The following is a 144,179-nucleotide window of genomic DNA, read 5'->3' on the forward strand; positions in this document are numbered from 1 at the left end:
GGGACCCCTCTGGTTTTCATTCTTCCTGCTGCTGCCCCCTCAACCCCAATTTGGTATTCCCGCCTCTTTTACCCCCCCTTCGCCCCTGACTGCTTCCCCCTTTCACCCTTTTAATGTTGCTTCCTCCCACTCTGCTAATTGCTACCCCTGCCATCACCTCCTGCTGCTGCCTACCCGTGGCCGTTGCCTCCTCCCCTTCTGCTGCCACGTCCTTGTTTGAAGGAGCCAATGGGCGGGCTCAGTCAGGTGTCTCTTACCTGCACCACGTGGGGAGGGAGGGTGAGCAGGTAGAGCCACATCCCAAAACAGAGACGCTCGCAGCCATTGCGTGCCTCCTAGGGGCGCTGCCCTGGTTTGCCTCTGAACAGGTTCCCAAGCAGTCAGCTACAAAACGGGGACGCTGCACACGCCTCCCCTCCTGAGCAGGTCTCCGGGGAGTGGTGGTGGGTGGGGGAGAGCTAAGTGGCTGCAGGTGTGCGCGGGTGGGGAGGGGCGAGTTTCTTCCTTTACACTCCCGGGGTGGTGTGTGTGTGTGGCAGGGTCTTCTCGGTAAAATTGGGGCAGGAATCTAGTTTCTTGCTTTCTCCCGGCGATCATCATGACTGCGTCTCTTGACTACCTGGTGATCTTGTTCGGGACGACTGCTGGTGCTCAGGGGGCTAAGCTGGGATCCGATGAGAAAGAGCTGGTCCAGCTGCTGTGGAAAGTGGTGGATCTGGCCCGCAAGAAGGTATTTCTCTGAGTAGTCCCCAAAGAGGGAAGGGAAGGGGAGGCTGCTGGCAGGGATTGCCCGTGCGCGTTCCGCTGGGGGCTCCTTGCGGGGGGATTTAACCAGCTGCCAAGTTAGGGCTGGTGTCTGTCCGCGTTGAGAAGGCGCCGCCTGGGCCAGGAGCGTAGACGGAGTTAGGCGGCAGCCCAGCCCACCCCGCTGTGATAGGGGTTGTGTTCAAGCAAACAACCTCCACCGAGCCCCGTGGCGCGCCCGCCCACATAGACTTTTCCCCCGGGTCTCCAGCCCCCGGGGCAGCCGCCCTACACGCCACAGGGCGCGGGGAGGAGTGCAAAGCCCTGCTCCCCATAAGTCCTGCGGGGGGGTTCTCCCTGGGCGCTTGCTCGCCAAGGCGGGAGCAGAGGGCGCTGACCTCTTTCTCCCCCCGGAGGCGGGGAGCCTGCATGAAGTGCTGGTCAGACCGGAGCACTTGGACCTGACCGAGGAATGCAAAGAAACAACCAAGCTGGAGGTGGAGAGCCTGGCGCGAGCCCCGCAGCTGGAACAAGCCCTGCAACAGGTGAACCCCCTTCTGCTTTCAATGGGGCTTCTCAAACCCCTCTTCAGGGAGTCGAGCCTCCCAGAGACACGCTTCCACTGCAAAGGGTGTGCGAATAGCCTGCGGGGTCCCCGCTCCCCCAGGACAGACAAACTCACTGGGGGAGGGGGTGGGATAGGGTGACCAGATGGCAAGAGTAAATATCAAGACGGACGGGGGTAGCCATGGGGGAGGGAGGTACATGGCCCCCAGTTCTAGTCCCTGCTTTAAGCTATGGGTCAGGAGGGCACTGCTCTGGCTCTAGCCTTGGCCCCCCATGGACTCCACCCCTGCTTCATGGGCTCCAGCGGCCCCCACCTCCATGGGCTTTGTCCCCCCCCCCTGTGCTGTCCACCCTGTGGACCCCCCATTTTCACTGCTCCGGACCCCTTCATTCATGGGCTCCAGTGGCCTCCCCACAGGACTCCCCCATTGTGAGGCCAGAAGAGCTGGCTGGGGTTCTTTCTAGGAGCTGTCCATCCTTCCGAGCAGTCAGGGAGTGTGTGTGAGGCAATCATGGCATCCAGTGAGTGATGGTTTTGTTTGGCTTCTCTCTCTGCCTCCTGCCGTGGCCGGACCCCAGTGTAGCTCCTGCTCTTGACAATCTCTGATGCCTGCTATCTGCGGGGCCTCGCCTGCCTCCCCAGAGCCGAACTGCATGGGACCTGTGCAGAAGCGTGGCTGGTCTTACTCAGTGTGGGGGGCTTGGCTGGGCCCCTCTAGACAAGCGGGTCCTGAGGGAGCCTGGCCGGGGCGGGTCCTGAGGGAGCCTGGCCGGGGCAGGCCCTGCGCATTGCTCCCAAGGGTAGGGTTGCCAATTTTCTAATCCCACAAAATTAAACACCCTAGCCTATAGGCACAGACTCCGAGGGTGCTCCGGGGCTGGAGCACCCACGGGGAAAAATTGGTGGGTGCTCTGTACCCACCGACAGCCAAGCTCACTGCCCCGCCCCAGCTCACCTCTCGGCTGCAGCACCCCCCTTCTCCTCCCAGTGCTTGCGCGTGAAACAAGCTGTGGGAGTGAAGGAGGAGGAGTGGGAATGTGGCGCACTCAGGGGAGGAGGTAGGGAAGAGGTGGGGCCGTGGCGGAGATTTGGGGAAGGAGTCTAATAGGGGCAGGGAGGGGGTGGAGTTGGGGCAGAGACTTTGGGGAAGGGGTTGGAATGGGGGCAGGGCAGGGGGGTTGAGCACCCACTGGTGCCAAGAGAAGTTGGCGACTATGCCCTAGCCCCGCCCCTGCCCTGAGGTTCCCCCCTCCACTCACTACATCTCCTCCCCCCCCCGATTGCTCACTTTCACTGGGTTGGGGCAAGGGGTTGGGGTGTGGGAGGGGTTGAGGGCTATGGCTGGGGGGTGCAGGTTCTGGGGTGGGGCTGGGGATGAGGGTTTGGTGTCCAGGAGGAGGCTTCAGGCTGAGGGGTGGGGCTGAGAGATTTGGAGTGCTGGATGAGGCTGCGGATTGAGGCAGGGGGTTGGGGTGCAGGAGGAGGTATGGGATCTGGGGTGGAGCCAGGGATGAGGTGTTCAGGATGCGGGAGGGGGCTCTGGGCTAGGGTCAGGGAGTTGGGGTGCATGCTCCTGCTGGGGATGCAGGCTCTGGGATGGGTCTGGAGATGAGGGGTTTTGGGTGCAGGAGGGTGCTCCAGGCTGGGATCGAAGGGTTCAGAGGGTGGGAGGGGGATCAGGGGGTGGAGGGTGAGGGCTTTGGCTGCGGGTGCAGGCTCTGGGGTGGGGCCATGGATGAGAGGTTCAGGATGTTGGAGGGGGCTGCCGGTTGAGGCAGGGGGTATTGGCTCTGGGCTGGGGGTGCAGGCTCTGGGGTTGGGCTGGGGATGAGAGGTTTGGGGTGCAGGAGGGGTCTCTGGGATTGGGGGGGGGAGCAGGGATGGGGTAGGGTGCGGGCTTACCTCGGGCAGCTCCCAGTCAGTAGCACAGCGGGGTTAAGGCAGGCTCCCTGTCTATCTCAGCTCCGTGCTGTGCCCTGGAAACAGCCAGCAGGTCCGTCTCCTAGGCAGGAGGGCCAGGAGGCTCCTCGCCCACAGGCACAGCCTGCCCCCCACTCCCATTGGCTGTGGTTCCCAGCCAATGGGAGTGCGGAGCCAGTGCTCAGGGTGGGAATAGCGCACAGAGCCCCGTTGCCCCCCACACACACCCCGCCTAGGAGCCAGACCTGCTGGCTGCTTCCGGGGCGCAGCACAGTGCCAGGACAAGTAGGGACTAGCCTGCATTAGCCCTGCAGCACCAGCGACCAGACTTTTAACAGCCCAGTTGGTGGTGCTGACCGGAGCTGCCAGGGTCCCTTTTCAACTGGGCGTTCTGGTTGAAAACTGGACACCTTGAAACCCTACCCAAGGGACCGGAGTGATTTCCTGCCCTGGGATCGGCCCTGATGCTGCTGGCTCAGACCATCACCTCACCTCCCAGGGGCAGGGCATGGGGGTGAGAGTGTCTGGTAGATCTGTGTGTATGTCGGGGGCTGGGCAGTGGAGGAGGTTTGTGTGTTTTGGGATGCTAGGCAGTGAGGGGGCCTCTTGGGGCGGGGGGTGCTGAGTAGTGGGGGGCTGTGTGGAGCACTGTGTAGCTGTGGTGGGGTGGGGCTGTTTGGAAGGGCACTAGTTAGTGTGGGAGGGGGAGATCTGTGTGTGTTAGGGCAGTTCTGTGTGGGGTGCTGGACAGTTGTGGTGGGGCTGGGGGGTGCTGGGCAAGGGTGGTGGTGTGCAGAGAACTGTGCAGTTGTGGGGCAAGGATGCTGGGCATAGCCAGTCTGGGGGGTGTTGGGTGGGAGGGCTGTGTGGCATGGCATGGGCCCGCGCCCAATGGGAAGGGTCACGCTGGCAGTACAGGGCCAGGCAGACCAATGTGCGTCTGGCCATGCCATGTATGCCCCATTACCTCTGGCCACCCCCCTTCCCCCATGCCCGCCACTCGCCTCCTCACCTGAGGGCTGGGGGAGGAGGTGCGGGGGCAGGGCCTAGGAGGCGCTTACCTCGGGTGGCTCCCAGGAAGTAGCCCTCAGGTCCCTCCAGCTCCTAGGGTCAGGGACGGCCAGGGGGGCTCTGCCCGCCCCCACAGGCCCCACCCCTGCAGCTCCCATTGCCTGCAGTTCCTGGCCAATAGGAGTTGCAGAGCTGGCACTCATGGTGGATGCAGCATGCGGAGACCTCCCTGGCCATCCCTCCACCTAGTGGCCGCAGGGTCCTGCCGGCTGCTTCCTGGAGCCAGATAGGGAGCCTGCCAGCTAGGTTGACCAGTCCAGCCCTGCGCCAAATATCGGGACAAATGCATCCTGATTTTATTGGGACATCTGGTCTCCCTAGGGTGGGATACTTGAACCTCTCTTTCTGTAGGGGCAGGGAAGGCTTCTCTCTCTAAGTTTATTGCAGATGGTCTAGCTGGGAAGACAAATATGGGAGGAGGAAATGGGCTGGGGCATGGGGTTGGAGTCGCAGCCTCTGGAAAGCTGAAGAAGGCTCTTCTTGCTAGGGCCATGTGGGTGCCCGGTGGCTGATGAGCACGTTGGGAGAGGCCGGCACCTCTAGGAGCCTCCTGGGATCCCCTGAACCTGCCCTATTCTCTTCCCATTTTGGATTGGGGTAGCAAAGGTTAAGTTCAGAGTGACCCAACTGATGCTCTCCCAGTGCCCTTTCATTGAAGATCATTGGGTTTTAGTTCTCTCTTTGAATTTCTTTATTAAATTTACTGAAACTTTTTTCTTCTCTGCATGTGAGCCGGGGTAGAGACAGGCTCCAGCGTTACCAATCATATCTCCACAAAGCTCTGTTCCTCTTTCCTAATAACCAGGAGGTTCCATTACTCATTGCTGCAGTGCGGCTCACCATACAGTGAAGAGCTGCACCTCATTAACTTCCCCCAACTTTCAGCCCCTGCCAGGAGCTTTAGTCTGAAGAGTTTAGCAGAAATTTTCAAACTAGGGTGCTTAAAGCTAGGCTTGTGATGCCCTATTGAGGTACCTACATACTTTGGGATGACTTTCGAGCGTGTTGGGCAGGTGTAGTCCCCGTTAACTCTAATCGGATTTGTGATGGCTCAGCAGCTTTGAATATTAGCCCATAGTATTTAGGTTCCTAAATAATGTGCCCTGATTCCTATTAAGAGCATTATATAGAACTGAACGTTTACCTTTCCATGTTCAACAAGTTGTAATGATCTGAAACTTACACTGACTTTTTCATAACAAAGTGTAGCAGTTCATAATTGTGTACTATGTCTATTTTTTTCAACTTTCAGTTTAACCAGTCTGTGAGCAATGAACTGAATATTGGTGTAGGTACTTCCTTCTGTCTCTGTACTGATGGACAGCTTCACATCAGACAGCTTCTGCATCCTGAGGCTTCCAAAAAGGTAAAGTGGTTGCACTCATTAGACGTTCCTTAAGACTGATCTACTGTGGTGGTGGTTGGGTTTTAATGCAGAATTGATCAGCTTTTTTGCTGTATGATGCCCAATATGAGTCTACTTCAGCATAGTCATAACAGAGAAATCTCTCATCCATCAATAAGCTTATTAGACTCTTTGGGCTTGTCTACAGTGGGGAATTTTCCAGTTTATAATGATATAGTTAAACTGCTGTGGTTATACCAGTATAATTCTTCATGTGGATGCTCTATTTCAGTTTAATAAGGCCTTTTTCTGGTTTAGTTTATCAGCTTTGGAAGTGGCTTACGCTAAAACAGAAAAAGGTCCCCTGTACTGGAAGAAGTATGTCCACATTGGGAGTCCTATTGGTTTAACTACAGCAGTTTAAATTCATACTCTACTCTATACTGGTATTTCCCATGTACAAAACCCTTAGGTTGCTATAATGGGTTAATACAGGAACTAATTTGTAGGACCTGTCAATTATTTTGTGAAAAATTTACGTTTTTAACATTGCTGTTGTACATACTGTTTTGAAACTTTGAAAGCTGACAGATCTAAAGATAAGTGTTCAGCCTTTATGTAATATTCAGCTTGCACGCTGATAATGGTACTTACCTGTATTTGTAAAGAGCCAAACGCTGGTCTGAGAGCATGTGTCTCTTCATCATCTGCATCAAATTTTCTATAATTTGATGATGTATTTCCAAAATTACCAATCACTAATAGACTTGCAAGTCCCTATCTGACTTCTCTATTGCCAATAGAATTGCAGTTGTGTAGACGGACCTCAGTTAAAACATGGTTGTCCCTGCCGTGCAATCAAGCACAGTTCTGTGTTTCAGTACCATTAGGAACTAACAATATTCTAAGAATCATGCTACAGATTTATTCCAGTCTTCTGTTTTCACTGATGGTTTTTGAACCATGCATTTCATTCTCTTCTGTGTCTTGTTTCTTTAAATGGTTGAAAGCATGATGCTAGTAAAACAGTAAATCTTACTGCTAATATCAAACTGTGATATCAGATTATTTATTAATGTAATACTTGCTGCTACTATTTGGTATTTATCACTCAAAAAAAGTCAGTTTAACAAACGGAGAATGCTCCTGTATTATGAATCACTTCATACTATCTGATGTGTTCTAAACATGAAAAAATAAACCATATTTTAATAACTATACCTTTCTCTCCATATGATAGAATTATTTCTCTAACTGCTATACAATTTACCTATTTTATGCAGTTTATCCTCCATGCAATTAGATTAAGTACATAATAAAAAAAAATACAGAATCTTTGAAAATTGATTTTTGTCATCTTAGTTTGTAAGATTTTTAGGGGGGACTAACACTTTTCTATGTACTTGTACAGTGTCTAGAACAATAGGACTTCAGTGCTGGCTAGGGTCTTCGGTTGCTATTTCAACACAAATAGCTGGTAATTTGAAATCTGCTCTGCGCTGATTATAGATTAAACCAAACAGACAACTACAGAATGTCACTGGCATTTCTTGCGGATAACAAAATGTTGAGATTAAAACCTAAGTGTAAACTAAAACCAAGACTTGGAAAATCATTAGCTGTTTTTGTGTGCCTCAGTTTTGGATGTCCAATATGAACTACTTCAACAGGCCCTGACTTTGAGTGGTGGTTATGACATAGGCAGGTTCAGTTTATACTTAATCATTAAGAATAGAGTTTGTGGGGGACGGGGGACTGAAGTGTCATGAAACCACAACTGGGAAATACCGAAGGTTGACTATTTGCATAAGAGTTTGCAGGGGCGGGGTGACACTTATGAAATAAAAGTTCAGTTTTTCCATTTTAAAATAAGAGAGCCAGAGTAGCAGTTTTAAACATATGTTGCAATTAAAGGAGAAAAGAACCTGTAGTTCATAACTTCTATAATAGAGAAAAATGCAGCTACTCTGGCTGTAGAGCTGATACTAGGTATAAGCACACTAAACAATTGCTTACAGCCCCAAGCAGGTCAAAGGGGGGCCCCACTATTCACTTTTTATTATGCATTTGGGGGTTGGGGGGAACGACCCAGAATATTCCTGTTTAGGGCCCACAGTGAGCTAGTACTGACTTTGTCTGGCTGTAGCAGTCAAGTACACGTAGATAATAAGTCATTGTGTGGGGCTCTTCCTGCCCTCCCCTGCTGGTGGGGTTGGTACATGAAAATGACGTTCTAACATCTGTGCTGATCTTGCACTTAAATGCAAAATTTCTGAAAATAGTGATGGAAATTCCATCTAACATAATACCTATCAATACTCTAAAGTCAAAACCCAACTTCTTAGAGTATAAAATCCTTCCAACAGCACCACACCCCCCTCCCCGTGCACACACACACATACATACACCCTCTCATCCCAATACACAGTACCCCATTAAATTGTGGATGCAAGGATCTTGTTTTGCTGACTTTTGGAAAAGAAGCATTACTTCATGAACAGCTGAACTAAACATGGAAGTTTATGGCTGTAGGAGATACTGACTTTTCAGCCAGATACAAATAAGGACTTTTACGTGTGGACACCATTCCATGCTAATTAACTCAAGACATTTCCTCTTCCAAAACTTAATAGCTTTCAATGAACTTTAAAAAAAAAAAAAAAAAAAAAAAACTTACAAGGAAATTCCTAAATATCCATCATCTCCCCCAACTCAGTACCTGGGACAATCCACTTGTGTTCTGCCTGTTACTAATCAATCCCCTCTAGGATGACTTCAGACTTTCCCAACCTCTAAGAAATCTGCCTTTTTTTTTTTAATCAGTCCAATGTATTTAAAAAAAAAAAGGTGTTTCCTCTTTCCTCCAAATATGAAATTCCTCCATACCCCAAAATAAAATAAAAATTTTGCCTGCTGTAAAAGGAGTAGCAATAATCAGTTATGCACCAGTGACTGGTTTCAGGAATCTGACTTCCTCTTCCGGGCCACCCCCATTGTTAACCTTGATAGAATCACACAATTAGGAAAAAGAGTTAGACTTTAAAACATGACACTTTTATATGTATTAAAAATATGTTGTAGGTTACTTTTAGAGGTTATCCTGCATTAATTTTCTTTCTCTTTGTGCAGTTGGGTTCATGGTATTAAGGGAGCCTGCCTTTATACCATAGAATGAAGAATTATTCAAACTCTTAAATAGTTTTGTTTATGTGGCATACATAGTGATAGGGTATAATGGCTTTTATTGGCACTTATGTGAGATTAGCTGTATACACTCACGCTTGGCTTTGTTGCTCATTAGTAATGCATCCATAACAAGCACACGCTGACAAAACCTTTACACCACATCATGCTATAATTTGTCTGTTTTACAAAATAGCCAAAACAACTATTTGAAGTGTGATTATACTCTGCAAATAGAATCTGAGACTTCCCTTAATTGAATATGCTGTCTATAAAATTAAAACGTCTTCTGAAAGTTTGATTGGGCTCTGTAAAGCGAGCTGTGACCCCTCTAGTTTGATAGGGCCAACTAATGAAAATTGGAACCAAGAACTGTTAAATGTGGTGTTGTAATAGTATCTATTTGCTCTCCCACAGTTATATTGAATCCACAGCATTAGTAATATTAATAAAAAGCAGCAATAACCTTTCTTTTGTCAGTAAAGGAAGCAAATATCCCTGACTATACCATGGGAACAGACTTATTGAGTAAGAAAGATTCATAACAATATTTAAGTCACTGAGAGAAGAGCCTTGTAAAAATATGTGCTATAATGTACTCAGGTGAATGTGGCTATTTTTACTTGAAAACTGGTTGTAAAATGTGACAACTCAAGAGAACATAGACTGGATTCACCTTAGTTTACAGTCACTATCATGTCCTCTTACAGAATATCTTATTGCCTGAATGCTTCTACTCCTTTTTTGACTTGCGGAAAGAGTTCAAGAAATGTTGCCCTGACTCATCTGATGTTGACAAACTGGATGTTGCTGCCATGACAGAATGTATCCTTTTTAAAAATCATAACTTGAATTATAATGGCAGCCTAGTACTTCTAGAAACACAGCCCAGGAACATAGGAGTGTTCATAATGCTTGTTTAGGAATGATATAATTTAGTAAACAATATTGAGTCCTTAAGGGGTTTTCTACTAAATATGCTTCTGTTTCTGGTAGCTATGCGAAAATTTGTGGTACCTTGCAAAAGCTTTGAACAGTCTATAGGAGACTTTGAAACTCTTCTTTACCTCTGAATTTTGCCATATTAACAATCACTGCCTTAGTGTCTTGTTTAATGTCAAGTTTTGATAAACCTTGACTCCTAATTACTAAAACACTTGAAAGGAAACACGGAGATAAAATTTGCATGTTAACGGAGTGCATTTAAAATACTTCCAATTTTCATAGCATTTTTTCAGCCTTGTTTGGCAGATATTAGATCATGGATGTTGGGGAGCACATTTTAATTTCTGGAACATTTATTTCTGAAGCAATTATGGTATTCAACCTTTGAATAGTACATGGGGTTGCTTTTAATACCTGAGATATCCAGACACCTGATGCTTCATGTAAACTCTGCACAGTATACCCTCTAACATGCAACTAGACTAGGAATCCTGTCTCTTCACTGTCTTCTCTCCTTCTCTAGTATGGAGAGGGCATACAATGGCTAAAAAAGCTTTCAGAAACTGTTCAAGTAGCCAGTAACCCAGTTAAATATGGATCTTAAAATCTTTGCTGCATTATTCTCAGTCTGCACTGGAGACAATCCATAGCAATTGAAACTGACCTCCAGAAATGTCCTCTGGCTAGACTCTTCCTCACACCTCCCTGGTGGCTAGTGTTGTCTCTTACTTCTGCACACATCCCTGTTTTGTAACTCAGAAGTAGAAAACACTTGGCTCCTCGAATGACACTACCAAAGGGAGCCTGCAAAGGCTGACTGGCCAGGAGGGATATGAATTTAAAATACTTTTCTCAGTTTTCAAAGCTAAAACAAATATTGGTGAAAAACAGTTGATTAGGTTACACTCCATATGTAAACACACCTGTTGTACATGTACAGTGATTACCATTAAAGCTGGCATCTGCCACACAGTGACTTCTGAGATAGTACAGCCTAAATAAAAATAGGAAATAACTGCAGTTTTTTACACATGACTATGTAGCAACCATGCATAAAGTGGTGGTAGTTGTGTCAATGTTTTAACTGTGGAATCCAAAGCTTGAAAGTAGCTTCAGATGTCAGAACAGTGTAACTAACTTTTCCACTAAGGGAGATGTGCCTTATTTATCTCACTACCCTAAAACACGTGTAGATTTGTTAATATACAGTATCTCCTCCATTTATTAGGTTCTCCTACACAACCCAGGAGTAGGGGGTAATGGTATCTTTTTACTACTGTTGTCTGCAAACATGCAAGGAACTTCTTAGAAAACATAAGAAAACTCCCAGCTTCAAAGAGCTTACTTCATATAGCTTCAAAGTGTATCTGTTGCAGCATCCCTGAACAATAAACTATTTGTGTTTTGTACAAAGCACTTGAAAGAGACTGCACTGGTGAGAGATGTTTTATCCATCCAATGGGAAGTGAGGTCTGATGTACCTCTTTCCTCTTATCTCTGGGTAGCAGAGATTCTGACCAACCACAGGAGGGTCAAATGTTCAGTTTCCCAAATAGTATAGTACTAGCCAAGACACAAGGGCATTCTTGGTATTGGGAGGGCAATGATGGATCTTACATTAAGAATTTGACCAGAAGATTTTCATGGCCATTGGCCTCTAAACGTCACTTAGACCCACTCTGAGCGGGGTTGGATGGCATGGTGCTTACAACTCTAGTGACTTCCTGAAGCTTAGTTTAGGACTATATGTATACCGCATGCTGCTGATATGTGCAGATATGCTGCACACCCCCTAGCATGGGTATAAATAGCAGTGTAGATGGTGAGGCGCTTAAGCAAATAGAGTAAAGACCCATCAGAACCTTAGGGTATATACTCTACATGCCCAAGCAGTGCATCCTCATCTACACTACTGTTTTTAGCAGTATAGTGTCCCACTGCTGGAGCCTTCCCCACCACAGTGAATGGCTCTGGCAGGGGTGAGGCAGTGAGGAAAGGTTCCAGCAATGGGAAGCTGCTGGAGCCTTTCCCTGCTGTCCCTGCACCGGAGCCTTTCTCCAGTGCTGCATGTAGCTACACCACAGTGCAGGTGCAGCCCGCTTTTCACTGCCGCATGTAGTTACACATACCCTACATGCCACTGCCAGTGTAGACAAGGCCTATATTGTAGCTCCCATTGCTTCTACAACCAATGGAGCTTCAACAAAACACCATATTGTAGAGCTCAGTTCTGAACTGGATAGACTAGTTAATTGAACACCTCTCTGAAAACATATAATTTCAGTGATTTGTTTTGTTTGTGGCTTTTTGTTGTCTTTCTGGTTCCTGATTATTTGACTGATTTGTAGGTATGTTTACCTTGGTGACTTCTCATTGTAAACCTGTTCTGTTTATGTGAAATGGCTAAAATATTCACTGTCTCTTCTACGTGTGCTTAATTTGATTGGATAATGGATTTTGTTCTCATGGTAGGCTTTCTGTTTTTTGTTGGTTGGTTCATGTGGCTTCTTAATTACTGTTACAGAGTGGCTTGTTTCATAGACTTTTTGTCATAGAATTTTTGTCAGGCTGGGATAGTATTTCTATGTTCTTAAAATAGTGGTAGAAACTGGTAAAAATGTCTAGCAGATGATCGTTTCCTGATGTTGGGGAAAGCACTGTATAAGTGGCTTGCTTACTTATGACACCAATATCATTAATTGGTGGGCTGTAATGATGTGCAAAATATTTGCAGTAAACTGTTCACATTACTGACTTAAACAGTCCCATTTCACTGGAAAAAAAATTAGTACATTTGGCGCTTTACTACAAAATTCTCTCATATTTGAAATAAAGGTAGGCAGACTCTGAATGAAAGGTAACTCAAACTAAAAATAGGCATTTAAGGGAAAAGCTAGACCTGCGGAGTATGAAGTCACTTGAAAGGAAACTTAAAAAATATTGCAGACTCGTGCAGAATTTCTGCAGTCCCTCTGCTCTTAAAGCAACCAAGTATCTTCCATTTGGTAAGTGGAGAGGGCATGAGGTCTGAATCTAACGTGAAACAGTGGAACTTCGTGTAAGTCAAATTCTCTGTTGCCCTGTACCTTGTATGCTGACTGCAGAATAGGGAGGCTGTATGGGCTAATGGATAAATAACTTGCTTGGGCCTCAGGAGACCTGGCTTGTATTCCTGATTCTGCCACTGGCCTGATGAGTGACACTGAGTAAGTTATTTTGCCTTTCTGTGCCTCAATTTCCCCATCTGTAAAATGGGGATAATTCTTCTTTGAGAAGAGATTTGACATCTGTGGAAGAAAAAAAATGTATAAAGGTGAAGTATTATTACTATATAAAATGCTACCAAATCAGAATGATACCTTTATGTATTCATTCTCACTAGTGTAAGTGACTGTACAAGGTGCAGGATCATGGACAATGTAGCCTTGTGTGAGAGAGGCCTGTATTGCACATGTGTGTTTTCATTGTCTCTTTTCGACTAACCATAAGTAGTCCTCTTGCACAGAATGTTAAATAACAGTATGTTATGTTTGATCATGTATCTTGTGCAGGGGAGGCAACCTCTTGTAAAAAGAGTACAGAGTTATTAAACTGAATTAATAATTGGGTACCTTATTTTGCTTTTAGAGAAGGTTTATAATCAATTTCATCAGCTAAAACTACCTCAGTCTATGGTAAGAAAGGGATTCCAGTTTCAAGAATTCCAGTCCATTCTGTGAAAGCACTCTGCTTTCTCCCCCTGCTCCTCCAGTGGAAATCATAAGTAGTTTTTTTATTTGTTTGTTTTAAAGACTGCTGGGATGCTAAGGAAGGGAAATAGTGCTCTAAAAGGTGCCACCTCTAATTTAGGGAATTGAGGAAGAAAGAACTGATGCTACCTAACTAAGAATCTTCTCTCTCAGAGGTCTCCTCTGCTATCTTTATTATGGAATCAAGCAGTATTTTTACTGTTTGAGTTTGTGGCAAACCTTGTTTTCTTGGCATGACCTAACAGTGAAAGTAATGTGACAGTAACAAGAAAATCAACTCTCCAGAAAAGTCATTGGAGAAACAAGTACATTCCTGCTAAGAAAGGAGTGTGGTTATTCAGGAAATTATGTTCAACTCTTATGCAAATATACAGAAGGCCAGGGAGTGTTCATTTTGCACCTCTGTATCTCCCTAATTCACAGCAGTTCTTGATTTACAGAACTTGCTAAGCCAGTTTTCACTGTTGTGAATGCCTTTGGGGTGGAATGAATAAAGCTTGCATGACTATTCCTAGATCCTCTCCAGAAGACTCATCCTCCTTTCCCTCAAGATCAGGCGTGCAGAAGCCATTAAATGGCAAGTAAAAAGAGGATATAATTGGAGCGAGACTAGCTGTCTTTCTTCTTTCTGGGCTTAGTGGGAGGCAGGCTGTCTTAATGAGGAATATATATTGAAGGATAAACTGTCTAGTCCCCTGAAGAAAGTACTCCTGTTCTGTTGTTGTTGCTCTGTTGTGAATCTGTGTGTGTGTGTGTGTGTGTGTGTGTGTGTGTGTGTGTGTATAAAAAATACTCTTTTTATTTAATGAAACATAAATTGGAACATGCTGAACAGAATCTGGATAGTAAAGTGGCAAAAGTAGTCTCTCTCTATCAGGAAGCCTGTAAAAAGCTTTACATGGGACACAACTATAACTCAGCGCTCAGAAAGGTTTTCATCTTAACTTAATCCCCTCACCCATGTAAGTTATCTATTATTCATATTTATTGTTGTGGTGCCTAGGGACCACCAGGATTAGGGCCCCATAGTGCTAGTCAGTCTTACTTTCATTTGGCTTAAAATGTTAGATGTCCAAGTCTAGATTGGTGATCCAATTAATTGGTGACAGGTGACATGGAATGGACAGCAGAGACTGTGCCAACTGAAATAATTTGGGGGTCCTGTGCACTATGGGAATGGAGTGGGGGGGGCACCTGAGTGGAGTTGTGACCTGGTATGTGGAGTCAGTGCCACTCAGGTTTGGCCTGGCTGCCCCCTCTGAGGGAGGGAGCAGCTGGGCCAAATTTGAGGGAGTGGTGGTGTGACCTAGTGTGCAGAGTTGCAGCTCCTCTCATTTCTCCCCCTCCCCCTCTCAGTGATTGGTGGGGCCCCTGTGCTAGTGCCCAGACAGAACATTGGGTAATCTGGGCCTGGGCAGATGTACCTCTAGAAAATGATTGTGTGAGAGACATTGGTGAGGCATTTCATAGTTGGATGTCTGTTTCTGCAGTCATAGATAGGGTCTGTCACTGTTCATGGAGAAGGTCGGTACATCTGCCATATGATATGCGGGAGAAGTTCAAAGTGGACCATGTTTCTGTGGAAGTGAAAAGGGAGGTGTTTTGGGGGAGGGTTGGTATTTTTTGGTTTTGTTTTTTTGGGTCACTGGCATCCTTCCACCTTGCTTGCCATTAGTTTTTGGGGAAACCCTACGTCTTCAGGCTCTTGCACTGCAAGCCAAAAAGGTTTTCTGGAAGTCAAGTTGGAATCTCGGTATATTATTTAGGTCTTTGTGTATTGAAAGATTCTTGTTCCCTCAAATGTAATGGCTTTTCTGAAGAACTATCATGCTGAGACAATTTTGGGTGGGTTGATACGTGCCAGGATTGAAAGCCATGAGGGATAAGCTAAATGAAAAGGGAAGGGAGGAAGAAAGGGAATGGGAGGAGGGAGGCCATATGGGGCAAGTGTGGAGTGAAACTGAGGGAGGGCGGTGGTAGGGAAAGAAACTATCTGTACAAATGGGCCTAAGGTAGAGTGATTGAAGTGACTCTCCCTCAGAGCTACAGAAGGAGTTGATGATAGAGCTGAGCAGTAAAATTCAGGAGTTCTTGGCTCCCAGTCTTGTACTTACACAATACAACACCTATCTTTTGCCTCTCACTCTAGTTGGAATATAAATGTACTTATGCTTGGGTTGTAAACACATCCTGTATCTACACAGGTATTTGTAGGATTTAATTATTTTGGACTTCTTTCCTTGGCTACACTTGCAAGTTACAGTGCTGTAAAACCTCCCCCAGCGCTATGACTCACTCCTCGTCCACACTGGCAGGGCACTTACAGCGCTGTATCTCCCAGGGTACACCGCTGCAGGTACTCTACATCTCCGAGAGGAATAACAGCTGCAGCGGAGTGGCTACGACTCACAGGTGTGAGTGTAAACCAGGGGTAGGCAACCTATGGCACGCGTGCCAAAGGCGGCACGCAAGCTGATTTTCAGTGGCACTCACACTGCCCGGGTTCTGGCTACTGGTCCGGGGGACTCTGCATTTTAATTTAATTTTAAATGGCGCTTCTTAAACATTTTAAAAACCTTATTTACTTTACATATAACAATAGTTTAGTTATATATTATAGACGTCTAGAAAGAGACCTTCTAAAAACGTTAAAATGTATGACTGGCACGTGACCTTAAATCAGAGTGAATAAATGAAGACTCGGCACACCACTTCTGAAAGGTTGCCGACCCCTGGTGTAAACGCTTGCAATGCTGTACTAATCACCTTGTCAAGTGGCCAATCCTCTCCATTGTTGTGACCAGCTGCAGGAATGCGGAAGTGCCGGTTTCAAAGCTAGTACCACAGAGAAAAGCAAACAGATTGCAGCTTGCTTTGAGTGAGTGAATGAATGAGCAGGGGGCCGGGAGTTCGGAACTTGCAAAATAGAGTGCTGACATGCTCCAAAAAGCACTTTCTCTCCCCACACTCCCTGTCACAATCCACCCCTCTCACTCCCCGCCTCCGTTTTGAAAAGCACGTTGCAGCCACATGAATGCTAGGACAGCTGCCCATAATGCACTGCTCCCAACACAGCTGGAAATGTTACAAGTGTGGCCACACCACTGTTCTGGCAGCTGTCAGTGTGGACAGACTGCAGCGCTTTTCCCTACTCAGCTTCACGAAGACGGGTTTACCTCAAAGCGCTGTACAGCTGCAAGTGTAGCCAAGGCCCACAGTGAGAAGTCTTAAAACTTTCTTTAAACATCCTCTTTCTCTTCTCTACTATGGAAATAGACTATTTCTGTATAACAGTCTGAGAGAAACTAGCCGAATTCACAACATGAAATTATACTTTTTGACTTATTCTTTATTTTAAAAAAAAAATTACTGTTTACAAAGTCTTCCCCTCAAAACATTAAAAAAACTTTTTCTAAAGTAAAACAAAACAATGCTTGGAAATCACTGCTACATGCAAACAGTCATACACACTTTGCTGACTACATCAGAATCTGTTTTTATCCAGAGCAAGTTTTTGTTTTTGTTTCTTATGTGCACAGTGATCCATTTCTCTCTTACCCAGGGTTGTAAAAAAACTGCTCTCAGGTAAAAAGCAGCAAAAATGAGTGATCCCAATTACTCCCACTAATGTTGACCATCTTTTTCTCTCAACTCCTCTTAATACAGTACTTGGTCCTGCTAGTGAAGGCAGGGGGCTGGACTCGATGACCTTTCAAGGTCCCTTCCAGTTCTAGGAGATAGGATATCTTCTCCCCCCCCCCCCCCCCCCTTGCTTACATTTTTACTCTCCCCCAGTCTGTGGGGGTCAGGGATGGGGGGGCTTGCTTTGTTCACACTTTAAGTGGAAAGAATTGGTGATTATTTTTTTTTTTCCCCCTTTCTCTGTTTGAGGAGGGATGGTAGTATAGATAGGAAACAATCCTGAAGTTAGGCCCATTACTACTAGGTAATGGTATGTGGCATGAAGTGAGGTGAGGAATTCTAGAATAAAGAAATAAATATTGGCGATAACTCTCTTAAACTGATTTTTAAAAAAAAGCCTTCCCCAAATAATGTAATAAATTGGACAGTTGGATAGAAAAAAGTCTAGAAAAATATGTTGAATAGCACTAGCTTGAAAAAAGTGAGTCTATTCAATGAGAATATTAGTTAAAAATTGAATGAAAAATACTCATGAGTGTGGGTTTTTTATATTTTTATTTTAACAAATTTCAGTTTCTTTCAAGTTGTAGTGGTCAAGGCCTTGCTTAATCAGAGCCATAACTGATGTGGAGATATTGAAATGTCATGTATATTGTTTTGTATCGCTGATTGTAAATCTGACTATGGACAAGCAACAAAAAACACTCTTAATAGAGTTAAACACTGTATTTCTGTGCCAGCTGCACAGCACTTCCTAAGGGATTGTCTTCACTGCAGAGTTTACTCGAGTTGTAACCTGAGTGTTGTCCCTTACTCAAGTCCCATCTGCACACACAAACCCTTAATGCAAGTGTGGTGATACAGGCCTTGGCTACACTTGGGGATCAAGTGTAGTTGCGCCAGCAGCGCTGTGAGAGCTCTCTCGCAGCGCTGCAAGTACTCCACCTCTCCGAGGGGAGTAGCTTGCAGCGCTGCGAGCGAGCGTGCAGCGCTGCAGGCGCTGATTACACTGGCGCTTTACAGCACTGCGCTCGCTGCGCTCGGAGGGGTGCGTTTTCACACTGTACAGCGCCAGTGTAGCCAAGGCCACGGTTACACCTCCTGGTGGGTCAGCCACCCCGAGTTAAGCTAAAATCTGAGTGAGCACAACTCAATCGCTAACACAATCACGCTGCAGCTGAAGTGTTATTTGCAGGAGACTTTGTCTGTGTAGGATCACCACATTCCCAAACAAAGGTATTGATGCTAACAGAAGCTTTTTTTCCATTAATATAGCTGCACCTACACCTGCGATTATTTCAGCATCGCTATGTCATTTAGGGGTGTGTTTTACTTTTTGTTTTTGTTTCACATTCCTGACGTATGTAAGTGTAGACCTAGCTGCCTCTTACCTGAGATAAGCTAATTTGAAAGGCATTCTCTTGAGTTAATTCTGCAGTGAAGACATAGCCTAATCAGTTTCTGGTACCTCTCTTGAATGTCTGTGCCTTCCTTTAGATCAGTGGCGCTCAACTCTTCAGACTGCTGTACCTCTTTCAGGAGTCTGATTTCTCTTGCATACCCCTAAGTTACACCTCACTTAAAAACTACTTGCTCACAAAATCAGACCTAAAAATATAAAAGTGTGTCAGCATGCTATTACTGAAAAATTGCTTACTTTCTCATTTTAACATATAATTATAAAATAAATAATTGTAATATAATATTGTACTTACATTTCAGTGCATAGCATATAGAGCAGTATAAACAAGTAATTGTATGAAATTTTAGTTTGTACTGACTTTGCTAGTGCTTTTTATGTAGCCTGTTGTAAAACCACGCAAATAACTAGATGAGTTTGATGTACCGCCTGGAAGACTTCTGTGTAACCCCAGGGGTACCCCTGGTTGAGAACCACTGCTTTAGATAAGGGATACATTTTCCCTGTATCCTATAAAGCTAAAAATATTGGAAGAATTTCCTAAAGAGCTTTACATAAAGCATCATAACTAGCTTTCAAAAGTGGGACTGAAGCAAGACCACCTTTCCCCAACTCTTTCTAAAAATCCTTACCCAACAGGATGAAATTTGATCCATTTTAAAGAACTTTGGAGTCTGATGTAATGAAGAAAAATAACATGACCATGTGAACATGGTGGTATTTGCCACTCAAACTTAAACCAGTTTCCGAAGACGGAAAGGTAGCTAGTAAATCCACTAGATATCAATCCAAAACAAACCATTTCTGCTAGTTTCTTCCATCCAGAGGGTTTATCTTCACCTTTCCCTTTCCATTCTTTCCAAATGGAAGGAGGAGTTAGGGTAGTCAGTGTTTTATCAGGATGATGTGCCATTAACAATTAGCCTTGCTATACTTCAGTATTGGGTTAGCAATCTTTTTATTTATTTATTTTATTTATTTAATTTTGTGCAAGTAGGTAAAATTGGAGAAGGTGCCATTTCTAAAGTTTCTGAATTGTATCCAAGTAGGAAGTGATATGCTAGTTCCAAGGAGTGGAGCAAATTGTGAGAGGTGCCATGTAATCTATATTAGGAAGTACTAAGCAACCTCTTTTCGTTTTTATGAGCTTCTAGTCATTGTTTTAATTTGCCTTTTCCCTTCCCACAGAAAAAGAGGTTTTAATCCATGTGGAGCATTTATGGTGGGGGTACAATTACTATGGTGAGATTTAAGAGATGACTCCAATCTATTCTGAATGCAAGAAGGTCTTTGACTTTCATTAAATTCTGTCAAATAACTTACACTTTTTATGGAAGCTCTTTTAGCATCTCTGCTGTGCTGTCACCAAATGCTTCCTAAAATGACCTTGTATTCTGGTAGGTGACAGTGGTTGGGGGAGGGTGTTTGAACTGTGAAGATAACTAAATCATGAACAAGAACACAGATTTATTATTTTAAGTGTAACTTGACTGTCAGGGATACCATGGAAAGCTTGTTGGTCCATGTACGGGGTGGGGAATTCTCTGTTCAATTATAAATTCATTTATTCAATGACTGTTGACTTAACTTCAATTTACAGATTTAAATCTTGAAAAGAGCAGTCCAGAATGGTGTTTTGGAGCATCTCAAGTGGAAGATATGGGCAATATTATTTTAACACTAATTTCTGAAGTATACAGTAAGCAACAGTAGTAAACTTGGGTTTAGCTTTTTACTTTATTTCTCCAGAATGTTGGGGAGAGAAATAATTTCTGCCGTGTTTTGTAGATCACAGATTTGCAGATCCAGAAAGAGTGAACTATAAATTTGAAAGTGGTACCTGGTAAGTGGAGTGAGTGTGTGTGTGGGTGTTTTTACAGCTAAGGCATAAGTACAAAACCTGACCTACACTTAAAATTTCTGTACTTGGCTACACTTGCAAGTGGTCTTTGTATTTTTTAATGTGTCTTCTATTTTGCTGGGAAGCTGCTTTAAAAAAAATAATAGGTTGCTTAACTGAGATGAGGGGTTATAAAACAGAACTATATGCTGAGTATCCTATGCTGGACTTGCATGGTATTGGTTAAGAGCTGCTACTATCTCCAGAATTGTGGTGTTAATTATTATTGATGATTGTGAACACACTATCCTATTAAACAAAGATAAATAAGTTCTTGTTGTTAACCCTATTGACTTTGGCTTTGTTTCAAGTGATAGGGGAAAAAATATTTGCTCAATGTAACAATGGCATGCAAATGTATCTTCATGTGTCCAAGACAGTATGAAAAGCAACGTAGAATTTTTCTAATAAATTATAAATATTAGTGTCTTTTTAAATATGTTTAGAAATGACAGCATGGTTTATGCAATTGCAATGGTACCAATTATGATGCAAACTTCTTAATCTCACTCATCTCTTTTTAGCATATAAGATTCTTCTCAATGGTATTGCTAAATGCTTTCTAAGCAGTGCCTGCAACAGACATTAGTGTCAGAATTGGTCTTACTTAGAATCTTCATGAATGATCTCGAAGGAGGAGTAAACAGTGTGGTCATAATAATCACAGATGCTACTGGTATTTGCAGCTCTTTCTAGCTCAGTAAAGCAAGGGAAATACTATGATCTAAAAAGATCATAAATATTGGCAGAAAATAATGAGATTCATCCGGTAAAATCTATTTAAGAGGAGGGAGAAATCTGGACTGTAACAATGAAATCTGGGAATGAGAGTAGGCAGCAAGTTAGATAGGAGTTTGCAATGGAATACAAGCGTGAAAGAACAACAAAGAGTCCAGTAGCATCTTAAAGACTAACCGATTTATTTGGGCATAAGCTTTAATGGGTAAAAAACCCACTTCTTGCATTTAAAGAAGTGGGTTTTTACCCACGAAAGCTTATACCCAAATAAATCTGTTAGTCTTTAAGGTGCCACCGGACTCCTTGTTGTTTTTTGTGGATACAGACTAACATGGCTACCCCCTAATGCTTGAAGAGTGAAAGAGTTAATGCAATGTTGAGCAATCTGTATAGAGGCATATTCTTAGAAGGGTTAAGCATTTGATATTCTGAAATATCAGAAACTTTATGCTCTTCCTGTAGACTCCTGCTCATCTTTTAGTCTGTAAAATAGAATTTCCTCTGTATTCTGGTAGGTGACAGTGGTTGGGGGAGGGTGTTTGATGGAATTTCCACTGTACACGTCAACTTTAAATGAGTCCAGTAAATGGTTGAAATGGACTCCAGAGATCAAAACAGTCTATTCACAAAATCAAAATTCTATCTGAGAGTCTATAAAATGCATCTGCCTTGATTGCTGCTGTGTAACACTTGACTCAAATAGTTGCTTGGATGTGATGCACAGGAGTGTTAGTGAGTAACAGAGCTTTATTGCTGGGTCCCAGTCACCTGACATGGGCCAGGGTTTCAAAAAGTTAAATTAACACCCTGTTGCATGATTCAGATGAGTATCCTCTTAACTCAATAGATACCAGAGTTATTGACTTGCAGCTGTAACTTTTATAGGATCACCTTCCTATAAATATGATGCCCTTTACAGCAGGGGGAGATGGGGTGAGAGAGAGAAGAGTGACCATGTTCAGGAGGCTAATTTCCCATAATGAAACATCTCATCCAAAGCTAAGCTACATGATGCAATTCCCAAGCTAGCAGCACAACTGTCCATGACTCCTCCAGGAAGCTAAATAAGAGCCATGGCAACTGGATTTTTTTGTCATATCCAGTCAAATATGTAGAGCACAATTGATGGACTTTATATTCTGTAAATTCACTGCTGTAGAATTTGCTGCAAAATCAGCCCTTTGCTGCAGAACTGTGCTCTAGTAAAATAAACTTTCTTTTAACTGTACTTTCTAGTCGGTTTGATTATGAGCCAAACTTCCCAACATGAACAGCATGTAAACAATGCAGTGCTGCCTGCCTTAAAGGTGGGAGGACAATAGGGCTACCATATGTCCGGATTTCCCCGGACATTTCTGGCTTTTCGGTCTATAAATAGCCGTCCAGGGGGGATTTTTAAAAATGTAAAAATGTCCGGGATTTTCCCCCCGGTCCACTATTTATAGACAGAAAAGCGGCGGCCAAGCGCCGCTGGGCACCCAAAGCCCCTTCCCGGCTCCCCCCATCCCCTGCAGCCTTACCACGCTGTCCGGCCCCGCAGCTGTCTTTCCCCCTCCTCCCCTCCCCTGAACGCTCCGCCCACCTGCTCCTCCCCGTCCCCTGCTTCCCACGAATCAAATCTTCGCGGGAAGTCTGAAAAGAAGCAGGGGCAAGCAGGAGGCAGCAGCAGGTAAGCTGGGGCGGGGGGCGCGAGGAGGAGTGCTCTGGGGAGGCGCGGCCCTGGCTGAGCAGCTCCCTCTGGCCCGGGCTGAGCAGCGGCCCGATTCCTGGGCTCTTTAAAGCCGGTCCTGGTCAGGGGACGGTGGGGGGGAGGTTGGATGGGTCAGGAGTTTGGGGGGGGAGCTGTCAGGGGGGCAGGGGTGTGAAGAGGGGTTGGGACAGTCAGGGACAGGGAGCAGGGGGGGTTAGATGGGTCTGGGGTTCTGTGGGGGCTGTCAGGGGGGCAGGGGTGTGGAGAGGGGTTGAGGCAGGCCGGTAGCAGGGGGGGGTTGGATGGGTCAGGAGTTCTGAGGGTCCTGTCAAGGGGCGGGGAGCAGTTGGATAGGGCATGGGAGTCCCCGAGGGTCTGTCTGGGGGCAGGGATGTGAATATGGGGTGGGAGTATGGATAAGGGTCAGGGCAGTCATGGGACAGGTAGGGTCGTAGGGGGTTCTCAGGATGGGGCAGTCAGGGGACAAGAAGCAGGGTGGCTTAGATAGGGGTGAGGTCCTAGGGGGCAGTTAGTGGCAGGGGTCCCAGGAGGGGGCAGTCAGGGGACAAGGAGCGGGGGGGGGTTGGGAGTTTTGAGGGGGGCAATCGGGGTGGGAAGTGGGAGGGAGTGGATGGGGGAGGGGCGGGGCTAGAGCAGGGCTTCTCCCCCTTGCTCTCCCCTCCCCTCCCAGTGTCCTCTTTTTTGCTTGTGGAAATATGGTAACCCTAGAGGACAAGTAAATCTCTAGCCTTAATGCAAAGGTATCCTTAAAAAGGTAAAGAAATGGAAGCCATTGGTAGGGCTGAAAGTCTATCACTGACTTGTTTCCTGAAAGTCACATTGATCACATAAGCTTAGATTGGCTTTTGCATCTTGTTTTTTTTGGGGGGGGGGGGCCTTTGAGGAGGAAAAAGAGATGATGCTCTTGACCAATTTATAGCTGCCCTGGGTGTTGCAGACTCTCTGCTGATTACTATCCATTTGTCTGGGGCTGGGTCAGTCCTGTGCTGAGCCACCATTGTGACCTCTAGCCACAACATGGGGTGTGGTTGAACAACACGTGAGCTAGCATGATAGTGGCCTGAGCATGGGACTTGAATTCTAAGCTCTTTGGGCAGGAACTGTCTTTGTTCGGTTTGTACAGTGCTGAGCTCAATGGGGTCCTAGCTCATGACAAGGGCCCCCAAGCACTACCACAATATAAATAATAATCCCCATGCAGACACTAACTTCCTCTGTGGTCCTGAACAAGTGGGATATCGTCTGTTTTAATTTTCTCATCTTTTCCTATTTTTCAGTACTTCTGCAGTGGACAGTGTGATTTAATTTGTTAGCTCAGGTAGAGAACAGCATAAAAGCAAAGCATTGGGCTGGGGTGGGGAGCACCTGGAAAAAACACATACAACTGTAATGGAGATGAGCGACTGGGGAGCAAAAGAGACAGACCAAGAGGGGAAAGTGGGAAAGAGACTGCTTAATTAGTCCATGTGTTCTGTGTTTCTGCTAACAAAGAATAGGTGTAAATGTGAAAGAATGAGAGGAAAGGGCCGGGGGAGGGGAGAGTAGAGAATAGTAAACTGAAATGAGGGAAAATGGCACTCGGATGGATGGAATGAGACAGATAAGGGAAAACACGCTTATGACTCTTAAATTTGCAATCTTCCCAACTGTGAACAACCTCAGTTCTTGTTTGATAAAAGTTGAACATGAGTTTAAGCTTCTGAATAAATTACAGTTCTGCTTGCCGTCTGTGTGTTAGATATTGAGGATGGGCAAACTTCAGTGTGTGTTTGTGCTTTATCTGAAGCAGCAAGATGGAACTCGTAGATGATAATACCATAATCCGAGCAAGAGGCTTACCGTGGCAGTCATCTGACCAGGACATCGCAAGATTCTTCAAAGGCCTAAATATTGCCAAGTTAGTTACCAGCAATATATAAGTTTATGGCTTTGCAAGACGGAAATGGTGCTTGCTCTGCTTCAGTGATTCACTCTTGTGTCTCCTTTTTCCTTGCCTTGACTCTTTAAGGGGAGGTGCTGCACTTTGTCTCAATGTACAAGGAAGGAGGAATGGGGAAGCTCTCGTCAGGTTTGTAAGCGAAGAGCATAGAGAGTTAGCACTACAAAGACACAAGCACCACATGGGGAATCGGTACATTGAGGTATGCTGCAGCAATGGTGATTTTTCTTTTTCTTTTTTTTTAATCTCTTTGATAGGACTACAAATACCATGCCACATATAACTGATTTTTTCCCCTTCTTTCCCTAGGTGTACAAGGCAACAGGTGAAGATTTCCTTAAAATTGCAGGAGGTAATCCACTTTTTCTTTTGTGGGCGGAGATGGGATTCAGTTCCAATAAACACCTGTAACTTAGTTTCAAATTATAAAGTGCTTCTATTGAATGTGATCTCTGAATTGGCTCATAGAATGCATAGGTAGTTGTGCTGAGATTGCTGCCTACTCTGCTGATCATTACGGTTTTACAATTTATGCTGTTCTTTCCCTCACCCCCACCTTTATTGTGACTCATCAATGTGCATAAAAACTGTAAGGTCTCCGGGGCAGGGACTGTCTTCATTCTATGTATACAGTGCTTGGCAATGGGGCTCTGATCCCTGAGGAGCTACTGTGACATAAATAAATTCAATATGTTCTCTTCCTTTCAAGGAGTCAGTCAATTAAGCATCTTACCAGACTTGTTCCTGAATTTCATTTGCTACATAATTTTCCCGGGGCCATGGCTTCCATGTAATCAATTATAGAAAAACATAACCTGGATTCTTTCAAAACAGTGATGTAACTCTGTTCTACTTGTTCTCTGTTGTTGTATACAAATCTCTGTGTGAAAGCAAATGAGTTTCAAAATATAAATGCTAACTATTAGGGATGGGTGAAACTGGTTTTTTATTAAACAACTCAAACTTTTCCTGTATCCTAAAATGATCTTCCTTCCAAGGGAAAGTTGATCACCAAACACTGGAAGGATGCAAAAGTGTTTTGTAAACCCTCACACCATCTTCTCTCTCAACTCCTCTCTCACCCAACTGCTCTTAGCCAAGGGGGTTGGATAAGGCTCAACAAGCTGCCACCCAAATCTGTTGTTGGATCTCATTCTCAGGTGCCAGACAGGCTTGGTATAGGAATGACCTGCTTCCCTGTTCTCTGCAGGCTGCAGTAACCTAGTACTTAGAAGCAGCAGATACCAATACTCTGAAACTTTTTAAAGGCTCCCTAGAAGGGGAATGTGTGGGTGAGAGGGTTGGTAATGGAGTGTAGTGGTGCCTTTGACTTCTAGGGGTATGGCTAAACTAGAAGAGGTATGTGTGATTGGCATGTGTCTCTCTTCTAAAGTTTGGCTTTAAACATCTTTCTCCTCCCTCCTCCCTTTTTAAATCCTGGTCTAGACATAAAGTAGGTCACTAGATGGACCCAATTTACAATCTGTTTCCTGATAGACTCTAGTGTCCATTTTCTGGAAAACAGCCACTGTTGGCAACTCCAGTAGAGACAAAGGACTGAGTAGGCATGAAAACTGACTCACCTGAACCTTGGTGATGGTCCCTGGGAGGCAGTGCAGATACACTTGTGGTGCTGCTGGATCTGCACTTCTATGGCTATAGAACTAGGTTGAACTTGGGTCTACGTGGTGGTCAGTCTGGCATAGCTTAAACACACAGGTGCACACATCCCTAAAATTGGAAATGTCAGTGGTTTGCCCAGTGGCCCTCTTTCCCCAATCCTAGAGGTAGAGGATGGGATTTTCAAAGGCACCAAAATGCTATGGACTCTCAGTGGGGCTTGTGATCCTTAGTTACTTAGGTACTTACGAAAACTCCACCCACAAAGTTTGTTTTTAATATGATTGACGAGCAATGGCAAACAGATGGATCTTGCATTTCACCCTGTGAAGATAAGGTTTGTGGCTCTCTGTCCGTGCAGCAAAGTATCGTACCAGCTATTCTGAGGTTGACTGGGGGGTGTTGTACAATCTATGACTTGCTTATTTCATAGCTCACTCTGGAGAGCTGACATGTCTTGGGAAGAGAGAACCAAGTTTGGGATAAGAATACAAACTGACATCCTCCCAACTGGCTGTAGATAGGATGCCTTGGATCACTTTACTGATTTTACTGTGGTATTACATTGGAAATGTAAGCAATGCTGATAGACTCCCATCTAGTTACTGAAGGCAAAACTGGCAAGCTTCTAAAGGTGACAATTGTATCAAGGTGGAGCCAAACTCCTGAACCTTCCTAAATGCACTTTTTTGCTGGTAGTTCCCAGGCCATTGTCTGGGGTAGTTTGGTGTCTGAAACAACATTTCAGAAATATGTTTTTAAAAGTAAGGCTTGGAATTCACCAGAAAAGCCATTCCAGCAGCATCTGTGCTACTATGTGAGAGACTAGTGTTTGCTGACTGGGCATAGTCAATGTTGTAAATGCAGCCTACTTTTCCCTTTGGGTGAGGGTGAATCTCTCATTTAAGCAATCAAAGGAGCAGCATTCTAGGCTTCAAAGGGAGGCGTGTCCCATATGATGACACTTCTGGCTTTCCAGGTGGCTTTTGAGTGGGGAGAAAAATGTGAATTTCAGTTCTATACCCTAGGTGTAAACAATCCATACAGAGAGGGAGTTGCTGTCTTTTATATGTCTGTGGTGTCTCAACTTGGATTTTGTTGTTTTGTTAAAGGTACTTCCAATGAAGCAGCTCAGTTTTTATCGAAAGAAAACCAGGTGATTGTCCGGATGCGAGGTCTTCCTTTCAATGCAACAACAGAAGAAGTGCTGACGTTTTTTGGCCAGCACTGCCCAGTAACAGGAGGAAAGGAAGGAATCCTGTTTGTCACGTACCCTGACAACAGGCCAACGGGAGATGCCTTTGTGTTGTTTGCTTGTGAGGAATATGCACAAAATGCACTAAAAAAACATAAGGACTTGCTGGGTAAAAGGTACATTGAACTCTTCAGGAGCACGGCAGCAGAGGTTCAGCAGGTAGGGTGAAAGCTTCCAAATATCTTGGGCTCTTCTAATCAAAAAAACAGTCAGGAGGACACAGTGGTTGGCATGTGGTTGAGGTCTTGAGGAATTGCTTTGTATCTTGTTGTGGGAGGAGAGTTGTTTGAACTCAAAGTGTGGACAAGGTCAGAAAATGTACCTTGTGAAGCCTTTCATAATCAAGAGTTCTGATCCCTGTTTGTATGCATAGTCAATCTGCTCACTCTAGTGACTGTGTTTTTATTTAAACTGCCCCTTCCCCCCCCCGCTCCCCCTCCCCCCGCTAGCTATGCAGGCGGCATAATTAAGAGACTATCAACAGGACCACTTACTAAGTTCTGACCAGTCATACCTGGGCAAGCCTATTGCACATGCAGGGTTTGCACAGGCCCAGTGGAAGGCCTCATTTGGCTTGCAGAACCTTTACTGGGGGGGATGCAGATGGCGGCACTCAGGCTGATTTCAGGGGGCTGGCAATTACAAGAACAACTTCTAAATTAAGTACACTTGATCTGGAATCATTGGGACACACAAGTAGAGCTTCACAATCCCACTTTTCATCTCTTGAGTTGACCTGCGTTTGAAGACCACTAGTGTCTAACAAATCCTGTAAAGTATCATCAGAAGGCTGAGATCCTCTGCTTTCCAGTGGTATATAACATTAATTAGTAGTCCTGGGAAATTTAACCTGGAGTTGACTAAATTCTAGAAAACAAACCACCAACAACCAAAAAAAACCCCTTGTTTTCTGAGTTCAAATTTTCCATCTTAGTTGCTTAACGTTAACTTCTGTCTAATGATGACTATCTGGTTAGAGGCCTGGTCACTGTAACTTATTGCAAGTTGCGTGATTCAGTTTGGCTGCATAGCAGCACGTATTTGTTTCGGCTGCTACCATGATGCTTAACCGTGTTGGTATTAGTGCATTCTAGGAAAATCTGGACAACTGTCCTGGGCAGAGCAATCCCTAAAGTAAAAGAAGGAATATTGTGCTTTCTATTACCAAAAGTGGTGGAGATTCAGCTCCCCATCCTGTCCCTGGTTGGGGTAAAAGTAGTCCCACGCAGCTCTCTCTCTTTATCTTATACTGTGAGAGCTCTCTCTCTGTTTCCGTCTGCTTTAATCTCTTCAGCAAGACACAGATTGTGAGGACAACAGTAGAAGGGGGAGGGGGGGCAATGCATTTTGGGATATCTTGCCACATAAAGACCTGCAAGGAAATAGGATCAGTTAAACCAGTTACAGAAACTGAGAGTCCTCTCCATGCTGCAAACAGTATGTTGAACTGGCTACCAGCAGTCAATCATGTGCCAGTCTTGGTCAAGGAGACTTGTTGCAGTGGTAGGAAGTGTACTAGCACACATGCTGCTCAGCTGATTGGTATTAACAGTGGAAATGCTAGTGTAGACTGACCCTTGTCATTTCTGGCATCTTGTCACACACACAAGTTTTGAGTTAACCTGGATTTTTCATAGATCTGGAGTTTGACTCTTTCTATAGAGCCTTATCTGTTTGCACTGACAAAAACATGCATAATATTGCTATATGCATAGAAGTTTTACATAGGTGTGATCAAAGATTGAATATTCACATAACTGTTAGGCAGGGCTCTTACTGTTTAAACTAGAAACAATAAATCTAAAATGTAACATGATCTTTTTGGCCAAATACAGTTACTTTTAGCTGACAAATGGTGTTGCTACGTGGGCTACTTCAGTCATTAAAATAACTAAATGGTGGCTTACACTGTACCGTAGCACATGAAACAAAAATCTTCTTCTAGTTTCAGGACTCTTCTCTTCCTCCACCTTGACAGTGTAGTCTTGTGTCCTGGTTAACAGCTGCTGCTTTTGTCATCTAGGTTGGATGCCTTTTATTGGAAACAACTCTTCTATGACCATATAAAGTGCTTTGGGATCCTACAGGATGAAAAGTATTATGTAAATGTAATATACATAATTAGTAAGTTGCTGCTCTGATACATCTTCTGGTATGGAGCACTGCAACTTGCAGTCTGATCAAAAAGAAACCAAGATGACATTTTCAAATAAAGCCACCCAAAGACTTCAGACTTATTCAGAACTTATTAATTCAAGCTGTATTTTTATCCTTGATTAAAAGCCTAGTGCTTAGATGACTTACCTTCTAAGTATTGCACAAGTTGACTATAATTTACAAAAATTCTATCTACATTCAGTTCAGTAGAACAAGCTTGAGGTCTCACCATTTCTTTGTTTCTGTTTTTGTGCAGGTGCTGAACAGGTACTCTTCTACACCTCTCGTTCCCCTTGCAGCACCGCCTATCCTTCCCGTGTTACCTCAGCAATTCATGCCTCCGACCAATGTCAGAGACTGCATACGTCTGCGTGGTCTTCCCTATGCTGCCACTATAGAGGACATCTTAGAATTCTTGGGGGAGTTTTCTGCAGATATTCGGACCCATGGGGTTCACATGGTATTAAATCACCAGGTAGGTAGACAACAGGAGAATGCAAGTCATGGTTGCCCGTGTGCTACCCACCACATGATCCCCTGGGTTGATTACTAGTAGAATAGTAGGAAAGCTGCCTTGATAAAGCCCCTAAATGCTCAAAGGGGAGACAGCTACTGATTCGGTCCTCCAGGAGTGTAATGGAAATAATCAATAGTCTTTCACAGAACCTAACTGATTCAAGGCATTATATTTTTTTAATACTGGACCCAGTGTAGCAAACAAATTGCTAACAGGATCAACTGAAAACTTGGTATGGTTATCCGTAAATGTATGTAGAATTATTTCCATTGTCTGTAAATAGGTAACTCATGTTGCACGTGGGGGTTTTGAAAGCATGATGTTTTGGGCTCTATATGGTGAAACATACAACATCACACCTAAAAAGATTAAAAACATTTCCTCTCTTTTTCTTGATGATAGTAGATGAGGTAGTGGGGGTGAGGAATCTGTTTTTGTGGGGTTGTGATTAAAAAACAAACCAGCAACAAAAACCTTTTTAGACTCTCCAGCCAAAAAGTCTTGTCTATAGTTTGTTTGACTAATGGTAGGGGCTTCTTTTGTGGGGGTTTTAATTTTGTTTTGTTTTGGGGGTTTTTTTTGGGTGCCCAACTTAAAAAGCCTTTAAAAGGGACTCTTTAAGAGGATGGGTATTCAGCATTTTCTGAAACCAGTCCTTTTTAAGGCTTCTTAAATTGGGCACCAAAAATCATTAGAGCCAGGGGCCAAGGGTTGTAAGAGAGTCTCTGCCTCATTTTAATATGGCCCAATACATTAATTTCAAAGACTTAGTTACTTGAATGTGATGCAGAAAATGTCAAGTAAATTCAAAGATTTTAATAATGTGTTTTATGTCCAGAAGATAGACACTACATTAATTAATCTCTCACAACCTACCAAAATCTCTCTTAAGAGGATTATAAAGGCAAGTTGATGTTTGTAACTTAGTGAAAAAGCATAACTGTCACACACTTATTTAACATCTGTTATGGGGCACGCACAAAGGGGCAAGCATGTGTGTTGCTATTTATTTGGTGATTTTGTTATATAGGGTAAACAATGTGATACTCTATAGGCTTGGAAGAATTAATTTGTTTTTTTAGTTTAGATGGATGTCAATGTTCATTTTTAAGCATTATTTTTATCTATTTAAATTTTCACAATTGTGGGAAATTATGGGTGGGGTCAGAAGTTCAGAGGGTATCATGTAATTAACGATAGTCCATATTGAGATTCAAAAACTTAAAGCTTTATAACCGCTAAAACACAATTATCAATATCACAGGTCAAAACATATTAAGTAAATATTCCTAAATCAAATGTTAAATTCTCAAGCAGCATTTTTCTTAATTTGCTGGTCTATAAATTTCTATCGTAATGATAGAAATATTTTTGGTCGGTTTGTATGTGTATGGTGAAATAAACATTTACCAGTAAAAATCTAATGCTTCCAAGCCTACTATATAACTGGATTTCTGAAAAAAAAATTGCCTCTCTTCCCTGGGATTACAGATTAAACTGTTCCATTTACTCAACCAAAATATACAAATTGATACTTAATTTCATTCTTGTACTTCACAAATCTTTAATCTCGTATCAAAATCCTTAGAAACCTGATAGCTGACCACTCTGAACTAGCAATCTCTTAAACTAGCAATTGTCCCTCAGGGAGGGCTAGTTCCCATTCTCCCATAGCTTGTGATATGGGTATGGTTAAAATTTTGTCACGGTTGCTTTTAGTAAAAGTCACGAACGGATCGTGGACAATAAACAGAAATTCATGGAAGCCCAGAGGGCCGCCTAGAGGATTCAGGGGGCCTGGGGCAAAGCAATTTCGGGGGCCCCTTCCATAAAAAAAAAATTGCAATATTATATTCTCGTGGGAGCCCCTGTGGGGCCCTAGGCCTGGGGCAGATTGCCCCACTTGTCCCCCACCCCCACCTGGGCAGCCCTGGAAGCCCATGACCTGTCTGTGACTTTTACTAAAAATAATGAGGGGGGACTGATTTGGGCGGGAGGGGTGTGTGTGTGTGAGAACCTGAGCCCTGCTGTGGGAAGTGGGGAGGGTTTAGTACTCACTGCCCCGGCGGCTGAGAGCTCCATGGCTCGAGCTTGAGAGTTCTAGGTCCCCTCTGTCACCTGCAGCGGCTTGGCACTTCGGGAGCCAGCGGCTCTGCACTCTGGGGGCCCCAGCCCCAGGGCTGAAGCGGAAAATGTCACGGAGGTCTCTGAAAGTCACAGAATCCATGACATAATTTATCCTTAGAGATGGGGTTAATGACCTGTTTGACTTAATCCATGAAGGCCTGGTTTACTCTAGACAATTAAGTCAATTTAAATCCATGTTCTCTGAGCAGCATAATTAAGCCAACCTGACCCCCCATTGTTGACCATTCTAGGTTAACAGAACAATTCTTCTGTTGGCTTACCTACCACTTTTCAGGAAGGTGGATTATCTACACTGATGGGACAACCCCTCCCATTGGTGTAGGTAGTGTCTGTGTACGCTGAAGTGCTGCAGTGGCGCAGTTGTGCTGCTGTAGCATTTCAAGTGCAGACAAACCCTAAGTAAAGAACAGATATTAGACAACATGAGTTTTATCTGAAGCTTGTTCCTTCAATCTGTCTCACATGTTCAAACGGTCTTGTAAATTACTCTGGACATGAACCATAATCTGTTATGATGACACCACATACACTATCCATGCTCAAATTGTCTTGGACTGACGTTTTGCCTTACTTGTCCCATTCTCTTTGGCTTTCTTCCTGGCCTGTGAAACTCGTAAAGCGCACTAAACTTGGTGCTCTACTAACAGAAGAAGATAGTCCTTGCACCAAGGCTCTTATAGTCCACTTCAGACACTGACAGTACAGTCTAGATATGCGAGACACATGTTCCAAACTTGAACCACTAGCTCTGTGAGTGGCATCACAAAAGTGTAAGGTTTTTAAGGAAGGATGTAATTGTACACATGGCAGCCATCTTTTCAGTGACTGAAACCTGGGTCTTTTATCTCTCCAGTATAGACCTCTACCACTTGGGCTCAAGGATTAACTAAATTGGCTGGACTGCCAATTCTAAGACTAATTTTTAAATGTCCAGAGATGGTCCAGGAATAAATTAAAAGCATAATTTGTCAACACAGCTTGAGTGCCTGTGTGGGGAAAATGTTGGTGAAGAGATCTGCTGTCTTGCCATCTGTTGCTCTCCTTGTGTCCAACACAGCATGTAGTGGTAGACAGGAATCCTGCCACAACTGCCGCGTGGGAGCAGATCTCCTGCTCCAGTGTAAGGATTTGTCTGTACATCGTCTATTCAGGAATACTCCAGCTTTAGACAAGAGCTTGAGTGAGCATAGCTGCCTTAGTGACCCCCTCTGCGGGGGAGAGAGAAAGTTCTTTATTGCAGTATAGCCTGTGGTTATGACCATGGTCCATCTCCACTCTTCCTTCTTCATATGGCAGATAAGCTCTGCATAGGGCCTGAATTCCCTCCTGTTCAACCTTCCCAAATCCTAACCCCTGCATAACTGAGCTGCACCAGTTCATTACATGTTGGGCTGGCTACACCTGGTTGGCATTTTCCTCTTGCAAAACCTTCTGTCTGAGGAGTTGAGAGTTTCACCAGTGCTGGTGAATTCAACTGCACAATACCCATGTTAAGGGTAGCTGATCACCCCGATTATACTGATGGAGTATTGAAGGGGACAGAGGAGATTAAACTTCTTGTCCAGTCACAGGTGGTGTCTATCTCTTGGTATGCTCATATGTTGTAAAGGTCCATGTCTTGTAAGCTTGGCCATTTGCAGTTTAAAAGCAGCAGTAGCTTCCCAAGGCACATATATACTTGCCTCTGCCTCAGTAAGTAACAGACACTGGCTATGTTTAGGAAAATCTTTTCATGTGTAGATTAAAAGGTTTTTTTGCAGTGTCGGAACTTTGTTGGTCCCAGGATATTAGAGAGACAGAAGTTGGTCCAATAAAAGATATTACCTCACCCACCTCATTTCTCGAATAGGTTAAAGGCTTCATTCAAAACTGCTGCCACAGTGCACATGTGAGAGGGTAAAGATTTTGTCGTGCTTGACTTGTATGGGAGCCTTGTGGAATAATGTTAGCGTTTAAATGGTCAAGCTAAGCACTGAGATTAATCAGTGGCTCACAAACTTGAATACAGTCACCCCTTTGCTATCGTTGTTGCTTTTTGTCTCCAAGACCCTGTTCCTCTTTATATAAGGAAATGTGCTCTCTGAACAGAGGACTAAAGTTCCTAGGCCTTGTCTACTCTAGAAAGTGTTTTGGTGGTGGTGGTTTTTTTTGTTTCCTTCCAGTGTAACCTAGGGCATGCATTTAATCCAATAATTCTACAACTATAAACCATCCCATGTTGCACCCTCCTTCCCATGTAGGCACTCTTATTCTGGTATAAGAATGGCTTTTGGGGGGTTCAGCTTAAGTCCCTTCCCAAGCAACCTAAGCTTAAATGGAAAAAAGGCTTATACTGGGATAAGAGGTCTTCTAAACTCTTATTTTTACTAAAGCTATACTTGGAGCTAACGTGTGGCATTTTTATTCTCTCTATTCTGAGCCATAAAAATAGTCAGGCTATACTATAGATAAGTTTTACTTAAATATTCAAAACAAATAATAGTAGAAGGCTGACAAACATTGATGTAATGTACAGTGGGCAGACCATGGGCCCAGGCAGTAGTGAGAATTTAAGTGTATCAGAACTGTTGATTGGTACAAGAGTTGGGGTGGAATGGTCAAATAGTCTCTGTAAAAGATGCTGCTAACATTGCAAGTGACTCCTGTTTTGGTACCACATGAGTATTTACATTGGAACTATAGATTTGCTCTTGTTCCTTTTCTTGGTTTTTCAGGGCCGTCCATCAGGAGATGCCTTTATCCAGATGAAATCTGCAGACCGAGCTTTTTTGGCTGCACAGAAGTGTCATAAGAAAACCATGAAGGACAGATACATTGAAGTCTTTCAGTGTTCTGCAGAGGAGATGAACTTTGTATTAATGGGGGGCACTTTAAATCGAAATGGCTTGTCCCCACCACCATGTAAGTTACCATGTAAGTTTTGCATGGTTCTTGGCGCTACTCTACGCTGTGTGCTGGTAGGTGTTGGAGCTTCTTTCTCTTCCCAGTTCTTTGTACGGTATATTAAATGGGGGTGGAATTGCAAGGCTTTTCAATCTGAAATCAGCAGAAGCCTGTGATCATTTTTCTTTTGGTTGTGGATTACTATTACTGAAGAAGAATTACTTTCAAATTATACTCTTCTTTTCCACTGACAAACTTGTTTTCTGCAACTTAATTTGCTCTGGACAAGCAATGACTCTGAAAGGGAACTTTGCCCAATAAAAATTTAAATGTGAATTAGTTTATCACTGTGTGTGTGGACTCCATGCCCCTCCCTCTCTTTTAAAGGCTAATTCTTGCAACCACTGGTAATGCTTTTTTCCAAGTCTAAACACAAATATTCTACCTGTTGAACAGCTACTAACCCCTGGACTCTTCCCTAGACATCCAGAATGCATGGAGTTAAGGTTGCTGGTGTGTGAGTGAAATATGTATTTAGACATGCAGCTAAGCTAGCCAAATGTCTTGGTGGATCAGAAAACAGTACTTTGCTTCAAGCTGTGCTCCTTACTGGGTATGAGTCATTTGGGAAAATGGGATCTTATCTAATATTTGGGAGAAAACACTTTAAAGGCTCAGGGGCTGACATCTGTTTAAAATAATATGGCTTTGAACCCATGGGAAAATAATACTTTGCTTCAAAGATTGCAAATGACAGGATAATTGAGGTAGGATCCTCCTATTTATGCAGAAGAAATGGAATATTCTAAATCCAGACAGGTTGGTTATGACCAATGCTGTTTGTTTACCTGGTGGCTCCTTGGTAGTCCATAGAGAGTTGGTCCCAGTCCACTTTCTAGTGGACAAATCATAGAATATCAGGGTTGGAAGGACCTCAGGAGGTCATCTAGTCCAACCCACTGCTCAAAGCAGGACTAATCCTCAGACAGATTTTTACCCCAGTTCCTTAAATGGCCCCCTCAAGGATTGAACTCACAACTCTGGGTTTAGCAGGCCAATGCGCAAACCATTGAGCTATCCCTCCCTCCATCAGAGAAATTACCGCCATCATAATTGGTCCCCTTGTCAGCAGAAAGGCAAAGGCCTGAATGGGAGTGAGGGATAGACAGGTCACTCTCCCCTAGAGATGGGGCAAGTGTACTCTGATTTTTGTTCAGGGACTTTTGTGAAGGTTCCTAGAGCAGGCTAATGAACTCTGCTGAAATCATGGAAAAGTTTTTGGATTTCTGAGTTTCACCTTCTTACAGCTGTGAGCACAGGTGACTAAAAGTTCAAACAGGCCATGTCCCCTTGTCTGCTTATGATGGGGGAAGTGAGGAGTGGAGTCATCAGATGGTCTCTTCACAACTGCTGGTCCCTTAAAAAAAAGTGTGATCAATTTTGCCATTCCTAGTCTGTCTACATTGATCAGAATATGGTGGTGGAAGAAGGAGAGACACACTACTCTCAAGTGCTTTGGGGAATAGTCTGACCCCCAAGTTCTTGTATGTGTGCAACTTGTAGAAACACCCTTTGTTTTTTGAATTTGCATTATCCTGTTAAATGAAGAAGTGACCTGGTTGGAAGTACCAAGGAATAATATAATGCCCCTGTTGGGGATGGAGATCTCTAAACTGAAGGAATGCCCTGTATAATGGGAAGATTGGACAGCTATCCTCTTGGATAGTGACCAACTTTGCTCTTGTCTTTTGAAGAGAGGAGACTTAACTGAAACTAGACCAGCAAACCAACTCATCTCTCTGGAAAGAGAATTTGTTCCCACAAATCATAGAATCCTAAAAATGTAGGGCAGGAAGGGACTTTGGTAGGTCATCTAGTCGAATTCCCTTCACTGAGGCAGGACTAAATATTACCTAGACCATCCCTGATAGATGTTTGTCTAACCTGTTCTTAATATCACTGACTAAGATTCCACACCCTCCCTAGGCATTTTGTCCAAGTGTTTAACTGTGCTGACAGGAAGTTTTTCCTAGTGTCTAATCTAAATCTCCCTTGCTGCAATGTTATGCCCATTACTATGTGTCCTGTACTCTGTGGTTAAGGAGACCAATTTATCATGTGCCTCCCTATAATAACCTTGAGAGCAAGAGATGGCTTCTGTGTATTGTCACATACTTTTTTTGTTTTGTGATTTCTACACAGATAACTTTATGAAAATGTGAGCAAGTTTTTTCCAGGTTGGAAAGACCCTAGATTTACTTTGAGGCTGTCTTGCTGAATATACTGGAATTTGGTGAACCATGTTAATCTATCCTCCTTTGGTTCTTTTAGGTCTTTCTCCTCCGTCCTACTCACTTCCAGCTCCTGCAGCAGTTATTCCAACAGAAGCTGCCCTTTATCAGCCCTCCATGCTTTTGAATCCACGAACGCTCCAGCCCTCCACAGCATACTATCCAGCTGGCGCTCAGCTCTTCATGAACTACACGTACTATCCCAGGTAAAGCAATGAGACCGGAACAAAGAAGTCCTTTAGAGAGCTTCATGCATTTGCTGTAAAAGAGTATTGGCTGCCATGGTGAAGGCTTGTGCTGTAGGGAATAGCCTGCTCAGTATTTGATCAGGGTAATTATTTCGGAATCCACTGGTGGGGTTCCAGTTTTAGGTGGCAAATTTTAATGTGTGTAAAATATTGGTCACTTGAATAGCGTGTGACTTTTTGAAAAGTGACCAACTGACTTAGAAGCACACTTGTTATTGCCTCTCCGTGGGAATTGTCCTTTTTTTGTTAAGGGGCTTTGTCAGGTAAAAATCCCATGGTTTGCGTCTTAAAATCAGAGGTTTGCACTAATGTCTTATACCAGAATTTTGCCTATTCCTTCCCTCAACTTGTTTTGCAGTGTTCTGACTGATGCCCTCCACCCTCAAGGTAACTGCTTTTCAGTGTCGCTGTACAGTTAAAGGATTTTGTAAACTTTGATGGGGAAAGGCGCTATGTAAATATTCCCACGTGCTTCAGTGCAAGTTGACTGACTAATGTTCTTTTCCCTCCTCCATCCCCCATTTCTCTCCTCTGAGGGCTTTTAGCTTTTCCTGGTTAAAGGAAACAAACACCGGTCTCTTGTGGGTGGAATATAGTGGGTTTAATGTATACTTCACAATCACAAAGTAACTGTTAGTTCTGACTGGAATGCAAAGTACTTCATACTGTCGAGATTGTATGTGAGGTCTGGTATACACTACAAAGGTCAATGTAAGCCGTCTTGCGTTAACCTAGTTGTGCATGTGTCTACATTTAAACTTGTCTCTCACTGATATAAGCACCACATTAGAGATGCAGTAACACCGTCCCCCATTGAGCCGGGGTCAATGTACTGAGGTCAATGTAGCAAGAGGGTAAAAGCTGTTGCCTATGACAACACTAACAGTCCTCCAGCAGCTGTCCCACAATGCCTGACACTGATAGCTCTGCTCACAATGGTAAATGCCCAGTGGTCACAGAAACCGAACGGCCTCCCTTCCCTTTAAAGCCTCATACATTTTTTTAAATGACTTTTCCTGATTGTCCAGCTTGGCAAGCACATCTAGCAGCAATCCATTGTTGTGTACAACTGCCCAGCTGACCATGCAGGCTACATGCTCCAGAGGTACTCCGAAATGGAGTAGACTGGAGATATTGGATCTCCTAGGCCAGTGAGAAGAAGAGGCTGTGTAGGCATAGCTACAGACCCGCCAAAGAAAGGTGGATATCTATGAGCAGATTGCATGGGAGGCAGGCGAAGGGGTATGACCAGGACTGGCACCAGTGCCATATGAAAGCAAAGGAACTGTGTCAAGCTATCAGAAGGCCAGCAATGCCAACAGTCTATCTGGTGCCGAGCTGCAGACGTACTGCTTTTACAAAGAGCTGAATGCTGTACTTGGCGGAGACCCCACCACCACTCCACAGACTATTGTGGATATCACCAAGAAGCCCAAGTCTCAAGCCTCTGGCAAGGAAGAGGTGGAGGAGGATGGGGAATGTGAGAGTGGGAGGTCCAGCTACAAGGTGAACCAGAACCTGTTTGAGACTCCACCACAATCCAGTCAGTCCCAGCAGTCAAGCACAAGCGAGCCTGATGCGGGGAAGCAACCTTGGGTAAGTGTGTAAATGTATTTCCCATTACAATGATGGCACCTTCAACTTACCAGGAAACAGCTGTTGACTCTTCATTAATTTACTTGTTGTAGAAGAGGTAGTGTTATCTGCTTTTCATTCCCCTCTAGAGGTAGGATAGTGGGGCCATGTGGAACAATTTGTTTATGTACACAGGAATGTTCCTTGAATCCTCCTGAGTGTCTTGATGAAACTTTCATGGAAGTACTCTGCAACCCTCTCCAGAATGTTTCTAGGGATGGCAGCCTTATTTCTTCCTTTGCAATAAGGACACTTTCCCATGCCAGTCAATAATAATTTGAGAGACAAGATACGTAAGGTAATATCTTTTATTGGTCCAACTTCTGTTGGTGAGAGAGACAAACTTTCAAGCCACACAGAGCTCTTCAAGTCTGGGAAAGTGATGCTCTGAGTACATTTCTGTGTAGCTCAAAAGCTTCTCACCAAGAGAAGGTGGTCCAATAAAAGATATTACCTCACCTACCTTGTCTCGTTAATATCTTGGGACTAACATAGCTACAACCACACTGCATACAGTAATAACTTTGGCATGTGCCACTGCAGTACACAGGCTAGCAGCATACAAGCCTGGAGGCTTCAGGACACCAGCAGTGCTCTGTGCCTTTGTTACCCTCAGGAAAGAGAGATCAGATAAAACCTTCAGCATTTGTGGTCAATGGTGCCAGCATTCAGTGCCATTGCCCTTTATGCATAGCTTCATGCAACTGAGCAATTCCCTCTTCATTTCCCTCATTCCTGGTGGGCGATACTCATCAGTGCTGGTGCTGTGAGTGGTACTGCACACAAGCACTCTGTAGCAGAAGTGTCAATAAGCATGTCTGGTGTAAAATTTTAGGGGAGGAAGGGAAGGGAGTTCTGAATTTTCACTTTCACTTTCCACTGTGACTATACTGACAATAGTACCTCTGTGTGTTTTATCTGCAGCTGCTGCCGTTGCAGCCTTGAGGGGTTCCACAGCCACAACTGTGGAACGCCTAAGCCAGATAAGGAGAAAAAAGAGGACTCAGGATGACACATTCAGCAAGATCCTGCAAGCCAGTGTTGCATCAGACCATGAGCAAGGGGCCTGGAGGATGAACACTGCAGGTAGCCTGTAGAAAGTTCCAGGAATCTTCGAAGAAAAAAAAGAATCAGATGCACCAGGACATGACTGGGCTTCTTCGGCAGCAAACAGATGCCGAAGACTCTTGTGGACCTACAGGTTCAACAGTCATGGGCTCGCCTCCCTTTGCAGTTCATGGAGAACTCCATTACAGCATCATCTCCCTACACACCCGCTCAACATACCACATGGTATCAGGGGGCCGCATCCCGACTCCTACCACTTCACCCCAAAGAGCATTAAGGACAGCCACACTTCTCATACATTGACCTGAGACAGCAACCATGGCTGTCTCAGGTCAATGTATGTGTAGGTAAAATGGACATGAATGTTCTTTCCGCTTAAGTTCTGTTCCATTAATTTAAGTTTTTAATGTATTTGCTTTTAAATTGCACGGACTTCTTGGACTGACTTAGTTACTGAATAAAATTCTATTTGGAAAAATAATTCCTCTTTATTAGTTCACAACATATGCTGCAGAGAACTTAGCAGTTCTGAAAGGACCCACTTCTTGCTGTACAGTGTGACAGCACATAGGATCAGTGACACAATGTAATAATCCTACATGTACAGCAAACGCTTCAAAATTAATAGGAGCATTGACAGTGTTATATTCACAGATGTACACCATGTATCACACAATTCCTAACAGAATTGAAAACAGCAGGACCAGGTAGAGCACAATCCACCACAATGTATTACTGTGGCTCGCAGTTAAAGTGCTCTTTCAAAGCCTCTCTTAGCCATATAGCTCAGGGCTGACCTCTTCTAATAGCCCTTGTGTCTAGCTGTTGAAACTCGGCAGACAGCCACTCCACTTCCCACTCTCAGCAAATTTTTCCCCTTTTGCTTCACAGATATTATGTGGGACACAGCAGGCAGCTATAACCATTGTGATTTTTTTTAAATTCAGGTTCAATCTTGTGAATGAAGTGACACTGGCGTTGTTTAATCTACCAAAAGCTCATTCAGTTGTCATTCTGCATCTGCTGAGCCAGTGGTTGAACCTTTCCTTGGTGCTGTCAAGGTGGCCGGTGTACAGCTTCATGAGCCAGGGGAACAACAGCTAGAATGGGTGTCCCCCAGGATTACTATTAGTATTAGAAATACTATTAGTATTTCGACATTGGCAATGGTTATCCACCAGGTGGGAAAGTCCATAAGGCTTTTTTTTTTTTTTTTTTTTGCGTAATTGTCTGGTATACATTCCCGACTTACGCAAAATTTGACTTATGCAAGGCGTTCCGGAAGAGAACGCTTGCATAAGTCAGGGAGCATCTGTATCATGCACCTTCTCTGACCAGCCAACCCTGATGTTGTTGAAGCATCCCTGGCGATCCACCAACACTTCATAATTATAGAAATAGTCCTTTCTGACCTCTGCGGCAAGGTGGCCTGGTGCCAAAATAGGGATACATATGCCATCTATTGCTCCACAGCAGTTTGGGAACCCCATTGCTACAAATCCATCCACTACATTCTGCACATTGCTCAGAGTCAGTCCTGCATAGCAGGAGGCGATTAATGGCCCTGAACACTTGTATGACAATGGGCCCCACAGTGGATTTTGCATCGCCAGAATGATTTCCCACTGTTTGGTAGCAATCCAGCTCTGCAGGTTTCCACAGTGCAATTGCCACTCACTATTCCCATTGTCAATGCAGCTCTCATTTTGGTGCCCTTGCACTGGAGGACTGAGGCAAGCTCAGCAAATCCAGAAATATGGCTTTGCACATCCGGAAGTTCTGCAGCCACAGCTTGTCATCCCAAGCCTCCGTTATGATGTCATCCTGCCAGTCAGTGCTCATTTCCCAGGCCCAGAGCAGCGCTCCACCCATCTGCAGCTGCTCTGTGAACACCACCAACAATCTTAGAATTGATTCACGTATATTTCACAGCAATCTGTCCTCCAATAAATTGTCATATTCCCACTGATTCAGTTCTTCTTACAACTCTGCAAATATTGGAGGAACGTGCGTTCTGTGCTTGCAACACTTATGACAATAGTGCAGAACTGTGCAGGCTCTGTGCTTCTGTCAGAGATGGTGGACAGTAAGGAGGGCCATGTGAATTGGTGTGTGGTTTTTTTTTTTTAAGGTGCAAAACTTATAGGATATAGATAATTGCACGCTGAGAAGTGGACTCCTTGCTCCCAATCCCCCATGTGCAACTCATTTCTGCCTCACCAGGCATTGCCAAAACTTCACCAAAAGACAGTGTGCTGGATGGTGGTGGGTTGTACACTGGGATACCTACCCATGGTGCACTGCACTGTGCATTGACACAAGCACTCCTGGTGAGTACCTGCAGTGCCAATAGAAGGAGCTAAGTATGCATGTGCACGAGGAATATATGAACTGTGGTAGCTTTATGCTACATAACTTGCATCATCCACAGTTTGTAGAGTAGATGTGGCCTTAGTAAGTGGAATATCGGATGGCTAATCTAAACCTCTTTTGGTGATCTTCTGTTGGTGCCCTGAAGCCATCCATACAATCTTTTACAGCATGAAGTATCCTTTCTGGGACATACTGTGCATATCCGCCATTGTTTGCTGGAAGCCCAGGGCATACTTTAACAACATATCCTGCTGAAACATTCAACCTCCCTAAAAATATCTAATGGAAAGTTCTCATTAAACCACTCTTCATTTCTGTCTGTACTAAACAAACAGTGTTGCATTCCCTTCATCCCTAGCCACCAACAATTGAAATGCATTCTAGTACCATACATTCTAGTGGAAACTTACAGGAGGGGGTTAAACAATGTTGATACCAATGGTGGACCACTTTTTTCACAATCCTTGCTTCTTGTGAGTCAAATTATCCAAGTTCTATTCAGCAATTTAAAAAGGAAGTTGCCATAATAGCTGTCTCTCTTTGAAATAGATCATAGGCAACCCCATTCTTGATGCGAGCATTATCCCTGAAATGTTCTAGAAGGCCGTTCATGGGGGCCATTTGGAACTTTCCCCTGTCTGTGTTCAGTGTGTGTTATATGGGGGAGTAGTGACCATCCCAAAAATGTGAATCTAGAGGGAAACTCTCACTGGGGAGGGAAACATTGCTTTGCTTAACTGTGCTTCAAGATTTCCATGTGGAGTCTCTGGGTAAGGATTCCTGAACTAGGCCCCAAGAGATGTTGTTTCCTAGAAGATGTTGAGGGTACCATCCACCCTAGAGTGGTAGCCAATATGGGTGATGTTCACCAAAGACCTGAAGTATAGGTTGGGCTGTGCAGGAGCTGAGAGCCCAGCAGGGCCGGCTCCAGACACCAGCATAGCCAGCAGGTGCCTGGGGCAGCCAATGAAGAGGCGGGCGGCACCTCCGTCCGTTCGGCAGCAATTCGGCGGCGGGGTCATCACTCCCTCTTGGAGCGAAGGACCTGCCACCGAATTGCCGCCGTAGAATGAAGCGGTGGTAGAGCTGCTGCCGCTTGCAATCACAGCTTTTTTTTGTTTGGTTAGTTAGGTTGTTTGTTTTGTTTTTGCTGCTTGGGGGTGGCAAAAACGCTAGAGCCGGCCCTGGCAGCACGGCTCATTATTTTAAATGAATAACTTTGAAGAGATGGTGCCATGGGTGCACTCGCTGCTGGTACTGCCTCCTCCTGGCTGTCCTGGGATTAGCTCTCCCCAGTGCAGGGTCTATCCTGGCGTACTCTCATCCTGCGGATCCCTCTCACTCCAAGAACCACAGCCTCCTCTTTATGACTCAGCCCTCCGGCTGGGGTCACTATGTGGTTTCCACTTCCAGGGGGTAACAAAGTCTTTCCAGAACAAATTGGATTAGGTAGTCCACTGCCATGTCCCCAGTGGCTGGTAGAGGAACCTGGCCACACCCTCTACTCTGGGTTCTAGCTCAGGGGTCCTCGAGTCAGCAGCCAAGGCCTGCACTGTCTTATCTTGCTGTTTTCCCCTTCTGTTGCCAGCTTCCTGGCTTATATAGAACCCTCCAGATGAGCCTGCTTCCAATCAATTCCCTGTTCCTCTTCCAGGTGCAGCCTGTGGAGTTAATTGGCCCACCTGGCCATCTTAACCCCTTCCAGTCCTATGTGGGGTAGACACCCTAGCACAGATAGGTTACATTTTACTGAACCAGGATGGACAGCTCACATTTATCTGCACAGAAAAAAAAAAATGTAAAAGGGAAATTCCAAAACTAAACCATCTTAAAATTAGTTAAGTTTGCTACACTTGCCTATCATGTCACTTACCAAACTCAACCACTTAATGTAAAAGCAAGGAAATGAATAGCTAAGCACATCATAAAACTTGCACAGGGCACATAAAACAAATAATCCTTCTCAATAAGATATGCAACCTTAATTCTGACCTAAATTACTATTCTTTCTTTGAGTCCATAATACATACACCACAAACAACCCTTCTGGAAAAAACAGGAACTATGACCCTGTAAAACAATTCATGCGGGCATAGGGTCTACCTGTGTAGAGCCCCTACACTGCAGTCAGGGGGTTCTATGTAGGTGCAGAGGTCCCACTGCAAGCTGCTCAGGACCAGGGCAGATACACAACAATTTCATGTATTGATCAGCCTCAGAAGCAAGTCCAAATACGCCCATAAAGTTATTTTTAATTGACAGTTGTACACTATTCCTAGGAAATTAAATATGGGATACTATTCCAAAGAACATCAACTGTAACTACTTTACCTCAAAATTCTACTTTCTTAATAAATCAGCTGACTTTTTCCATTTGATAGTTTCTGTTAGGGCACTAACTAAATATCTTCTAATATTTAGGAAAAGCCTTAATTAATTTAATAAAAATTTGTGACTTGTTTAGTTGCAATAAAAAACTATCATATAGAAAGATATGCATTTATGTGAGCAGTATAAGACTTACTCCCTTGGGTTTTGTAAATGATGTGATAAGGAAGTACTCTTTTTCTTTTTTTTGTTATTGAATAACCTTAACCTTTTTTTCTTTTTAATGAAGTTTTCTGGAACTGAAAATAATCCAGCAAATGTGAAGTAAGGGGAAGGAGTGGGTCTTCTCAGTGCTAAAATGTATATTTAAATGCATGTACATGGAAAAGCAATAAGGAGTCAGTAGCAAATGACCAAACATTGGCCCATAAATCTAATAAGTGTGCATTTATGGAAATAAGGAAAGCCTCTTTGACCTACTACCAAAAGGTTCAACAGCTTGTGTTGACAAGGTCAAGGATTTCTATAATGGCTGATTCCATCATTGACATAGTACTCTACTCCTTTTTCTTTTTCTTCTTTTTCAATTTTCTCTATACCGCCCCAATCCTCCAAGTTTTCTTGTGCTTATCACAAGCCCCCAAGGGAGACAGTTTCAACTGTCTTTCTTTCAGTGTACTAGTGCCAGGGCCAGCAAACTTCGGCACGCAGCCCATCAGGGTAATCTGCTGGCAGGCTGCAGACGGTCAATGTAAACAAAATGTCTCCCGGCCCACCAGCGGAATACCCTGATGGGCTACGTGCCGAAGGTTGCTGACCCTGTACTAGTGCTATAGTTTTTAATAATAAAAAGGCTTGTCAGTGTATGGGAATACATGTGTGATATATAAGAAAATAATGTAAGAGTTGAGTTGACTTGTTATATTGATCATAAACTGCTGTAATTACGTTGCTTGTGCATGTTCACACAACACACCTTGTGTCAGCAGAATGCATCCACAGGTGGTGCTTGAGCACCATGGATAGCTATCCCACTATGCAAATCATCACCTTCTTCCACTAGGAGTTCTGGGGATGGATTGCAGTGCATCATGGGGAAGGATCACCGCCCCCATGACGCAGTTTTCTCCATTCCATAATTCCAAGGGCTTCCAACTGCATTTTGTGCCGTTTTTCATCTGTGCCTGTACACTTTGCACCTGTCCTCTCTGCCTGAAAGCATGGATCCTGCACTGCTCACCAGTCTTGTGATAAGTATTATGAACACAACATGGCTGATCATACAGTATTTCATGAGCTGCGAATCTGAACAGAAATCTGTACTGCTTGCCCTGTTGCGTGCCATTGAAAGAAACAATTCAAAATTGATGATGTCATTCGCAGAGAGCTGCACACAGTGGACTGTCACTAGTGAGGTTGGGAAACGAGCACCGAGTGGTGGAATCGAATTGTGATGCAGGTATGGGATGATGAGCAGTGGCTGCAGAACTTTTGTAAGCGCAAAACCACCTTCCTTGAACTGTGTGCGGCGCTTGCCCCTGGCCTGTGGCGCAAGAACACCAAAATGAGAGCTGCCTTAAGGGTGAAAAAGCGAGTGGTGATCACAGTGTGGAAGCTGGCAATTCTAGACTGCTATTGGTCAGTTGCAAATCACTTTGGAGTTGTGAAGTCCACCATGAGGATTGCGGTGATGCATGTATGCAGGGCCATTAATCATCTCCTGCTACGAAGGACTGTGACTCTGGGCAATGTGCATGAAATAGTGCATGACTTTGCGGCAATGGGATTCCTTAACTGCGGTGGGGCGGTAGATGGTGCACCCATCCCAATTTTGGCCCCAGACCATCTTGCGACGGAGTACATCAACAGAAAAGGCAACCTCTCTATGGTATTGCAGGCACTGGTGGATCACTGGGGACATTTCACTGACATCAATGTGGGGTGGTCAGGGAAGGTGCATGACGCACACATCTTCAGAAATACTGGCCTGTATAGAAAGCTGCATTCAGGGACTTTCTTTCCAGACCAGAAGATTCCAATAGGGTATGTGGAAATGCCCAAATGATCCTGGGAGACCCAGCCTACCCTTTACTTCTGTGGCTCATGAAGTCTTTCACTGGAAACCTTGACAGCAGCAAGGAGCACTTCAACAACAGACTCAGCAGGTGCAGAATGACCATAGAATGTGCATTTGGCAGATTAAAGCGTTGTTGGCACTGCCTTTTTGGCAAGTTAGACCACAGTGAGGAAAATATTCCCATGGTCATAGCAGCCTGATGTGTTCTGTATAACGTTTGTGAAGCCAAGGGGGAAAAGTTTCCCCAGGGTGGAAGGTTGAGGTAGATCAACCTGGCAGCTGATTTTGAGTAGCCAGATATCAGGACAATTAGAGGGGCACAGCGGGTGCTATCCAAATCAGGGAGGCTTGGAAGCATCATTTTGACAATGAGTACCAGGAATGTGTCTTTCTGTAATGAATTGAGCCAAGCATTGTTTGCTTGCCACCTTCAATAACTCTTGTAATGATTCCTGCTTATTAACTGTACTCTGCAGATGTGGCGATTGCCACGGTATTTGAATTTCTGTTGCAACCACTGTGTAGGTCACAAATAAAGAATCACTGTCTTTGGGGTGTACATTTTTATTAAACAGCAATACACAGATTAACAATTCTTACAGGGACATAGAATCATGGAATATCAAGGTTGGAAGGGACCTCAAGAGGTCATCTAATCCAACCCCCTCCTCAAAGCAGGACCAATCCCCAACTAAATCATCACAGCCAGGGCTTTGTCAAGCCTGACCTTAAAAACCTCTAAGGAAGGAGATTCCACCACCTCCCTAGGTAACCCATTCCAGTGCTTCACCACCCTCCGAGTGAAAAGGTTTTTCCTAATATCCAACCTAAACCTCCCGCACTGCAACTTGAGACCATTACTCCTTGTTCTGTCGCCTGGTACCACTGAGAACAGTCTAGATCCATCCTCCTTTGGAACCCCCTTTCAGGTAGTTGAAAGCAGCTATCCAATCCCCCCTCATTCTTCTCTTCTGCAGACTAAACAATCCCAGTTCCTTCAGCCTCTCCTCAGAACAGATGAGGCCTCACCAATGTCTAATAGAGGGGAATAATCACGTCCCTCAATCTGCTGACAATGCCCCTACTTATACAGCCCAAAATGCCGTTAGCCATTTTTGGCAACAAGGGTACACTGTTGACTCATATCCCCAGCTTCTCATCCACTGTAACCCCTAAGTCCTTTTCTGCAGAACTGCTGCCTAGCCATTTGGTCCCTAGTCTGTAGTAGTGCATGGGATTCTTCGGTCCTAAGTGCAGGACTCTGCACTTGGCCTTGTTGAACCTCATCAGATTTCTTTTGGCCCAATCCTCTAATTTGTCTAGGTCCCTCTGTATCCTATCCCTACCCTCCAGCATATCTACCACTCCTCTGCAGTCCACACCATCCTCTAGATCATTAATGAAGATATTGAACAAAACTGGCCCCAGGACCGATCCTTGGGGCACTCCGCTTGATACCAGTTGCCAGCTAGACATGGAGCCACTGATCACTACCCATTGAGCCTGACGATCTAGCCAGCTTTCTATCCACCTTATAGTCCATTCATCCAGCCCATACTACTTTAACTTGCTGGCAAGAACGCTGTGGGAGACAGTCAAGGAATAATACGTCCACTTCTTTCCCCTCATCCACAGAGCCAGTTATCTCGTCATAGAAGGCAGTTAGGTTAGTCAAGCATGACTTATCCTTGGTTAATCAATGCTGACTGTTCCTGATCATTTTCCTCTCTTCTAAGCACTTCAGAATTGATTCTTTGAGGACCTGCTCAATGATTTTTCTAGGGACTGAGGTGAGGCTGACTGGCCTGTAGTTCCCTGGATCCTCCTGCCCTTTTTTAAAGATGGACACTACGTTAGCTTTTTTCCAGTCATCTGGGACCTCCCCCAATCACCATGAATTTTCGAAGATAATGGCCAGTGGCTCTGCAATCACATCCGCCAACTCCTTTAGCACCATCGGATGCAGTGACATGACAATGAGCAGCACTCATTGAAGTGAAGATCTCACAGCTGCGTGCAAGTCCAGCTGTCATTATGGAAAATGTGCCTGGGGAGGAGGGAAAGGGTACTGCGATGGGCAGTGAATGTGAGAGGAATGTGTGGGCGGAGTTTGAGGAGGGCATGGAATGCAGTTCTCTATGGGCTGCAGGTGGGGGGTTGAGCATGCATGTGTTCTGCCTGTGGCGCGATCAGGAACATGAGCATCTCTACTCCTCCATGAGCTTTATTATCCACTCCTGACCCTGTCTTCTCTCTTGGCTATCCGTTTGTAGTTTCTCTCTCCACGGTCTGCACTCACTATCTGCCTGATCTGACGATTGCAGCAATTTCCAAAACATGTCGTCTTTGCTCCTACTCCTCATTCACCTCCTTATCTGATGGAGGTGCTCTGCCAGTGTATAGGAGCTGGTCCTCAAGGGCAGATGCAAAAGAAACCATATACAGTCAGTATTGTGTGTGCACTCAGTAGTGAATCATAAGTTACATACACCTCTTTCTCACTTGGAAACATTCGGCACAGCCAGAACATTAAACATGATGAGTTTGACTTGGGGGGAAAAGAGCGTGCAAGACAAGACAGGGTCAGAGTGGTTTCAGAAGGGTATCCGTACAAGCACCTATGGACACTATTCTGAAAAGTGGCACCATTTTCCACAGGTAAGGGCGATCGAAGCTGAATCGCACACTACTGAGGGTAACCAAAGATGTGAGGGTGCATCTCCTGTATGCATGCACCTTCAGAACGGGTCTGTATGCTGCTCGCCTATGTGCTGCATTTGTTCCTCCAGAAGTAATCGCCAATTGGCGCTGCAAAGTTTCCTACAATGGGGGAAGAAACAAAGCAGCTCTGCCAAGGAACCTTCAGCAGAGGATTGCAGAGTATCTACAGGAAAGCTTCCTAGAGCTCTGTGGAAGATTCCCAGGAGATTTCAGTATGTATTAACCAACTTTTCCACAGGACCCCCACTGTGTAGCTGCACAAGGTAATGCAAAGCAGATGCAAACAGTATCTAGGGTGTTAATTTCGATCCCTTCTCCCATTTGCATCATTTAACAAAATAAAGGACACCTGTACCTTGTGTAACTCTGCTCTTTCAAAGAAAGATGAATACTTGCTGGAGCTCCCCTCTTCTCCTTGAGGCACACCAGACCTGGACTATTGGGACTGGCTAGATCCCTCCGGAGTCAAAAAGATGTCCTGGCTCTCCGCACCACCGGACAAACCTATTGCCTGTCCCACATCTTCCTCCAAATCTACCTCCTCGTCCACCACTTCATCCTCGGGGTTGACTCCACTGGTCGCTACCACCAGTCCCCCTGAAATAGCCACAGAGCTCTTGGTGGTGGAAGTGGAGTGGCCACCAAGGATGGGATGCAGTTCCTTGTAGAAGCGGCATGTTTTCCGCGCCACAACTGAGAGATGGTTGGCCTCCCTTGCCTTCTGGTACACCTGCCTCAGCTTCTTGATCTTAGCAGAGCACTGATGTGCGTCTCTTTCATGCCCCTTCTAATCTATGCCATGAGCAAAGTTCCTATGGCTGGATCAGAGCTGTGACTGCACAGCCTCCTCTCCCTACAGACTCACCGGATTCAGCAACTCTGGGGTACTCCACATGGGAGCCCATTTGCTGCCGAAAGCTTCCAATAGCTGGTCATGGAGGAAGAATGCCCTTGTTCTTAAGGAGAGACCCAAGGTTTGCCACTGACTTCTTGTGAGACTTGGGGGTAAATCAATCTCTGCCAATTTTGTTAATCTCTAGAATGTAGCTAATACTGGACTAACTTTGAGGTGTAAAGTCTGTAACACTCACTGAGATCCTTGAAAGTTGCTGTAAGTGCAAAGTATATTTATGTTCATCTAAAGGGCATCAAAACCAATCCCCACTTCTGAATATTCAGTGGCAAAAAATGACTTGTGAGGAAGACGATAGCTGCGGTCTAAATTACATCATTGAGCATGAGATGGTGGTTGGTTTTGGTTTTTAAAATAGATGATACATCTGTCACTTTGTGTGCTGTGGTTCCGTAACAGTCTAAAACTTCCACAACATCTTGCACCATAACACTAAATGTTACGTAGCAGTGATGGCAGCATACAATTACTTATGACTGATATTGGTCATGGTGTTCATGAAGTTAGACTTATTAGAAGTTTCTACAATTTTGTACTCATTGGGTTTTTGCAAGGTTCAGTTTCAAGATGGCTCTTCCTTCTGCTCTTCTATAGAAATACGGTTCAGGTATTGTTAGTGAAGAGGAGGTAAGTGAAGATTCCATGTTCCAATATGTGATCTCCAGTCGTTTGTTTTTCTGATCTATATTAATAGAAAACTCCTATAGCTGGAAGGGGCAGGGGAGAGTGCTGTAACTGGGGACTAGAAACCCTTCCTGCAGGTTACATGCTTATTGACATATTTTAGTCTCTAGAGAATGAGACTTTTTCCAATCACAGTTGGATGTACCTTTCGAGAGGCACCCAGCAATACTCACTCTTCCCTAAACATTCCCCAATGGCAGGCTGCTGGACTTCCAAAAATTATTCAAATCAGAGCATTCCCACAATACAGGCAGAGAAGTACTACTGGGTCCATTCCTGTCGCTTTTTGTTTTCCAATTCTGTTATCTTATACAGAGGGATAGTAGTTATGCACTGAGCAATAATGGGAGATGCAGTGTCTGTTAGATATGCCATGACATTTCATTAACTAGAAAATGTTTGTAACAAATTTGGATGGTGCATCAGTTCCTAATGACTTCTCAGTGTTTCAGAAGGGCAGTTGGTCTTATCTCAAAATATGGGTTGGTAAGCTAGAGTCAAAAAATATAGAAAGAGGGGCAGTTGTTGTGGAGAATAATTTTGTTTAGATATCAATGATTAAATGGCAGATATGGAAGTCCAAGTAGATGGTTGTACAATTTATTGGAAAGAGCTTGATTCCAAAAGCATCACTAGTTCTTGCTCTACAACTAAATAGCTTTCAAAATCCATTTGCTATATTATTTCTTGTCTATATTGAGGGCAAATCACTAAGAAATGGTGGCCTAGTATGGCTTTTCATCTTGTGTTGCAGGTAAAACACTAAACTAGATGGCCAACTAATATAGAGATTAATGTAGGGCCCAATTCTGAAAGTGTTAAATAGTTGCAAAGCTGGAGTAATTGTAAAAAGCTTCACAGGGCCATCTTAATCACTGTTCAAAGTAGTCTGTACAGTTTCCTATTTATCAAGTCAACCGTCCTTCTTCTGAAATATTGATATAAATGTTCCTGTTTGAATGGAAAAATATATAGTTCTCTTCCCTTCTGGTAATTTAAAGATCTTAGGGCAAGTTTTGTAGGAGTGTAGGGTGTTACCACAAGTGTTCCAGCCGAATGCTAACTTCAGCAATTTCATTATGCCTATATGAAATTCACTTTGTGTTCTAAGCTGGAAGTGGTGTACTACCGTGCACCACAAACTGATATAGTTTTGTATGCTTAAAACTGTTGCAATGTTTTTTCCTACCATTGAACTGCATTTCAGTAGTGAGGGCTTACAGACACTGCACTTTAAGTTGACACGGCAAGCCAAATGTGCGCACGTTGCCATTGGTGCTGTGATATGACAAAACAGTCTGTCCTTGTGTCACCCCAAAGGATAGTTCAAAACCCTTTAGTCCTCTGAAAGCTAGACTTGTAGGTCTTGGAATTCTCTCAAGGAGGTGACTGTTCAAAATTCAAGGAAGCTTGGTAACCCTAAATGGTGTACATAGTTTGAGCTTTGGGGATTGTTGAAGATGGAATGTTTTATATTATATGTTAATTGAGCTGAGCTGGATGATAGTTCTGTCTTCTTGAGTTAGATTATAACTCCTTCAGAGTAGGGGCTTTCTTAGCATATGCCTTTATTAGCGCCTAGCACAATGGGGCCCTTATCTTAGTTAAAGCCTTTAAGTGCTACCATAATACAAGTAATGGTACTGGAAATCTGTGTCCAGCTCCTGCTCCAAGTCTTACTTCCTAGGCCAGTGGTTTTCAACCTGTGGTCCACAGACCCTTGGCAGTCTGCAGACTATCTAAGATTTCCAATGGGGTTTGCATCTCCATTCAAAATTTTTTAGGGATCCGCAAATGAAAAAAGGTTGAAAACCACTGTCCTGAGCCAACAAGGGCCTGGGAGTGCTGTGAGGGCATCGGAGTGCTGCTCATGGAGAAATCTGAAACCTTGCTCATCTATGACTCTTCCCACTGCCTAGGCTGATGGGGCTTATCAGGGAGATGTGTCCAGCCCTCCTTAGCAAGAAGGATTGTGAGCTCATGGAGTCTCAAAGCTGAAGTTCCAAATTGGCAGAGTAGAGAGGATCCCAGTAACTCTGTTAAGGATTCAGAGGAACCCCAGCCATAGAAAAGAAGATTAATCAATTAGAAAAACAAAATAAACAAAAACCAGTCAGTGACATAGTTGCGTTGTCTTACTGTGTTTTCCCTTTAGTCCCCCAGGTTCACCTCGTACCCTTGGCTACTCCCTTTCAGCGGCTAACACTAATGTCCCTCCTCAGCATGGCATGATGGTCAAAATGCAGGGCCTGGCTTACAGTTCTGGGTTTAAGGAAATTCGTAACTTGTTCCAAGGTTACTAGATCAGTAGCTTGAAGGCAGAAAATCTTCAGTGCTCCTGTTAACTATCTTTAAATTCATTATCTAAGATAAATCTTTAAGATTGCAATTTGAGACCAGTTGCTTGTTTAAGGGAAGAGAAACTCAAGCCATAGAAAGAGTTGTAGGAAAGGGTTTGGAAGTTTGGCCTATACAGTTGGAGAACTGAAAATCTAGAAAGTGTCTAAGGGTATGTCTACACTACGAGAGTAGTTCGATTTTACTTGAAACGAATTTGTGGAACCGATATTACAAAGTCGAACGTGTGTATCCGCACTAAGGACAGTAATTCGACTTTGTGAGTCCACACTAACGGGGCAAGCGTCGACATTGGAAGCGGTGCACTGTGGACAGCTATCCTGCAGTCCCCGCTGCTCACTGGAATTCTGCGTCGAGCCCCCAATGCCAGCTGGGGCAAAAAAATGTGTCAAGGGTGGTTTTGGGTAACTGTCATCATTCAACCCTCACTCCCACCCTCCCTCCGTGAAAGCGCCAGCGGGCAATCAGTTCACGCACTTTTCTGGTGATTGACAGCGCAGACACCACAGCACTGCGAGCCTGGATCCCGCTGCGATCATCGCTGCAGTTATGGCCGTTGTCAACACCTCGCAGCTTATCCACCTTTTTTCAGAGGCAGATGCTGAGAAATCGGGCGAGGAGGCTACGGCAGCGCGGTGAGGACATTAAGTCTGAGAGGGGCACAGACCTCTCACAAAGCACGGGACCCGTGAACATCATGGTGGCAATGGGTCATGTTGATGCTGTGGAACAGCGATTCTGGGCCCGGGAAACAAGCATGGACTGGTGGGACCGCATAGTGCTGCAGGTCTGGGATGAATCACAGTGGCTGCGAAACTTTCGCATGCGTAAGGGAACTTTCCTGGAACTTTGTGAGTTGCTGTCCCCTGCCCTGAAGCGCAAGAACACCCAGATGCGAGCAGCCCTGATGGTCCAGAAGCGAGTGGCCATAGCCCTCTGGAAGCTTGCAACGCCAGACAGCTACCGGTCAGTCGTGAACCAATTTGGAGTGGGCAAATCTACCGTGGGGGTTGCTGTGATGCAAGTAGCCAATGCAATCATTGAGCTACTGCTCTCAAAGGTAGTGACACTGAGAAACGTGCAGGTGATCATAGATGGCTTCGCTGCGATGGGATTCCCAAACTGCGGTGGGGCTATAGATGGAACTCGCATCCCTATCCTGGGACCGGACCACCAGGCCGGCCAGTACATTAACCGAAAGGGCTACTTTTCAATGGTGCTGCAAGCACTGGTGGACCATAGGGGACGTTTTACCAACATCAACGTCGGATGGCCGGGCAAGGTTCATGATGCTCGCGTTTTCAGGAACTCTGGTCTGTTTAGACGGCTGCAGGAAGATATTTACTTCCCGGACCACAAAATAACTGTTGGGGATGTGGAGATGCCTATAGTGATCCTCGGGGACCCAGCCTACCTGCTAATGCCCTGGCTCATGAAGCCCTATACAGGCACCCTGGACAGTGAAAAAGAACTCAACTACCGGCTGAGCAAGTGCAGAATGGTGGTGGAGTGTGCTTTTGGACTTCTGAAGGGGAGATGGAAAAGCTTACTGACTCGCTCTGATCTCAGCGAAACCAATATCCCCATTGTTATTGCAGCTTGTTGTGTGCTCCACAATCTCTGTAAGAGCAAGGGGGAGACGTTTATGGCAGGGTGGGAGATTGAGGCAAATCGCCTGGCTGCTGATTATGTCCAGCTGGGCAATTAGAGGAGCCCAGAGAGACGCACTGTGCATCCGGGAAGCTTTGAAAGCTAGGTTCCAGAGTGAGCAGGGTAACCTGTGACTATTAAGTTTGTTTAAACAGAAGCTGAACCTGCCCCTGTTTCTTTACCCAGTTAATGTTGACGATCCTCTCCAGTTACCAACCCCCTTCCCCCCCTTCCAACACACCTTTAAAAATAAAATAAATGAAACTTTGTTCATTAACACAGTTTTCTTTATTAAGGATTTCGTGGTAAAGTGTTGAAACTGGGACGCAGACTGTGGTGGGGAGCGGGTGTAGTGATGGAAAGGACGCAGTGCCCTCCTTTCACGTTCCAAGCAATGATCCTAGCGTTAGCCAGTTCCTGCTGCCGGCAATCCGGCCAGCATGAACTCTGCCCCTGTCCCACCCCCCTCGCGGCTGTCCCTGGGAAAGATCCCTCCATGCTGCCCCTGTCACGCCTCCCCCATGTGGCTGTAAACCGCTGGTTACAGTTATGTAAAGGAACAGGCAATCGGTCCCAATACTAACATTCCCCTAATTCAAAGCAGGTCACCATGAGTGATATCACTCTGATGAGGATTTTGGAGACCGAGAAAGAGCGCATGCTGCGTGAATGCCAGCAAACACCAGGGCCGTATGCCGCCATGCTTTGCGAGGCAATGATCCCGGAGTACTTGCTGCTAGCCTGGCACGGAAAAGTTTCCTACCATGGAGGACGCAATAAGGCCGCTCTCCCCAGGAACCTGATGCAAAGGCTTTCACAATACCTCCAGGAGAGCTTCGTGGAGATGTCCCAGGAGGATGTCTGCTCTATCCCCGGACATATTGACAGAATTTTCCAGTAGCTGCACTGGCAAGGACTTAAAACTAAAGCGCCTAGGGCAAACTAATCATGAAAAACCCATTAAGATAGCATTCCTATTCTGTTCAAAATAAATGTTTAAAACACTTACCTACTGATCCTTCCCCTGATTCACGGTCCAGGTTACTGCCTTGGGAGGGTTGGTAGGGGATCTCCATGAGGGTGATGAAGAGATCCTGGCTGTCGGGGAAATCAGCGTTGAAAGTGCTGTCGACTGCCTCATCCTCCTCATCTCCTTCCCCATCTGCAAACAGCTCCGAGGAAGCGGCCGTCGACAATACCCCATCGTCAGAGTCCACGGACAGTGGTGGGGTAGTGGTGGCGGCCGCACCTAGAATGGAATGCAGTGCCTCATAGAAACGACATGTCTGGGGCTGGGATCCGGAGCATTCATTTGACTCTTTGGTCTTCTGGTACCCTTGTCTCAGCTCCTTGATTTTCACGCGGCACTGCGTTGCATCCCGACTGTATCCTCTCTCCATCATGGCTTTGAGATCTTCTCGTAGATCTTTGCATTCCGTTTTTTCAATCACAGCTCCGAAAGCACGGACTCATCGCCCCACACAGTGATCAGATCCAAGACTTCCCGATCAGTCCATGCTGGGGCCCTCTTTCTATTCTGCGATTGCATGGTCACCTTTGCTGGGGAGCTCTGCATCGTTGCTAGTGCTGCTGAGCTCGCCACGATGTCCAAACAGGAAATGAGTATCAAACTGGCAGACAAGAAAAGGAATTCAAATTTTCCTGGGGCTTTTCCTGTGTGGCTGGTGGCTGGTCAGAGCTCAGACTGCTGTCCAGAGCGTCAACAGAGTGAGGCACTGTGGGATAGCTCCTGGAGCTATTAGCATCGAATACCATCCACACCTACCCTAATTCTACATGGCCATGTCGAATTTAGCGCTACTCCCCTCGTGAGGGAGGAGTACAGAAATCGATTTAAAGAGACTTCTATGTCAAAATAAATAGCTTCGTTGTGTGGACGGGTGCAGGGTTAATTTGAGTGAACGCTGCTAAATTTGACATAACCTTCTAGTGTAGACCAGGCCTAAGTGATATTGGTCTGGCTTCAACTTGTGCAGCTAAATGTATGCCTCCCCCAAATTCAGATTTGTGCATGCAAATGGCACTTGATGTGTCCAAATTGGGTAGACCAGCAATTTCCCTCATTGTCCACAGAGCATTACCTGGAGGTCTGCAGAGAGGTGGCTGATCAAATGATGTTGACTGCTCCCTGTTTCCTGTTAAACTACATTCAAAGACAGCTGCAATTATAATAAATACTTTCCTAATCATCTTTCCATGTAAGCAATTGCTGTAGTTGCCAATGGGAGAGGGAGGTAGTTCCCAATAAAATATTTCTGTATAAGGAAGTCCACATGATAATACCTGAAGGGTTTCCCAGCTTTCATCTACCTGATTTGGGCATGTAAATGCTGTCTGCATAGCAAAATCCAGTTTGGGGGCATGTGAAAACTTGGATGTTAACACTTCAGAAATTACCTCTTAAAAAGGAATCACATTTTGTTTTGGGAATCATTGTAGACTACTGCAGTTTCCAAAACACTGCTGGAAAAGGCTAGTTTAGACGCTATTGATTAGAGCCAAGGCTAAAGACCTACTCTCACAAGGAAGGGTCTGCAGTGAAGATGGTATCCTCTACTCTTCAATTCTGATATTACTCACCTGAAAAGCATCTTTCTGTTAAACTCAGAGCTTTCCATAAATCAGATTTTTGTGCAAGCCTTTAGGAAGCTCTCTGTACTGCAGCTTAGTTTCATAAGGTGCCTTCTCTCTTATGGCAAAAAGCTAGTCTTAAAATTATATTATGCAAGAAGATTTTATGTGTATGTCATGAGTGGCAGGGTTGCTACATAACCTTCCTGCCACCACATAAAACATGCAAGTGCTTGTTCCTACTGGATGCTGGTACTGTTACATCAGAGGGGAGAATCCATCCTGACTTGTCTTCAGCATGAGAGTGCTGAGATTCTTTAAGGTGAAGCTGTTTTGCCTAGGAAATGGTCAACTTTAGGTACAGCTGAGCTGGTGGTGTGCATTTAAAATTATTATGTTTAGGTGGTGGCTAAGGACATGTCTGGATAGGAAAATTATACTTTTTTTTTTTATTGAGGTGTGCACACAGGGAGTTGTACTGGTATAAAACTGTTTTAACTGGTAAAACTTTCCCATGTAGATGAGACCTAAACCTGAGCTAAGGTCTTACCTTTCATCCACAGTAAGGCTGTAGCTGTCAACCTAACCCCTGGTATAGATGTAGCTAGGTTGACAGAAGAATGCTTCCATTGAAGTAGCTGCTGCCGCTTGGGTAGGTCGTGTTCAACAGCAATGCTAAAAACCCCTCTCTTGCTGTAAGAAGTATCTACGCTACTGGCGCTACAGTGGCAGACCTACGGCATGGTAGCAGTGCCACTCTAATGCCTGTAGTATAGATACAGCCTGAGAAAGAGCTGGCTTAGTTAGCTAAGGTCAACCTAAACTCTCTACTACTTTTCCTAGTTAGGACCTGGGCTGTGTCTTCACTGCAAAAAAGTGAGATAGCTATCTCATTTTAAAATCCTAGTGGAGACAAAAGCATAGGTAGTTTTACCTTGACTAGCTATGGCAACGTAAAAACTATCTGTACTTTGTCCCCAATAGGATTAGGAATAGAGCTCTTAATGTAAAAAAGCACACCTTTTTTGTTTAAAAAAAAAAAAAAAATTAGTTGTTTTGGTTCCTCCCTGAACTGAACTAGAAAATCTATCTTGCTATATGCTATTTTCTGTCAAACTTTAAAGGGGACAGGAGGAGATGACAGTGTTCTATTTGTATGCAGATTCTACAAGGGTGAACGGAATCCTATAGCATAAATAATCTTACATTACTCCCTTTCTGTGCATTTAAGATAGTTTTACAGGTCAGAATAGCAAAAGATTTCACACATTCTTGTAGCTCTTGACCATTCTGGCTAAAGGGATAATGTTAATTAAGGTAGTGCCAGAAAGCTATTCAGTTGTTAATAGTTTATTGGAGAAACCCCTTCACTCCATGAGACAATGGATGATTTATACTGATCAGGTTACAATGGTGTGAACATATATGTGCCCTGGAATTTCATACATATTATCTGCTACTTTAGTGCATAAAGAATACTGTAGGACTTGCCAAATCAGAATCTGTCTAATGAAATATCCTGTGTCATTAATGATTTATGCTAAATGCTGCAGAGGAAAGCATAAATCCACATGATTCTGAAATGTTTTGGTGGAGGGAAGGCAGGATTTCCTCTTTACTTCCAGATAATAGCTTAACTAGGAGTCATGGTTTTAAACTTCTTTTTAAATAACATTATTCCACCCAAGGTATATAATACTCCTTGAAAGTAACACCCATTTATTGGTAGATCTGATAATAGTAGTAATACTACTACTACTTATGTAGTATGTGATCTTAAACTGAAATATTGACCCTCTTTATATAGTTCTTGTACTGGATTACTAGAACAAAATCATTCAGATACCTTCTCAGCTGAACTGTTCAGTCAATAACTCTCACTAGACATCAAAAACGGGCTACATCTGAAGGTAGAAGACACACAAATGCGGTGCTAAAGAGCTACCAGCTTTCCAGACATGAAGCTGTGATATAAATAGTTTTTGCAAAAAGCACATTTATCCCTTGGTCATGAGATTAACCTACTTCAGGGGTTGGCAACCTTTCAAAAGTGGTGTGCCGAGTCTTCATTTATTCACTCTAATTTAAGGTTTCGCGTGCCAGTCATACATTTTAACGTTTTTAGAAGGTCTCTTTCTATAAGTCTATAATATAGAACTAAACTATTGTTGTATGTAAAGTAAATTAGGCTTTTAAAAGGTTTAAGAAGCTTCATTTAAAATTAAATTAAAATGCAGAGCCCCCCGGACCGGTGGCCAGGACCCGGGCAATGTGAGTGTCACTGAAAATCCGCTCACGTGCCACCTTCGGCACATGTGCCATAGGTTGCCTACCCCAACCTACTTCTTATTACTATTCATCTTCCAGTCCCCATATCTGTTTGATACTCTGAGTTTAATTTCTAATCTAGTGGTGGATTGCGTGGTGAAACCTCTGAAAATTCCTCTCCAATAGTATGACCCTGTACATACATTCCATATCACTTATCTGCTGTTTTAATAATGGTTTAAGTGCCATCCCTGCTGAATAATTCACTTTTAGTGCTACATAGACAAGAGATGATCAGGTGCCCTAAAGTAAGAAAAGATTCAAGCAGGTAAAACACTCTGAAGGAATGGGGGAAGAAGGGTAACAATGAGGGAAGTACATGGCTCCATAGACGAGCTTGTGTGCGAAAGTCATAGGTTTTGAGTCATGATTTTTTTTTTTTTAAGTATATAAACAAATGATTGATAATCCCTGCCAGCAGCTTCACTGTAGGCATCTTGGTAAAAGTGAATTTTGAGGAGAGATTTTTGATGGCAGTGCTAGTAGGTTTTATTAATTAGTTTGAGGAGGACATCTTTGCAATAGAAGTAGTGGAAGAAAGTGTGAAGGTACTTGTGAACCTGGCAAAGTGGACAAACTGATGTTAAGTGTTACTGGCGGAGCAAATGAGTGGGGTTGATTTGATGAGACACAAGTAGATATATAGGGAAGACATTATTGTAGGTTTTTTGTCTTTGAATTTAAATATAGTTTTCACTGCAGGAGGGAGGTGCTAGCTTTAGTTTCATTCAATATAAATATTTGTTAATGCATACTACGATAAATTATGGTGGTGAACAGTCTGTAAGGCTCCACCTAGTGGCCAAGTTCTCAACTTTCAGAGACTGTTGCAAACATGTATACCTTGCTGAATCACATATCTGCTAACTTGCTAGTGACTATCACCTTGTTACATTTGTATTGTGTTTTTTATAAGTAAATGGCTTTCTTAGACAGTATGTCTTTATTTTCTGAAGATGTTCTCTTGAGATTGTCCAAGCCTTTTATTTGAGACAGGTCCCAACTGACCAACCTTGTTTGACAACGTTCTGTTTACTAGTCCTTTCGGTTATTAGATGAGGCTGATTCTGCAGCATCACTGCTGTTGCTGAGTTGTTTTTTGCACGGATACCATGGTGACAGGGAGCATTACAAATTCTTAGATTTGTAAATCTGTAGTCTGAAGCATGCCCTGAGCTTTAACAAAAATTATGGCTGCCTTTTCCTGTTTCTGTTGAAAATGTTCGCCCTGCTTCTGATCATGTACATCTTAACTTGCATTCTAGCATGCAGCAGAGGATGGACTTGTACACACAAATGGCACGGCAAGGACAATGCCCAAAGAATGGATTTGCATTTAAAGGTCCCAGCAGTTAGACTTTCTTAGAAGAGACGGTAAGGCTAAAGAACACTAGCATATTACTTGGATGTCTGATTACTATTACAGTTAACTGCCTTTAAATCCTCATTTGTATAGGCACCTTGCCAGCTGTCAATACATTCTCCTCCTTGGAAAATTGCACTCTGTTTCTGTAATCTTCACAGAACACATAATGTCACTTACTGATTTAAAATGGTCTCTTGGTTCCCTGACACTTGCCAATCTAAGACACTTTTACCCACAACTGGCACTTGCTGTGTAGGCACTGTACATCGCAGTTCTTCTAAAACCACGGTGCATTGCCAGTGGTGTTGGAGTAGGTAGTCTTCAAAAGAAAGTGAGGGGTGAAGACTTAAGGAAAAAAACCTCTTTAGAGTAAAGAATCTTATTCCCAAAGTTGCATCTTGGCATAAAACATTAATTTGGCAACGCTGGTCTCAGATGCCAGGTGGGGTTTGGTTTTTAAAACTAGATATGTAATCAGGGGAAGTGTGATCATGTTCCATTCCCAACAAATGCAGTTTTTGATCGGCCCTTTCCATTTGCAGAAAGGCGGGCTATCCCATGGGCATAATTAACTTCTACATGTAAATCTTCACTTACTGTAACTTTGCTGCTACAGCATCCGCGTAACTTTTCTCCTTGAATCTAGCTCAGAATCCACCACAGCCATTTTAAACCAGATGAAACATTTCAGCTAGTTAAGGGTTACCCATACAGATTCATTAGCTGGGTTGCTGAAGCCCAATATCATGGTCTGATAACCTATGGAGTGTACTTTGTTGAATAAACTAGGATTTGTGTGTTAGTGAAATGTGTCCCGCCTTTTCTAGTAAAAAAGCTATAGTGTTTGTATGTAAAGTAGTAAGTTTTGCATGATCTGGAGGCTTCCAAAAATTCAGTTTTCACTGTTCGTTACTATAGTTATTCACTTTATTGTAAGAAATGATAGACTTCATGTTAAGGAAACAATGAATAAGAGCAGAACAAAACCTATGTTCATAAATAACATTCAAATGCATTGTGTATTTCATGCAGATTCCTCCTAGCTTTCTGATGTTTGTGAACAATTACAGCCAGACAATTGGAGATTGTTTGATTACATTCCTAGTTCTTCTTTTGATCAAGCCAGCTGTTCACAAGAAAAATCACCAGAACCTTGGAAATCATCATATTGACCTGTATCTAATTTTTAAAATATGAAATACACAATGTCCCAGAGACTCACATACACAAATTGTCACTGGAACCACTGAGCCTTCACTGAGAGCACACGTTCAGAGATCACGAGTCCTGATTTTTTTTTTGTCTATACAGAAAGTATTAAAATGCTTTTCACATGAATAGAATTATAGTTTAGATTAAACTTTCTAGATTCAGGACATTATGTTAATATACAAAGGTATGTTTGAAACATCCAATAAGCCCAAGTTTTTTATCTAATTTGCACACAGTATAACGTTTTTATATATATTAGGACCTTTAATTATGCATTCAACATTTTTATAAAACATTGTTTTCTTGTCTTGTACATATTTGATTGTTCTGTGCAAAAAACCCTCTGTATACTTTGACAGATTCTAGCCAGGATTACTTTACACAGTGCAGAAATGGTTATAAATGTAAAATGATTACCTGAAAATTACTGTAACTTTGTAAAATACATGAAGTGTGAAACGTTAAATGTTTTCTCTCCAACTCTTCTTTCATCTTGTACATTGACTATATGTATAATGTGTATTTAAGTGAATTTTACATAGAGTATAATGGGAAATATTCTCAAATCAGTCTGCAACAGGAATTAAAAGATGGATGCAGTTAGCCTCAACTGACAGAAGGTAACTGCATCAATCCCATTTCTGATGTTCCCATCCTACCACCTACCAGATTCTTTGCATGGCGAGTGTTAAATGGCTTTCTGTCCAAGAGAAGTTCTCATGATCATGATTCATTGCAAGACTCAACTTCAGAGGAGTACTAAAATCAATTTTGAGAGGCCTGGCTGGCTTAAACTGACAATGGAAGATGAAAATTCTCTCCTCTAAGTTACCTGTTCTTATCTAGCTCACACAGGTAGAAACTGAAAGGTGTTATGATCCGATAACTGACAGGTTAATATGTTCATGCTCTCTGAACAAGTGTCCATTGGCCAGAAATCACCAACACAACTGGCAGTCCTTGCAGAGGTCAAGGTTTGAATACATAAACTGATCTATTCTTAATCTCACTTAAATGGTTGATGTCCTTCTGGAACAGACTTGTGATCTATTAGCAAGACTGTATAGCAAGCCTGCACACTCACTCACTCACACTCTCTCTCTCTCTCTCTCTCTCTCTCTCTCTGTGCTGCTACTTCAGCTTCTAGTTCTGTGAGACTAACTTGTTCCATGAACTTTAAACTATTTTTTTTAAAGCAAGGAGGAAAAAAAAATCCAATTTTGAATGTGACTAAAAATGAAAAATATTTTGGATAATGAGGTTTTTGGTGCAATAGAGAGGTGTGTTGTTAGAAGGCATAGATGGGACATCTCTTACACCCTGTTCAAAATATTATCAAAGCCCTGGTTTTCAAACTGACCTGTACAGCAGTAACCATCTCAAATCTTAAGTGACCCTTGTGAAAATTAACCACATAGAATTGTTTCTAGCTTACAAAATCACTGCCAGACAAGATAAGACTGATAAATTGATCTGTCCCATTGGAAAAATCTGTTTGGCTATAATAGTAGAGCTTGATGTTGAAACACATTTATCTTCCTGGAATCTTGTTTGCTCAACTTATGTTAGAAAATAGATGTGTACAAAATGTAAAAGTTTGAGGGGAGTGGGGGAAATGGGAAGCTAAAAATACTCTTATCTGACTGAGACAACTTGTTTTGAGCAAAGGGAATATTTGGTAAGGAAGAGTCAATTCAAGACCTAAGAATCAAAAGCTACAATGTCGTATTTCCCCCAGCATTATTTACACTAATGGAGTCAGTGTTGTTGTTTTTAAATGTTAATTTGATTTTATTTTTAACTTCTTTTAAGACCTCAAATATAGTGTGAGTAAAGTAGGCAGGATTTTTCACTGTAGCTGGTCAAATTACTTAATGCAAAGTAGAAATTTAAAATACAATTTGTTCTATATGTATGAAGGTGGCTCTGCCTTCAGTCATAAAAACAATGAAAAATGTTACTAATATTTTGCAGTTAAAACTAATTTGTTCACTTATTAAAGCAACACTTAGTATAGTAACTCCTCACTTAACGTTGTAGTTATGTTCCTGAAAAATGCGACTTTAAGTGAAATGATGTTAAATGAATCCAATTTCCCATAAGAATTAATGCAAATGGGGAGGGGTTAGGTTCCAGGTCAGCTTCCCCTACTCTGCAAGCACCAGGAGCAGGGGACTCAACCCTCAGCCCGCCCACTCCACTCCTTCCTCCAAGCCACCACCCTTGACCTGCCTTTTCTCCCTCCCCACCTCCTCCCCCTTTACTTCGAACGCTGCATCCTCTCCCCTCCCTTCTAAATGCCGCAAGCCAGCTGATTGCCAGGTTCTGGAGGCAGGGGAGGCAAGCCGAGTCCTCGCTCCCCCTCCCTCCTGCCGGGGTAATCAGCTGGCTTGCGGCTTTCGGGAGGGAGGAGGGAGCCTGCGCACCAAGTCCTCGCTCCTTCCACCTTGCCTCCAAAATGCCACAAGCCAGCTGATTGCTGTGGGCAGGAGGCGGGGGGGAGGAGGGGGGAAGGCGCAGGGTCTGCCGGCAGGCAGGAGGTGCCATGGGGGGGGTGCGTAGGGAGGCTGCCAGCTGTGGAGAAAGCAGGTAGCCAAACAACGTAAGAGTGGAGCGTTGCACAACTTTAAATGAGTATGTTCCCTAATTGATCAGCAACGTAACAACAAAACAACATTAAGCGGGATGACTTTTAAGTGAGGAGTTACTGTACTGCTATAGTTAAATGTTACACCACTTTCTTCCTTGATCCTTGTTTTCAAGGATTTATAAATAAGATAACCTGAATCTTGGTTTAAGTGACGTGTAAGTGTTTGCTTCTGTTTTTTAAACAAATATACTGTGCAGGAAAAGGGGGAGAATTATTCACCTTCTGGAAACTCCAAGAGTTCAGAAGTGAGCTCCATATTTTCCTTTCCAAGAAACCAGTCTTGAACTAAAATTTCAGTTCAAGCTATTACAACCAAAGTTTAGTTCTAGTTTGATCTAGGTCTGCCTGAGTGAACCAATACTATGTTGCTGTCAAAAGGTTGTGCGTTTTAGAAACCAAACATACTAACAATGGCCGGCTGTTGCTATAACTAGACATATTTGCGTTATGCTCTGCTCACTTTTTCTAAGGCAAATTGGAGGCCTAGTCTTGCTCCCCTGGATATCAAGGTCAAAACTCAATGACCTCTGTGGGAGCAGGATCTGGTCCTAATCATTCATGTTATCAGGCAATCTTGATACTCAGTCATGATACAGGTGGAAGTACCACTGAAGAACCAACTCTTTGTAATGTTAAGATTGTGGATGGAGTTTGAAAATGTGACTCTGTGACTTGTAGACAGACATGTAACTGCTCTGAAGGAAATATTTGAAATTGATCATCTGGACAGGAACTGTAGAAGGAGCTCTGTTAAGTGCTAACAATTTCTTGCCATTCACTTTTTCAAAACTATACTAGCATATCTGCATTTAATCTGGCAAATGATTTAGATTTAAAATCTAAATTCATGTGGAGCCTAAATATGCCCTACACTAGCTGAAACACAGTTTTTAAACATGTTTGATAAACACTTTATGGGTGGTGATAAAAGAACATTTAGAATTCAGGCTGACACTTCATTTCACACTTGTTTTCTGAGGAGGGGGAGACAGACGAACATGAGCTTAGGACCTCGGGTGTTCACTTTAACTTTTTAATTTGCCAAGTGTGTGGTTGACTTGTATCTCAAGCTAATCTTTGTTGTATTTTGTACTTCATATACACTGTCTTTGCAAGATCTGAATTTTAAGGTCTTGATCTAGATTTTTTTGGAAAAAAAACATTGCCTGTGCTCACTCTTGTTTAATGTCATAAACTGCGTGGTGCAAAGTTGTATTGCTTTGCTATGAATGTTTACAATCTCATAAGCAGCACTGTCTCGTTTTGAGGCAATTTGTTAACAATTTCACAGTTTATCATTTTTTAAAAAGTTCTTTGTGAACTTAAGACTTAGGGTTGGATTTTCAAAAGTACTTAAGGGAGTTTTTGACAAATCTGCCTTAAATCTTAATTTTGTTGTCTCTGGCTTGCAATACAGTCTTCTGTCACAGTATTGTAAAAGAAGTGGCTTGGCAAGGAGCAGCCAGACCACATCTTGCTGCAGTAAAGCCATTAAACTGTTGTAACCAAATGTACATTTTTTTCCCCGCAGGCTATCTGCATTCAGCAGGCAAGCCTCTCTTTGTGGATCTTGAATTAATATTTTAATGTGAACATGGCTTCCCGCACAAGGTTACGTTCATCATTGCCTGATTATTTTTTCACTATCAAATACGTTGGGATTTTTGCAGTTTGCACGCACAAAATGTCATTGCCTTGTACATGTACAAAAATAACATCAATACTAAGGGCCTGATGCTGTGGACACTTACAGGCTTAATTTTAAGTAGGTGAATACTCCCATTGAAAGTAATGGGACTGTTCACCTGTTTAAAGTTAAACAGCTGTGTATATGTATGCAAGATGAAGGCCCATATTAATACTCCAACACCTTCGAGATCAAAAATGCATCTGCTCCTAATGTGAGAGTTTGAATTGCAGCAAAGTATTGTAGTTGTCTAACGAGACTTCATTTTCCATTCCATTTTCTGAATGTTAGTGGTATTATCTTAAAATCATCATGCTCTAGAAAGCAATAATTTGTAACAAAAAAAAGTAATGCGTGTGTGTGTGTTAACCATATTGTCACTGGCTTACATTTTCTCAAAGGTAACTTGTTAAAATGTAGAGCTGTTGTGGTAGATACAGAGGGAGGAAATACTAGCACACTAAATTAATTTTGTTACTGAGATCTGATTTATTGGACAATGTGTGAATATCATAAGTGCATATGTGACAGTTTATAGAATATAGCTTGTGTCCAAATTCAAAAGGAGGAGGAGGGGGAAAACAGGTCTTAAAATAACTGAGTTACTTCACTATTTGCTTGAAAGTGAGCGTTTGGCATGTGGAGTTATGCAGATTTCTAGTAGATGCTAGTTTTTGTTTAATCATTAACAACTTGAATGGAGAGCCAAACACTTTCTCGTCCCTGCACCCTCCCTTACAGCTTGCCCAAAATGATCCTTTTAAATACAGGAGGCTAGACTGACTACTTGAAATACAAATGTATTCTGGAGAATAGGTCAGAATAAATAATTAAGAGTTCACTTTTAAATAACTGTCTTAACATGGCTTGAAAGCTTATGGGAAAGGCAGCATGGTACTAATAAGGAAAGAATGAAGCAATGTATGTTTTATTGTGTAGAACTAACATTTGGTAATAAAAATGTTCTTTCCTAACTCTTGAATGTCTTCATTTAAATAGCTGACAGTTTTCTGGTTTAATACATGCCATGTCATAAACAAACTAGGGAAATACAACCTAGATGGATCTACTGTAAGGTGGGTGCATAACTGGTTGGAAAATCATTCCCAAAGCGTAGTTATCAGTGGTTCACAGTCATAATGAAGGTCATAATGAGTGAGGTCCTGCAGAGATCGGTTCTGGGTCTGGTTCAGTTCAATATCTTCATCAATGGGTTAGATAATGGCATAGAGAGGACACTTATAAAGTTTGCGGATGATACCAAGCTGGGAGGGGTTGCAAGTGCTTTGGAGGATAGGATTAAAATTCAAAATGATCTGGACAAACTGGAGAAATGGTCTGAAGTAAATAGGATGAAATTCAATAAGGACAAATGCAAAGTACTCCACTTAGGAAGGAACAATCAGCTGCACACATACAAAATGGGAAATGTCTGCCTAGGAAGGAGTACTGCGGAAAGGGATCTGGGGGTCATAGTGGATCACAAGCTAAATGAGTCAACTGTGTAATGCTGTTGCAAAAAAAGCAAGCATCATTCTGGGATGTATTAGCAGGAGTATTGTAAGCAAGACATGAGAAGTAATTCTTCCACTCTACTCCATGCTGATTAGGCCTCAACTGGAGTATTGTGTCCAGTTCTGGGCGCCACATTTCAGGAAAGATGTGAACAAATTGGAGAAAGTCCAGAGAAGAGCAACACAAATTATTAAAGGTCTAGAAAACATGATCTATGAGGGAAGATTGAAAACATGGGTTTGTTTAGTCTGGAGAAGAGAAGACTGAGAGGGGACATAACAGTTTTCAAGTACATAAAAGGTTATTACAAGGAGGAGGGAGAAAAATTGTTCTTAACCTCTGAGGATAGGACTGGAAGCAATGGACTTAAATTGCAGCAATGGCGGTTTAGGTTGGACATTAGGAAAAACTTCCTGTCAGAGTGGTTAAGCACTGGAATAAATTGCCTAGGGAGGTTATGGAATCTCCATCATTGGGGATTTTTAAGAGCAGGTTAGACAAACATCTGTCAGGGATGGTCTAGATAATACTTAGTCCTGCCTTGATTGCAGGGGACTGGACTAGATAACCTCTCAAGCTCCCTTCCTGTTCTATGATTCTATGTTGTGGTGTATAGGATTCCATTACGAGGAGATTTTTTCAGTAATGCAGACCTGCAGTCAAACATTTTTTAATCATCTTTTACACCAGAATTGAAGTATTGCTACGTATGTGGTAGGGATAAGGTGGGGGAGGTGATATCTTTTATTGGATCAATTTCTGTTCATGAGAGAGAGATGCTTTCGAGCTTACACAGAGCTTATGCAGACCTGAAGAAGAGCTCCAGGCCCGTCGACAGAAATTCCGGGTGCCCGGGCCAGGGAGTCCCAAGGGGGGGAACAGGGCCTGGGGCAGAAGTGACAAATCCGTCACTTCTGGGACTGCCCATGCTGGCCCGTGGGGCCCAGAGCGGTCTCACGTGCCTAGGCACCCTGTGGCCTGCCCAGGTGATTTAAAAGGGCCTAGGGCTTCTGGACACTGTTGCTGTGGTGGCGACCGCGGCCCCCTGGACCCTTTTAAATCGCCTGGATCCCTGGACAATTGCCCACTTTGCCCCCCTGTCAGCAAGCCTGAAGAGCTCTCTGTAAGCTTGAAAGCTTCTCTCTCTCACCTACAGAAGTTTGGTCCAATAAAAGATATTACCTCCCCCACCTTGTCTCTTTAATATCCTGGAACCAACACAGCTACAACACCACTGCATACGCATGTGGTAATATGATAACTCAAGTTAAAATAGTAGCAAAGACACGGTAATGTGCCTTGTTTATCAGTTTGGGTTAAAGCCTATAAGGGAGTCTGTCTTTGAACTCACGCTGCTACCCCAAATTAAAAGTTGAGTTGCTGTGTCTTCACTGATGTTCTAATATGGTTTCGCTAACCCAAGTTAAGAACACACCGTTGCAGTGAAGACTTACCCTAGAACTAAGATTTTAATAGGGGTTATTTTAGCACAGGTTCAAATATGCCTTTTTTTCCAATGTGAAGACAATGCTGAGGAGTTCACAATCTCTATGCAGGCCAATATGGGAGAAACAAACTCTTCCAATTTGACAAATGGGAACTAAGGTAGTAAAAACTCAAAAGGAAATTGGTGGCAAAGCCAGGAACTGATCATTTCCTCACTACCAATCACCACAAGTCTTTATTTTCTTAATCTTTACACTCACTTTTTCCAGCTTGGGGGGGAAGCTCAGTACCAGCTGCAGGCAAATGGTAGAGGTGTACATCCCTACCTCCTGCCTATGGGCTAGGGATGTACATGTGTTCTGTGCTATGCCTCACTCAGGTGGGCATAATTGTCTTCTCCCTACTTTCTTCAGGTAGGAAGAGAAATGCTGATGACTCTCCTCTAGGACTTCAACTTGCCTGCATGGGCAGGGGAGCATTGAGACAATGAGTGAGTAGCATCACTCGGGAGATGGGACTGTCCTCATCTCTGAGAGACTACAATCTCCACCACACATTCAGTACTCTCTAGAAAGAGGGAGTCAAGAGAGTAGAATTGGTGCAGTGGCAGCCTGGGCCTGTGACTATAGTAAGCAGCAGCTGCATCACTCACAAGAGCGGAGTGACCTTTTAGGGCCTTGAGCTGAGCACCACGTCTAATCAAAGAGTCTGGCAGTTCCAGGATTGAAATGCTAGAGTTTCTAGCACCCAGTTGCTCCTAGAATGACCTATATCATACATGCTACCTAGGAAAGTATTTAATATCAAGTTGTCTCAGTGTGGGTCTTGACTGCAGAGTTAACTTGGGTGACTGTCCTACTGTTAGCCTTGCCTGAACATTAGCCAAACTGCAAAGCCATGGCCATGTTATGTCCTCATTGGTGCTACATGCAGCTGTGTGTGTCCTTAGAACTTGTGTGGCCACACTAGAAGTTTCTTTGTGATGCAGTAAGCTAAGAGGCTCTGATTCTTTTGCAGTGAGTGATGGGAGAACTTAGCTACAGGGGAAATTACAAGAAGGTATTGAAGGATTATCAACATGTGAGTGATTTAGTTTGTCCTCATTGCAGTGTGGGTAGATTACCAGCTAGCCTGGGTGTAAAGCACCACTTAATTTGGGTGAGAGGGTTTGCATGTGTGAACAGGAGAGGAGCGGGGATTAGGAGCAACACGTGAAGAGCCCAAGGTAACTCTGCAGTGAAGACAGCCTGAGTAGTTAAAATTGTTTTTGGAAAAAAATGAAGTATACAAATGCTCCACAAATATTTTTAGCTACAACCATGATATATGCATTAAATTAACTTTTTTTTGTGGAGGGAGAGAATGCAGCCTTGCATTCCTTATGGTAGCATTATAGTACTGGATTACTTAAGCAGACCTTGCTTTAAAAAAAGCTAATGCTTATACAGACAGGTGCTTAGATAATACAGGCCTGTCGTGTAAAATCTGAGGACAGCATAGTGGTGTAGAACCCCAGATACATGTACAGTTTAGAACATAAAGGCTTTATGCTTTACCTATCACTGAAGTTGATGGCAAAACTCTCATTGACTTTGGGTCTAAACAGCGGCGGATTAATAATTTTGCCGCCCCTAGGCTGGGAAATAATTGCCGCCCTGGCCCTGCCCCAACTCCACCCTTTTCCCGCCCCCATTCCAACCCCCTCCCCAAAGTCCCCGCCCCAGCTCTGCCCCCTCCCTTCCTCTATTGGATCCCTTCCCCAAATCTCCGCCTCTTCCCCTAGCATGTGGCGTTCCCCCTCCTCCTCCCTCCCTCCCTGCCCCGCGAAACAGCTGTTCTTCTTCAAGTGATTGTTCACGTCCATTACACATTAGGTGTGCGCGCGCAGCGGCACCCCGCTCTAGGGTATATATATCCCTGCAGGCCCGACCCTCCCTCAGTTCCTTCTTACCGTCCGTGGCGGCGTTGGAACAACTCTGTCTCTCGTCTGAGAGTGTCCCTTAGCATAGTCGTTAGTGTTATCTTTACAGTTATCAGTTCTTCAGTAGCTAGTGTTAAGCTCAGCAGTTAACAGTTCTTTAGAAATACTCAAACTTCTTGTATTAGGAGTTTGGTCAACCCCGGCACCGGCCCTGGGCGGCGGGGCATGCCGCACGCCCAAGGCTTCAAGGCTTGTGCTACGTGCCATAAGCCTATGCCATTAAGCGATCCACACAACTCGTGTCTCTGTTGCCTGGGGGAAGCACACCAAAAAGAGCGCTGCAAGATCTGTAAGGCTTTCAAGCCCAGGACTAAGAAAGAGAGAGACTTTCGCCTTAAGCAGCTGCTCATGGAGACGGCGTTACAGCCCTCCACTTCGATGGCACCGTCAGCCTCGGTGCGGAGTGCCCTGGCATCGGTCCGTGATCCGGCGCCGGCGGGGCACCCTAAGCCCACGGCACCAAATCAGCGAGAACACCTCCAGCATCGGTCGTCTTCGCCGACAAAATCGAAGGGCCAACCCAAGGCCCGGGGACACTCCCCGCATAAGAGGGCAGCGCCCACGAAGACCTTGAGTGCGCCTAAGGCCGTTGCGGCCCCGGCACAGGTCCCGGTGTCAGTGGCTCCGGCGCCGAAAGACCCGTCGAGCCCCGGGATAGGCGCGTCGAGTGAGGAGGAAGGGCTGGAGGAGCTTTTGGAACAGCCCTCCACCCCGGACACATTTGAGGCAGCAAAGGACCTCATTGAATTGTCCGCTGAAGGCCCCATCCAAACTAAAGACGTTCCGCCGAGACTGCCATCCAGAGGCAAGCCGGCAATGGTGCGCCCATCACGGTCGCCATCTCGGCACCGTTCATGGCGCCGGTCCCGGTCGAGCTCCGCGTCGGTGGACTCCCAGCTTCCCTCCGTGCAGAGAGCTCCACAGCCGTCGGGCCTCAATAAGCGGCTGGCACTGACCCAGCAGCCCTACTCGAGTAGGCACCGGGATGTGTCAGTTACACGATCCCCGAGACAGACCACCCGTAGTCGTTCCTGATCCCGTGGTCACCGGTACCGATCCAGGTCCAGATTGGCAAGACGCTACTCCAGGTCCCGGTCATGGAGGCACTACTCTCCGACCCCGGACCGGCACCGTCCCACGGCACTGCCGTGGCCTTCCAGATCACCGTCCGTGGTTTCGGAGGCAGACTCGGGCCGGTACGGCGGATATGCCCACAGGGCACAGGCCAGTAGGGACCACGAAGCCACTTGGCATCCTCAATGGGGCCAGCCAGGACAATGGCCATTCTGGACCCCTTGGGCCTACAACCAGCAAGGCCCCCCGTCCAGGACCTCGAGATCTGGGCCCTCGGGACACCGGTCCTGCTCTCCGCAGTGGCGCCCGCCCTCTCACAAGGAGGCCACGGTCTCCAGACCACCGGAGCGAGAAGAGGCAGACTCGGCACCGTGCCCAGTACCGTCTCAGACCCACGTCATGGGACGGGCCCCAGAGAAGCGCCCAGTCGGTGAGGAGTTGCAGGAAGACGAAGATGTGCAAAAGGCCCTGACCTCTTCCTCCTCACCAGACGAAGCCGTGGCGGGCACAACAGTGTCTGGCCCTCCCCCGATTGATCATCGGGCACACCAGGAACTGCTCCGCCGTGTAGCCCTCAATCTGGGCTTGCAGGCGGAGGAGACGGTAGAGCAGGAGGACCCCATGGTCAACATCTTAAGCCCCATCTAAAGGGTTTGACTTCCTCTTCTCTCACCCAACTCCCTGTTCGCTGGTCGTCTCTGCGGTCAACGAACAAGAGTGTCATGGCCAGCAAGCCCCGGCCCCCAATGCCAAGGAGGCGAAACGCTTGGACTTATTTGGGAGAAAGGTTTACTCCTCCGGGGGCCTCCAGTTGAGGATCGCTAATCAGCAAGCGATTCTGAACAGACACAACTTTAATTCTTGGGCATCAGTCTCCAAGTTTAAGGAATCCCTGCCTCAGGACTCACAACCCGAGTTTACGGCTCTAGTGGACGAAGGGAAGGCGGTAGCCAAAACCGCCCTACAGGCCTCCCTTGACTCCGCGGACACAGCTGTGGACACAGCTGCTAGGACAATCGCGTCAGGGGTAGTAATGAGACGCTCGGCATGGTTACAGGCTTCCAGCCTTCCACCAGAGGTGGCAAAACGCCCTCCAAGACCTTCCGTTCGAGGGGTCAGGCTTGTTTTCGGACCAGACGGATGCCAGACTACATAGCCTCAAAGACTCTCGAGCGACCCTCAAGTCGTTGGGAATGCATACCTCAGTGACACAGAGGAAACCCTTCAAGTCCCAACCACCACAGAGGCAGTACCACCCTCGTCCTCGACAGGAACTGTACCGCAGACGTGGCAGGGATAACAGGCGGAGACGTAACAATACGCCTAACCAGGGCCAAAATCATGGCCAAGGCAAGCCGCAGCCAGGAAATAAACCAGGGTTTTGAAGCTGCGATCGAGGACAGCATACCACACTCTATTCTGGATCCACCTCTATGTTTCAGGGACCACCTGTCCCATTTTTACCGTGCTTGGTCACATATAACATCGGACCGCTGGGTCCGTCCTGCACACGGTGGAGGCGGGCTATACCCTTCAGTTCTCCTCGCCCCCTCCCTCTCATCCCCCTTCCCTGTCCCTCTTCAGGGACCCCTCTCACGAGCAACTCCTCATGCAGGAGGTGCGGACCCTCCTCACAGTAGGAGCAGTGGAAGAGGTCCCCCCGGACCTAAGGGGGAAAGGATTCTACTCCAGGTATTTCCTGATTCCCAAAGCAAAAGGGGGCCTCCGTCCCATTTTGGACCTACGTGGACTAAACAAATTTCTGATCAAAACACGTTTCCGTATGGTCTCCCTTGGAACTATTATCCCATCCCTGGATCCGGGGGATTGGTACGCTGCCCTCGATGTGAAAGATGCGTATTTTCACATCGCCATCCGCCCGGCCCACCGGCGGTTCTTGCGCTTCACCATCAACCAGCGCCATTTTCAATTTACGGTCCTGCCCTCTGGCCTGGCAACGGCCCCACGAGTGTTCACAAAATGCATGTCCGTGGTGTCAGCTTTTCTTCGGAAGAGAAGGATGCTCATGTACCCGTACTTGGACGACTGGCTCCTCGTGGGCAGGTCGGAGACCGAGGTCCGCTCCCACGTGATGCTGGCTCTACAGGTGTTCTGCAAGCTCGGCCTACTGGTCAATGTGCCCAAGTCCTCACTGATCCCCACACAGAGACTGGACTTCATAGGAGCAGTCCTGGACTCGGTGGCGGCACGGGCAAGTCTTCCAGTGTCACGGTTCTTGGCCATTCAAAGGGTCGTAGGCTCCGTCCAACAATTTCCCACGACTATGGCCAGGTGCTGCATGCAACTCTTGGGGCACATGGCGGCCTGCACACATGTAGTCAGACATGCCCGCCTAAGACTCAGGCCATTACAGTTGTGGCTGGCCCAAACGTATCGCCCCAACAGAGACCCTTTAGACCTGGTGGTGACAATCCCAGCTCGGGTGTTGAACTCCCTCCGCTGGTGGCTCGATCAGCAGCAGGTTTGCAAGGGGGTCCCCTTCGCTGCCCCGCAACCCACTCTGACATTAGTAACAGATGCGTCGGACGTGGTTGGGGGGCGCACCTGGGGGACCTGCGGACCCAGGACTTATGGTCCAGGGAAGAAAAGTTGCTTCACATCAATCTGAAGGAGCTAAGGGCGGTTCGCCTCGCCTGTCAGACCTTTCACGCCACCATAGAAGGCCACAGCATGTCAGTTCTGATGGACAACACTACTGCCATGTTCTACATAAACAAGCAGGGCGGGTCCCGATCCTCTCCCCTCTGTCACGAGGCGCTCCGCCTATGGGACTTCTGTATAGCCCATTCAGTCCACCTAATCGCAACATATCTCCCAGGGGTCCAAAACGGGTTAGCAGACCGCCTCAGCCGGTCCTACCACATGCACGAATGGGCGTTGAGACGGGACGTCCTGCATTCAATCTTCCAGAGGTGGGGGTTTCCCCTGGTGGATCTCTTCGCCACCAAGGACAACAGCCAATGCCCTCAGTTTTGTTCTTACCAGAACCTCAGCCCGGGCTCGTTGGCAGATGCCTTCACGATTCCGTGGGGCGGGAGCCTGAGGTATGCCTTCCCTCCATTCCCGCACATCCACAAGGTCCTCCTCAAGACCCGCAGGGACAAGGCGGCAGTCATCCTCATCGCCCCGGCGTGGCCACGCCAGCATTGGTTCACAACCCTGCTGGAACTGTCCATAACCGCCCCGATTGCCCTCCCCCTCCATCGCAACCTCATCACACAGGACCGGGGTCGCCTACTCCACCCGAACCTACCGTCGCTACATCTCACGGCGTGGTATCTCTCTGGCTAAACGATACGTAGCACAGGTGCTCTCACCAGGTCCAGCGAATTCTCCTTGGTAGTAGGAAGCCCTCCACAAGAGCGACCTACCTTGCCAAATGGAGGAGGTTCTCCCACTGGTGTGAGCCTCATCACATATAGCCTCTGCGGGCCTCAATCCCATCAATTCTGGACTATTTGCTGGACCTCAAACGTCAAGGGCTTGCCCCCGCCTCAGTTAAAGTGCATCTGGCTGCCATATCGGCGTTCCATCCTGGGGAGTTGGGAGTTTCGGTGTTCTCCAACCCCACAGTAGCCCGATTCCTCAAGGGACTGGAAAGGGTGTTTCCCTATTCGCGCCCGCCGGTCCCTGCGTGGAATCTCAACCTGGTCCTAACTAAACTCATGGGGCCACCCTTTGAACCCCTAGCCTCTTGCTCCCTCATGCACCTCTCATGGAAGGTAGCGTTTCTCGTGGCCATCACATCGGCCAGGAGGGTATCGGAATTGAGAGCCCTCACTTCGGAACCTCCTTATACAGTTTTTCACAAGGATAAGGTGCAACTGAGGCCACACCCTAAATTTCTTCCAAAGGTGGTCACGCATTTTCACATGGGCCAAGACATTTGTCTACCGGTGTTCTTCCCTAAGCCCCATACGGACCCAAGCCACCGCAGCCTGCATACCCTCGATGTCCGTAGGGCTTGGCATTTTATCTAGAACGGACCAGGCCATTCTGCAAATCAACTCAACTGTTTATTGCCATTACGGAGCGAATGAGAGGCCAGCCTATCTCGACGCAACGCTTGTCAGCATGGATTGTGCTTTGCATACGCACGTGCTATGAGCTCGCCGACGTACCAGCCCCGGAGATCCGGGCTCACTCGACTAGGGCCCAAGCGTCCTCGGCGGCTTTCTTGGCGCAGGTTCCACTCCAGGAAATCTGTAAAGCGGCCACCTGGTCATTGGTGCATATGTTCACAGCCCACTACGCGATCCATCATCAGACCAGGGAGGACGCGGTGGTCGGTAGGGCTGTGCTTCAATCGATTGTTCCTTGACTCCTACGCTCCTCCAATGGTAAGCTTGGGAGTCACCTAATGTGTAATGGACGTGAACAATCACTCGAAGAAGAAAAAACGGTTACTTACCTTCTGTAACCGTTGTTCTTCAAGATGTGTTGTTCACGTCCATTACACTTCCCACCCTCCTTCCCCTCTGTCGGAGTCACCGGCAAGAAGGAACCGAGGGAGGGTCGGGCCTGCAGGGATATATATACCCCAGAGCGGGGCGCCACTCTGGCGGGAGAGGGGGGGCCCTGCCGGCCCGACAGGAGCCACTGAGGGAAAAAGTTTCCGACATCCGTGCACGCGGCGCGCGCATACCTAATGCGTAATGGACGTGAACAACACATCTCGAAGAACAACAGTTACAGAAGGTAAGTAATCGTTTTTTTCGCGGCGCAAGCGCTGGGAGGGAAGAGAAACAGGACGCCGCAGCGGGCTTGCAGAGGAGGCGGAGGTGAGCTGGAGCAGGGGGGCGGGGCGCGGAGGGGAGCTTCCGCCCCTGAAAATTTGTCGGCCTAGGCAATAATACGGTGCTTGGTCTAAATGCTAACAAAATCCTGAACCTCAAAGATAGAAAACAGGTTGTCTAGATATTTAGATTGTCTAGCCTATCCCCGCCAGAAATAAGTCTACACGCATGAACTTTACATTCTCAATTGTTTTGTCCCTTACACTTAAAGTCTTGCAATGGAGTTTCAATACCATCTTTGTCTAATTCAGAAATTGTTAAATTATTTTTGATAAACCAAAATTATCCTGTACAGATTTTTTTCAAATTATTGTTCTTCCCACCTTATCCACAAACATAGTGATGCATATATAATTTTCTGTGAATATTCTCAACCCAGTGAACAAACTTGGTAATTTAGCATATAGGCAATGCTGAGATTTAAATTCTGATTCTTGAATATTTTGCATCTTCTGCCACCTACAGGCCTCCACAGCAAATCAAATTTCCAGACTCCTGTCACTGCAATGCAGACTGTCATAGACAGACCCTTTCCAATTAATCTTCCTTCACTTTTTTAAAATTCACTTAAAAATAAATCCAATCACTGAAAGCTTTATTTAAAGCAGGTATATAGGGGTGTTGTTTTTTTAATAAACTGATTGTCAGCATAGACGGGATTGGGGATAGAAATCAAGGGTGGCATTCTTTGGGGCAAGAATATGGTAGTGCCATACTAAAAATAAGAAAGCATCTCCAGAAACATGAAGAAAATTAAGGAATATGTAATTTAGTCTGAGTATAATCTGCTCATACAGAATACTGTATGTTTGGATCTGTAGGAAGAATACATATGCCGTCTATATAAAAGAATATAGAGAGCTTTTAGTTTGTCAGTGTATTCTTAGTACTACACTGAGAGATCCTGGATACCAGATATTCTGTATCCAGTGCAACTTGGGGAGTGGAGTCCACAAAGGTGGCTGTAAACCACCTTTATAGCTCTAGCACTTGTGCTATTGGTCAGTGGTCCAGTTTCAAGAAGCAACTCAGAGCAGTCTGAGGGCTGTTCTAACTTGTATGATTTGCACTGGTCCCCAAGGCGGTTCTGGCAGTTGAGGATTGCTGTACAAAAAAACTCTAGCCCCCTCCCCAACCCCTTTGTCCAAGCTACACTCCTCTCCTACCCCCAAGAGCAGAGAGGGATGAGATACGCCTCAGGTAGCTCTCTTTGCTGAGGAGTCCCCAGGTGGCTTGTTAAGCTAGCTTTCAGCAGTGGAGTATGGTTCAGGTTCTGACACACACAAGCTGTACAAAGTAGTCACAGGAGGTGTATCACTATGCTGTTTGGAGCTCAGCATGTGGCTTTCAGGGCACTGTACACATCCCAAACAATGTGCCAGGAAGCCATTTTTTGAGAAGTTTCAGCTGGTGGGATTTTGCCTCCAGTACTGATAGGACATAATGTGATTCCAAAGCTCTTTATAAACCATCAGCCTTGCATGAACAAAACTGTGATGTGGCTTTGTTTATATAGTACCTAGCATGCTGGGGACCAAATCCTGAAACCGGGTCTTTGGGCACTACTATGCTGTAAATGTTAAAAAAGATGTAAATAAATGTTATTTTTGCCACCTGAAATCTCTACTAGGAAATATGACCCCAAACAGTTAAAAACTGAAAATGTCTGTTTCCAGTTGGTATTTAAAGTGCAGTACTAGTCTTAAAAGCAACTATAAAAAAAGCATTATGAAGTTCCATCTTTATTATGTCTCAGTGGCTTCAGATCAAAAATTCTCCACTTACAAGTAAACAAAGATTCTAGCTCTTCAAACTCAATCTATTCTCTGAGAGTGAAACTAGGTTATTTTCCTTTTCATGCATTATCACCAGTGATAAATGTTCTGCAGACTAAATAATGTCCGCAGTGACAGCTGTCTAGGCCTATTGGCTTCAAATTATGCCCTTAGTTACCCCTGTACAACTTTGTTGTGGTTAAAGTGTTACACAGGTGTAATTGACTCCCCTGTAATTGGAACTTAGTGAACAATTAATGCACAAAAAGGAACAGAATGCAGCTCACTCTCTTACACAAATTAACTCTGCGGTACTAACTGGAGTTAATAGACAGTAAAACTCATTTGGAGCACTACAGTCACACTATATGAGTGTAAGCCAGCAAAAAGCAGATCTACCAAGTAAGACAGTACTGTTTTTTTTAAGACACTTTTCAGATTTGAACTACGCTTTATCACTAGAATGAATGAGAAAGTGGTGTTTGGAAAGACTTGTGGGGCTTTGGTACAGATACCTGGTCTGTATAGAAATATTTACATTTGGCTAGGAACAGATCTTGGGAGACAACTAAGAAAGCTTCCAAGGCAATGCATTACAAGTGGAAAGGACCCATAGCCAGGAACATGCAACAACGGAATCTGTGGTAAATGCTGCTTCTTTTTGGCCTGCTGCACAGGTGAGTTTTTATCCAATTATGACCTCTCCATATTTCTTTTTGGTTACAACAGTTCTGAGGACTTGACTAGTGATCAGTTTTCTGGGTATCATATAGAGGCAATTCCTGAAAATGAAGATGTTAGAATATTCCAGTTTCATTTTAGGAAATAACCTAGAACTAAGCTGACAGATGCAGTGGTAGGTGCCTTAGTGTTACTTGTAGCCTGAATATAAGGGCATTTAGTTGGAAATAAAAGGTCTAAGTGTCTCCCAAATCTCTAAAAACATATGTAAGGAACTATTGGAACAAATGGATAGAGGCTGAACTGACTGGAGGAAGAAAGTTGCTCATGTAATTATGTGAACAGAGTGAGGAGTCAGGATTTTTTAAATTGTTTTGGAAAAGATTAGTGGAATTTCAGTACAAATGTGTGTGAGTGAATCTCGGTCAGTTTCAAAGGAATATAGAACAGAGACAGAGCAAAGTATCCTAAGTGGAAATACACCTCTACCTCGATATAACGCTGTCCTCAGGAGCCAAAAAAATCTTACCGCATTATAGGTGAAACTGCATTATATTGAACTTGCTTTGATCCACCGGAGTGCGCAGCCCCCCTCCCCACCCCCACCCCCCGGAGCACTGCTTTACCACGTTATATCCGAATTCGTGTTATATCGGGTCACGTTATATCGAGGTAGAGGTGTAATCTGTTCTACTCATGTTTTTGTTTGGGGGCAAGAGAAGGCCTCTGTGCCATCTCATTCTGTTCCTTACAGGGAAATTCAAATGTGGGAAGGTTGTGACTGTGGTAGGCAGCAGCCTAATTTCTCATATAAATCCCCAAGTCCTGCGTGCTTTCTTTGTGGCTACACACAGTGTGGGAATGCAACATAAAAACTATAGGGAAACCCTTTTTAAAAAAAGCTCTAACTCTTCTGTTTGTTTCATTGCTCATGGGGGGAAAAAAGTGCAAATTCATGCAATCACAATTCAAATGCATCTATCCAATCAAAATTGTTATTTAAGAAGTTACGAGGCACTACCATAACCCAAGCCACTGAAAATGAACAAAAATAAAAACCAAAAATTGAACTGGCTAAACATAATTAAATTATAATAATGTAAAAAATCAGAATATAACATGAATTGATGGTTGTTACAAAAGAGGTCTGAGGTACAATCATTCACTAGCGATGTACTCACTGAAGCATCTCTTTGTTAGTATAAATTGAAATTTATTAATAAAGAAAAATGTCAGACGTGTCCATTCAATGAGCACTAGAGAGATGGGTATGACATCACTTATAGCCAATAAGAAAGCTCCATCTGTGTTCAGAGTTCTACACCCACTCTGTATTGTGTATTAATGTACCAAGCAATTTGTATGTTCTCTGCACTGCAGTATGAGAAATTGCTCTAAGAACGGAGTCCATTCAGTGCATCAAAAGGGCTCTTAATAAAACATGTAGGGAGAGCTGAAAATCTGTCTGGCAGAGTAATGAGATAAATGGCAGCAAAGTCTTGTAAATTTTTGTTAAAAGTAATGAACAGTTTAAAAGGAGAATCAGCTGGTGGTGCCAAATCACTGTGAGCAGAGCATACTAGAATATGATTTTCATAGACTAGATATTTGGCTCAGTTGTCACTTTTCCTCCAGGGTTCAGTGTGTTTTTCCTGTCTCTCTGTGTGGGTAATTCTTAATCAATGATTATGCACACACACAGAAAAGAAGAGAAAATGCATTAAGGTGACACATTGTGACCCTTACCAAAGCATGCATTGGGATCACCTGATGAATCCTGTACTAATGATGGATAACATGTTTTGGATACTGACAGATTTACAGAAAGCTGCTTAAAGTAGAAAACGTCTGCACTCAAAGATGTGAAGCACTCACATGTCCTCAACTTGCTTTGTTCGACTCAGTGAACTAATAATACAAAAGCCACTTTAAAAGCACCCTACAGATTACATTCTCTTAGAGCTTCTTAAAAGCTCACACACTGAAAGTGCATTTAGGCTAAAAAGGTAGCTTTAACTTTCACAATCATGACTATACAATAGCTGTAGCATTTCATCGCAGCAGCAGCAGCTCCACTTAGTGCATCACTTCACAACTAACTGAACATAGAACTGTCGTCTTTATTATTTTATGGCATTCTTTTGGATTCTAAGTAAAGTTAGACTCTGAAAGGGACTTTGTCAAGCCACTTCTGGCATAAGATGTATTAACAATAAGTAGCACCTTACAACTATGAACGCAAGTAAACTGCAAGGCGACGCAGCTGCAATAAAACTAAAACCTCAGATGTGCTGTTTACTGAACTAGTGAGGCAGTCAGGGTGTGTGATGTGACACTTCCTGAAATCACTCTGCCATCCCTCCTCAGGGCCATGTATATGGTCTTATGTATATATGTATATTGCTGGATTCCTTCTATTGTTTGAATATGCAGAGCAGCAATTTCCAGTCCATTCTGCAGTTGTAATTACCAAAAAAAAAAAAAAAAAACCCACACGCGCGCACACACACAAAACTAAGCAAGAGTTAGGCTCACCTCCTCTCTGGTCAGATAGAATGCCCTAGTCCACGGCATACCACCTCCAGGGCCGACTGTAGGTTTTTTGTCGCCCCAAGCAAAAAAATTTTTGGCTGCCCCCCCCCACCCCAGCCCTGGGCTCTCTCCACCACCACCACCCACACCCCCTGCCACCTCAGCCCTGGGCTCTCTCTTCCCCTCCCCCCCCCGCACCCTGTACCGCCCCAGCCCTGGGCTCTCTTCCCCCTCCACCCGCACCCCCTGCCGCCCCAGCCCTGGGCTCCCCCCCAGCAGTGCTGACTCCGCCCGCTCCCCCCTCACCTCCAGCCGGTCCGGCACTGGCAGGGTCGGGGTAAGCAGCGGGGCTCCCGGGCCACGCCTCAGCCCAGGGTCTCTTCAGACAGGGCTCCCACCTCCAGGACCGGCCGGGACCCAGGAGGGCAGAGCCAGGGGACCGACCTGGCAGGGGGCTGAGGAGCCGGGGCAGGGTAGCCCCGGAGGGAGCGGAGCCCTGGAGAGTGGGATGCGGGCCCCGCACGGCAGCGCCCCGCTCTCTATGGCCCCACTGCTGCTTCTGGCCGCCCTGCTGCAGTCCCTGGACAGCTCGGGCTGCTTCGCCCAGCCCCGGCTGCGGCGCTGGGGGCGGCCAACCTGCGGCACCTGCAGGCAGCTCTGTGTGCCCCATGGGGCGGCCCCCAGCCTGAGTGTCCCCCACTCGGAGCCTGCCCGGCCCAGCCACAAGGTGCGGGCACTGCTCCCCCGTGGCGCAAACCGCAGCGGCTCCAGGGAACCCCCCGTGCACGATGCGCTGCTGCTACCAGGTCTGGCTCTCTCTGTCACTGTCAGCCACTGGGGCTATGTGTTCACTACCAAAAAAGAGAATAGCTAATGTGGGTTAGCTGCAAAAATCCTCTTGAGACAAGGCACAGGAGGCTTTTACCTCACTGTAATTAGGTGAGTTCAACACTCAACCACTCTCTCTCCACCCCACCTGGGGTTAACCTCACTTAGCTACAATGAGGTTAAAAACTACCTGTGCCTAGTCTCAAGGGGATTTGAGAGCAAGATCAAGAACTCATGTTAGTTATCTCACTTTGAAAATGCACTTTTTTTTTTTTTTTTTTTTTTTTGCAGGGAAGGCATAGCCTGAGTCCTCCAAAAGCATAGCTTTCCTAGTGAGTCCCAGAGATTGAGAGGGATGGTCCCTAAGATATAACTGAGGCCCAGGGTCAAAATGAACTGGCTCCCAAACATTTAGCCAGCTGATCCACTTTTATGGGGGTGTCACCATGTGATCCAGGATCTAAACTTTCATTTAAAAAATATTTAGCCAAATCAGTTTAGACAGAACCGTCGACTATAAACAAACTGGGGTCCGCAGGCATGCTGGAAACAATAGTTCTGAGGTGGGAACTGGTCTGCTTCATCTCAGTGGGATGTAGACTATCAATATTATCAGAGAAACAAGGTAGGTGAGATAGTATCTTTTATTGGACGAACTTCTGTTGGTGAAAGAGACAAGCTGTGGAGCTTCCCAGTGCTCCTCTTCAGATCTGGGGAAGATAAGCAGAGTGTCTAAGGCAGAGATGGGCCCGCGGGACTGTCCTGCCCAGCTCCTGGCTGGCGGTGGAACTGCGTGCTCCTGCCGAGCAGAGCGGCAGTGTGTCTGGCTCCGGCCGGCATGGAAGCCAGACATGCTGCTCTGCATGCTCTGCTCAGCGTGGTAAGTGGGCTGGGGCTGAGGGGTTGTATAACGGGTGGGAGGCTCCAGGGGGCAGTCAGGGGACAGGGAGCAGGGGGCGGTTGAATGGGGCAGAGGTTGGGGGGGGTCAGGGGATGGGGAACAGGGGGGGTTGGATAGGTGTGGGGTCTCAGGGGGCCTGTCAGGGGGTGGGGGTGGGGGTGTGGATGGGGCTGGGACAGTCAGGGGACTGGGAGCAGGGGGGGTTGGATGGGGGTGGGGTCCCAGGAGGTCGTTAGGGGCGGGGGTTCCCGGGAGGGGGCAGTTAGGGGACAAGGAGCAGTGGGGGTTGGATGGGCTGGGGATTCTGACGGGGGTAGTCAGGGGGCAGGAAGTGGGAGGGGGCAGATGGGGGGCCAGGTTGTTTGGGGAGGCACAGCCTTCCCTACCCGGCCCTCCATCCAGTTTTGCAACCCCAATGTGGCCCTCGGGCCAAAAAGTTTGCCCACCCCTGCTCTAAGGGCATGGCCACACTTGCAAATGTAGAGTGCTTTGAGTTAAACCAGCCTTCGTAGAGCACCGTAGGGAAAGCGCTGCAGTCTGTCCAGACTGACAGCTTCAAGCACACTGGTGTGACCACGTTTGCAACACTTGCAGCGGCATTGGGAGCAGTGCATTATGGGCAGCTATCCCACAGAGCACATCTTCCCATTCTGGCGCTGTGGCTTGTGGGAAGGGGGTGGGAGGTGCGGGGCCTTCTGGGTCCTGTCCCAACATCCCGTGATGCATCGGTTCGCATCCCAGCAATCCCTGTGCTTCCGTCCACATTTGGCACCATCTTTCAATGTTTTTTGTACTGCACGCTTTTGTCTTCCCTTTTGGTCTGCAGGAATGGAGTCCAAACTGCTGAGGAATATGCTGACGAGTGTCACCTGCACGTCCCGTTTGGCAGTCGAGTTACTCCTTAAGATCCAAACTGACAGTGAGGACTCCAATGATTATATCAACTTGAGTAATGCATACGACACAAGATTGTTTGTGTCATTCACAGGCATGCTCACCACCATGGAATGCTGCTTTTGGGCACTGAGTGGTGGGATCACATCAGCCTGCAAGTCTGGGATGACGAGAGGGGCTGCAGAACTTTCGGATGAGAAAAGCCACTTTCATGGGACACTGTGAGGAGCTCGCCCCTATCCTGCAGCCCAAGGACACGAGATTGAGAGCTGCCCTGACAGTGGAGAAGTGGATGGCTATTGCAATTAGGGTGACCAGACGTCCCGATAAAATCGGGACCGTCCCGATATTTAGGTATTTGTCCCGCGTCCCGATTGATCTTCGGTCGGGACGCTGCACTCCGCTTTTTTTTTTTTTTTTTCTCTCTCTGCCGGCAGCACTCAGCTGTTCTCTGTTGGTTTTTTTCCCCCGCTCCTAAAAACCAGAGGCTGAAGGTATGCATACCTAAGGAAGGGTGCATAATCTCCTCTGACTGCCCGCAGCCCTGGGCTGTTCTCAGCTCCCGCCCCCGACTGCTGGCAGCACTGGGTCACAGTAGGGAATTGGGAGAGGGAGCTGTTTGTGTCCTTACACCGGCAGCACTCGGTTTTTTGGGTTTTTTTGCTCCGCCAGTGACCCCCCCCCCCCTTGTGTCCCGATATTTTCTTCCTGTCATCTGGTCACCCTAATTGTAATCTGGAAGCTGGCAACTCCAGACAGCTACCGATCGGTCGCTAACCAGTTTGGAGTGGGAAAGTCGACGGTTGGAATTGTGTTGATACAAGTTTGCAGGGCCATTAATCGCATCCTGCTCAGAAGAACCATGACTCTGGGTAACATGCATGACATAGTGGCTGTCTTTGCACAAATGGGTTTCCTTAACTGCAGAGGGGTGATAGATAGGACGCATATTCCAATTCTGGCACCAGTCCACCTAGCCTCCAAGTATGTTAATCGGAAAGGGTATTTCTCTATGGTTCTCCAGGTGCTTGTGGATCACCGTGGGCATTTCATTGACATTAACGCAGGCTGGCCCAGAAAGGTGCATGCTGCACCCATCTTTCAGAACACTAGCCTGTTCAGGAAGCTGCAAGCCGGGACTTCTTTCCCAGACGAGAAGATCATAGTAGGAGAAGTCGAAATGCCCATTGTGATCCTTGGAGATCCCGTTTACAGTGGCGTAGCCAGGGTTGCAGTTGAGGAGGAGCGGCAGAGAAAAAAAGCGCTGGTCCTTCGGTGGCATTTCGGCGGTCCTGCGCATGCGCCGAAATGCCGCCGAAAGATGGAGCGGCGCATGCACAGGACCACCCCGCTTCCCCATCTGGAGTGCTCTCCAAGGCACTGAGACCCCCGGCCATGCTCTCAGGGCCTGAGTCCTGGCCGGAGCACCAGGAGCCAGCCCGCGGCCCCGTTCCGCCAGCTGCCCGGAGCACCGGGAGGTGGGAGCCAGCAGGCCAGCCCGCAGCCCTGTTCCGCCGGCCGCCCAGAGCGGCAGGAGCCAGCCCGCATCCCCGTTCCACCGGAGCGGCAGGAGCCAGCCCGTGGCCCCATTCTGCCGGCCGCCCAGAGCGGCGGGAGCCAGCCCGTGTCCCCGTTCCACCAGAGCGGCAGCAGCCAGCCCGTGGTCCCATTCTGCTGGCCGCCCAGAGCGGCGGGAGCCAGCCCACATCCCCGTTCCACCGGAGCGGCAGCAGCCAGCCCGTGGCCCCGTTCCGCCGGCCGCCCGGAGCGCCGGGAGCCAGCCCGCGGCCCCGTTCCGCAGGCGCCACTTTTGGGGAATGTGGTCAGGGGAAGCGGTTGCTTCCCCTGAACCCCGCTAGCTACGCTACTGCCCATTTACCTGTTAATGCCGTGGCTCATGAAACCCTACACAGAGAGCCTTGACAGCAGCAAGGAGCTATTCAACAACAGGCTGAGCCGGTGCAGAATGACTATGGAGTGTGCTTTTGACCGTTTAAAGGGCCGCTGGCGCTCTGTATGGGAAGCTGGACCTGGCCGATGACAACATCCCCGCGGTTATATCTGCGTGCTGTACCCTCCATAACATTTGTGAAGGGAAGGGTGAAAGATTCACTCAGGTATGGAACTCGGAGGTTCAACACCTGGAGGCTGAATTTGAACAGCCAGAGAGCTGGGCTATTAGAGGGGCCCAGCAGGGGCCTGCAAGGATTAGAGATGCCTTGAGGGAGCAATTTGAGACCGAAAGCCACCAGTAATATCTGGTGCCCTGCACAGGAGTGAAGTACAGTGGTTCCAATGTTAGTAGGAATCTGTGTTTGCTACGCTGACTTGCAGTGCATGTTGCTTTCCTGGGCTAAGGTATCTTTTACTTTATGCAATAATAAAGAATGTTTTCAAAGCCAAAAAATCCATTTATTGAAAAGAAAATTCATTTATTGAAAAGAAACACAACTGCTTGGGAAACAGAAAGGGCAAGGAGGTGGGGTGGGGAACGGTACAATCATAGATTTGTGTATGTCCTGTTATCATACTCAGCCTTCCTGTCTGGAGTGCTGTGCAATGAGTGCTGCACTTCAGGATGGCTATCCTGCATGGTGATGGGGGTTGAGTGCAGTGGGTAAAGGTTGTAGTTTTCAGAGCTGGGTGGTGAAACTACAGGTGTTGGAGGCAGCTAGTGGTGATAAGAACCCAGATGTTGGGGAAAGTGGGTTGGAGGTGACATGGGGGCACAAGGGAAAGAGTTTTTGGACAAGGGCTGCGGAGGGGCGGGTGACGGGCGTGGTAGTGCTCTGCCTGCAGTGCTACAAGCGCCTGTATCGAGTCCGCTTGGCGCTCCATGATACTTATCAGCTGCTCCGTGCTTTGCTGCCGGAGCTCCGCGCTTTGTGCCAGTGATCCGCATTCTGCTGGCGGATCCTCCTTTCACTCTCCCTCCACTCCTGCGCTTTTAGATTCTCGTTAAGGGACTGCTGCATTATTTCATGCAGCATGTCGTCTTTGCTTCTACATGGCCTCTTCCTAATTCTTTGGAGTCTTTCGGCCAGTGATAATGCGGACGGCTGAGATCTCAAGGTTGCATCTATAAAGGCAAAATGCAACACTTAACAGAGGCAGCATTGTTCACACCAGACAGAGCAATGATTCCCCTGTACTTAATGGCAAGCCAGAGGTGAAAGTAACTTAAAGAACTTACCGGTACTCCGTAGTAATTAGGAGGGGGCAGGGCCTCACCCAGAAGAGGTGTGGTCTCTACCAGAAGAGGCGGGGCCTTTAAATCTCCGGGCGTTTTAAATCAGGATTTAAAGGCCCTGGGGCTAGGGCTGTGATAGCAGCAGCTGGGAGCCCCGAGCCCTTTAAATCGCCAGCCGAGCCACGCTGCCGGAGCCCCGGGGTAGCAGCAGCAGCCGGGGGCTCGGGCGGTGATTTAAAGGGCTCGGGGCTCCAGCTGCCACTACCACCCCGGGCCCTTTAAATCGTCCCCAGAGCCCTGCTGCTGGATCCCTGGGGTAGTGGCGGTGGTGCTCTGGCAGCAAGTTAAAGGGTCCAGGGCTGTAGAGGTGGCTGAGCCCCTGGCCCTTTAAATCGCTGCCGGAGCCCCGCCGCCGCTACCCAAGGGTTTCGGCAGGCTCCAGGGACAATTTAAAGGGTTCAGGGTGGTAGCGGCTACAGGAGCCCCGGACCCTTTAAATTGTCCCCAGAACCCTGGGGAGCCGGGGACGGGGCTCCAGCGGCTATTTTAAGGGCCGAGGCTATAGCGGCCGCTATCCCAGGGCTCCGGCAGCAGGGCTCTGGCACCAATTTAAAGGGCCCAGGGCACAGGCCACTGCTGGGAGCCCCAGGCCCTTTAAATTGTTGCCAGGGGAAGCCGATCCACCCCGGTAGGGTGCACTGGCTCTTGCCGGTACGCTGTACCGGGGCGTACCGGCTTACTTTCACCTCTGGGGCAAGCACAGTCTACACCAGGGATCGGCAACCTTTGGCATACGGCCCGGGCTGGTTTGTTTACCGGCCGTGTCCACAGGTTCAGGCCAATGGGGGCTGCGAGAAGCAGCAGCCAGCACATCCCTTGGCCCATGCCGCTTCGCGCAGCCCCCATTGACCTGGGACGGCGAACCGCGGCCAGTGGAAGCCGCGATCAGCCAAACTTGCGGACGCAGCTAGGTAAACAAACCAGCCCGGCCCGCTAGGGTGCTTACCCTGGCGGCAGGGCTGGCTTTATCACCCGTGGGGCCCCATTCCAATATCCGGCGGCAGTCCGGGTCTTCAGCAGCACTTCACGGCGGGGGGTCCGCTCTGGGTCTTCCGCAGCACCGAAGGACCCCCCCGCTGCCGAAATGCCGCTGAAGACCCCCGGAGCAGGGCCCTCTTAGGTGCAGGGCCCGATTCCGGGGAATTGGGTGAATCGGTTTAAAGCCGGCCCTGCCTGGCCGGCCGTGTGCCAAAGGTTGCCGATCCCTGGTCTACACAGAAGCATAATTTGCCCGTCCCAAAGCGAGCGCACATAACCCATGGGAGCCCCAAAATGGTGAGTAAGCACAGGATCAAGGAGGACTGATTGTTTCACGAATGTACTGTCCTCTGGGTTTCTGTGCCTTGGGGAGGGCCAACAGCTGCAGGGGGCCCCTATACTGAACACTGTCCCCACATTTTCCACAGGAGTTCGTCCTGGAAGATATCTCGCTGCTGAGGGAGACCTGGGAAGTAAGGGAGAGTCTTCTACTGCAATGCGGCTTCTGCCCTGGCCCATATGCAGCTTGCCTGTGTGCAGCAATGGTCCCCCCTCCTCCCCCCGCCCCTCATGGCACAGTGGTGTGGACATGTTAGCCTGACTGGGACAAGGATCACAGTAGCTCTCCCAAGAAACCTGTGCAAGTGCATTGCTGAACTTCTGGAGGAGACCTTTGAAGAGATCACTGAGGCCGATTACCACAATGTGAGAGAGCACATCAACGCCCTATTCCGCATCTAGGCATGCATGCAGCCCTAACCCTCCTCGCCCCAAAAGCCCGCACTGAATAACTTCCTTCCAAAAATAAAAGCCACTTACCGGGAACCTCCTCTGGTGTTTGTCCTTCCCCAAGCACCGGCCACCGTGACTGACTACCTTCCTCCTGGCTTGAGCACAGCACCTGGCTGCATGCATCTAGGGATTCCGGGGTGTCGTCTTCCTCCTCCTCAGCACCCTCTCTCCCGCTTTCCTCCTCCTCCTGCCTTGTTGAACTGGGCTCTGAAGTGTCCATGGTGGTCCTTGGAGTGGAGGTGGGGTCACCCCCAAGTATTGAATCCAGCTCTTTGTAGAATTGGCAGGTCGCGGGGACAGCACCAGAGTGGCAGTTTGCCTCGCGGGCTTTACGGTAGGCATTCCGCAGCTCCTTCACTTTAACCTTGCACTGCAGCGCCTCCCGGTCATGGCCCCTTTCCATCATGTCCCTTGATATCTGCCCAAAGGTATCGTAATTCCTACGGCTGGAGCGCAGCTGGGACTGGACAGCTTCCTTCCCCCAAACACTGATGAGGTCCAGCACCTCACTATTGCTCCATACTGGGGATCACCTGGCACATGGAGGCATGGTCACCTGGAAAGATGCGCTCAGAGCACTCCACGCCTGGCTGAGCAAACAGGAAGGGGATTTTCAAAATTCCCAGATAATTTAAGGGCGGGTCTGATGGTTGGTCACCCGAGGGCAGGGCAGTAGAGTTCAAAGTGATGACCAGAGTGGCTAGAACAGGCATTGTGGGACACTTCTGGAGGCTGATCAGAATGCATTAACAGACCAGGGCATCCACACTGGTGCTGCGGTGCTCCAGCGAGGGCACATCAAACATTATTCCACTCACCGAGGTGGAGTACTGGGAGTACTCTACAACATGCCTTGCCAGTGTGGATGCGTTGTGAGTTAGAGCGCATGGGGCTGCTTTAATGTGCTCTAACTCTCAAGTGTAGCCATGCCTTAAGCTAAATACAAGTTGGGACAGATTGGTAAGTATAAGGGGTTCACACATGCTGGAGGAGACCACTTAAAATGAAGTGGGCAATTAAGGGTTAGCAGGCAGCAGGGTGTGTTACAAATTGTTGTAATGAGTCACAAAACCAATGTCTCTGCTAAGTCCGTTGTTTTTAGTGTCTAGCAGAGTTATGAATTTAAGTTCCCAGGCTCATCTTTTGAAGGTGTTGTACAGGTTTCTTTGAAGATGAGGACTGAGAGGTCAGATATGGAGTGATCGCTTTGTGAAAAGGAAGGAGTGAAGCTTGCTGGCTAGCCAAAGATGGAAAAGGGCATTTCTAACTACTGTTTCCACCTGACTGTCCAGAAGCAATGAGATACCTGAAGACTGTGCACAATCTGACCACTTCAATCAGCTCTCTGAAATGCTTCCTATTTTCCACCATCATCACATCTGACTTGCCTGTGCTGAGCTTTAGTCTGCTGCTCTTCATCCAAGTGCTCCTGTGTGTCTCTCTCCAGGACAGCTAGGCAATGAGACTATCTAGGTTTCATGAGATTAAGAATTAGAGCTGGGTGTCATGATGCTTTCCTGGCACTGAATCCATAACTCCTCAGTGTTCCCCAGAGAGGTCCAATCTAAACATTGAATAAGAGGGTCTGTAGAACTGAGCCCTACAGGACTCCCTAAATGAGAGCTTTAGGTGACTCTCTTTAAAGACAGTGAGATAGTATTCTTGTATTCAGGGCCGGCTCCAGGCGCCAGCTTACCAAGCAGGTGCTTGGGGCAGCCACTTCGGAGAGGGGCGGCACGTCCAGCTGTTCGGCGGCAATTCGGCGGACGGTCCCTCACTCCTGCTTGGAGCGAAGGATCTCCCGCCAAACTGCCGCCGCAGATCGCGATCGTGGCTTTTTTTGTTTGTTTATTTGGCTGCTTGGGGCGGCTCTGCTTGTATTTGATGGCCTGTGTGGCTGATTATTTTATATGGGTTGCTGATGCATCAGATGACCTGCTATATTGGTGTCCAATCCATCTCCCATTACAAGCAATACAACCCTTTCAATTGGCTTTAATGGAAGATATAACAGAATTAAATGCCCAGTCTGTATATTGTATTAAAGACCCTAGTGCTCTAAGTCAGGCACTTAGAGATACAAGTATTTAAAACATAAAAATTCTATTTCTCTCCTGAGCGTTATCAGATGTGGCAGTAACAAGCTCTGCTGTGCTGAGCTGATACAGGAGAGGGAGCAGAAAGTGAAGAGAAGCAAGGGGGCCAATTGTTTGACTTTTTCTTATATAAATTAAGGGGCAGATAGTCACCTCTATAGAATTTTTTCTGCCTAGAAAGCAGGAAGCTTTTGAGTTGAAACAGATTTCCCTCTGCATTGCTCTGTGGGGATGGTGGAGTTTATACTCCCTCCCTCTCTCCTACCTCTGCAGAAGCAGCAGGGAGGAGTCCAGGTGCTTGAATGAGCAGGTGCTTCAAGGTCCCAACAGGTCACAGGAGAGCAAGGGAGTACTGGACACAAGTCCAGTTTAGAGCTAACCCAGACTCAGATAAATTTCATATAAAAGTTATTATGCAGGCAGGGCCTAAAAGAGACTTAGAACTATGCTGTAAAACAGAACTGTAGAGTAGTTAGCTAGGTAGGGCATAGCACAATGCGCAGAAAGAAATATTCAGCCACACCAATCAGGAAACCTATCATAGAACCCTGATAGCATCATCTGTGTTTAAGGATCCTGTATGGTTTAGCTATCGTGGATCTGATTCTAGTGTGGACAGATCCTAAGGTCTCATATACACTGAGCAAATTTTGAGGGACTGTTACAACACAGTAGTCTCCCACTGTGATTAAAACATGGTTTAGTCCTACAGCCGAGACTGAATCAAACTGACTTAACCCGATTTCCAAACTCTGGGACAGCCTTTGTCTTTACAAGTCTGTAGCACAGTTTGACCCATCAGTACAATACAAGATTGAATCATGTTTTAAACATGTTTGGGAGGTGGGGAGGAAGAGAAACTACCAGGCTCTGACCTAGTACCCTAGCACAGTATTTGCTACAGTGCAGACTACAAGGAGGCAGGTAATCAGTTCCAAGGCCAATGTTGTTTGATTAATATTAATTATGTGGAAAAGGGAGTACAGCAAAATGGTAAAGTGTCCTTAAAAAATGCTCAGAAGTTAAAAATTGCCAGCACTGTTATGCTTTTGTAGCTCAAATAATAAATGATTCAACAACTGTACTGTTACCATGGGTACGGTTTCTCATTGAGCCTAAAATTGCCACACTGCTGACAAGGACCTATTTTTAGTATCAGCAGATGTGTATCTTTAAAAACAATGAAGGAAACCTACTACTCGTGTGGTGTCTGTCTGTATGTGTGTGAGAGAGAGAGTGTTTGTTTTCTGGTGTTAATAAGAAAGGCAAAGAAAATTAAATGTGTTTGATCTCCCAGATAGATGATGCAGTAAAAGGGAATAGTGTGAACAACTTAAATTACCATTAACATCTGGTAAATAAACCACAAAAAGTGGTAAGATTGCCAGTATACAACTACCCATGCAAAAACTCAGATCATCCGTGTCAATTAATTTGCTACAGTAATAGATGCATCCTATTTTCCATATACATTAGTATCTACTGGTGCATTATCACAGACTTACTACACCAAAAAACGTAGGCTCAAACCTGATACCCAAGCCTTTGGCACAAATACTGATCACTACAGTACAAACCCTCTTCTTCACAATATTCTGCATTTTTCATGCAAGAGGGAGGTGCAAGACTAATATCTGAGAGAGTACACAGATTAGGGAAGGTGTTAATAAATTCTGATAAATAAGCTTCAGGGGAGTAGATTTTACCAGTAAATGTCATTGATTTCGTCAGACGCTCACAGACCAATTAAATGATTTTCCCATCGATCATCAAAATTTAGAGAGAGGGAAAGTAAGAAAATTGCTGCTTCAGATCTACAGTTTAATTTAAGAATATTTACTTTGTATATTTTGACACGTGATGTTGACAGTTTGTGTTAACAGTTATAAAGCTTTAACTGTTGGAATCTCAACATCTACTGTCATTAAATAATTACTGTCTGATCCACCCATAATTTCCCACAACTGTAATAATTTAAATCAGAGAAAATGCTGAAAATAAACATTATCTGTTAAAATTAAAAAAATATAAAATTTCAGAGTCTGCCAAGCATACTGATAAATAAGATAATGTTACCTTGTAACAATGCCAAAGACACACAGAGCGCAATCCTTGCTATCTACATACCAATTTACCACATACTTTCTCAGGCACTGCAGTGGCATCAATATGAATTGTACTATAAAGTCCAGGGCAATTGATACTATTGTAAAGGCACTTGTGCTCAAAGGCTCTGATCCTGCTTCCATTTAAGTTAATCGGATTTTTGCCACTGACTTCAATGGGAGCATGCTTAAGGCCTAAGCCTTTTAGGGCCTGATTATTAGAGCGAGGACAGAGTAGTTTGCCTACAGGGACACTTAAAGAACTGACACGAAAAGTATTTTGCCCAAATATGTGGCCAGACAAGAACTGCTTTAGTCATGAGTGCATCCAAAATCCCCACTCTGGAAGTGCCTATGTGGTAAATACACATGCAAAAGTGAGTGTGCTAATGGGCCTCTACTTTTCAGCAATACAGGTTATACAACACTACACTAATGTAACTTACTCCATCGAGAGTAGAGGGGTATCATCACAGACAGTTCAGTGCGCAATCTGCAGTTGTGGTCAAAAAAGCAAACAAGTTGTTAGGTTGCATGAGGAATGGGATGGAGAATATTTTAATGCCTATATATAAAACAATGGTGTGGCCTCATTTAGAATAGTGTGTGTAGTACTGGTAATCCTATCTCAAAAAAGGATAATACAGAATTAGAGAGTGTTCAAAGTAGTGCAATGAGCATGATAAAGGGTCTGGAAAAACTTGTATGCAGAGAAAATGAAAAGTTTGGAATTGTTTATTTTAGATAGAAAGAAGATGAATAAGAGGGGACATGATAAAAGTATATAAAATAATGAATGGTCTAGAGAAGATAAATTGGGAAAGAACAGTTACTTACTTTACAGTAACTGTGAAGTACTTCAAGGTGTGTTGTCCATATATATATATATATATATATATATATATATATATATATATATATATATATGCCACTCTTAGTGTGCATATACTGCATGAGCTCAAGATTGGAATTGGCCAGCAGTGTCTACTGGGGTTGTGTCTGTGCCTTGAGTGCCATGTGCCCTCACTTGAGGGAACAAGGGGTGGAGTGGAGCCAACTTATTCTGAGTTGCTTTGCCAATACAGAATCCAGGTGTCATAACCTGCCCTTTTACTGGGCACACACCTTGTTCAACACTGGTGTCTCTGCATTGCTAGTAACCTGAAATACTGAAGGTGTTCCTTGGAGTCTACTTAAAGACAGATTGTAACAACTCTGTCAAAAGAGGCAACCAACCTAGATAATGTTTTGTAAATGTGTGGACTGATCCCAAAGTAGCTGCTCTACAAATTTCTGCAATGGGAACACTTCTGAAAGAAGTTGCACAAGCTGCCTGAGTTTGAATGGAATGAGCCCCGACTTGACCTAGATGATCTAAAGTAGCTAACTGAGAACATAGCTAAATGCAATCTCACTTAGCTAGCCTTTGAGATTAAATGGTCTGGGTTTTCATTCTTTTTGCATAGGCAACAAACAATGTAGGAGAGACCCTGAGTGACTTTGTTCTAGCTAGGTAAAATGAGAGGATCCTATGTACATCTAAAGAAAGCAGTTTCACCTCCCATTGATTGGAAGGGAGTTTAAGAAAGAACATTGTTAGCTGGATCATCTGATTTAGGTGGATGTCTGACACCAGTTCAGGAATAAATTCTGGATGGGTCGGGAGTGGGGTGTGTGTGCTAAAGGAACCTAATGTTTGTGATAAAGAGTGTATGGCGGACCTACAATGAGTGCTTGCAGTTTCCCAATCCTACCGGCTGAAGTAACCATGACTAAGCAGGCGGTCTTCATGAACAGATCTAGGAAAAACTTCCTAACTGTAAGAACAGTAGGACAATGGAACAGGCTGCCTAGGGAGGTCGTGGAAGCTCCTTCACTGGAGGTTTTCCAAAGAAGGCTGGATAGCCATCTGTCTTGGATGGTTTAGATACAACAAATCCTGCATCTTGGCAGGGGATTAGACATGATAACCCTTGCGATCCCTTCTAACTTTATGGTTCTATGTAAGATACAGTCTGCAATCATAGAGTCTGCCCTTGTGTACAACACAGGCCGTAAGATTTCCCTGAATTAATTCCTGTTTGAACTACAACATATCTCTTAGAAAAACATCCAATCTTGATTTTAAAAGTGCCAGGGATGGAGAATCTGCTACAATCCTTGGTCATATGCTCCATTGATTAATTACTCTCACTTTTAAAAATGTGCACCTATTTCTGATATCAGGGACTCAAAGGGAGGATCCATCAACCCAGGTAAAACCACACTGAGATTCCAGGAGGGAAGGGGTTTCCACAATGATGGGAATAAATACACTAGGCCTTTAATGAATCTAGCCACTATAGGATATGAAAACACTGTGTGATCCTCCACTAAAGTTGATGCACTGATATAGCCACCAAGTACACCCTTATTGAACTGACAATGTTCTGATCCTTTTAATAACACTAAGTAGTCAACAATATTTGGAATGTCCAATTCTGTTGAAGAAATATTGTGTTGGTGTGCCCAAACAGAGAACCTTTTCACATCGCTGCTTAAGTGATCCTTGTAGAGCCTTTCCTCTGTATATGAGAATGTTTTGGACATCCTTAGAACAAGTTATCTCAATGAAAGTCAGCCAGACAACATCTGGGCTGTGAGATGCAGAGCGGCTGCATTCTGATGTCAGATGGTTCCATTGCCCAAAAAGACTATGTCTGGACACATTGATAATGTTATTGAAGATTGAATTGAGAGTCTCATGAGGTGTAGATACCAGAATTGTCTGAACCAAGCTGGTGCTATCAGGATCATTATTGCAGACTCTTGTTTGAGGTATTTCTTTTAATATTCTCAGTAGAAAAGGTGTTACCAATTTGTTACAAAGGTTTGAATTGATTTAGTAATTAAAGAAACCTCAGGATAACTAAGCTTGATTGGGTTTATTAAGAATTATTTAGACAGTATATAACAGAAAGAGACCATAATTACCACAATTTGTAAGAACCCATTCCTGTAGACTAGTCAGTTAACATGCACGATATGTCTGGTCCTGGTTTTGAGGTTAGCTTACAGCTTGGTACAATTATAGCAGAGCTGCCTACAAGTTTATTTATATATATATGTGTGTGTGTATATATACACAGACATTTTATTTTTACCCATAAATTTCCAGTATATTAACATCTGTTTTTTATCTGCTAGACTAAGTGTTTGCACTTGTACTCACTAAAAATATTTATTCTTAAACTGATAATTTCCAGCAGGCTAGCATCTTCTCTTCTTAGTGTGACTCCCAAAGCATCATGGGGAAGTCTGGCTCATAGACATGCTACATGCCTTATAAAAGTCTGCTTCATAGGTCAACAGGGTATCATACATCAGACCTGGGGTCCAAGGAGTGAGGAGTGCATTTAGAGGTCCTGGACTCAGGCCTCCCCTGGAGCAAAAGATGGGAAATTTGTTTATTTCTGTAGCAAACAATTCCATATGAAAATGGCCCCACCTCTGAAAAACTCTCAGAATGATAGTGTCCTTTATAGTCCACTCCTGGTCATCTGAAAATTCCCTGCTCAAGTGATCTGCTAGAGTGCTATGTAGTCCAAGTAAGTGCACATCTGTCAGGACAATGTGGTAATGGTTAGTCCAGTTCCACAGTCAGGCTGCTTCTTGACATAGATGGGATGATCATGCTCCTCCTTGTCTCTTCATATAGAACAACACAATGGTGCTGTCTATCATCACCTGTGCTATCCTGGATTGAACCAAAGGTAGAAATGCTAAACAAGTGAAACAAATTGCCCTAAGATATTTATGTGAAGACAAATCTCCTCTTGAGACCACAGGCCGATATTGGTCTAGATGTGCTCTCCCGCCAAGATTGAAGGAATTTGTCACTGTTGTCTTTGAGAGAAGCAGAAGAGAAAATGGAAATGGTTGCATGCTTGATTGGGGCCTTTCTACCAATCTAGTGACTTCAGGACACCTGGAGGAATATGGACTGGCATATCTATGTGATGCCTGCTGGGATGGTGTATTGACTTCAGCCAACCTTGCATACAATGGGTGTGAAGTCTGGCAGTTTGAATTACAAATGTGCCTGAGGCCATGTGACCTAGCAACCTTAATGTTGCCTGAGGTTTTATCATACCTGCCATGATTTTGAATCTGGCCTGGGGTAGTAGATATGATCTTGCTATTGTGTACTTTATTTTCTGAGAAGGCACAAAGGATGGCTTCTCCACACTGATCTTAAGATTTAGAGTGGCAAAAAGTTGTAGGATGTGTTGAACATTGTCACATACTTGTTGAGGTGAGGTGAATTTTTTGGAACAGATATTAAACCTCATGCTTCAAGGTTAAGGCCAATTTCTAGCTGTTAGAGGTCACTTTTATGTGGGGAACAGACTATCCAACATCTTCCTTCTGTGGGGCTCTTAAAGGTTCCTCTGAAGCCTCTAGTACTGGCCACTACTCTAGATGGACCTTGGTTCTGATCCAGAATGGCAATAACTGTGTTTCTGAAGTTTTAATTAAATGGAGTTGTCTTCTCAGAAAGGGTCACCTTTAGTGTTATTCATTAATCTTCCCAGCTTAGTTATACAAGTGCAACAGAATTGGAGCACACTACTTATAAAGTTGAAATAGTCCCCTAAAATAATTTCACTTTTATTAATGAGTTTTAACATCCAGGTTAAGCCTCCAAAATTAAAACTTCCCATAACAAAAATAAACTGTTTTATCCAGGAAATGCCAGTATTCTAGCTGGTTGTACATACTATATGTAGGACTGCAAACCAGTTTGTATTATAACCTCACCACAGACACATTTTCCTGTGTCCCACATTTTCAAACCATGCATCCTCTGGGCTGAAACTTTCTATGCTTTGTCTCATGTAAATGGTGAACTTTTCTGTGTGGAAAAATCTATAAAATATCTCTGCAGCCATTTTTATGAAAGTGTGTGGGGGGGTTGGATTACCTTTCCCTTTGAGGAAAACGAATTGCAACCACAGATTTTTAAGAAACGAGTCGAGAGTAAATAAGAGATAAGATTTTAATTAATAGATATAAAGCCAGAAGGGACCATTATGATGGCCTAGACTGAGCTCCCATAACAGGCCATAGAACTTCACCCAGTAATTCTTGGCATAGATATAGTCCTTATTGAAGATGACGGTCTTTGCTTTGTTTAGGGGGAAAATAAAATTAAAATGTTATAAGTGGCTGAAATCTCATTTCCTATCACACTGAGTGCATTTGCTAAACTTTTCAAAGAGCCAAATAAAGCCTCATTCTTTGTAACATCACTGCCAGGAGCTGGCCTTGGGACAATATGCCCTGCATGCAAAAGTGCTGTTGCATTGAGAAAGCAAAATCTTTAAACAAAGTAACCTGCCTTCATGAACACTAAGATTAAAACATGTTATAGTTGCTCCATAATTTTTGCTGCATAACAAAATATTTTGCATAGCTGTGAAATCTTTCATCCAAATAATTCAAAACACCTCACAAATATTCATCACAAGACTCTTGAAAGTATTATCATCTTCCCCATTTTAGACACAGGTAAAGGAGGCACGAAAACAGAACTGAAAAGCCCTCTCTCCATCTGATGCTGTTAGCACTGAGACACATTCCACCCTAGACAGGACAATTGCTATGTAAAACAAGCCTTCCTTGTCTCAGGCCGTGGCCTTATCAGAAAAGATATGGGAATTGTCTGGGAACCCTCCACATCTGAAAATAAGGAGGGAGCTGCATTGTGGAAAGGAGTGTGAATTCAGGACAAGACTAGTGAGAGAAGCTGCCATAAGTAGCAGAGGGGAAGCTGTTAGGAAGGAAAGACTGTAACAGAGGTGAACAGACAGCCGATTTAGTATATTTTCTTGTATCTGCGTACCAAGGATTTTAGAAAAAATATCAGATTAGAAGGGGATAATCATGCACACCCAAGCTATTTTAGATGTTTTTAAATGCCTGTCACTAATAATACTTCGCTATAACAGTATAGGGGTTAAACACCTTTTTTATTATTTTACCCTTTTTGGAGAAAATAGCTGTACTATTTGTGTATGTATACATGCACACACCTTCCTCTGCAGTCATTTGGCTGACAATATGGGGAAAAAACTGTATTATAAAGGTAAAAAGGCATGAGAATGTGAATTTAAGAAGGTCAAAGTTTGGGTTATTTGCTTTAATTTCAAATCTTTGCTTTTATAGATTTAATATTTTAAATTAGAACAATCACATTGATACAGGTAGAACAAGCATCTGCCTATAGCAGTAAAATGCTTAGAGCAGCAAAATATTTAGTATCAAGCCAACCAGAATCCAGTTCCTGTAATTAAAACATGTTTCTGCTGCTCTCTCTTCTCTGAGTGCTCCCTCACTACATAACACAGAATGTGCAATGAAAGGCTCCTTTTCTTTTTAATTTATTACTGCTGCTAAGAATAATCACACTGAGCCGTGAAACAGCAGCCTTGCTGGATTGTTAAATCAATCAAAGGCCACCCGCTAACTGGCAACTGATGGAACAAGCCTCAGAACACTGGGGGTGGGGCGAATAAAGTTTCTTTGAAGGCACTAAAGGTGAACCTTCAAGATTGTTTCTACAGTAAAACCTCTATCTCAGGTTGGAATTGAACATATTTCTAATCTTTATACAGCTCAGGAGCAGCACCCTTGCTTTAGCGACTTTTAGAGTACGTCTTCACTACCTGCCATATCGGCGGGTAGCAATCAATTTATCCGGGATCGATATATTGCGTCTCGTTAAGATGCGATATATCGATCCCCGAACTCGCTCACCGTCGACTCCGGAACTCTACCAGAGCGAGCGGCGGTAGCACAGTCGATGGGGAAGCCGCAGCCGTCAATCCCGCGCCATATGGACCCCAGGTAATTTGAGCGTAGCTGAAGTTGCGTATCTTGGATTGATCCCCCCCCCCCCCCAGTGTAGACCAGCCCTTTGTTAAAGATTTGTCAGTTTTAGTGACTACTCTGTGGGGGGGGGAGGAGGTTGTTTGTTTTTTTCCACAATTGCTTTTGATCATTATACTCCTTGTGCAATCATATTTGCCTTGCATTTTAAAGAATTTAATAGTACCCTTTGCTAAATATATCAGACCACCAGAATACCCCAGCAGAGCAGCTCATGTACATAAGTAATGCAATTTACATACAGATTATTTCATACAAAGAGATGTTTCAGTTTCTTGTAACTGCAAATATATTTATTACTAACATTTAAATATCACAAAACTTTTCATGGTGCTTTACAGGGACTTTAATACATGGAGTGAAATCCCCACAGAGATCAATAGGAGTCTTGCTTTAGACTTAAGTGGGACCCAGATTTCACCTCTGGTTCTTGAGGCTCAATTTAAAGTTACTTTCATTTTTGCTGAATTTAGAGAGGACAGAAGAATTAAAAATAATACAATGTGAGTCACATAGCAAGCAAATGAGATTTCTGATACCAAGCAGAGATGGCATAAGGTGAGTAAGAAAACATCTTCTATTGGTGGAAGAGACAGAGAACAGCTTTTGTCAAGAAGTTGGTCCAATAAAAGATATTCTCTCACTCACCTTGTCTCTGTCAAGCAACGATTGAGCCAGAGCAAAACTGGAAGTCAACAAGGAAAAGCAAGGTAAAAAAATGAGGAGTCCTTGTGGCACCTTAGAGACTAACACATTTATTTGGGTTTTAGCCCAGGAAATCTTATGTCCAAATAAATGTGTTAGTCTCTAAGGTGCCACAAGGACTCCTCGTTGTTTTTGCTGATACAGACTAACATGGCTACCCCTCTGAAAGAAGGTAAAATAAGTGCACTCAAAGAGGGATTGGGGAGAACAAAGATGCTTAGAACTGAGGATAAGAGACGTCATTCATGTTGTTGGGACCAGCATGACAACAGGCACACAAGTGAGAGTTGGAGATGATAACAAAGGGAGCCACAAAATGATGTGTAGAGCAGAGAGCAATGGGGAGGATGTGATATAGATGGGGTAGAGGAAGGAATGAGGAATATAAAAGCCAGTGATGGTGTTTCGAATAGGATTTAAATTGTGCATTAACCAGCCCATGTTCTTCCTCTCCCTTCTACTGTTTGTCAGACACACTTAAGTCTTGTCATAACATGAGACTGTAAGCACTCAGGACGGTGACCATACCTTTCTGTATACATCTACTATGCTTAGCACAATAGAGACCCACTCCTGATTGAAAGCTCTAGGCACTACTGCAGACTAATCTGAAGGAACGAGAAATGTGGCCAGAGTGGCAGGCAGGGAAGATTATTCTAGCTGCTGAATGTTACTGTCACCTTCTGTCAATCAAGGAGAAAGGTACAATAGAATAAGCAAGATAAAACAATGGTGTGAATGAAGCAGGGTTTTGTCCAAAGAGTCATGAAAACATTTCTCTGCTCCTACAGAGAATTCAGGGGGTAAAAAAACATTGTTTATATTATTAATGTGCAACTATGTGCCATACTAATCCAACAACATTTAAGTGCACAATAAGATACAATAACTCCTTTTCATATTTTTACAAAAATTAAGATCAATATTCACCAGAAATACAGAACCCCAGAAGTGCATAAAAGACTGAACCAGCTCCAAAAACTATTACTATAACACTTGTTAATTACAAATATGTAGATCTTTAATTTGGGCCCTGGAGATCATAACTCATTTGCTGAAAGAACCTGCTTTTCTACCCAGTTTTCCTGCTGATCTGACCAGGAAAAGATGAACCCATTAAAAAACATCAAAACACAGCAACTGGGAAAATTGTAGATACACTAATAAGACTTTTTGGGTACAGTAACAATTCAAAAACATCTAAAGTTGTTGAGACAACTGATTTTATCTTTCAAAATTGAACAAGCCAAGTGTGCTGTGAAGGGCAAAGGCAGTATGGAGTAAATCAAGTTAATTTTTTTTAAAGTGTACCTTAATTGAGCAAAGCATATTTAAAGAAATGTAGGAAACAGTTTATTTCACTGTTTCTACTTTTATGTTTGCACTACTTAGCAAACAATGAAATCGTTCTCGAATAAGTATCACTTTCAGGTTGTTATGCATAGGATAGTACAGCAATGTTTGCACTGCAAGGTAATGTTTTGTGGGGTTTATTAAAATAAACTAGAAAGAGTATAAAATGTGTCAATTGGTCTTACACTACTTAAGTCTTGTTTTCCAGAACCAAAATGATAGACCAAATTTGATGTTTATTTGTGAAAATCATGACGCAAGCTCTATTTTGAATAAGACTTTTCTTAAGACATGTATGGAGGGGAGTGTTAAAAGTTTATTGGCATGTGTTTATTAGGTTCATGTTACAAGTGGTAGAAGCATTGGAGAGAGTTTTGAAAATCATCCAAAATGAATGCCAAAATCCCTTTACACAACACCATCACACACAGTGTACACAATGCTTAACTCAATGAGCCCTTTCCTATCCACAGATCTCCCAGTCCTGCACAAGGAAAGAGTAAAGGTTATTTTAAAAGCAATTTAGAAAGTTAAAAACCAACTAGTCAATGAAATTAACTAGTGTCTTCTCTATATCTCATTTCAATTGCAAGTTTATTAAAATGTATTATTCTAGTAAAACCCTTAGAATGAATGTCTTATTTCTTTCACTGACTATAAAGAACACTTGTAAAGTTAACTGTTCTCATTAATATACACAGATCTGTGTTTGGGTTTTGGAGGGGAAATGTAGAATCTCTGTGCATAAACTGAAGTAATGGAAAATCAGAGGTAAAATCAGTATGGGAATATTTTAGTTGGCCTTTATTTTATACATTCACATATTTAACCAAAGTTACATAAATACTGACACTACATCAGCCAAGTTAGGTAATGTAACAGAGTTACTAAATAGGCCCAGGTAATTAAACTGTTCATTCCAGGATTTAAGTTAACCATTGGCACAGTGGGTGCAACTCTGGTCCTGGAACTATTGGACAAAAATATGAAAATGAATAGATGTAAAGGCACAATGGCAGGTAGTTACATTTGAAAGTCAGATTGTTTTACATCTTAGACTTTTGGGAGTTAAAGAATGAAATAGAAACTTAATTTTAAAATAATTCTTCTGCAGTATTTGTAACCTAAATATTGCAACATTCTGATAAAGCACAAGAACAAAGGTAATAGCAAGTCTGTTTATTCCTAGCTGTTTAAAATGCAAAAGAGTAAACCACAAATTATGAAACTTAAGTTTTAAAATTGTTTCAGATATTAGGAATTAGATATTACAATGTTTTTGAAGTCTGCTCTTACCATGTTCCTTTAAGTTATGTGCTTTGTTATGAAAGATCACATTACATGTCCACAAAGTCTGCTTACAAATTAGAAAAAAGAAGAAAAAGCTGGTAAAAAGCACAGTACATACTGCTTATTTACTACCACCTTAGGACAAAAAACCAAAACCTGAAATTAATACTTCAACTGAACATTAAACACAATTAGGTACTAAAGATTACGTATATCACTCAATGCTAGCACAAAAAAAATATGTCCTGACGTAAGCAGTTTATGGATCAAATTTGACCTTCAAAAAGCATGAACGGTGCAAGTAACTAACTGCTCAGAGGTAAACATCTTCCATTTTCTTTCAAATGGGATTATACCTTCAAAGGAGCTGCTTTTATCCCAATGTAGGTAGGGGAGGGGGAAGAGGGAAAAGGGGAAATTGTTTTCTAGTGTGTGTACAAACCTAATTTTAAAACTCATTTGTTGACTATTTTAAAATGGAATGAGATTACCTACTAACCTAAAACATTCAGAATGGTGTTTTAAAAACTTAATTGGCACAATTGTTTTTGAATAAATCTCCTTAAGTCTGTTCCTACTGAGATGTAGGAGCCTACTACACCTTTTCCCTCTCCATATCTCAGGTTAGTTGTATGCTCTTCTTCCCCAGGAAATAAAGAACATGAATAAATAACCAACTTCATCTTCTTTCCTCCCTCTAACGGGATATACTAGATTGTTAATTTTGTTAAGTGTGATTTGACTTATGAATTCCTGTGGCAAGGTTGAGTCTGCAGGAAAGGATGTCCCGTGGCATAAGAAAGAATGCTGCTTGCGAACAAAGGGGCTCAATTGCATCTCAATGCATTAATAACTGGTGTCCCGCTGCATCAGACTATGCGGATTGTTGTTTTGTCTGCAAAATGGAGATCTCTTAACTGAAAGGGAAATATGATGGGTTATGTATGTTTGTAAGACTGTCCCCACTGCTTAGTTCATATAAAGAGATTTACTTTCCTCGATGTCAATAAGACACAGATCCAAGCTAAAAACAAGACCACATTTATTCAATACAGACATGTTAATTAAGACAAGTCCTGTAAACCAGGAACACAATTCAAACACTCCGTTACGAAGTGTATATATTTTGACAACAGCCGGCATTTTTTCAATCCAGCCATTGAGGTTTTGTTTTGTTTTTTGGAAAAAATAAAAAGTTATTTAGCTACCATAAGTGAACAATGTATCTCGGTCTTCATTCACTCGCACTTCACAATGATCAGTTCAGCGGCTTTCCAATTCTGAGATTCACATTTAAAACCGCTCTGTAGTCACAATGGGAGAAGTGTAAAAAAGAAACCCAGGAGGGGAAAGGAAACACGCACCTCCCAATAAGATATTTTAAACTTATTGCAAATGGCTCCTGTGAGACCACCAGAGACGGACAAATCTACTCCCGTGTAGCGAGAAAGACTCCCAGCCTGGAGCGCCCTGGCAGTGGGAATAGCAGGGCAGGGGTGTGAAGATACAGCCTTCTCTCTTGTCCATCCTCCTAGAAAGAGCCCCCGAGTGCCGGAGCAGTGGCAGTGGTATTAGCAAGAAGGACGGGGACTGGTGGGGTTCTTAGAGAGCTTGCTGTAATATGACCCTGTTTCTGAGAATCCCACTGGTAGGAGGAGCTCTTGGAAAGTAGGGGGGGGGGGGGAGCACAACAACTCGGATCGGGCAACGTGCACGTCCTCAGGAGACTCCCAGCGGTTACAAAACACAGGGCTCGCCCACAGTACAGTCAAAACAAGCTAAGCTAGGGTTACTATCTCCAACCGGCTGGGGAAAACACCACCGTGCGCGCGCTGGGTGAATGCGCCTTTCGGGGACTGCAAGCGGTGACCTTGGGGCAGAGGAATAGGACCCACGAAATTTTAAACCCACTCCACCCCAACCTACCTCCCCGCCGCCCCACACGCGTACCCCTCCCCCTGCCGGGTGCCGCATCTCCCGCTCCCCTCCATGACCCCTTCCTCCAAAACAACGGCAGGTCGGGAATGGCCCAGCGTGGTGGTCCCTTCCCCCGCACCGACACACAGCAGCGAGTTGAGGGGGTCTGCATCTCCGCGGAGCGGGTCACGCTCGATGAAGGTGCGGGGCTCCCTCCTTCCTCCACCCCCATTAGCGACCACTACAGAGACTTACAGCGCCTCGGCGCTAGCACCACGTTTTATACAGAATAGCCTGACCCCGGCCACGGGATCTCACTGTCAATAAAGAGTCTGTTTCAAGTACGGGGGTCGCCCCCTAGATAGATCCGCCGATAGCTGGCCCCTCCCACATGCGATGTCCTGATGTCGGTGCGGAGCTCGGTGCCACGGGATCTCCGCAACCCGCGGGGCTATTGCAGAGGCTGCAGGGCTGCTGCTTCCCCCTCCCCGCTGCCGCCGGTGGTTGCTGTGGCCACGGCCGCCGCCGCCAGCTGCAGGCGCCTGACTGCCTCCTTGATGAGGTTCCCGGAGAGGATGAGCTGCTGCAGGAGCCGGTGCGGATCCTCCTCTTCGCCGGGCGCTTCCCCGGGGCCCGGCCGCTTCCTCCTGTGGGCGGCGCTCCGCAGCCAGCCCCGGCCGCACAGCTGCTTGGCCACTCGCTGGCTATTCTTGCCCGGCCGCTGGGGCTCCGCGGGCTGGTGCGGCTGCAGGGGGGGCGGACCCCGCGGGACCAGGAGGCCGCTGCCGCGGGGGGAGTAGGGCGCGGCGCGGCCCCGGGCGGTGGTGGGCGGCGGGTGCTTGGGGCCGCGGGGGGCCGGTGCCCGCTGGGCGCTTAGCTGCAGCACCTCGCCCAGCTTGGCCACCAGCGCGTCCACGTCCTTGGAGCCCGCCTGCCCCACGGCGACCGAGCGCTCCAGCAGCAGAAAGCGCTCCCCGGGCAGGCAGGGCATCTCGGCCGGCTCCGCGCGCCGCGCCGGTACAAACCCGACTCGCAGCAGCCCGCTGCTGGGCTTGGTTTGTAAACAATGGGTGACGCGAAATCCCGGGCACGTCCCATTGCGCTGAGCGGGGGGAGCGGGCGAGACCACATCGGGGCACGGGGGCCAGCGCGCACACAGAGTCGCCGCGGACGAGTCCCGCACCCTCTTTGGGGCCCCCCAGCAGTCGCCTGTCCAGAGGGTGGCGAGGGGGATGGGCGAGGGTGAGCCCGCCCTCCTCTCCCGACCCGCCTACCCCCGCTTCGCCGTACATGGGCTCGTCCTCTTTCAAACCCCGCACCCAAAGGGATGGGGACGAGCCTCTCTGACCGGTAGGAGGAGCGTGATTTGGGGGGAGGGGTATGAAAGAGTGAGGATGGAGTTGGGAGGGGGATGTGAGGGAAGCTGAGCGGCCTGGCTGAGCGGGGGGGGTAGAGCTGGCGCGGGACGCCCCTGACTGTATTGGGGGGATGCAGGGGTGCTCATGGCTGCGTGCCGCGGGAGGGGGCGCAGCGGGGACGGGAACTGTTTCTTTAGGTATGTTTGCGTGGTGCCTGCTGGCACAAGGTTTCAGTGGGGGTCTGTAGGCATGTCGGCAATACAGCGTGTGTGCGCGGAATGTAATTCTGGCCCCTGCTTTCATTGTAGCTGCTGGAGCGTTTAGCAGTAATGGGGAGTGGTAGAAGAACAGGGTGCATGAAGGCATCTAGAAATTAAGATTATTTTTTAATCGCCACTCTCAGTGAAACATGTGACTGGATTAAAAATAGTTATGCCCTGGAAATTTTAAACTCTATTACTTATGGTACTGGGAGTGTTTTTAAACCCAATAACCTTGTACATTATTGTTGCCTTCCTTTCCTTTATCCAGTCTACACCAGGTAGAACTACATTAACCATGCTCATCTGACAGTTACAGCTAACACATATCAGCATATCCATACAGCAGCGTATTTTCTAGCATAATTATATCAACCATGTTGGCTGTCCGCCCCGGTCACATTGACAACTGTGTTTGAATCAGTGCATTCTGGGGAAAGCTGGGCAGCTCTCCCTTAATGCTACAGCTACTAATGCCAGGGAAAAAAGCGGTGATTTTCATTTAGTGCTGTGCACTTTAGGATCTCCAAGACTTGGGAAAGGGGAAACAGACAGTCCAGCTACGATTATGATTATGGTACCATCTACCAACAAATTTGTGTTAGAAGCTGATTACAAATCATATTATGTTGCAGCCTTGCTGTGAAGCAAGAGTGAAATATGATACATACACGCTATTAAGAGCCATATATGTAAACCCTGATGTGTATAGCCACAAACTACTGTCTGTGGCTAAGAGTTTGTCTCCATCCAGATTTTTTACAGCTATAACTATATTGGTTTAAAACTAAAGCAATACCACCCCTAGTATTAGGGTTGCCAGCTTTCTAATTGCAGAAAACGGAACTCTCTTGCCTGCCCCTTCCCCAAGGCCCTGCCCCTGTCATTCCCCTTTTCTGAGGCCCTGCCCCCCACTCACTCCATGTTGGGGGGGGGGGGTTCTGGGCTGAGTCAGGGGTGTGGGAGGGAGTATGGTCTCTGGGCTGGGGGTGTGGGCTTCATGGTGGGGTTAGGGAGGAGGGATGTGAAGTGCAGGAGGGGACTCTGGGCTGGGGCCGAGGGGTTTGGAGTATGAGAGGGGGCTCAGGGCTGGGGCAGGAGTTTGGGGTGTGGGAGAGGGTGAGGGCTCCAGCTGGGGATGTGGGCTCTGGGGCGGGGTTGGGGATGAGGGGTTTAGGTTTTGGGGGGGTGCTCTGGGCTGGGGGATGGGGCCAAGGGGTTTGGAATGTGGGAGAAGGCTCTGGGCTGAGGCAGGTGGTTGGGGTGCAGGAGGCGGTCAGGTTCTGGGAGGAAGATTGGGTGTGGGAGGGAACTCAGGGCTGGGGCAGGAGAGGGGAGGGGTGCAGGCTCCAGGCAGTGCTAGTCTCGGGTGACTCCCAGGAAGCAGCAATCTGTCCCTCCGGCTCCTATGTGCTGCCCCTTGCCCATAGGCGCCGCTCCCGCAGCTCCCATTGGCTGCAGTTCCATCCCCACCCCCATCTTATTCTAATCCTCTTTCTTATACGGTATTGCATCTGTCACAATCATATCTAAGCACTTATGAGGTTCTTGGGATCTACATTTAAAAATGTACTTTCTGGACTTCAAAAAAATTCATATTAGGGGCCTGATCTTGCATATGCTTACTTACATAAGTGACTTCATTTATGGTAGTAGTTCAGTTGAAGCCAATGGGGCTACTTGCACAAGTACAGTTACTTGCATAACTGTTATTAGGATCTAGTCCTAGTTAAAAGTAAATATTTGTGCATAGGGGAGAGAATGCCTGTGAATGCTTATGAGCTACTTTCACTTACTTAAACTGAAAGTGTGCCTATGTGTCTCTCTCAAATGTGGAGATTATGGCAGTGACGTGATTTATATCAAGTTCTCAAATGTCATTTTAAACATTTAGAATTTTGTAAGGTGAATCTTAAATGCTTGTGAAAAATTCCATATTGACAGCCATTTGTCCACAGAACATCAGCAAAATGCCTCACCGCTGTGCCTCAACCTTTGCTTGGAGAAACTGTCCCCCCACCCCACCCCCGCAGCAGTTCAGTCTCCATGCCCATTCTAATCCTTTGCTTCTCTGCACAGATTGGCAACAAAGAGTAGTCAGTCATGATGCTGTGTGTGTGAGAGAGAAAGAGAGATGTGGGTGGCTGTCATATGGGAACTTCCCTGAGCGCTCCAAGTCATTTATCAAAAGCCATTGGCAAAAATATGTCTCTACTGAGCCAGGCGAGGTTAGGTGAACTAGAAGTGAAAGATACTGTATGTAGTTACACTATTTATTAATATATTATGTATTAATGCTTTATTATCACCACCACAGTAATATCTACAGGCCCCAATGAAGATGGGGACCCCAATGTGCTAGGTATTGTACAAACATGTAAGATACATGCTCTTCCCTGCCCCCAAAATCTTACAATCTAAAAAAGACTTCTAGTATTAATAACTATGCACCATTGTTTCAAATGAAAAGAATGTAAAGAGTCCATATATGCATTACCTGGATATTCTGATTTAGGTCTATAATAGGAGCACTTTTCTAGTATAGGCCTCTTAGTTCTGTAGCTATGCTGACATAACCCCCTGATGTAGATGTGGCTAAGTTGACAGAAGAATTCTTCAGTTGACCTAGCTACCACTGCTCAGGGACATTGATTACCTATAATAGTGGAAAATCTCTTCATTTGCTGTAGCAAGTGTCTATGCTACAGCTTTACCATGGCACGGCTGTAGCTCCATAACATAGACATGGCCTGAGTTTACGTTGTGTGCAGTGAGGTCCATATACCTCATCCATTACTGTAGTATTCTGACCTCTCTTCACAAAAAGAAGAGCAAAAATCTTTCGAAAATGAAAGTTTTAGTTCTGGAATAGAGAGTAAAACCCATATCACATCTCTAGATACACTCTATATCAGGGGTGGGCAAACTTTTTGGCCGGAGGGCCACATCTGGGATTAGAAATTGTATGGTGGGCCATGACTGTTGATACAATTGGGATTGGAGTGCAGGAGGGGGTGAGGGCTCTGGCTGGAGGTGCAGGCTCCTGGGTGGGGCTGGGGATGAGGAGTTTGTGGTGTAGGAGGGTGATCTGGGCTGGGACTGAGGGGTTCAGAGGGCAGGAGGGGGATCAGAGCTGGGGCTGGGGGTTTGGTGCAGGAAGGGGTACAGGCTCCGGCTGGGGGTGCGGGTTCTTGGGTGGGGCTGGGGAGTTTGGGATGCAGGAGGGCGTTCCGGGCTGGGATCAAGGGGTTTGAAGGGCATGAGGGAGATCAGGGATGGGGCAGGGGGTTGGGGCATGGGGAGAGGCTCAGGGATGCAGGCTCTGGGCGGTGCTTACCTCAAGCGGTTCCTGGAAGCAGCGGCATGTCCCTTCTCCGGCTCCTACGGAGAGGCACGGTTAGGTGGCTCTACATGCTGCCCCATCCGCAGGCACCGCCCCTGCAGCTCCCATTGGAGCACTGGAGGGGGCCATTGGAGTGGGGCCATTGGAGCGCGTAGGAGCCAGAGGGGGGCCATGCGGCTGCTTCCAGGAGCCACGTGGAGGGGCCCCCGACCCTGCTCCTTGGCTAGAGTGCTGGAGCGGGGCAAGCCCCAGACCCTGCTCCCCAGCAGGAGCTCAAGGACCGGCTTAAAACGGCTAGTTTGCCAACCCGGGCTGTATATCATTACAATTTGTGGATTTTCCATGCACATAGATTCCTATTGTTCTTGGCCATAAGGAAAAGTTTAATTATGTTTTAAATTTCACTTTGCTCATGCTGGCAGATTAGCTGTCTGTCACTTAGACCTTACAATGCCAAGCAGAGCAATGCCTAAATACCTTTAAAAATCTGTGCCTTTTATTCCAAATTAAAGTGGTCTTAATTCAGTTTAGTTTAATTTATTTTGAAAGTGAATTGGCTAAATCAAATTAAGGACACTTCAGTTGTGAATGAGAGCATCTACAAGGGGGTTTAATGCAATTTAACTAATCCACACCCAATTCGATTTAAACATTCCTGAGGGTCCCCATGAAGACAAGCTCTTAGTGACTTGCCCTACATCATGTAAAATGTCTATACAGCACCTGGGCGCCTGCCTCCCAGCTCAGATCCACAGACTCATGTTATTGGGGCTTGCAGTAGTGCTCTAAAAATAGCTGCATAGACTTGTGGCTCAGGCTCTGAAGTCCACCCCCACCGCTTCAGAGCCCAAGCCGCAACATCTGCACAGCTATTTTTAGATCACTAGTGCAAGACCCATTAACACAAGTCTGTGGAGCCAGACTGGGAGGCTCACTCCCAGATCCAGTGTAGACCTACCCAGAGGAAGTCTGTAGCTCAGCTGGGAATTGAACCCACATTTCCTGAGGCCAAGAATAGTGTCTCAACCACAACACTATCTCTCTCCCCGGCACAGATAAACTACAGAGTTTTTTTAAACAAGGTATCGGATGCTGATAAGAACATCTGCACCCTGTCTACACTATAGCATCCACCATTGTCACCAGTGGAAATGAATTTTGAGACATTGTTTTCTCTTGTAGATAAGGCCTTATCGGGTTCCCATAATAACGTTAAGCAAATTAACATAAAGAATATGCAAGATGGGGAGAGTATCTTCCAAAAATAAACATAAGGGCTAATGGTGAACATAGAGCTATCAATAATACAGCTGTGCACACAAAATCTTTGACAAGTTACAACATGGTAGTTAAAAAGATTTTCCTAACAGGTAAGTTGACAGTGGAGTTGGCTGATGGGTGGATGCTTTTTTTGCCCTGACACTGATAAATTTCTTTGTCCCAGTTCAGAGATTATCAGAAATTACCAAAACTAGTGGTCATCCAAGCCATTCTGTTAAAAAGATGCCATAACTGCAAACAGCAGTTGCCTCATGGCTTTATATTTATTACTGTTCCTCATCTCTTCCTTTTAGAACTGGACCTTTTATTTATGTATATGTTTAAATTTTGAAAGAACAGCTTTTTCTTATATTTTAATTTGTTTCTATTATTTGATTTAATTTCCAGAGCCCTCTGGCTGGGGCTGGAGGAGGGGGGATAGCTCAGTGGTTTGAGCATTGGCCTGCTAAACCCAGGGTTGTGAGTTTAATCCTTGAGGGGGCCACTTAGGAATCCAGGGCAAAATCAGTACTTGGTCCTGCTAGTAAAGATAGGGGGCTGGACTCAATGACATATCAAGGTCCCTTCCAGTTCTAGGAAATAGGATATCTCCATTAATTATTATATGTAAATAATACTTTTATTAATTATGTGGCAAGCTCTAAATTTTGTCTTTTAGTCGATCATAATTATGTAGGCTAATGATCTGTCAGTTCTCAGGGACACATTTCATGTCAGAGTATAAAGGCCAATCACATGCCTTATCTTCTTTGTTGATCCTAAAGAAGCAAGCATAGGTTGTGATTTCTGAGCTTTACACCTAGTTAGTGCAAACAACAAAAAGTCAAGTCACTTTGAAGCCCTTGTAAACCTATGTAAACTCAGGTATAGAAGTGGAAGCCCTTTTATCACACATGTGGACATGCATGTTTGTGTGTACAAACACGAAACTATCGTGAAAATAATAACTCATCATAAGGGAACTGAGTAATTATACTTGAAATTTCCAATGCCATAGATCATCTAGTTACAATAATTGTACATGGCTTTGAAAATGTAGAGAGCCATTTAATTTCTTAGCTGGATTAAAAATAAATTGACCCATCTTTTCGTGCCCATTTGCTCATGTTTCAGAAGCTTTGTCATATGTACAGCACTTAGATATTATATATAATGCTCCTCTTCTTCTTAACAATAGATGTCAAATAATGGTGCTTGTGCAAACTAAGCTCATCTCCTATACATGCTTTATGTTGTGCATTTCAGAATGGGTAGAGGCCAGAATGCCAGAACAAGAATAAGGTACTTTTAGATTTTCTAACAATTGTTTTACTAACCTGCACCTATAATAGAATTCTAAAAACAAAAAAACTTTGCTTTAAAAAACAACTAAGGTTGCTAAATGACATCCATGTGTTTGCCTATCACAAAACTTACAAAATCCAAGCACATTAAAGCAAGGAAATGAATAATTAAGGACATCACAGGTTTTACACAGCTCAAAAATATAAATACATTGTCCAAAACTTTAAACAGTGATTTTGGATGCCCAACTTGAGACACCTTAAAGGGACCTGATTGGGCACCCAGAAATTGAGGTACTCAAAAATATTAGTTACTTTTGAAAATTTAGGCTTGTATTCTTAAATACAAAAGCATATTTCATCACAACATCAGAATCTGCTCATATCCAGAGATTTTGTTTCTTTGAAGTATTGTTTTGTTAACTTGATTTTGGTATTTAAGGGATTGTAATGGGGTCAGCTGTCTCCTGAGCAGCCCCTCGTCACCAAAGATCACTCTGTAGCAACCTGCCTCTGTTTCCTCCTCTTCAGGACTCCTTAGACGCCACACATTTTTTTCTGTGGTCAAAGTAACCCTCCTTGGGGTCATGGTTTATTCACAGAAAATAAAACTCAAAATCCCAAATGAAGATCTAACAAACATCTCTTTTCTTACTCCCAATCCTTTCTGCCTGGAGAGTTCTGCAGTCTTTCCCCTGCTTGCTCAGGGTCTCTCCTGCTCTAGCAAGCTACTCCCTGTCTTTTCTAGCTCTAGTCTTGGGCCAGGTCTACACTAAAAAGTTTGGTCGACTCAACTGCGTTGCTCTGGGGTGTGAAAAATCCATCCCCTGAGTGACATAGTTAAGATGACTAGCCCCCATCAACCTAGTTATGTCTCTTGGAGGGCGAGGGGATGGATTAACTACAGTGATGGTATAGTGAACATCTACACTGATGCACTACAGTGGTGCAGCTGTAGTGGTTTAAGTATAGACCTCGCATTTGTTCCAAATCCTCTGCTGGAGTCTGCTCTCATTGAGCATCATCCCATGGCAGCTTCCAGGTGCTCTTTATGGGAGAAAGCACCCGATCCCACTCCGCTGTGCCTTTTTTAGTAATCAGGGTTGGCTAGCCCCAGGCCCTCCAGCTCTTCAAGGGCAAGCCACCCTTTTACAGGATTACAGTACTGTTAATTGGAAGGGCAATCAGTTATCAATTTATGAGTTGACAGTAGATTTTTTTTATTTTTGGTAAAAGTATTTTAATTGCTGGTTGTATGTGTAAGCCCCAATTGCCGAGTCGCTTTGGTTCTGTTTCTAGCATCCACCAGATCAAGACTCCTTGCATTCTGGTCATTTGTGCCTTCCATACTCCCGAGGACAAGCCTCTCCTCTCCCTCTCTGGGGACTCAGTTATCAGAATCTTCCCTCACTGCCAAGAGAAACCCCAAAAATGGATCCCTTAATGCCAAAACCCCTTCCATCTGCCCTTAACTCATCTACTGAGCTGCTAAAATTCTCCCACAACCTGTAACAACCAAAGGGTTGGATAGGTTTCCTTTTACAGCGCATCAGCCCTAACCTTACTCAGCTACAGGGATTGCTTCAGATCAGCTTGTGAAACTTCCTGTTTAGCAAGGATTGTCAAGGTGCTTTGCACAACGTTCCCAGCCCCTGCTAACCTAGGAGAGAAACCAGGACTGGAAACAGAACTTTCAGATCTTTCAGTGATGGACTAAACCACAAGTCAACCAGGTTTCCTACATGTCATTTGTTTACTCAAATAATTGAATCACTTGCAGCTGTCCTTAAAAGTCAGGATAAAAACTGTTTACAGTGATATCATATACAAAGTGATGGGCTGTTGTGGTGCATCTTGTGTGATTTTGTAGGTTTTCCATAAAACTTTATTAATGTTCTCTTTAGGTCCTGGCTTGTCATGTATTGAAATATAGAAATAGGACCAAGTAGAGATTAAAACTAAATATTGAAGGACAAAAATCCCACAGATTTTTTCTGAAATCTCTGATAAAATACTCCAGATTTAAGAGAAAATTCCATTTACATTTTGTCAGAATTCCCTGACAAGTTACCCACACTTCCAATTGTACCTTTACTTAATAATTGTTAAGCAGACATTTCCCCTGTTAAATCAAGCCTATCGATAATGAATACATTAGGACCACCACAATCAATATACAAGCATGTAGTGATGATGAGCAACATGTCTTTCTCAGCATTTAGGTTAAAAATCTTTTAATTGTAATGAGAAAAGACTTGTTTCAAGTTGTATACCAAGGATCTGATCCAACTACCCGTAATCAATGGGACTTGGATAAGGCTGCAAGCTTTCTCCATTTAAATCCCTCCTCAAAACACTCTTTCAGCATAATCCACCATACAAAGAAGAACGTTATTAAAAAAAATTACACCACTTGGGATCTGATTATCATCAGGTACATCCTGTTGCTGAACTGTGTTTTCTAATTTAGTGTATGAACCTGCTCTCGCTGGAACCTACAGAAGCACGAGCAGGCCATTGGATTGTAAGCTCTTTGGAGCTGCTGTTACATTTACAGAGCTAGCTGCACCTCTGTCCCCTTTGGGTCTCTCTGAGTGCATCACCTCAGGTGTCAGGCCTTGGGTCTTCATCTCTCCTGGGCTGAATTCTGTAGTTCTCCCCTCTTAGACCAGGCCCTGGGCTACTGTACCATGTTTGTCAACCATCCTTATTCAGCAGGTCCAAGTGGGTTTGGCACCTGTGGTTCTTCTCTTCAGGAGTGTTTGACCTGTGGTATCCATTGACAAAACAGCCTTCTTCAAACCAAAGTATTTTCTATTTAAAAGTAGGAATAAAGCAGTAGAGAAGAAAAAGATAGACATCTGTCTGTCTTTCTTACTACCCCCTTACCTAGGCCGGCCTAGCTTCTATCAGACACCTCCAGTGTATGGCTTGTGTGTCAGTTGGTTTCCCCACAAAACTACCCCCCTTTGACAGAGCCCCTTTTTAAACTGCTATAGTTCTTTTGATCTTCTTGTGTTTCCAGGTCTTTTCCTGTCTGGCAGGAAATTGTCTCTTAATAATCCTTAAGTGTTCACAGAGAAGTGGCTTATCTTGAGTGATTCTTTGCCCTTTCTGCTTATTTTTCCTTACCACCCTCTAATAAACCAAACCAATATACTCATACATTAAAAAGCCCAATAACCAGCTCAACATACAGTATTAATAAATTACAGAGCCATTCCACTTCCACCACTGCAACCAAGTCTTTCTCTGTGTTTTGAGCAGAGCTAATCTCACTGTTAGCATGTAATAATCATTCTTTTAACTTCAGAGGAATTGTCTTTTCTGTGCTTTTACAGCATCCCGCACTGAATGGGGCCTTTGGGCACTATCATAATATAAATATTTATGACTAATAGCAAGTAGATCATGGTACTTATCCTCTTCCGGGATGCATAATCTCTGGACTGTTGGCAACTGAGCTTCTGCAGAATACTGACTGAAACACTGCTCAGCTGGGTCCTATGTAGAGATCTGAAGTGCTATAGGAACTAGAATCAGGTTCCAGTTCTTCCTATTGTGCTTTCACAATAGCTATAAATAAATGTACTCTCTCGGAGAGATTAATTCTTTTGGAATAATCCTGTATCCTGTTCCTTCTTGTTAGTGTCATTAAAATTAAGAGCAACAAAATAAAAAAACCCATCACCACTGATAAAACCGTCTCACTATTTTATAATTGAACAGCATCTTTTCTGTTCCTCTGAAGGATCCACTCAGTAACCTCTCTTCCCATCAGGAAGGAGCAGTTAACTGCTGTTCCCAACTGCCACAGAACACTGATGCCAACACTTCATCCTTTTTTGCTGCTAAAAGGACATGATTATTGCAATGGAGGTGGCTCCACAATTAAGGCTCAGTTGAGTTTTTCATTTAAAGCAGAGATTCAATTTCTTTGTTTTGTTAAAACAAAACAAAAACACAGCACACCTTCCCCAAACTTACAGCACTTACTCTTTGAGGACAGAATTAGTTTTCTGAGAATTTACAAGTAATCCATTAATTTATGTATTTATTTTGAGGTAGCTTCAATCCAGGCCCTTGCTAATTGTTGTACAATCACATACAGTTCCTGCCTCCACTGTCTGTCTTCACTGCAGAGGTAACTGGATTGAGCCTAAACTCGAAGAAGAGATGCCACTCTGCAAAATAACACTCAGCTTGCTGCCTGCACAATTGGTGCTTTACTCACTTGCACATGCTGCTAAAACTTATGAGGGTCTATTCCATGGTTCTTAGTGCTGCAATAAACCGAGCCACTCTGATTTATTTCCCGTTGAACTGTGGGAAAATTTGTGGGGGAATTCTGTAATGACATTGGAGGACTAATAGCACTCAAGTGTTTCTACCTGAGTTCACACTACAGAGTGGTTTTGTGAGCAGGTGATGAATTTTGCTCACTCAAGTTTTAGCCTATAATCTCTCTTGGACTAACTAACAAGAATTAAAGGCACCATCACACTCTAGTTAAGGGTTTTTGTGTATGGATTGGACTCAAGTTAGGGACAACACTTGAATTATAACTCAAGTTAACTTTGCAGTGAAGACAAGCCCAAAGAGTTGACAATCTAAGGCCCTGTTTGCAAAATGTAGTGAAAACATATTAAAAAATGGGTCTGTTAACACAGTTCTATATCCACAATGCAGAGGACCCTAAAGGTTAACACATCTAAGACAATTTGTCCAACACAAAAACTCCCAGCTTCAGTTAACAAACCAATTAATTGAACATTCAATATTATTAGCCTTCATTATAATCTTCCCCTGAAAGCATACACTAGATCACATCTTCAATGGCTAAGTCATCACTTAAGTTATGTATGATCAGCAGCATGAGTCCATATATTTCAGAAGTTTTTCTTATTTGCACTTCTCACAAATTTACCTGCACAATCAATGTTAAAAGAGATCTTTTTAAAGTTAGGTTTTAACTGAATGCTGCACTTTGGGAGGAAAATTCCTCCCCCAATTTAGCCAGTATTTTACTGTTGTCCCACTATGGTGGTATTTACAACTTTCACTTACCATGTAGTTTATTATGTTCTCAGGTGGGGCTCAGTGTGGTAGTATGTACCAGACCCTGCAGATAAATTTCCTGTAAACAAGCACAATACCTTTGGGAGTGGAGGGGGCCAGAAGTGGAGTCCCAGACAGACTGGCAGAGGGTTTGACCTTTGTGTGACCTGCAGTCTCCCTTGACATTAAAACCTAAGTGTAGTGCAAAGCAAAAATTTAAGAAACAATAGGAACAATCCCTACAGCAATTCCACATTTGTGATTATTCTCCCCCTCCCAGCCATCCCTCCCTCTGTTCATATTTATGCAGATTTTTATTGCACGTGGGTGTTGCTCAGTCTGGCACAGCAATTGCTGGTACACTTGAAAAGGAATTTCATTATGAAAAATAAAATGTTAATGATGATAACGATGAAGATTTGCTTGCTATGGGGATTCCAATATGCACTCTTATTATCACATCATTCAACTACTGAAGTCTCCATTCTGTGCTCATTGATGTAGCTACAGCTGAACGAGGTGAAATATTACATTGAAGACTGCTTTTCTTGAAGTGAACCTAAACTGCTCTTCTTACATAAAATCATCCTGGTATGAAAGAACCATGTGACCACAAGAACCCTGAGGAAAAACTCTTCTAAGGCATCAAAAACAGAAGACGACTGATAATTCCATCTCTCCTAACAGCAAAACCTTTAACAATAGTAAACTGAAGTGAGTGATCACATGAATATTTTCTATTCCAAAATACCTCAACTTTGAGAGAGTTGCAGGGTTGTTTTTATTACTCATGAGTAATTCTTGTTGGAAGAAGTCGGTCAGTATTAGAAGAACCTGCCTCTAGCATACCAGCCAGGGTCTGATTGGGTCATACTCCTGGAATTATCTAGGAACAACTAATGCCTGAAATTCCCCTGTGGTTATTCATTTTGACAAAGACATGATGATGGCAGCCAAAACAGTAGCTTCTGTTTTTACTGTAGAAAATATTGTGATGGGGACCCAATTAATACACAATAACCCTGGCATGGCTAAACACAACTATGATTATTTTATTTATTTAATGTTTGTAGATGACACCCTAATTGGCATGGTTCCACGTTGCAGTGTAGACTCAAACTGTAAACATGCTCATCCACAAATATGGTAAAAACACAATTGTTACTATTTAACATTTGTATAAAGCTCCTTTGCAAAACTGAGCCATGCACAGCTGTTTCAAGCAGGAATCAAACCGTGTTCTGGCCCTTTTCTTAGATCACACTACAATCCTTCAAAATCCAAGGCTTTAATCATCATTTGGGAAGAGTTGAAATTCAATCCCATCTAATACTTGAGACCAAACTATGTTTTAACCATCTCAGAAGCCAACAATGAGGTAACCAGGTCTTCCAAAATGGTACATACATGGAGCCATAAGTGCTGGTATTAGATTTGAGATAATGTAAAGAAAGATGCACAATAACATGTAATACAATTAATTTGTAAATCAGAGCATCCTACATTCAAAGAATCGCAAAAGAGGAAGACTATAGGGACATTCCTTTACAGAACTGGGAGTAATGAGTATCGGATAGGCAGAAAAGGAAAACTACATACAGAGGTGGAGTCCAAGGCTTTCTTGTTATTATGGCAACTGTGAAGGAGTTCGCTCCTTGCAGGTGCTCCTCCTAGTGGCTGGATCTGGAAATTAGCTCTCACTTCATCTGGCGCCCTCTTCCTTTGGTTGCTTGTGCTGTGGCCTCTCTTCCTCACCATGACTTGAGGTGCTCCCACTTCATAACTCAGCCCTCCGACTAGGTCACTATGTAGTCCTCCCACTTCTGGAATAATAAAGTCCTACTGGACAAGCTGTCCAGATGATGCTTTGGACAGCCTTCCATTCCACTCCCAGATCTTGCACCACTTCCCAATGGCTGGTAGGGGAACTCGGGACTCCTCACTACTCCAGGTTCCAGCCCAGGGACTCTATGCTCAGTCTCAGACCCTGTTGCTGTTTGCCTGGGCGCCTTCCTACCCCACCTCTCTAACTCCTTGCCTAGCTCTGTGATTACCCCCGGAACTTCCTCCACTCCCATCACACCCATCACAATAACACAGTTAGGTCCCTTCCATGCTACAGATTTTAACTGTGTGGTAGGCTTAGTTGTATTTGTTGTGTAGATGAAGCTTAAAAGAAAGCAAGTTTATTTAATCCAAAATAAGTGTCCACATACAGATTTACACCAGAACAACTAAAGATTATTACAACCGATTTAGTTATTTTGGCTCAAATCTGTAGATGCACCCTTTTTAAAAAAAAAAAAAGCTGGGCTTCCGATGTAATCACAGGACTTGAGGAGTTGATAGTGAAGGTATGGGTCTCTCCTGGCCAACAGATCTCTGTTACGAACACTATTAGGGAATAGTAGTTATGTTGGCTCTCTCGGGGTGGAGAACCTTGACCAAATATTTTGAAATGTAAAACAAGGATGTGGGAAGGTTCAGATAAATTCTGACTTTTTAATTAACAAGTTCTCCTAGCCTTAGCAGTTTTGAATTGCATGGCTCATGCTGCATGTATTGAGAGACCACTGGTTACCAGGACTGTGAAATATGGGTAACACCAAAACTGTTAGATGAAGGACACGAAGAAGACTATTAGAAAAACTACAGAGAGGAAGAGAAAGTTTCCCATATACAGTGTATGTATTTCCTAGTTGCTATAATGTGATAAAAAACCAGAAATGATGCTGTTTGCCCTCTGAACTGATTTTATATATATATTGCTGCCTGGAGCTGCTGTTGGGAGCAATAAAAAAGGCTGCTGTAATGTTAGGCTGTCTGTCTTCAACTAAAATCAGGAGTTGCAGTTATATAATTATCTGAAATGAGATGTTGAAAAACTGCAGCTGTCTCATACATACTCAGCAACATTACTGAGTCTCAAGCACACTTTCATAGCCATGCATACATACACAGGTTTCCAATACGTCATTTAAGACACACTGCATTTTATAGCATGGTTTGTGTAATTGTTTCACTTTGCTTTACGGTATAATTTCATATATAACAATCCATAAATAAATAACATTTTATGGATAGGTGAATAATCTAATACAGCTCACCACCTTCAGTATGTCAGTCAGATCTACTCTTCCAGTGCTAACAGGACATACAAAAGAAATTTTACTCTATCATTGAAAATTCATCTAATTCTGTATTCAGCTTTGAATGTTTCCCACGTGTCTTTGAGTGACAGTCCATCTTTTGATGTTCATATTTGCCATCTGGATACATAAACTTTGTTCCATAGTAGAATTATAAGAAGGTGCAAATAAACCCACAGGATTACAATATTTTTTAAAAAATGATCCCAAGCAAATGTAGCTGTAAATGATATAGAATAATGCAATTTTTATTTACGTCTAATGGCATAGATATCCATTTTTTAAATAAGACAGGTGATTTTCAAAGGGACACTCTCAACTTAAAAATCACACTTCTCCTTGAAATCTTTTTGCTACTATTGCTGCAAGTAAAACTATTATTATAGCTGAAGGAAATTAGAGAAAAATATTTTCTCTATTTTTTTAGTTTGTTTACTTTATGCATGTAATAGCATATTATGTATAATCAGTTTCACTATTTATCCAGCACTGTTAGTAGTTAGTCAGTTTTCCCTGTTTGTATGGGTCTTCTATGGAGCAACAGAGGAGAAAAATATTTGAACAAAATAGGAAAATGTGCCTGTAAACTTACAGCAAGGCAGAGAATATTAGAGGAGGAGTGGTACCCAATACTACTTTTAACTATTTTTTTTAATTGACTGGATCTCAAATTGCTGGATCCCTTTTAAGTTTTTAATTTAAAGTTGAACTGAAAAGATTTTGTGACACTACTAAATAAAAATATTTAAGATCCCAAATCAGTAACCAAATACATGAATAGACATATGTGTGTATTTATATATTTAACCAGACAATGTTTTGACTTCATTTATTAATGTGTAAAACAATCTGAGATCCTTAGATGAAAATGTGCAATTATTAATTACTATTGTTATTTTATTTATTTATTATACCTTCCTGCTAATATTTGAGTTCAGGGTTCTGTGTTTCCCTATGCCCAGCTATACGTGGTAGATAGCATCACAAGCAAGTGTAACAATGTAAAGGATGTAGCTTCTTGCTGCTCTGCACTAAGTGTTGCTTATGCCATCAGCTATTGCAGGGTAAACACTAAATATGAAACACAGATCTTGGCAGGTAAAAAGCATTCTCATTAAAGTTTAAAGCATCAGATCATTAAAACTTCATAATTCCCATACTGTAAAACACTTGAATGTATAGTCATGTAAAACAGAACCAGATCCAAACATTGATTCAAACTTGGAAAGCAATTAATAATCATTCCCCAGAAATGTATGAATGTTCTTTCCAGTTATTTATGTTGCTGTGAGTTGGGCAGGGACATACACAGTAGTCAGATTTGCATTCATCTGCTGTTATGTCACTGGGAGAGGTACTGTCTTTTGCCTTTAGCATTTCTCTGCATACTCATTGCCCTTTGTAAGATGATCTCAGCCTCACTGGGTCATATTATAATTTATTACTAACAATCCCTCTGTGAGTTCTTTTCTGGTAGTCAGTAGTCAGTCTGGAATCCATTTTCTGCATGCTGATGACTTGTGCTGTTTTCTTATTTGTCAGTGAGATCATACAGTGAGGACTTATATCTTTTCAGTGTTTTGTTACTTTAGAAAATCATTTTCTCAGCAAATCAGGTGCCAGTTGCTTTCGTATAAATCAGTAAATTCTCCTTAGAAGATACTCAGAAATCTTGCATGTAGGGAAGATGGATTGGATGAACTTCCATGAAAGTTTAATATCCAGGGCTTAGTTCTCTGCTGCTTGCACCTTGACCCTTCATTTATACCCCTCCTAAGTGAATGGAAAACAGACTAAATCAGAATGTGCAGGCAGCTTTAATTCTGTCACTTCCTCACTTTTGAGTACTGCTTAACTTTCCAACCTTAAAATTCTTTTAAGGTTGGTTGGTTTTCTTTTTTTTTTCATGTACCTTCAAATTCATCTCCCTTAATTATCTAAAATTGTAGACATGCTTTAAGGGCGTCTCTGTGTACACATTTTAACTAGGGCAGAGGTCAGCTGAGTTGCAGCCAGGTTCTGTGGGCTTGTCTTCTCTATGGGCTAAATCGGCACTGCTGCGATCGATGCAGTAGCATCAATTTAGTGGGTCTGGTGAAGACACGATAAGTCGATGGGAGAGTGCTCTCCCGTTGACATAGCGTGGTGTAGACACCGCATTAAGTTGATGTAAACTATGTCGATTTAAGTTATGTAAGTTACGTAACTTAAGTTGTATAACTTACATCAACTTAATCCTCTAGTGTAGACAAGGCCGTGTGACTCAGTTGTAGGGAGGAGAGACCCAAAGTAAGATATAACCAGAGACAATGGAAAGTTGGAAGGTGTAAATAAATAAATCCAGGATACCAATATTTAGGTTTTTTTCTGCACATTTTTGTTATTCTTTGCTCTCAAGGCTAGCTTTCATGTATTAATCTAATGTAATTGACAGGTTACAAGTAGCCTTGCCTTCCCATATGTTTAAATGGGAGTGAATTCCACCATGGAAAAGGTTGAGAACAATTAATTTAAATTTAATTGATCTAGGCATTTCTACTATTCTCCTCACGATAGTATCTGCTCACCTAACTAATGACTCAAACCAGTTCACACTGGAGTCAGTGGGAGAGTTGTCTTTGAATGTAATGGAAACAGGGTCAAGACCTAGGAAATTAAGGACCAACATTTCAAAAGTGGCCACTAGTTTTGGGTACCTCAGTTGTTGGCTGTCCTTTGAGACACATTTTCTGTGATTTTCAGAGGTGCTGAAGATCCAGAACACCAACTGAAGTCAGTTGGAATGGAGCGTGCTGGGCACTTTTGAAAATCAGGTCCAAGCTGTAGCGTGTAAAAAAACGGGGTACACAAAATCAGGGTCCCCTTTGAAAAAATTGGCCAAAATTTCTGACTTTTTCCAGCCATGATGATAGTTTCTGTAATGTAGCAGATTACCAGTAACCCATGCTTAGAGAGAAATAGATAAATCACTTATTCCTGGGGGAATTCTGCACCACTGAGTGTGTGCAGAATTCATGTCCCCTGCAGATTTGTTTTCTTCCCTGCAGAAAAATGACTTTCTGACAGGGAAGCAAATGGAAGCTGCAACAGCAGTCACGAAGCACTCCCTAGCAGCACAGGCAGGTCGTTTCAGGCACCCAGAGCAGCTGGCAGAGGGGTAAATCACCACGGGGCTGGGTACACCCCAGCCAGTGGCTTCTATCCTGAGCCACTACTAGTCCGGCAGGGCTGAAGGCAGGAGAGGATGGGACTTCCTCTTCCCCAGCAAAGAGTGGCTGGGGCTATGTCAGACCCACTCCCAGAAACCTCCCCCAGCTGCAGGAAGCTTAGCATCCTCCTATGACGTTGCACTCTATATGATTTTATGACAGTATGCTGATGAGTATGAATATAATGTAACGAATATGCTTCATGCAAAGGTCTCTTGTAAGGTATCATTACAAAGCTTATAATCTACTGAGTGTGGTCATGCTATTTGTATAAATGTATCACTCTTGTATCTGAAACTAGAAATATGAAATAACTCTGAGGGCCTATTGTAATTATGCAAAGTGCGGGCCATTAATGGTGGTTTGGAACCTTGATGGCTCCCATCAACCAGGACAATTGACTGTGGATGGCTCTGTTTGCAGGCAGGCCTCCCTGTAAGTCAGGCTGGGAGGAATGAAGGCTTGGGGTCTTACAGTGACATGTGATCATGTCACCTGGACTGGAATCCATCTTTAACCTGGTGTTTTTCCATTGAGAAAGAGGGGTGGGAACCCAGAGAGACAAAGGATTCACGCTTCATGCAAAAGATATATAAGTGGGTGGAACAGAACAAAGGGGGCAGCCATCATAAGAAATCCCCTAGCTACCACCTGAGCTGGAACAAGGGCTGTACCAGGGAAAAAGATTGTGCCCAGACTAGGAAGGCGTTCAGTCTGTGAAAGAAACTTATTGAAACATTTCTGAGGGTGAGATTTTATCTGTATTCAGTTTTATTACTGTATTAGGCTTAGATTTGCATGTTTTATTTTATTTTACTTGGTAATTCACTTTGTTCTATCTGTTACTACTTGGAACCACTTAAATCCTACTTTCTGTATTTAATAAAATCACTTTTTATTTATTAATTAACCCACAGTATGTATTAATACTGGGGGGAGGGGGGCAAACAGCTGTACATATCTCTCTATCACTGTTATAGAGGGCGAACAATTTATGAGTTTACCCTGTATAAGGGATATAAACGGATTTATTTGGGGTTTGGACCCCATTGGGAGTTGGGCATCTGAGTGTTAAAGACAGGAACACTTAAGTTGCTTTCAGTTAAGTCTGCAGCGTTGGGGCACGTGGTTCAGACCCTGGGTCTGTGTTGGAGCAGACTGGTGTATCTGGCTCAACAAGACAGGGTGCTGAAGTCCCAAGTTGGCAGGTAAAGCAGGGGCAGAAGTAGTCTTGGCACATCAGTTGGCAGTTCCCAAGGGGTTTTCTGTGAACCAACCCGTCACATCTCCCCTGCTTCCTCAACCCATCACTCCTCATCTGTGGGGGGAGGGGTCACTGTACAGGTAGCTGCTCCCCCATCCATCCAACTCCCATGCATCTGGACCTCCCATACCCAGGCACCCCTGCCAACCTTCTTCCAGTACATCCAGAACCCCCTTAGCCCTCCATACCCAAATCCCACCCCACTGAACTTCAACCCATGCATCTGGAGACCCCCTGCACCCAGACCCTCTGCCTCTGGACCTCCACCCCCGCACCCAGACCACCCCCGACTGAGCTCCCTGCACTCAAACCCTGACGCCCCCACCCCCTGCACCACCTTGAGCCCCCACATCCAGACCCCCATGCCACTGACCTCCAACTAGCTGCACCCAGACCACCACCCCACCAAGCCCCACTCTCCCAGCACCCAGACCCTCCCGCTGAGACCCCCACACCCAGACCCCTCTGCTGAGCCCCAGCCACCTTCACCTGGAAGCCCCTGCAAAGGCCCATTGCCCCTGCACCTGAAACTCTGCCCCTAACAAGCCTCTGTGCATCCAGATCCCCTCACACCTAGGCACCCCACTTTGCTGCCTGCACCGATTGTCCCACACAGAATCCTCTCACCCCACACCTGGATCCCTCCACACTGACCCCCTCCACACTTGGATCCTGTCTGGTTGAGCCTGCTTGCCCCACACCACAGAGAGGCAGGGCCTCACAGTGTTTCTGGGGCAGGCCCAGACCTTGTGCTGTGTCAGGATTGGGTGCAGCCTCACCACTAAGTCTGTGCCCTGGGGGTGGGAGGGCTGCAGGGTGATCTCCCACCTTCATGCAGCCAGTGGTCTGTGCTCTCCTTTGCCATGCTGGAACCTCTGCATTCATTTATTGACAAATAAAACTTGCAGAATTTTAAAATATTGTGCGCAGAATTTTTAATTTTTTGGTGCAGCATGCCCTCAGGAGTAACCATTGTAGCAGCAAAGTTGTGAACTCTCTCTCTGTGGACACAGACTGGCTAACCTAGTGAGGAGGAGGGCTTTAAACTAGGTTTGACGGGGACAGGTGAGCAAAGCCCACAGGTAAGTGGTGAACATGGAGATCTGGGAGATGGGTCGGAAACGAGAGGGAGTGTGGGCTATATTGGCAGAGAGAAAGGAGGGTCAGGACAAAACTTGGAGGCAAGATCAAACCAGTATCTTAGATGCCTATATACAAATGCGAGAAGTATGGGTAATAAGCAGGAAGAACTGGAAGTGCTAATAAATAAATACAACTATGACATTGTTGGCATCACTGAAACTTGGTGGGATAATACACATGATTGGAATGTTGGTGTGGATGGGTACAGCTTGCTCAGGAAGGATAGACAGGGGGAAAAGGGAGGGGGTGTTGCCTTATATATTAAAAATGTACACACTTGGACTGAGGTGGAGATGGACACAATATTTCTTCAACAGAATTGGACATTCCAATAACCCCTAGATCCCTTTCTGCCGTACTCCTTCCTAGACAGTCTCTTCACATTCTGTATGTGTGAAACTGATTTTTCCTTCCTAAGTGGAGCACTTTGCATTTGTCTTTGTTAAACTTCATCCTGTTTAACTCAGTCCATTTCTCCAATTTGTCCAGATCATTTTGAATTATGACCCTGTCCTCCAAAGCAGTTGCAATCTCTCCCAGTTTGGAATCATCCGCAAACTTAATAAGCATACTTTCTATGCCAATATCTAAGTCGTTAATGAAGATATTGAACAGAGCCGGTCCCAAAACAGGGAGCAAACTTGTTCACCTTAGCCTCTAAGGATAGAACAAGAAGCAATGGGCTTAAACTGCAGCAAGGAGGTCTAGGTTGGACATTAGGAAAAAGTTCCTAACTGTCAGGGTGGTTAAACACTGGAATAAATTGCCTAGGGAGGTTGTGGAATCTCCATCTCTGGAGATATTTAAGAGTAGGTTAGATAAATGTCTATCAGGGATGGTCTAGATAGTGTTTGGTCCTGCCATGCGGGCAGAGGACTGGACTCGATGACCTCTCGAGGTCCCTTCCAGTCCTAGGATCTATGAATCTATGAATCTCCACACTTAGGCCAACCCATGTAAATGTTAATATTAGTAAGCACAGCAATGGATTAACAAAACTAACAATCAAAACTGTAATCGGAGCATTTATTTTCTTTTTTTTCTTTAAAAACATTGAGTGAAATCCTGGCCCTACTGAAGTCAATGGCAAAAAGCCAAACGACATCAATGGGACCAGGATTTCACCCATTGCCTTTTGTAACCTTCTTCTTTTCTCCTCACTTTCCGAGGATGGGCTCTGCCCCTCTTTCCCAAAGCAGCACTTTCTTATCATTCTGGAGGAGACTAGAAGAAGATTAGCATTTCCCTTGTCCTTCATTATTTACATTTTATTTTAATTAAAACACTTTATTTATTTCAATCTCCCTCCTCTGTAGTGACAGCAATGGGAAAATTCATTTCCCATCGAGATGATGAAGAATAGCTCCCTCTATTATTAGTCTATATTATTTGTTAGGCTCTGATTGTGTCCCCTTTATTTAAGTGCTGCACAAATTACCTACCAGAGGATTATGTAGCATTATTAAGGCCTATATCTTAGACCAATTCTTCACTGCCTTGTCCGTGGTGTAGCTATTTACATGGGTGCAAAGTAGGAGCAAAATGTTACTACCAGTATCAGTGAGTAGAGACTTCTCATTTGGTAGCATATTATATTCACTTTGCCCAAGTGTAAATGATAGGATTGCCACCCATCCGGGTTTTACCCAGTCAGTCCAGTTTTTGGCTTCTGTGTCCGAGTGCATTTAGGGTTGCCAGCTGCATGGTTTTTGACCAGAAAGTCCAGTCAAAAAGGGGACCTGGCAGTGTCCTGTCAGATGTACTGAGCAGACACAAAAAGCCTGGTTAACTTGGGGCAGAGGGAGGTGCCGGGTCATTAACCCATGCCAGCCCCTGCTCAGCTGGGACCACCTTCTACCTGCAGGCAGGCTCCTTATCAGGCTTTAGCAGCTCCCATCCCAGCCATGGAGAAGAGGGAGCCCAGTTTTTTGGGGGTGGGTGGGAAGGAAAGGAAATGATCCAGCGAGCAGTGAGGGGAGGGAGGCAGATGAGCGAGGAACAGGGGCGGGCCTTGGGGGAAGGGTGGAGAAGAGAATGGAGCCTGGAGAAGAGGCAGATAAGGGTCAGGGCCTTGAATGAAGAGGTGGAGCAGGGGCGGGGCCTTGAGGGAAGAGGCGGTACATGAGTGGGGCCTTGAGGAGAGAGGCAGGGTAAGGGGCAGGGCCTCAGGCTTTGTACTTGTGAATGTATGTGTGATCACTATCTTTGGTCTTCATGTGTTCCTAGAGTCTCTAAATCTGAGACAAGTAGCAGAGGTGATTTTTCACTCTGTTGAACTTTCAACTGTAGCAACCAGAGCCAAACCCATGATGGTTAAAGATAACATCACTAAATCTATTCTAAATAAAATAAAAGGCTACAAGGGGGGAGAAAGCAAGGAGGAACAGATTTGTAAGGATATTTAGGCACCTAAGAATGCAGATAGGCATCTAGTGGGATTTTCAAAAGTGCCAGGTGCCTAACTCCCACTAATTTTCTGGCTTTTTTGGGGGTCTGTGTGATATAGTCATGCCCAACGTTCCCTTGATGTTCCAACTTTCTACGGTATATTTACTTTCTTTTGTGTGGTTTTGACGAGAGCTTATTAAAAGGCTGCCACATTCTACCCCATAGGCAGCTGCATTTCAATACTGGATATATACTGCAATCAGCATATAGAGGTTGTTAAGTGTTTGGGGATTGTTGGATGAAAGGTGCTAATATAAATATTAGTAAATGAAAACCACTCGTCTCAGACATGACTGAAGTAGTTGTATGCATACTTTTGAATGTTAGTGAGAAATCATACTAAAAACAATAAACAGAATTATCAAAAACTCTTAATTAGCAAATGAAACTACAAGCCAACAATTCAAATGATATATATAATACACCACCACACAGTGCAGCAATTTATGTTTATTACATTTCTGAAATTATTGCTGTACATGGAAGGGTAGTAAATAATTAATAGAACATTGGTTGGTTATTAATTAGGCCACAATCTTAACCATGTTTATAGCCCACCATGCCAGTAAGGCCTTATCTACACTTACCCTTTTCCCGCCATTGGTCTAGCACAGCTGTTCTCAAACTGTGGGTTGGGACCCCAAAGTGGGTCTTGACCCTGTTTTAACGGGGCCATAAAGGCTGGCTTAGACTTGCTGGAGCCCGAGGGCTTCAGCCCTTGGTGATGGGGTTCAGGTTGCAGGCCCCCTGCCTGGGGCTGAAATCCTTGGGCTTTGGCCCTCCCACCCCGGGGCAGCAAGGACTGGGGGGGCTCAGGCTTCAGTCCCCCCTCCTAGGGCCACATAGTAATTTTTGTTGTCAGAAGGGGGTTACGGTGCAATGAAGTCTAGCAATAATACAGCCCCACTGATAGTAGCAGTGGTGGAAACACTAGTTAGACCAGGCATAGGTATTATTACTACTACACCTCTACCCTGATATAACGTGACCCGATATAACATGGGTTCGCATATAGCGCGGTAACCCTGGTGCTCCAGCAGCGGGGTTCGGGCAGCGTTTTAAAGGGCCTGGAGCTCCGGCTGCTGCGGGGAGCCCCGGGCCCTTTAAATCACCGCTGGATCCCTGCCGCTGCTATCCTGAAGCTGCGGCAGTGGGGCTTGGCCGGCGATTTAAAGGGCCTGGGCTCCCTGCGGCCGGAGCCCCGGGCTCTTTAAATCACCACTGGAGCCCTGCCGCTGCTACCCCGATATAATGGGGTTTCACCTGTAACGCAGTAGGGATTTTTGGCTCCTGAGGACCGTGTTATATCGGGGTAGAGGGGTATGTAGTCTAAACCTAGTGTGGAGTATTGTGCTGCTCTCTTGAATAGTGTAGAATCTGGATGTATTTTTTACAGCCTTCCTTTAGAGATCGTTTTAATGCACACATCAACAAACAGCATATAAAATTAATGTCCACCAAGGGCTTTCAGCAAATAGTAAGGCAGATTTAGCTAAATTACAGTACATCTCTTGTTATTATGTTACAGTGATAGGCATTAAAAAGGGAACATTTTTCTTACTGTGTGTATCTCATCACAACATTGCAGTCAAAAATACGAAAATATCACAGCTTCTCATATTACAATAATATGTCTTTTTCTTTTGGTGGTGACCTACAAAGTGGAAAAAAAACTGTGTGTGTCCAAAGGTTTGGATTTTTAAAAAATCTGCTTATTGTTTACATTAGAGATCCAGGTCTTATCTACCATGAGCTTTGTGCTGCACTGTTACATAAATCTAGATAGTTCCTGCCCCCAGAGAACTTGTTCTTCACTGAAATACTCCAAGATTACATTTTCAAAGTGCCCACTGAAAGTCTCAGTTTTTGGTGCTCAACTCGAAGCACATAAATGGTCCCAAAATCATTTACCACTCTTGAAAATGTAAGCCCACGTTTCTAATAGTAGGTCATTAAACAATAAACCAGTAACATGGAGCCTATTTATTACAGTGTCACTAGTTTCAGTGCTGCTACAGATAAAGTTTTGCCAGCACTTCCACTTTAATCTCTGTTTGTCATTAGTTTATATAACACAGCTGTAAATATTTTCTCTGGTTGAAACTTGACATTTCAGGGAAGAAATTGTAAAAGAGTAGCTTGGCTATTTTTGAACAATATAAGACTAATGAAGCTGGGAGTTTTGCATGTAAAATGTTTGCTTAACTCAGTGATGGTTTTTATTTAAATAGAGAAAAAACACAAAGCACACTGGACAGAAGTCTGCAATTAAACAAAATGCCATTTTAATGAAATTGAAAGAGGATAATTAGTCACGATTTTGCTGACATGTTCTCTGTGGTTTTTACGTTGTAAATATGGATCAGATCCATTAACAATGGGAACATCCACTGACATGAATCTGTGTCCTTGTGGATCAAAGACCTTATCCAAAGCCCATTGTGGTTAATGAAATGCTTTCCATTGATTTCAGTGGGCATTGGATCAGGCTGCAAATCTTGGTCTGATTGAAATCAATGGGAGTTTTTCCATTGATTTCTGTGGACTCCAGATTTGGCCCGGTATCTTTAATGCCTTTTGTCCCACTTTTGAGGCAGCTGTTCAGAGCCCATTTCTGAGGGCAGCTGGAGTTGGGACTGAGAGAACATCTGGGTAGCAGCTCAGAGAGTGTCTCCATGTCCTGGATGGTTTACCAGTGTTTGTTTGTTTGTTTTTGAAGCCAAGTTATGAATCTTCCTATTAATCTGAGCTGTCTGTTCTACCACAGTATCATCCCTGTTTCTGCTGAGACTGCAGAGGCCACACCATGACACAAAAGCACTGTACTCATCAGCCTGATCTACTGCAGAAAAATCTTCTGTTGCTGACAACAGATGTCAGCACAAGTCTCAGTGCTGCTTCAGCTGCACACAGTTCGTTTGAGAATGAAGTCCAAGAGGAAAGGGCTGGACATGGCTTGTTCCAGTCTTCACTTGCATTTAAACCATGTACATCTGACCCAATGCCGAACCTGTTGCTAATACCCATTCTAGTGTAGACCAGGACACAAATAATGTCTGTGAATTAACATAACCTGCCTTTTAGGAATCTGGAGCCATATTCAGGGGCCAGAAACTCTCATTTACTTATGTCCCTAAATTGGGATCTTGGTGCCAAATATCAAATGCATTCAAAAATGTTGGCCTTGAACTGTATGGGGTCAGTCTTGTGAAACGATGATTCCTACTTTAGTCAGTGGAGACTCAGGGCGCTCAGCACCTTTAATGGGAGTTAGGCACCTACATACCTTTCAGGATCTCAGCCAAGTTCAGTATGGGCTAAATGGTGGTCATATTTATGTCAAGGGGAGTTTTGACACTGACTTCAATGGAACCAGTATTGGGCCATCTGTGTATTTCCATCTGTAAAATGTGGATAATAATATTTACTTACTTCCCAGGGATGTTGTGAAGATTAATTAGTTAATGTTTGTAAAGTGCTATAGTCTTTAAGTGTTTAGAATTATTACATTGGCTGGGGGAATGGACTAGATGTCCTAACTGGTATCGTATGAGTCAATGAAGTTATATAATTACATGGTACATCTGTGCAAGTGCATCATACTTGCCGTACACAAACTACATTCTCACATATTTACTAGGGATGGGTGAACTGGCTCAACTAAAGTAAGAAGAGGCACAAACCTTTGGCTATGACTCAAGTCTAACAGCGTCTAAATCTTACAGCTGTCTGTGCTCTAGCACTTCCTGGCATAGGTTATTCTGGAAATATTAATTAATGAATTGGCCCAATTGAGGAAATATTGAAAATCATTGAAAGAAACATATTTTTGTGAGATTTTCAACCCAATTTCTAGGCTACAGTGGCTGCAATGCTTCCCTTCCTGCATCAAACGACGTGGGGAGTGTATGATTCCTTCCAGAATTGTACAGCCTGTTGAGATTTGCTGGCACAGAGTATTATTTTCAAAATAACTAGAAATATAAATAGCTACATTCTAGATCCTGCTCTCATTTACATCCATGTAATCCACTGACTCCATTGGGGTTGCATGAATTCACAGAACTGGGTCCAATGTTCACATTCTGGGTTCCAGTCTGCTCTGAAATCCCGTGTAGGTTCACATTACTATCAGTGCTGAAAAGTATTCTAAAGACAACTGTAGAAGAGTAAGCTTGAGTCATTAGAGTGGAGGACTACAAGTCTGGAGATATTGGTTTTCTTCCCCATTCTGCTACTTTCACACTGTGTGACTTTAGGCAAGTCACTTTGCCTCTCTGAGATTCAGTTTCTTCATCGCTAAATTGAGGATAATAATACTTGCCCATAGTTGTAAAGTGATTTGAGATCCTTGGATGAAAGTGGAAGATTATTATAAATCCATTTTAGTGGCACAATAGCAAATACTTCTAGATCCCTGGTTATGCATGCTTTGTGTATAATTATTATTTAGTGTTTATATTGCAGTACTGTTCAAAATGTGTTAAACATTGTATGAACATATAGGAAGATACAGTCCCTGCCCCAAATATAATCTAAAAACACACAGAAGGAAATGAAGGGCAGGGGGAATTGCTTGGATATAGTACCCAAGCAAAGTGTTCATGCTGATGGCAATCACGTGTGTGTGTGTATACACATACGCACATCCATTTCTATATATTTGTTAGTCCTAGCTTTAATTAATTTCACTATTTGTTTTAAACTGGGTTTAAGAGGTTAGGGGGCTCACTGGTGTGGAAATGAAGGAGAGTAAGAGATTGTGGGACTAACAGAGGGGAGTGAGCAAAGAGAGAGGAAAACAGAGGGAGAGGGAGGTAAAAAGGAGCAAGAGGATGTGAGAGAGAAAGAAAGAGAAACATGCATAGATGGAGGGTGTGAGGTGGAGGAACTGAAAGGTTGCCATGTTAAGAGAAGAGCAGGGTATAGCAGGACCAATAACCAATGGCAATAAAGGAATAGATTAAAAAAAAACCCCAGAGTCAATGTCTCATACCAGGTTGCATGTGAAGGTCAGGAGGCTGTGAAGACTCCTTCTAGCTGTTGCTCGTGCTCTCAATATGCAACAGAAGTCCACTAGGTCTGGTGTGGGAAATCAGGAGTCTGGAAGGTCCTCATTTATCCCCTGTGCCCTCGATTTTAGTTCAGATTCAACTCAAATCTTCATTCACTGTTGGTTTTACTTCTTCACAGTGGTGTTAGTTAAGGAGGGAGCATCTACTTTAACTTGGAATTTCTTGGATTCTGCCCATTTGTATCGCAGCTGTAATGCTCTTTAAACACATTACTGTGTGTGTTTTGTATTAGTTTGTTTTAGTGTTGTTTATACCCAATTGTGCTGCACTACATTGGCCCATGATGTACTGTTTGCCAGTGTTTCCAACTCTTGCAATTGCTTCACAAGTCTCATGATATTTGGTGTTTTTCTTAAAGCCCTGGCTCTCTGGGAATCATGTGATTACATGAGAATATCAACTTTAAAAAAAAAAGTATAAGTTTTTAGCCCTTAAGGTGGCAAAGAGAAGCTTGAAAATCTGACTGGTGTGCACCCTAAAGGCTCAAATACTGGAAAGCAAATAAAAAGAACTCAAAATTAATTATTTTTGTAAAATCCCATGACTTTTTGAGCTTGACTCATGATATTTGAATGTTTGGGGTTGGCAAGGCTCATAATATTAGAGTTTTTTCCTTCTTTTTTGTATGGCAACTTGAAAAGCAACATTAAAAGTCCATGTCCAAGTTTGTTATCTCCTCTATGGCTTTTGGTGACATGGAATGAATCAAGGCTGTCTCCCTGGAGAAGGATTTTAGAGGGCAGCAGTTCACTAGATGTTCCATGGTTTGGATGTCTTCTCCACATTCACATAGCAGGCTGTCCTTCATTTGCCATTGTGAGTAGGTAACTGCAATGCCTATGTGAGATTCTGATGCAATTTGCTGTGATTCTTATCTTACATAATGTGGGAAAGTCAGCTGGTTGGATTGTAGGATCTATAATCAGGTCCTGATTCTTGACCCCTCTGTTTTTCCACAGAATCCACCACTTGTCTTTTGATGACAGGCTGCTGACCAGAAAGAGTTCCTGGACTTAAGATGGCATCTAGGAGATGACTGGAGATCTGCATAGATAGGCAAATATGGGTTCATTATCACGCAATCCTATTCTCATATTATTACTACTTCTCTTCAGAGGAATGGATAAAAGAGTTATGAAAACTATAAAAGTAAAAATGCACAAAACTTTCCCATCATACACCAGCCGCAGCAAATCAATGTCTGCTCTGAATTTATTGCAGCATCCCTAAGCAGATTGAATGGCAAAATGGTACTATTACTCCTGGTTATAAACTGGCTGTATAAGATCTGTTATAAATACCCCATTATATAACATGCTGTACAGTACAACACCTACTATCTTAATGTCATTCAATTCTTTGGTTTTAAAAATAGTACTTTCAGCAGAAAAAAAAATCCAGTCTGACATCTGGAAGGAAATATAGGAAGGAAATAACTTCAAGAGGCTCAACTAATAATGGGTTATGATGTTATACTTCAGGGAATCATTAGGAGTTGTCCTGAAGTTTAGATTAAAATTACCCTGATCTATTAAAATATTGGGTTAGGTTCTGGTCCCTGTTCCAGCTCCTTTGCATGACTTTGGAGGAACAAAGGGGCCAGAAAGCTGCCCTTATGGGGCAACTGAGTGCTACCCTAGGGCAAGGGAATCAGGGTCAGCAGTCATCTCTGTGCTACCACCTCCTAGACCCCTCAGTGCAAGGGGTGTGTCAGCGATGGGAGGAGTATGACCAGAGCATGTTGCACTCCAGTGATCTCTGCCCAGTGTAAAGGACCTTAGGGGACTTTACCAGCTAGCAAAATTTAGGGCTTGAATTTAAGTTGAATTGATTTAATTTAAATCAGTTACAGTGATGCAAACCCCATGTGTGGATACACTTACATCGTTTAAACCTGCCTTACATCATTTTAGCTTGATAGATTAGAAACCCTACAATGGATAGTTCTGGATAGGAATGTCCAAACACACAGCTGTACCACTTCAACTCTTTTGGTTTAAAAATTACAATTTTGGTTAAATTGGTGCATGTTTATGTGTAGAGCAGTTTGGGAGCTGCTCTAAGTTACACTGGGGATCCAGTCCCCACCAGCCTTGGGAATCAGGGTAGTGCAAACGAGGCTTAAAGCTACTCTTGCCTCCCCCTCCCCTCAGCTGCACTGAGTGGAACACTGGCCCAGCTGAGGCTCTGGCCCATTTTGTATTAAATGCTAAAAAGTAGGTCAAGTTAATCGTCATCTCCATTTAAATTGAACGAAGAAAAACTGCTTTTAACGAAGTATGAAAGTCTTCTATCCCCATATTTTGTTCTGTGACAGAAATTCTGGACTCTGCCACATGAGAGTACACTGCTGTGACATTTACTAAATGGGGTAAATGAAATAAAATCAGAAATAACTAATCCACACCATTTCAACAGAGACAAACTAGTTCAGCACACTGTGTGTCTGCAAAGCAGTACAAACAAGGATTTCCTCACAGGTGGAAACAATGAATCAGCTCTGCAAAGGTAATTTTAAATTATGATATAAATAACTGGGTATGCATATGTGTAAACACAGCCAACTCAGAATACCATACATGTGATTATAGAGACTAAAATGTGTGCATTTCAAGGTACACCTCGACCCCGATATAACGCGACCCGATATAACACAAATTTGGATATAACGTGGTAAAGCAGCGCTCTGGGGGGGGGGCTGCGCACTCCGGCGGATCAAAGCAAGTTTAATATAACGCAGTTTTACCTATAACGTGGTAAGATTTTTTGGCTCCCACAGACAGCGTTATATCGGGGTAGAGGTGTATAAGTTATTTAATCAGCTCTAACAATTACTTGAGGCTGTAAATTGATGAGTGTCTATACAGCTCTTCAGTGGTCTGATTGGCTTATACATTTTTAGCTGAAAGCAAAACCTTTCCCTAGGTGAGACATATGTTACTTGATGAGTTAATTTATACTTAATCTCTTTGATCAGTTTGGCATTTTTTTTGTAGCCAGCATTTGCTATATCAGGCATATTATGTATGGTGGCCAATAATATCCTGTGGATCCTCTGTCCTTCATATCTTGGTCTTATCTAACCTTGTTTTGGTCAGGTCTTACTTCCTTTACTTCTCCAGATTGGTCTAGCCAGGGGAACTTCTCAGGCCTACCGAATCAAGGCAGTCTGGACTGGAGTCCTTTGGAATGATCAGGTACACCTCTTGAGTGGTGGAGGGTCTGTAAAGCTTGTTAAGTCAAGAATACGATCCTTAATATGTTTTTTTCGATAGTCAGTCACTATCTTTCACTGGAATGCTAACATAGGAATTGCCATGTTGGTTCAAACCAGTGGTTTATCTAATCTGGTACCCTTTCTAGGACAATGACCAATACCACATATGTCACAGGAAGGTGCAAGGAACCCTGTGATGGACAATTATGGAATTACCTTTTTGTAGTAGTTGGCTTATACCCTGAAGCATGAGCATTTATATTCCTTACCAATTTCTGTTCTATATAACTACGCTTCCCCTTACCTGTATAGCTGTTAAACTAGTAAGCATAAGTTTCCTGCCTTTTTTATGTATATACTGTAGCAAAGCCATGAAGCCAAGGGTGGAGGGGAAGGGAAACTGCTGTACTCTTCTGCAAAAAGAACAGGAGTACTTGTGGCACCTTAGAGACTAACAAATGTATTAGAGCATAAGCTTTCGTGGACTACAGCCCACTTCTTCGGATGCATCCGAAGAAGTGGGCTGTAGTCCACGAAAGCTTATGCTCTAATACATTTGTTAGTCTCTAAGGTGCCACAAGTACTCCTGTTCTTTTTGCAGATACAGACTAACACGGCTTCTACTCTGAATGCTGTACTCTTCTGTATTTAGTTAATCTTCTGATCACCTGTTACGTTTTGTATCTGACTAGCATTGACTATAAGACCCTCAAGAAAGGGACTGTCTTTCTCTCTGTCTGTATAACACTGAGTACACTATTGGTTTTAAACACTGACATCTCATTAATACCTGCTCGCCTTCCATTAATGGTGGCTAATAGTTCACAGCTCATGTGCTCCATATATTTTAACATTGTTTTCTGACAAGCTAATTTTCAGGCCTGGCTCCAGCTTACCAGTTACAGAGTTTCTGCCTGTCCCCTCTGATGACGTCCCTTGCCTTACTAGCACTTAACTCATAAACATTCCCTCTCCTCTTGCCTTTAGACTTCTAGGGTCCCTGCATAGCCCTTATCTTTTTCTTTACAGATCATTATTAATTTTCTAATAAATGGCACCTCCTAAGGGCTAGATGGTGAGGGCACTATCCTACAACTTAGGAGACAGTAGGTCAAATCCTTATTCTATCGCAGACTTCCTCTGTGACCTTACATAAGACACATAAGCTTTGCTGTGCCTTAGTTCCCCATCTGTAAAATGGGGATAATAGTACTTCCTATCTCACGGGGGTATTGTGAAGATTATGGAGACCACATAAGTACCTGAGATAGATAGTGTAATTAGTGCTGCTTAGCTAGGACAAGATAATCAAGAAGGCTGAAAACAGAAAAATGGACAGTATTGAGGCACAAACCATTGGATAGGCTTCCATGTCCCTTTCAGGGGGATAACTCAGTGGTCTAAGTGTCAGGTTACAGATTCAAATCTTTGAGGGTCAGCTAAACCTTTTATTCTTCTCAGAGAGACAAAACGGAGTATCACAGAGTGCACTGTCTGAGGGTATTTTGAATGAAACCTGCAGAGGTGAGGTCCTGCCTGCTCTTCAAGTTCTATTCCGTAAAGTTACTCCACAGGGCAATGTGGCGTGTTGCATTTATTGTCTCTCATTGATTCCATAGCAAATTTGTTCTGATAACAAGTACAAATGTGTATTTTCTAATGGCCAGGCCTGCCAATTCAGTCTACGATCAGATGTGAAAGGCACACTGGGCTTTTTCTGGCTCACCCATCATCAACACTAAATATTGTGCAGCAGAAACTTACAATTCTATAGATGATGCAGAAGCCAGAATATAAGTCAGCTCACACTTTCTTGGCTGTGCAATTTCTTCCAAGTTAGCAGGAATAAAAAGCAGCAAAAACTTATGTAATCACTAAACTCATCAGCTGTGAGTCACATCCCGGGAGCAGGTCTATTGACTAAGAAGATACCATGTATCCACAGTCACTTTTCAGAGTAAAAGAGCACTTTAAAGATACTGACACACTTTTTGTGAGAAGGGGTTTGTTTTGGTGTCCTTGGCCAAAAATATCCCCTTTCCTTATTCTTTCATGACCAATATATGCCAGCTGGCGGTCACCCTCCATTCCAGAGATGTCTGTATTTCAGTGCTGTTGTTTATATAAAGTTTGTGAAGTGATTTAGGATCCTTTGGGATGAAATGTGCATTGTCCTGGTCCAATGATTCTTTAATTAGTTATACACAGAGATGGAGAAAGGCCCACTTCAGAATATCTCATAGCCTAGTGGTTGAAGTGTTCACCTGAGAGAAGGGTGGCCTCTCCCCATTTGAATCCTTTCTCCCTTTCAGACAGAGTGAAGAATTGAACTTGGGGTTCTCACCTCCCAGTGAGTGTCCTAACCAGTGGACTAAAAGTTATAAGCTGGGTGGCGGTGGCTCCTCTTCTGTCCAGATTCTGAATGGGAGTCATTCTGGTAAGTGGCCTCTGAGCATGCCTATTGAATCAGACACCACCAGTGAAACAGGAGTTCTCCTGCTTTATGCATCGCACTGGGGCTTGGGCATCTGGATGCCTAACGTGCGGCAGAAGTGCACATGTCCAGGGGCAGAAACATAGGTGCTTAGGGAACTTTTATAGTGACCATGTAGGTGTGGAGTGAGTTTAGGCACCTACAGGGTTAGGCAGCAGCTAAGCAGGGGGGTTGTGAATACTAGTGGTGTCTAAATGTTGGACTCAGGTGCCTAAAGTGACAGTTAGGTACCTAAATCCCTTTATGAATCTAGTCCTAATTCTAGTAATATTAATAATCATAACTTCTTTCTTTCTGGACTTAGGTCAAGTGTTCCTACAACTGGGGCTAATGGACAAATTCACCACTTCCATAAGTAGATATAGCCTCACTGACTTCAGCAGAATTGGGCTTTCTTTCATGAGAAGGAAATTTGGTCCATTGTGTTTACTTATGGTTATTTATTTTGACTTACTAAGTGCCTCTCAGAGCCTCTAAGCACTGTACACTGTTAGAACTAGCCAGTACAAAATGAAACATTCACAACATAGGTAGCAAGTGACCCATGCAATGTATTTTATTTGCTTGTCTGAATAATAAAAATCCCCTCTACATTTACACACAGTAGCTCTTAAATCACTCAACTCCCAAATGCCTAGGACAATAGATGAGCTTTGCAGACAAATCTGGGTTCTGGCAGACCAGTAATGTGGAGGGGCAAATTGTAGAGGCAAGGACCACACTTATAAAATGTACCCGCAGCAGCCCCTTTCCTTTTCAATTGGGGCTCACGCATTTCTGCTGACTGCAGTGGGGATGATATCACATGGCAAGAGAGTTCTCTTAGGGATAATACACACACACACACACACACACACACACACACACACACACACACACACACACACACACACACACACACAGAAAAATGAAATGTGTAAAAACAGTGGGTTGGCTAATCCTTGTGCCACAGGATCAGCTGAAGCTGAAATTTCACTAGTACCCATTCTCCTCCTGAGCGCAAAGAAACACCATGCTACCATTTGTAATTTTATAAACAGGAATATTAAAAGCCTTTCAGCTTTGCTTCCTGCAGGTGATTCTACCCAGATAAATATCACTGCCTGTTGGAGCAGCAATGGGAGGAAAAAATGAAAGGGAATTTCTTTTTTCCAAGACACACTGAGCCTTGAAATGTATTCAGGTTCAAAATGTGCAACAGGAGCAGCACATTTTCTCTAAAGCTGCTTCTTTTGTGAGTGCCTCCCACTGGCACTGTGACAAGCCAGAGCAGCAGTGCGGGGAGAAACACTCAATAGGATTTCCTTGTCGGAACAGAGGCAGGAGGCAAAAAATGAAAGAACTGTGGGCACTTGCTCTTGGGCAAGGAAAATTAACACCGGAAGAATCAGACTGATGCCCCAAATGTGCCAGGTGACAGATGCTGAAAATGGGATATTTTCTACGTTACAATATATAGCAGGGGTGGGCAAACTTTTTGGCCCGAGGTTGCAAACCTGTATGGAGGGCTGGGTAGGGAAGGGTGTGCCTCCCCAAACAGCCTGGCCCCCACCCCCTATCTGCCCCCTCCCACTTCCCGCCCCCTGACTACCCCCCACAGAATCCCCAACCCATCCAACCCTCCCGCTCCTTGTCCCCTGACTGCCCCCTCCCGGGACTCACGCTCCCTATCCAACCCCCCTGCTCCCTGTCCCCTGACTGCCCCGACCCCTATCCACACCCCCGCCACCTGACAGCCCCCCAGGACTCCCACCCCCTATCCAACTGCCCTCTGCTCCTCGTCCCCTGACCACCCCCTCCCGGGACCCCCCGCCCCTAACTGCCTTCCCGGAACCTCCGCTCCCTATCCAACCCCCCTGCTCCCTGTCCCCTGACTGCCCTCCCAACCCCTATCCACATCCCTGCCCCCTGACAGACCCCGCGGGATTCTCACTCCCAACCCTCCCTGTTCCCCATCCCCTGACCACCCCCCCAGAACCTCCACCCCATACAACTGCCCCCTCCTCCTTGACTTCCCCCCACTCCCTTAACCAACCCCCATGCTCCCTGCCCCCTTACCAGCAGCAGGAGCTCGCAGCCGCGACACCTGGCCAGAGCCAGC

The 144,179-nt window shown here is 44.5% G+C and overlaps 2 protein-coding genes and 1 long non-coding RNA gene across 8 annotated transcripts; 2 read left to right on the top strand and 1 right to left on the bottom strand.

The window, feature by feature from the left end:
• The first annotated feature begins 297 nt into the window (after positions 1 to 297).
• On the top strand, positions 298 to 67,605 carry ESRP1 (epithelial splicing regulatory protein 1). Of its 6 annotated transcripts, none has more exons than XM_065585925.1 (16): positions 298 to 730; positions 1,161 to 1,289; positions 5,556 to 5,669; positions 9,542 to 9,656; positions 20,188 to 20,286; positions 20,376 to 20,430; positions 24,723 to 24,833; positions 24,945 to 25,077; positions 25,185 to 25,227; positions 27,608 to 27,909; positions 30,164 to 30,382; positions 35,287 to 35,485; positions 37,787 to 37,952; positions 38,353 to 38,381; positions 61,987 to 62,095; positions 67,481 to 67,605. In XM_065585925.1, exons 1-15 carry the CDS (start codon positions 599 to 601, stop codon positions 62,085 to 62,087), a joined length of 1,947 nt encoding a protein of 648 aa, XP_065441997.1. In that variant the 5' UTR covers positions 298 to 598; the 3' UTR covers positions 62,088 to 62,095; positions 67,481 to 67,605. The 6 variants fall into 6 exon arrangements, with proteins under 6 accessions (XP_065441997.1, XP_065441998.1, XP_065441996.1 ...); XM_065585926.1 differs by lacking the exon at positions 67,481 to 67,605 and adding an exon at positions 63,120 to 63,765 and having other exon boundaries at positions 35,287 to 35,473; XM_065585924.1 differs by lacking the exon at positions 67,481 to 67,605 and adding an exon at positions 63,120 to 63,261.
• Positions 67,606 to 106,599: 38,994 nt separating this feature from the next.
• Positions 106,600 to 108,672, bottom strand: FRAT2 (FRAT regulator of WNT signaling pathway 2). The gene has a single exon (XM_005291667.4). It carries the CDS (start codon positions 108,485 to 108,487, stop codon positions 107,948 to 107,950), a length of 540 nt encoding a protein of 179 aa, XP_005291724.2. The 5' UTR covers positions 108,488 to 108,672; the 3' UTR covers positions 106,600 to 107,947.
• A 4,613-nt stretch (positions 108,673 to 113,285) lies between these two features.
• LOC122172661 (uncharacterized) lies at positions 113,286 to 142,934 on the top strand. The gene is made up of 3 exons (XR_010598927.1): positions 113,286 to 115,019; positions 137,327 to 139,564; positions 141,897 to 142,934. It is a non-coding gene; the product is annotated as an uncharacterized LOC122172661 (long non-coding RNA).
• The last annotated feature ends 1,245 nt before the right edge of the window (positions 142,935 to 144,179 follow it).

The sequence above is a fragment of the Chrysemys picta genome, chromosome 2 (assembly GCF_011386835.1).
Source record: "Chrysemys picta bellii isolate R12L10 chromosome 2, ASM1138683v2, whole genome shotgun sequence".
Taxonomy (NCBI): Eukaryota; Metazoa; Chordata; order Testudines; family Emydidae; genus Chrysemys; species Chrysemys picta.

Excerpts from the sequence above, each read along its gene's own strand:
- ESRP1 (XM_065585925.1), top strand. The coding sequence starts at position 599 with ATGACTGCGTCTCTTGACTACCTGGTGATCTTGTTCGGGACGACTGCT. Across the intron at positions 1,290-5,555 it reads TGGAACAAGCCCTGCAACAG|TTTAACCAGTCTGTGAGCAA; the intron begins GTGAACCCCCTT and ends TTCAACTTTCAG. Across the intron at positions 20,431-24,722 it reads AAATTTGAAAGTGGTACCTG|CAGCAAGATGGAACTCGTAG; the intron begins GTAAGTGGAGTG and ends CTTTATCTGAAG.
- FRAT2 (XM_005291667.4), bottom strand. The coding sequence starts at position 108,487 with ATGCCCTGCCTGCCCGGGGAGCGCTTTCTGCTGCTGGAGCGCTCGGTC.